The 144,179-nt window shown below is 40.8% G+C and overlaps 1 protein-coding gene, 2 long non-coding RNA genes and 1 pseudogene across 7 annotated transcripts; 1 reads left to right on the top strand and 3 right to left on the bottom strand.

Moving 5' to 3' along the window:
- Positions 1 to 34,134: 34,134 nt before the first annotated feature.
- On the top strand, positions 34,135 to 35,432 carry LOC100762803 (annotated as a pseudogene).
- Positions 35,433 to 44,246: 8,814 nt separating this feature from the next.
- On the bottom strand, positions 44,247 to 47,541 carry LOC107978696. The gene is made up of 3 exons (XR_003482165.2): positions 45,290 to 47,541; positions 44,618 to 44,794; positions 44,247 to 44,394 (listed from the first exon to the last, which is right to left on the bottom strand). It is a non-coding gene; the product is annotated as an uncharacterized LOC107978696 (long non-coding RNA).
- A 1,598-nt stretch (positions 47,542 to 49,139) lies between these two features.
- On the bottom strand, positions 49,140 to 55,814 carry LOC113833966. The gene is made up of 3 exons (XR_003482172.2): positions 55,180 to 55,814; positions 54,998 to 55,042; positions 49,140 to 54,890 (listed from the first exon to the last, which is right to left on the bottom strand). It is a non-coding gene; the product is annotated as an uncharacterized LOC113833966 (long non-coding RNA).
- A 31,854-nt stretch (positions 55,815 to 87,668) lies between these two features.
- Positions 87,669 to 143,263, bottom strand: Zdhhc21 (zinc finger DHHC-type palmitoyltransferase 21). Of its 5 annotated transcripts, none has more exons than XM_035439831.1 (10): positions 143,102 to 143,256; positions 138,153 to 138,299; positions 132,595 to 132,791; positions 131,182 to 131,280; positions 126,442 to 126,534; positions 123,059 to 123,170; positions 119,555 to 119,693; positions 105,345 to 105,461; positions 94,089 to 94,132; positions 87,669 to 88,498 (listed from the first exon to the last, which is right to left on the bottom strand). In XM_035439831.1, exons 3-10 carry the CDS (start codon positions 132,746 to 132,748, stop codon positions 88,480 to 88,482), a joined length of 777 nt encoding a protein of 258 aa, XP_035295722.1. In that variant the 5' UTR covers positions 132,749 to 132,791; positions 138,153 to 138,299; positions 143,102 to 143,256; the 3' UTR covers positions 87,669 to 88,479. The 5 variants fall into 5 exon arrangements, with proteins under 5 accessions (XP_035295722.1, XP_035295721.1, XP_027256005.1 ...); XM_035439830.1 differs by lacking the exon at positions 87,669 to 88,498 and adding an exon at positions 89,031 to 93,541 and having other exon boundaries at positions 143,102 to 143,255; XM_027400204.2 differs by lacking the exons at positions 87,669 to 88,498; positions 126,442 to 126,534 and adding an exon at positions 89,031 to 93,541 and having other exon boundaries at positions 143,102 to 143,255.
- Between the last annotated feature and the right edge of the window lie 916 nt (positions 143,264 to 144,179).

The following is a 144,179-nucleotide window of genomic DNA, read 5'->3' as shown; positions in this document are numbered from 1 at the left end:
CAATGGCACCCTTACCCACTCTGACCTGGGAGTGAGAACTCCAAGGGAAAGTTAGAAGGGTGTAGTAGATATGGAAAGTAAGAGCAGGCTCCCTAAGACAGCAGCTTCTGGTCCTCAGAAAGTGGCCTGAGAAGATAAGGAGCCTGCCTAATGTACCTGAGGGGCAGAGAGCAATCCAGAACCTTTTCCACTAATTTAAGAAAACACTGCTGTAAGTGTGTATGATTAGTGTACACAATTGATAATTCCCAGTTGTTACAGCCTCTTCCATCAGGTCCTCAGTTGCTTCATAAACCCTGGCCCCTCTTCATCCCCCAAAGAAGAGATGGATGGCTTGGACTGGAGCATCACACTTCGTTGAGCTTTTCTAAGATGCAGACAGGTAGCAGCAACCAGAAAAGCACTGCTTTCAGCATGGAATGCTGCCCTGGAGTAATGCTCATACCTAAGACCTGGGAACAAGGGATGGCTATTGGGAGGGACTGCCAGTACATTCCTCATGTTCCACCCTGTCTGTCTGCAGGGGACATTTGCTCCTGAGGAGTGTAATGGAGAATCCATTTGAACCTCTCCCAAGATTTCTCAGAAGTACCTTACCCCATCTCTAGAGTGCAATGGAGACGAGGGTGATGTGAGGAGGGGAGCAGGAGGCAGCAAAGATGCCTTAGAGATGGACCGTGCACAGCAACCTCCCTGGGGGGCCTGCCTGGAGCAGGAAGGCCAGAATTCATCAACAGGTCAGCTAACCTCTAAGAAATGGTACCAGAGGAAGAAACTGCAGGAGATAATACAAATGCATCTTCACTGTGAACAAAACTTAAGGATAGAACTTTTTAGGAAGCAAGTAATAGTGGTTTTGAGCAGTGATCCTAGAATTTGGACATTTTGTTCCTTCTCTCCATAGAAATGGGGTAAAATCTCGACCATGACAAATGCAATAAAAGCATGTAGACGAACATGAAGGAAAAGCATGGAAGCACACCAGACATGACTAAAACATTGTTGACTTTTGGGATTTTGTGAGACTTATAGCAGTTATTATCAAGAGACTGGAAATTTCAGTGTTTTCCCTCTTACTTAAGGTGATTCTGTGCCTTATTTTTTACTTATATTTTATCCTAATGTAATTTCAACATTGCTTTTTTTTAATTTGGGGGAGAGACACATGCATGCCACTCTGTTAACATTTCATCTTTAAAACATGGCTTCAAGTGTCACACATTTCAGATGTTGCAAGTAATATGCCCAGCTCCCCAGGTTTATGACCATCAACACAGGGTGAGATTTTCATTTTGATCATTTCCTGTTCTGGCGTGATGACATTGCCTGAGAGAGCTTGTAGCCAGACAACACCACCCATGCCAAGTGAGTACCCAGGACTGTGCAAAGACTACTTAGAGCTCAGGTCTGCACACTGGACTCCTTCGTCTCTCAAAGGAAGATGGACTACTGATGGGTAGAGGTCCCTGGATAATAGTTCCTAACTCTAAGTCTTGCTCATCCCTCTTCATTCTTTGTTGTATAGGAATTAGTAGGATAAGCCTTCCAGAGACACTGAAAATGAGCTCCATAATGAGAATATAACATGAAACACATAATTAGTAGGAAAGATTGTTTGGGGAAAATCTGTGAAAGTAAATAAATATGGAGAAGCTAGAAGCATATGTTTATTAAATGTAAATACATAAATTGGGCTTATTCTACAACTTCCTGTTTAACTTTTCCTCATTTCCTCTCTTCCTCACTAAATCCTAAAATGAAAAAGATTACCAGCTAAGCAAAAAATTTAGCCAAGTAATTTTCAATAACGTAGGTAAGACTTGGGTTGCTTGGCTGATAGGGGAGAGGAGTTTTCTAGAGGGCTATTGCCATTAGGAGAAAATATAAGAGTTTATTATGTTGTTGTTTTTTTTAAGAAGATTTGGAGTACTGAAACTTATTCCTTGATTGGGTGTCAGAAAGGAAACCAATGAGCCATAACTATAGGGCAGGGATTTATAGTGATTACTGCCACCATCGAAAAATCTGTCTGCTTAAACAATAGACAGGGGCACATATTTTTAATCCTTTTGTGGCAATGGTTAAGTATCTGTGCCCAAATAGTATAGCCTCCACATATATTTGTATAGAAAAGCAGAGATCCACTCCCATATGAATTGATGAAGTGGACACTGTTGGCAACACAAGCTCAGAGTCCTTCTCTTTTCTTTCCTATCAACTTCCCACCCCTTGCTGGAAAATTACCTCATCTTACATCACATATTTCTGGAAATCGTTGTTTTGTCTTAGGGAGAGGAGCTAATCAAGCGATTCTAATCAAAATCCTTCCCACAAATTTAAATACAATTAGAAACGGATGGTGACAGTTCCTCTCAGTTGGTAAAAACTGTATGACACAGAATCCAAGAACCATTGTTTCCTGTATCCCACCTTGGGAGAAAGTCTACCTACAGTGAGTGGAAAGGAAGCAAGCAGGGGTTAGGCATTAGTGATGCCTGACCCCTGGGTCACCCCATCCTCCTGTGAGCTTCCTTTCCTGTTGGTTTTTCTACATATCCCTGGGTCCTGTGAACCACTAAGGCCTCGGCCTTTTACCTCTTCTGGTTCAAACTGGTTTGGATCACTAATTACCAAGAAGTCCTGTCTTGCCTGCTGCTCAATTAAAATATTTGATTAACTGAAAACTGGAAGCTCTCTACTGCAATCTGTGTTCACAAAGTAAATCTTCCCCACCTTTGAAAACTGACGTGCTGAATGTAATAACTGTTTCCTCTAGCCTTTGATCCACCACATGAGTTACTTAGAGCAATGGCAAAGAAGTAGCAAAACACAGTCAGCCACAGTGACACATGCCACATACAGATGTACATACATATACATAATCACAAATGAATCTTCAGAGTCAGAAGGGGCTGAGGATATGGCTCAGTGGTCCAGTACTTGCCTAGCATCTGCAAAGCCCTGTGCTCAATCTCCAGGACTATCATGGGACCCAGCCCAGTTGAAATGACTCAGTAAAAGCTGACAGGTGCCGGGAGTCCTCAGAGTGCTTCCAAGGAAGCAGCTTTGCTTCCTGTGAACATTATGAAGACTCATTTTAACCCTGGGATTGATTAGCTACAGTTAAAGTCTTTGAATCATCTTTGATTAACAATGAAACTGGCCAGGCAGTGGTGGCACACATCTTTAATACCAGCACTTGGGAGGCAGAGGCAGGCAGATCTCTCTGAGTTTGAGGCCAGCCTGGTCTACAAAGTGAGTTCCAGGATATCCAGTACTGTTTCACAGAGAATCCCTTTCTCAAAAAAGAAAAAAGAAAACAAATAAAAATAAATTTAAGAATAAAAATAGAAAATTAGGCATAACTAAACTTCTTTTAAAAAATAAAAAAAAACAAAATAAAAATAACAAAACAATGAAACTGGTTGGAAAAGTTCTCTCTTAATCAGGATGATATCAGGAACCTTCTGTGTCCTGGGCATCTGGGGCTTCCTCTCACACCTCCTGACGGTGAATCTCGGGCTGAGGAAGGTGAGGTAGTATGGGCTTGAGCTGGCATGGTGCCCTTGACCTCACAGCTTCTCAAACTTTAGGGAACCTACAGATAGCCCAGGACTGATGGGAAATGGCAGATTCTGACACTATGACCAAGCTTCCAGATGACAGCCCTTTCCCTTCTACAACATACATGGAGTACTGAGTTCCTGCACCATGTCTAGAACTTAACCACACTCATGCTGGAGTCTGAATCCAAAACACTCAGAATTCTGCAAGCAGCTAAGGGGCCTGGGCACTTGCAGACCAGAACTGCTAATGGCTGCTCCCCTGGCAGGAAGCCAGGGAGCAGCCTCAGCTTGTTCATCTGTCAAAGTGAGAAGCCAAAGGCATTGGCAAGCACCTGCTTCCAGCCCTCAGGAAGCCAGCCCTGAATTTAGGCCCTCAGCAGCCGAGCTGCGGAGAGACAGGATTTACAGACAATTGCCTGCAACCACAGTCAGGCACACAGCCTATAACCAACTCCATTTCTGCCAAATGCCTGGCCCTGGGAAACTGCAAGGGAAATAGCTAACCACCAGGAGGTGGGGGTTTGGATCTTTTTGTTTATTTTTTTTAATCAGCACATTTGGGGTCTATTACCATGGTTTCAGGCTTGCCTGGTGTGGGGGCTTTGTGGGATAGTCTCTTTTTATTTGGTAACATTTCAGATTTGGGACTTTCATGGGGTTATCTTCCTTCCTTGATCCCAGAAACAAAGGCAGTGACTGATAACTTCTACTCCACAAGGCAAAGGAATTGTGTCGCTCCCTTATCTCAAAGAAAGGCTTCGTTCTTCCTGAAAAAAATTAATCACCCTATCTTTTACACATTTAAGCTCCTTGGCATTGCATGGGAAATTATCTGTTCCCCACTCGATTCATGCAAAAGCAAGCCTGTATGCCCACCCTTAATCTCTTCTAGTTTTCTTCCAATTAGATGCAATCTTTTTCCAATACACTAATTAATACTTCCACATTAAATATTAGGCCTTGTAAGAGAAAAAATCATCTGTAATATAGTCAGATCGCGCCAAAGAGGATTTTCAAACTCTTGCCCTTAATCTTTCTTTCAATTTTCTGCCATTTAGAAACAATTTTTTCCCCCAACACTCTAATGAATGCAAATGATATTCGTGATTAGTTAGTATTATGCTAATCTGAGCCTGGAATTTACCTAAATCTGCATGGTGTTGTCTGAGCACCAGATTGCTTTGGGTTTCTGAGGAAAATTACATTAGCCTGCCAGATGTACAAAACATGATAGAGTAGAAATCTGAGCAAATAATCAAGATTACATTAGTTTTGTTTCTTAATGAACAACTGTTGGCATTAGGGATTACAGACAAATTATGGTTTTCCTCTCAGAGCTCAAGCAGCTAAGCAGCTGTTATGAAGGTCCCCTTTTCCTGACTACCCCTAAATAGATTGGGAGCCACCAGGGCAGAGGGAAAGCATCTAAAATTTCACATAATTTAATTTGTTCCATTACAAAGTAATCATCACAAAGAAGCCTACAGCTAACCTCCAAATTTTCCCCACACACACCCTCTCTCTGGAATGTGGGAGCCATTTGAGGGTTTCTGGGACAAACTCAATGTGTTTTTCTTCTCTCCTGACGTGAAGGGATGTGGGCTGCATGCCTCTGAGGCATACCTGCTTTCTCTGCCCTCTGGGCCGCTTTCCAAAAGGGTGCCTGCCTAATTCCTGCTACTTGGGTGACACAGATGGAATGCTGCTGATAAGGATTTACGGAGGTAACACAGTACATCTGGCGGCAGACTCAGAGGCTGGCCACACCAGACACTTGCACAAAGAGCAGCCATCTGAGCTTAGACTCGCATCCTAGGTTATTTGATCTAGGTCTGTGAAGTCTCACTATAATGAAATCCTTGTCCTACAGTAGATGCATGGTGGTGATGGTGATGGTGGTGGTGGTGGTGGCGGTGTGTGTGTGTGCACATGCTGCGTACATAGGTGAGGGGTGAGGAGGGGGGTAACAACGGCCTTCGGTCCTATTCTTGAACATTTTTCTTGACATCAATCAGCAACATGGCAGGGCTGTGGACTTTCCTGCTTAATTTAAGTGCCTTGCTTACAGCACAATGCTTCATTCAGTGTGCCATTTCTGGGTCCAGAGCCATGCTCTCTGTTGCCACTGGGCCTTTGCACATGTCAGTTCCTCCTGAGGAATTAGTACTTTCTTCCCCTTCTCTGCCTCTGACGACACTGTAACACTGCCAAGATGACTCAAGTGCCTAGGAATTAGGTGTCCTATAGAAGTTCAAAGACTGGCCGGGTGTTGGTGGCACACGCCTGTAATCCCAGCACTCGGGAGGCAGAGGCAGGCAGATCTCTGTGAGTTCAAGGCCAGCCTGGTCTCCAAAGTGAGTGCCAGGATAGGCTCCAAAGCTACACAGAGAAACCCTGTCTCGAAAAAACAACAACAAAAACAAAACAACAACAAAAAAAAGAAGTTCAAAGATGCCCATCTCTCACCAGCAAAGACTGTACGTGCTTACTTTCTTCCCATACTGGATATATCACAGGGAATGGAACTAAGCCTGCTTTGTTCACATAGTTTTTGTTATAATACTTCGTGAAAAGTTATGGACAGCATGACCAGATTCATCGTTGCAAATATAGAATTAATGGGAAAGGAAAGCTTGAATTTCTATACCATCGCATGGAAGTTCTAAATGATAGGACATTTGTGACAAGGTCATCACAAACACATGTTGCAGAGGCTGAGATCCCTTCAGTACCCAGCCCGAGGCAACAAGGACAGGAGCTAAGGTATATGAACCTGGGCATTTCTTGATTTGCCATGGCTGGTTGAGCAAGGCTGCTTGAGGGTGGAGTTCATTTTCCTGGCTCCTAGATTCACCTCCTGACCATCCATACACACTGATGGATCCATTGCTGTTAAGGTTCTTACTGATTGTTGTCCCCTGTTGTTTCACCAGGTAGCATAGGGTCCTCAGTCCTTACCATGATCTGTTGTCCAGGAGTGAGGTCTCAATGGATTGACATGGCAGGAGGAGAGTACATGCTAAGGGAAAGTCTGGAAGCTGTCTGTTAGGCTAACCTCCAGTTTCTACTCCCAGCCCCTCACAGCTGTACCGGTTTCTGAGCTCAGGGGAAGCTTGGAAAGAAATGGAAATAAAGGGGCAATGGAGAGGAGCAGAGGAAGGCAGAGCAGCAGAACTACTCTCACTCTGCTTACTGGAAGTGCAAAATGCAGGAGTCATGGCTGAGGAGAGGGAGCCCTCTAGCCTATCTGATGCTCCAAGAGGCAAAGCCACACTCCCTGTTTTCATTTCTCCCTCACCCCAGGATCCAGAGGAGAGTCCCTGTCCCTGGATGTGGGTGTGATCACTCCCCAGCTGAGGAAGGCTGCAGGATGAAGGAAGGGCAGGGTGGTGTTGCCTGAATCCTGGCTGCCTAGAGACAACAGGATGCTGGTCCACATAGATGGCAGTGCCTTCGATGGTTCCCCTGGGAACCTCAGTGCAGGTCTATATAATGCCTCACAGTGAATGTTCACAGTTCATCTCATTTGTAAGCTGTATAGGGGACAGGAGTGACTCTGCAAAGCAGAAAGACTCGTGGGCAGAAATAGGAGAATGAAAAATGTCAAATAGGACTGCCTTTCTGCTTCCCAGTTGTTCACAGCCAAGCTTGGAGCAAAATGGAGTATGTGGCATGAACAGTAAGTGGATTAAAACTGGCAGGAACTCCGAACCAAGAAAAAATCACCTTGTCAGAGCAGACTAACATGGACGCTCTGAGGAGCCTAGCTGAGCTTCTGCACTCGCACCCCAGTAGCTCCACTGCTGAGAGAGCACATTCCAGGATTCAGTGTCTATAGCTTTTTGAGTGGAGGTGAGGGTGAAGAATAGTAGTAGCTTTGTGTTTTAACCTATTATTATTGTTTTTCTTGCCTGTACACATTCCTTATTATAAAGCATTCTGCTGTAAAGACTGACTGTCCTCCATTTGTCATTAAACATGAGGTTTACTCTACATCCAGAGAATATGTACAAATTCCATCAGGCCTCACCACAGTCTCACGAAGTGCATCTTTCTGTTATCCCAAATAATGGTCAAGGACACTGCGTCCCATAGAGGCTGTCATTTTACTGTTTTTCCAACTAGTCACCAGTGTTTAGCATGCCAGAAGTCCAGGCCCTTGAGTGAAGTGCTGTCATGCCTCTCAACATGATTTGAAACTCTCCAACAAATAATTTTACATCCTACTTTCTCTCCCATTTTTACTTTAGCTCCCCTTAAGTTCTCTGCTTTATTAACACAAGAAAATGTAGATTGGGAAAACTGCAGTGACTAGACTCTAAAGCAAGTAACTGTACTTTCTGACTTTGCTCATTCACATGAGATTACACACAGTGCAGTAGCCCTCATCATACTTGGCGCCTTCAGGGCCGAGGCCTCCTCAGAGACATGCCCACTCTATCCCCCTGCTATGATTGTTTTTATAAAAGCTCATTTCTTTATGTTCCCACTGAACAACTGAACACCAACCCCTACTAGATTCCCCCTAAAACTCTTGAGTCTCATTCTATCACCTTATTTTAAAACTAAGGATATGACTTAATAATCATGACTTCACCACAGAAAACAAGAACTCAACAGTCATCAACAGGAAGCCTGATGGTTTGTAGATAGTTCCCACCTGACCTTCTGTCAAGGACTGCCTGGCTCTTCTGGATGTAGAGCAACCAAGAGAACACCCCAGTGGAATGTTCTACAAGAGACCATAGCTTAAGACCACAGTCCTTACAATTATTACTTCCAAACAATAGGAAATTTCATTTAAAAGGTGAGATTCTAATCATGGAAGGTCTTTAAAGACAAGAACCAGAACTACTTATGGGCGAGGATTGAATTCAGCTTTCATGGAGACTTCATATCCAGTTGTTTCTCAAACCAGATGACAAGTGGGTCAAGATATTGATTTAAAGAAACGGTGTTTGCTTTAAATAATGAACTAGAATACATTGATAATTATTAAAAGAGAGTTTAGAATATTAAGCATAAAGAGTACATTATATATTCAAATTTTATGGGCTTTATGTGTGTGCGTGGCAATGTGGGTGGAAGTCCAAAGCATTAGAAACCAGTGAACTTCATTAACTTTGTACAGTCACTCCAAACTGAATAGTTATAGGCTGGTCTGATGGCTCAGTGGGTAAAGCTAAGCCTGACAACCTGGAACCCACACAGTAGAAGAAGAAAACAGACTCCTCAAAGTTTTCTTCTGACTTCCACGTGTGACACACACACACACACACACACACACACACACACACACACACACACACACACACACGCACACACACACACGCACACACACACACGCACATGTGGATGAAAAAAATAAGATGTTTAAAAACAGACTGGAGAGTCAAATGACTTCCTTTTGTCTTCAGAATAGTTTTATGACATTCTCTGAACTTTTGGGTTGGCTGAAATTCCACAACTCATGTTGATGGAGAAAAAGAAGCAATCTGAAGGTGAGCGATGACAGGATGTTAGCGAAAGGTTTCTAGCTGACACGGTGGATGCTTTCCTGAACAAGACAAGGATGGAGTCAGAGGTCCCGTGCGCCCTTTCAAATGTCCTGAAAGTGAATTCAAGAAAGGTATCTTCATTCTGTTTTTAAATATTTTACCAAGCTACCAGAAATGGTCTTTTTGTCCAGAAAAAATGACTTGCTATCTAATTAAAAATGCCACGCTCCCTTTGCATGTGACTAAAATGACATACATATCTCATGACACAGGAGGCACTGGGCTGTTTAGGAGTTCTTGAATATCTTTAGTTAGCCATGATAGCTTTACTCCTGGGTCTGTCCATTCTCAGCTGAGTAAACATGGGCAAACTGTCTCAAAGCTCTGCACTCTGATGTCTTTGCTGTAAAATGGCAATCAGACACACTCACACATAAGTGTTGCTTCCAGACTTACATAAGATGGTATGTGCCAAGTCCATAGCAGACAGGCTAACACGTAGGAAACCTTAAAGGATCAGATCATTTGAAAAAAAAAATGCAACTTTACAACACAGTTCAATAAAAGCAGTTTTCTCCATTACTGGAGTCTTTTAAATATAAGATTCAAGTAAAAACATGATCAGATAAATATCTCTTTGGACAATACTGTCATCTAGGCAATCACTCAGACCCTGAAGGATGGCTACTTGCTAAGAAACTGGAGCCATTTCAGTGTTCCTTATTTGGGAAAATAGCTTTATCCAAAAGCCTTCCAATACTCAATAGTTATTCTTTTTATTAATATTCTAACTATTACTAGACTTATCCCAAGGATCTATAGAATTTATACTATCATTGGGAAATCTTTATGGAAGTTTGGGAAAAAGCAAAGTGACATGGGCTAACATTTCCACGTCTCCCATAAGAAAGTCTTGTGAGGGAGGGAAGTAGAGGGAAGGAGCCCAGCTGACAAAGGTGGCTGTGCTGCAACCATGCTGAGCTGATTGATTGATTTCTTAATTAATTTATGATGGCTCAACAATAATTACAAGCTACTGTTTGTCAGCCAAATCACTTGTGATGAAGTCAAAGGTTCACATCTGCACGAAGGTTCCAAGGATCAATGCATCAATTAGCTATGTTGGCTTTTTTCCCACTCAAAGCTAACATGTGTCATTAATATTCCACCATTTGTATGTATAAACTAATTGATTGAACATTCATTCTACATAAACATGTGGTTTGTATTATGTGGGGTTCCACTTAATACATCTTTCGTGCCAATATAATGAATAGCCTCACATAAGGAAATGAATATCTTATTGGAAAATGAAATGTCAATTGAACATTAGTTCTTCTATTGGTGACAGTGCCTTGTCCTGGTGATCACTGTATCACAGAAAATTCTTCAATTTTATGGAAGAATGATCTGGTGCAAATTCTAGAAGTCATAGACATTTGTGTGAGATTGCTCGTCTGTCAATAAGAAGGAGCTATGTGTGATTCCACAAAACCACTACCACGACTGTTGTCTGCAATGGATGCTAGAGCATAAATGGTGTTAATTAGAGCCATGTGATCTATTTTCACTTTCCCAAAGTCCAGATTGCAAATGAAAATCTATTTACTTTGAGTAACTTCTACTAGGTTTGCTATCGGTATCAGCACTGCACCCTGAACTGGGTAGGACATGTTGAAGCCACTGGGGAAGCCCCCTGTCACCATAGCTTCTTCTTTGTTCCTTTGAGGCAAAGGTTCTACTGGAGAGGGAGGAGCACTGCCTCTGATGGCAACCATGACTGCAGTGTGTGGTGGGAGTGCAAACATTTGTCCACAGCTGACTTTAGTTCTGTGTTTCTCCATCACCATTATACAGTAAGATACCACATAAGTGCCTGGGAGTGAATAGTAAAGAAACCTTGATAGACAAGTAACTCCATCCTATGTGGTATGTTCGGGGGGAGGGGGGTAGTATCTGGCTAAGAAGAACCTACTAATTTTTAGAGGCTTTTTAGAATATTCAAGTTTGTTTCATGAGAGCTGTGTGGAGAGTGCCAGGAACAGGGGCAGGTGGCCTACCATGAGCTAAATTTGGGGCTGAGGTGTTTATAACCAGCATACTGGGATACAGGCCTGGGAAACAGGACACCAACTTTTCTCTCACACAACAGCAAACTTTGCTGAAGCAGGACTGAGCCCAGAGATGGTCTCTTCATTCTAAAGATTCCTTTCTCAGGCTGATTTAGAAGCAGTTAGTGCTTGGTTACTTTCTTCCCCACGTTCCCCAGGACCCACTTCCCTCTACACTCTCTATCTGCTTCATCTTAGGTTTCTGGTATTCCCGGCTCATACTTCTGACTCCTCTGTAAAACACTGTCAAAATGCCAGTCTACCACAGAGGCCTTTCCAACATCACCAGGAAGGGACAGATGTGGAAAATAGCTGAACATTTAGAATAGAAAGGTAACCTCTTTGTGTGGGTGGAGGTCAGAGGACAATACCTTTCCTTGAGACAAAGTCTCTCACTGGTACTTGGAACCCTCACCAGTTAGCCTATATTGGATTGCCAGCTTCCCTGGGTATCCCCTCGTCCCTGTATACCCAACTCCAGGAATGCAAGAACACATCACCACACCCAACTTTTGATGTGGATTCTAAGGCTCGAATTCAAGTCCTGATGCCTACTTAATGAGCACTTTAACTCCTGAATTATCTCTCTAGCTCAGAAAAACTATCTTCTTAAATGAACTTCATTTCATCAACAATAAGAAGCTGAAAGCCACAGTAATTCCATAGTGTGTTTGCATGATCCAGTGTGTTTGCATGATCCAGCCAAGCACATCAGCCTCTCCCAGACCCTCTGAAAGGTCTAGTCACCACAAAGATGGCAATGAGAGAACATGGGAGTGAGGTGTGAACATTCCATGAATTGCTCATCTTCAGCCTACCTCAGCATTGATGTGTCTCCTGAAGGGACATGGGATGAGCTGCTTTTGGCTTCTTCTGGGTGTCATCTGCTCTTTCCTTCAGCTTCAGACTCTTAGTTTCATCATAGCCCAAACATACTTCTAACACATGTAGTTTTATTGAGCATAGGCCACCTGAGTGGTCTCAGGCCACAGCCTGGTGGCCCATCATCATCCATCAGGTCAGACACTGAGGGCTCGCCAAGATGCCACCAGCAAACAGGGGTGATAATTGTCTTCATGTAACCTAGCCATGATTTATTAGGAGCCCTTTGTGTGCTATACTGTTTAGGGCTAATAGAGAAGTCCTGCTCCCTGTCCTCTTGTGATTTATACGTTTGTGTCCACACCTTAGCAACTAAACAAGACAAATCTTTTATCTACACAGAACCAATGTCATATACTCACATGCCTTCACTCATATTCAACAATCATACATGCAGGTCACACGCACATAGAACCATAGTAAATTGTGCTATTGTTTTATCTCAGAGAGTTGCTGGTGATGTTGCTACTTCTAACAGTCCTAAAATTAGATTGGAGATGGCTCAGAACAGTGGTTCTTGTAGGTCACAACCATTTGGCATACCTCCATTTCCTAAAGTATTTACAATTCATAACAGTAGCAAAATTACAGTTATGAAGTAGCAACAAAAATAATTGTATGGTTGGGGTCACCACAACCTGAGGAAGGGTCATAGCATTAGGAAGGTTGAAAACCACTGGCTTAAAGGTTAAGAGCATTTGCTGATCTTGCAGAGGACCTGGACTCAGTTTCTAGCATCCATATGGCAACTCACAGCCATCTATAACTCCAGTTCCTGGGGATATGCCTTTTGACCTCTTTGGACACTAAGCACTCACATGTTGCACAGACATGCATACAAGTAAAACACCAATACACATAAAGTTAAGTAAAATAATAGAAAATTATTTACAATGTCATGTGCCATCTACTTGTAACTAGCCAAATCCTCCCATTTTAATGCATACTAAGTGGAGGCTGAAATAGTAATCCATGGAAGAATGATGGAGATTTTTAGAGCAAAGCTATCAATAAAGAAGTTGACGAGTTATAACACAAGGTAGCATTTGGAATTTTTCTCTTATTTCTTGCTGTCTTATTAGATATATGAAGGCAGCATGGGCCCTGCTATTTTACAGGGTAATGGTGATTTAGCCTTGTGATCCAAAGAACTAATCTTTTGAGTTCAGTCACAGAATCTGCAAAGGTTATCACATGATGCTTTGGACATCAAGAGTTCCTCTGTTGTCTGGTGAAAAATCGCCTTTATACACACTCCAGAACATGGGCAAAAGCCCAAAAGATCCCCTTTGCCCATTCAGGTGACAGCAGCAGCTGACAGGATGTGCAATTGGTTTCTTTTTCCTTGAATAGTTTTCAGGTTGTTCACCAAGCATCACCTCACTACAGTGTCACTAGAATTCTAGGAGATGAGTGGACACCAAAGCCTAAACAGCACAAACACTTCACTTGCCAGTAGGCTTCCAGAAATTTCTCCCCAGACACCTTGTGACTACGGAGAGTCTAATTGTCTCGAGAGGAGATGAATGGAATCACATTTCCAACAATTTGCTCCACCTCCCTGTCCACAGCCCTACAGTTCTCAGAGGCAGCTACTGAGCAAGTGAGCATACTGGCCTGCTCAACACAAGAAGGAGAAGAGCCTCAGAAAGAGGGAAGAAGTGAAGTTGGAGGCAGGTAGACACAGGCCAGACAACAGCCAAATGCCTCATCATATTCATAAGACGTGAGGTAGAAGCCAGGTCATAGGGATGAAGCAGTCCCCACACCAGGTTTCAGGAAGAAACAAGGTCAACACTTTTGGTTTTCAAACTGTGTCTCATCCCTCCTTCCTCATAGTGGAGTTCCCTCTACCAAGTTGCTAAACCTCTGAGTCGAGTGGCCTCATCTGCAGCATGGGGCTGATAATGCCTGTTTTATTGCATGGTGCTAAAACCTGAATGAGATGATTTATATAAATTGCCTCCCCAAGTATCTGGCAGACACCTGGCAAATAAGGGCCCCTCAAAAGTCATTGGTTTTTTACCCTTAAAATCATAGTAGTCTATGTTTAAAATTAAAACTAAGCTAATACATAACATTAGCCAATAGATCTTAAGCATCTAAAAATGCTTTGGGAGGCACTGCTTGTAAGAAATCTGCAACAATCTGAGATGGAAATTTTTATAGCTTATTGAATGTATATAATTTACACACCACACACACACACACACACACACACACACACACACACACACACACACAATGTTTTTGTGAACTGGAAAAAGCCACCATAATTCTAAAAGACACCTTGAAAATGTTACAGTTCCCTTAACTAACTCATCCTGTGTATTTGTGAGCACCTACTAAGTGCTTGGACCTGAGCCTGAATAGAGTTTGTGTTAGCCCCCTTGGGTGGGTGTCGTGAACTCTTGCATTCACCAGGTGCCTTGCTAGCTCTGTCTCATTCATCCTCAAGACAGGTTGGAAAGACAAGTAATGAGAATGATTATCTGCACTTTACAGCTGGCTCTACCAGCCGCAGGATGAGCAAATTCATTTGCCAGAGGTCACGGAATCTACATTTCCCAGGATTCAGCCCCGTGCTCATAAACATATCCATTATGTACAAACTTGGAACATGAACACTGTATGTGAGAAAAAGCAGCCACTCACTGAACTAAGTCATTCTGGGGAGAAGCACAATGTTAAGATTTATTTTAGGACAGTGAGAAATGAAAACGGTTATTAAAGCCATCCAGTACATGATATGTTAAATGCATCCTGTGGTACGCTGTACTTACTGTCAGTTGACATAATAATAATGACCAGAATGACACTCACAGGGTCCTTTCTAGTCTTCTGACTCTACCAAGCATTGCAATTTAAGTGACTTACAGGCGATGAAGCAATGCTGTGTGCACCCCTTAGCACAACTCCTTGTCTTCACATTTAGTTTCTCTGGCTATGTCGTACATTGATATGCAACGAGGGAATGCCATTCCTTCTTCCTGCCTTTCTGTATTTGCCTGTAGCTGAGTCCATGTGCTCGGCCCTTTAGAAGAATCTATATTAAATGTCACAAAATAACAGTCGCCAGGACTAAAAAAAAATGCCTGTAGTGACTGACACAGCTCAGCCATGTTAGAGAACTCTGCCGAGGTCTCAGTGACACTCAGCATCAGATAGCTCTCTGTTGACCAGCCTTTAAACGGAAAATCAACACCAGCTTTCCCACAGATGGAAGCGATAGCACCCTTGAGAACACGACCCTTGGCTTCCAAAAAAAGAGAGCTGGAAAGGAGACTACGCGGGCACTTGTGTTTCCGTACCCTCTGATTAAATTAATAACCATCTAATCGCTACTTATTAAGATAGGATCCAAAGTTTGTGTGTAGCAGTGCAGCGGTGGCCATACAAGTGTGTAAGTGAAATCAGGTCACGGAAAACGGCCCCTGTAAGAAAACATCTTAGAATGTCTACCCTTGTCCTTCAACACATCTTTTGTACAGTTCCCTGTTATTTAAAGCTGGTTTCACATATCAAGAAGGGTATTATAAATGAGACTATGTGACTAAATAATAAAGGGATGGAGATGTAAAGGAAAAAAGCATATCCCACTGGTAATGGCATTTGAGAGATTTAAAAGGCAGTATGTTATTTAGAGCATGAAACCTTTTTCTTGCAGACACTATATTCCTCACTGTCGTGGCTGCTCCACTCAGAAACTGGTTTTTAGAATAGTTAGAATTGACCATTATTCTTTATCCAAGCCATTAATTATATAGGAGATGCCTTAGAGGTAATGGCCGTATTAGTATTCACTGAGGGTCTGGGAAAGAGTATCGGGAAAATGCACTGGCTGTGCTTGGGAGTTGTGAGCCTGGGACTGTGAGTCTCCTCCCATTATCCAACAATCAGGGAAAGAGAAGCCATTCGGTAAGGAGCACACTAAAGCACAGACACCCTCCTTTAACACTGTGATGTGAGTCTGATTCCAGTCAAGGCAGACAAGTTTGCTGCGCCTGCATGTGGAACAGAGCCTGGCATATAGTGTGGACCTGATAATATTGAACAAAACATAGACTTCATAGTCGCTAGCACTATAAACAGAGCCCATCCATGGACATAGTGTCTTGTGGAAAGTACTTCATGTGGTTATTATTTGTGTGATGTCTGTTAGTTTCTGCTACACTTCTAGAGATCGGCTAGAATTTGATATGAAATAAAGGCTGTGTTTTGGTTTTTCAGATACATGTCTACAGGGCCAGCAAATGATCACGGTGCCTATACTAGGTTATTGGTCACTGGGTCCTTTCCACTCTTGTACCAGGAAAGAGCTTTACTCACACATAATTTTTCATATATTTATTAGATTGTCCAGAAACCCTTCAGTTGGTAGTAAAAGAAATTAGATTTCTAAGAAGATGGTAATTTTTTGGACTGTCAGTGAAAAATAGACAATTATAAACCTAAATTTTCCTCAACTTCTCAAAGAGTTTAGAAAAATATTTTCCATTTTGATTGTCCCGTCAGTGCAGTTATATATTCACTGACACCTGTTATCCAACTATCTAGTTAAAATTGACACTGAGAACAAAGTCTGATTATTAAGGCCATGAAACAAAAAGTGAGCCATTTAATGACATTGTTATTTTATTAGCATTGCCTTAAATCACATCATAAAATCGTGTTAAGGCACTTAGCTCAACTTTGTAAAACATAGAAAAACTACTTTCTTTCAAGAAAAGTTTATATTATATCATAATTAGTAGATTAACATATATTCAACAAAAATAGCCCTGTGACTTGACAATATGGGGCCTACTTCAGTTTTTGTGCTGATCTATCCATTTACCTTAATTAATACTTAAAGAATTTCACGTTTCATAGATAAGTGGTTTGTTTTCAAATTAATTTTAGGGATTAATATTTAAATAATCAGTCTTTACAATTAAAGTAAACTTGCCAACATTCTGGCCTGGTTCTGACGAGATCAAAGGATTAGAATTAGAGGGAAGAAAATTATGTCTGGTGTGGATCTGCCCCCCCTTGAAGTTCCAAACAGCTACCAAAGAAGTTTTAAGAAATCTCTCTCTCAAAGAGCTTTAAATAAACAAGGCAAAACAGAATGGGAATTCTGGAAATCACAGTTGTTAGTTTTATTTGTCAATGGTTTAAAAGAAAACATAGAGCATCTCCAATAACCAGTGGTGAGATACAAATGAGATATGTCTTTAATACAGACTGAGTAGTATTTGCAAGTAACTTGAAAGGTCATCAACAGAACTCTAAATATAACCGACCAACTGTCGTGAGATCACTCTCAGGCTTGCTCTCCTGGAAAGAAATCATGTAGGAAGCCATCTAAAAAAGTAAAATGTGAAGCTCATCATTTTAAAAAGTACACTATGTACATGCATTTAATACACACAGCTCACATTCAAGTAACACATATATGGCTGAGCATTAAAAGAAAACATCATATAGATGACAGTTAACTCATACTTCATATGCTCACAAGAATAAAACTTACCAGGTTAAAAACTACTCATGATAGTTAACACATACTACATACATTCATAAAAGTAAAACACACAGGATTCATCTTTTAAAAACTACACACGTGTAGATGATAGTTAACACACACACTCACAAGAGTTTATTCTTCTTACACTTGTTTATTGAGCTGTCTCAATAAGATGTTTTTTCTCCCTCTGTTTTACCAAAACATGCCTATCTAGGAAGGGAAACAGATGTAGAACTGGACAACCACGGCTTGTTTGGGCTTTTTCCCCTGTCAAGTAGAATTTATGATCATTGTCACACAAAAAGAAAATCTAAGTGGAACAGACAATGAGTCAGGAAGCAACTGTCGTGTACGTTGACACTGCGGCTTTGGAATTCAGGCTTTGGTTACTAAAATTTCATTTGATTAAGCTGAACAAGGATACAGTATCCTTTCTTATACAAAACCCTGAAGTAATTACAAAAATGAAAGAGTCGGTTTCATGGTTAAGAGGAGAACCACAATGAAAGAGATTGTAAGAACTTTAAAGTACATTAAAAATATGTCTTATACTTTACAAAACCAGACCAGTGACACTCAGGTGGCCATGTATGCTTCTTGTTCCTTCCAGCACTTTACTAAAGATAAGCAAGAATGTAGCTTGATTAATTAGGTGTCCCACAAAGCACCTGTCATCCCAAGTTTCTAATGACATATTAAATAATAATCTCTTAAATACTTTAGTCCCAAATTAACAAAGTCCATTAAAACGGAATCATCCTAGGAAGAACCTTGCACACCATTCATGCAACATAATTAAGTCTAAATATAAAAATAACTTGTGCAAACATCTCTGACTTGGTATTGTATCTCCAGACATGTCCTTGTCCTTCATTTGCGTCTTTGAGGGCAACAAAAATCACATAATTAAAAAAAAATGGTCAGTTCTGACCATCTTTAAAAACAAGTGCTCAGGATGCACTTGTGCTGGGAAGCAGACTGAAGAGGAAGAGGATGGAATTCAAGGGTGAACTAGTGACCAATCACTATGCTACACCAATCTGTTTCCAAATAAATTTTCTCAGCACTTTTCCCCCAAAAGTAAATTTTTCACTTAGTGAAAATATTAACTTTAGAGCCCAGTTCTTAGACTATCTTAATACGAGTTTCAGGAAACAGGGTCACCATTAAAATATCACTTCAGAGCCTTGGTTTAGGCATGTAGGACAAGTCTTTTAGACAATTTGCAACACTGGAGGAGAGTTAGATCAGTTGTGAAATGTACTCTAATGAGAATTAAAGGAGTGGAGAGAGAGGGAGAAAGGGATCGAGAGAGAGAGAGAGAGAGAGAGAGAGAGAGAGAGAGAGAGAGAGAGAGAGAGATGAGTCTTGTCTTTTTACACAGAGGACTCCAAACAGCAACAAGTAGCTTCAGAGCTCTCCTGTGGCTCTCACATCTCAGCTAATGGGAAAGCGTACAGAGAAGGACCTCAGCGGGCAGTGTGGTCTCTGCTCAGGGAATTACCAGGAGCTGCCAGCCCACAGGCAATAGCACTGAGTTTACCTTTCAGAAACTCACAAATATTAATAAGAACCCCTCTTGCCTAGCAGTACCTGAAGCCAGGACTCCTTGGAAAGAGCTGCCTTCTACCCTGGCACTGCAGATGGACTAACCACTAGGGCAGCCATATCTCTCCCCACCTAGGAAAAAATTCCCATTGTCTCCCACTTTGCTAATTGTGAAAATAGGCTGTGCAATAAGCACACTCATGGTGGAAGCAGAGGAACCAAAGCTATGCAGGGTCAGAATTGATGGAGAGAAAAAAAAGAAAGAAAGAAGAAAAGAAAAAGGAAGACAAAAAGAAACAACTAAAGAAAAAGAATTGCTAAGATAAACTAGCCAATGACAAACTTGATAGTCACATTAAATACTGGCTGGGGAAGGTTTCCGAATTCATGTCACGGCTACCGCACACAAGAGACCATTGTCCACACACAGAAGCCAGCATATTGAAAGTTATCATGTAGCACTTTTATAATGTGAAAACGTTTTCTTTCCCCCAACTCCCGCCTCTCATCCCAGCATCCTGACTGAAGAAGGCGAAAACTTGTCAGTTCCCCGATACTACTTTTCAAGTTAAATTCCCGGGTTCACTCGTGCACTGTGGTGTTTTTTCTCTCCTCCCCACATTTGCAGCTGGACAAATATGAAGGGGGGGGGAATAGCAACAACAAACCCACACACATTTGCCTGAGCAAAGAAAAATAATGAACTGAATATGCATATCCTCATTAACTAAATTTAATTACGCTGAGTGGCATAGTAATCAGTGGTTGCTCCAGTTACAGTATTCATTGAAAGGGAGGTGGATTCCAAATTAAGGCGAAGCGTGGGGGACAGTCGCATACTGATGAGGGGAATGCACACAACATGCTACAATACACCATCTAAATCATTATTCGAGACACTGAAGAAAGAAGTACGTTGCTCTGTTTTAAGACCAATGCAAGAACAATTAGGCAAGACGGCTCCCAGTCCCCTACAGCCTGACTGCCCCGCCTCCATAAAGTTCAGAGCAGCCAGCCTGGGGACGACCAGAATATTTGCATGTTTTTCTCTTTCTTTCTTCTTCTTCTTTTCTTAAAAGTGAACAAAAACTCACCCTGCCTTTTAAAAGAGAAGGCCTATGCCCCTGGCCACAATAGTGGGAAATCCTATCTAGCCCACTGGTGAGCAGAACTCTCCAGGTTCCCACAACTTGAGCCTGAACTTTCAACAGGCAGTGAACTTTATAACATGTGCGTGGAGCCACAAAGGAGGCGCTCCAAGGAAAGAAGGGAGGGGGACATTTGGAGGGAGAGTGGAAAAGGGTTATCACGCCAAACTTACCATCCACCAGGTCCTGGCTGACATGTCATAGCATAGCTGCCATTTGATGGAGCTGTCCGACGTTTTCCCAGCCATCCTGCTGTCAGCGACCTTCATCAGAGGCAGCTCAATGGAAGATAAGAGACCTAATCGAGAAAACATCAGCGGGGGCTTGCTGGACTACATGTAGGCCAATCCTTATCACACTGCATCATGGGAAAAGCTCCTTCATTAGCAGGAGGAACGGCAACCTCACAGATAGAGGGACAAGGATCAGTTCTTTTGCCTTTTTTTTTTTTTTTTTTTTTTTTTTTTTTTTTTTTTTTTTGGTCTAAAGGGATTGGTGAAAGTAGCTAGCGTTCTTTGTGTATCATGTGTACAAGAGTTAAGTATCTTGCAAGTGGGCGGCTAACTGCCTTGCTGGGCAATGCAGACTAAAGTTTATTTGCATTCTTCTCTGTTGTATATTGTTTGACATGGTCCATGGTCCTTGCTGAGCAGATGAAGAGACGGGAGGGGTGGGAGGGAGGGGAGGGGGAAAGGGAACTGTAATTGCTCAGAATTAATATCTCCCCCAACAAAGACATAACAGTTTCATTGACATAGTCAGAACACAGTTCAGATGTCACTGCACACAGGCATGAAGCATGAGGCTGTGTGTGAGAATGCGCACAGACACACACACACACACACACACACACACACACACACACACACACACACACACACACACACACACACACACACACACACACACACACACACACACACACACACACACACACACACACACACACACACACACACACAGTGGAACACACAGGTAGCAGCTGCAGCTGGATTCGGCTGAGGTTGCCAAAGGCTACAAACTCCATTCTCATGCTGGACATATGGAAACAGTTTAACTCTTTGAAATCGCTGTTCAAGACAAGCCCTGCAGTTTGCAAGGATAAATCTGCTTTGAGAACAGGCTTGCAATCAGGAAGGTACTCTTTTCTTTCCAAAAGAGACCTAGAAACAGGAAGACCCGATAAAAATGAGGAAGATGAAGGCCAGGTTTGTGCATGGTCTGATTTTTATACCTAGTTTCTCCGTCACTTCTTCTCTGTCCCACTCTTCAAAGGGTCCCTTTCTGCTTCCTTCTGGGCTTGGCACCGGCTTCCCAGTGAGTATGCACAGGGAGCAGGGACTAACTTACTAATAAAAGCACTTGCTTCCCATAGCCTGCCCTTGTTTCTTCTCCCCTCCTCTCCCCCTCCCTCCTCCTCTCCATTTCCCAAAGAATAAAAAATCCGAATAATACACAGAAAATCCTACAGGATCAGGTCACTACAGTTAGAAAGCCAAGTGAAGACAAACCACAGATGAGCACATTCCTGCACGGTGGCTGCCACTGAACTTCATGTCCGTACAACACCAGCACGGCCTGCCTGGGAATCTATGTTGATATTTTATCACCCTGCCTTTCACGTGCCCTGCTTGTATTCTCTGTCAGACCTTTAGGCTTAGGGTTTATACTGACAGCATATAGTTTAAAGGGCCAACCTCCTGTTTAATTGTGGTGGGGGGGGTGAGGGGGGGATTGCTACATTACCCAAGTTTTCTGTCCTCTGTATTCAATGTGTGGGAAGCTATAAAGGCAGCTCTTTTAGGATTGGTGCTTCAAGAGTAAGAAGCAACGCTGCCAGGCCGAAGCTCTCTCCTTCGGGTATTTTTATATTTAGCCGGGGAGACATGTCAGCCACAGTTCCAGGCAGGGTGGGAGCTTAACGTGGCCTGACTGGGGCTGGCAGCAGTAGGGCCTGCCTTGAACCAGCTAGACCTCAGTCTCTGGGGTAGAGGAGGTGTCTAGGATTTTTAATTCTCAGGCAGGAGGTTGTGTCTGGGAACCCGGATGCCTCTCTCAGGCTTCTACCTTTGAAAGACCCCATAATCCTGATGATTCCCTCCCCTGCCATACTCCGTTCTCTCCTTTACCCCTTCTTTCCCTCTTTAAGACTTACCTGCAGATTTTCTCTGAGCACTGTTTGGGCAATAAGCCAACTAATGGTAGTCACTGACGGTTGTTTAAATTTTCACGGACCCTAGCAACCATGACAAATGCCTACTGTGTAGGCCACTGGGAGGCCCAGAGGCTAGAGATATACCCAGAGTCTCATGTAGCATACAGCTGTGTGTGTCCAATGTCCCACCAGAAGAGGATATAGCTGCTTGGTGTTGGCCAGAGGGAGAGATTTATCCAGACAGGGATGTCCTCAGGCTGTGCCAGGCCAGCAGCAGCTTGGGCCCAGGACCAGACTCAGTATTTGCAGAGCTGCCTGTAGGGATGGCTGTGTGGCCTGCAGTTGATGTGTGGTATCTTGACTGCACTCCAGTCAGTTCTGACCTGCCCACCTCTGTGTGTGTGTGCTCGGTGTGGAAAACTCCCTCCTTCCAGCCATCTCTGCCTCGCTTCCTTTAGAGGGTTCTTCAGGAGCAGAGGCCAATTTTGGTGACAGCCTGAAAGTGGTCAAACCACTATCACCTACATACCACCTAGCATCCTTTGACAGTCTCGGCACTCTGTGTGGCCAGCACACTGGTACAGCTGCTGAGAGGGTCCCTTCTCATAGGCTTCATGGGAACACCTCCTTTAATTAGCTGGTGACATTTGGGAAATGAGAGATGACAGGGGAAGCAGGGGGAGGAGAGGCAGCAGGAGAGAGGCTGTAGGTGCTCTCAGACAAATGTCTGAGCTGTGGGGACCAAAAATGGGAAACAAGAGAACCATGTGTCTCTTACATGGCTGGGAATGCCAGAGAACAGGTAATGAGAGCTCACTGCAAGAACCAAAGAGCGACACACTTGCACTTGGGGCTAGAATCAACCAGAGGCAGGTCCATGGGGACCATTCTCCACCCAAGGTCCTGGAGTGCCTTCCAGGGACAACTCCTGGGTTCTCAGGCAGAAGGCAGTTGTGAGCAGCTCCTCTGCCTGTACTGCTCTCATTGGTGCAAGCCTGAAAGCTAGCTGGAAAGTTTAAAACACACTTGAACTCTGAAAACACAAATAAGGAAGGGGAGCTTCTGGAACACTGGTGCTTGAGAACATTGGCAAGATAGAGACTCCGGCAAGCTTGTCTTCTGCCCAAAGCCAGCAGTAGTTGTGGCTGAGTTATCTCCCCCGAAAGTGTTTTGATCCTATCACTGGAAAATAAAACAGGTCAGCCTGGAGCCTCACTTAAGGAGGGTGAGGTTTGCAGAGAGCACCCTCAACATACATGTGTTTTCACTGTCCCCAACTGCTCACAGCCTCTTGACGACTAACTGCTGGGAGTGTGGTGATCAGGATCCTAGTCCCAGGGTTGTCACCTCCTATCACCCATTGATTATATGCCCTTAATATCAGCTTCCCCTTATTGACTCAAATCACACAGCTAATAGTTTACACAGAATGAACGGAAAGCAGGAAAAATCCCCTCTTCCCCACAAAAGAGTGGGAGAAAAGTTAGAGAGTGAGCACGCACACACAGAACAGAAAATTGAGATGTCCAGAGAAAAGTAAATGAGGAAGGCTGACAGCGAAATCGAAAGACATTCTGGTGTCTGCATTGCTCTTTGGGTGCACTCCAAGCTGCCTCTGAGCCCCAGGACTCTCACCAGCTTCTTGTGCTTTTCTGGTGCAGCCACCCAAGGCTAGAAGCTGCTTTTGCACTCAGGTTCTACAGTCGGGAACAACCTTCACTCGTTGACTGGACCCCTGGAGACTGCAAGTTTAAATGCTATTTGGAAACTCATTTAATTAAACTATCTAGCTTATTTGGGGCTTTTAAACCCTGGTGTCAGTTCTACATAACTGTGCTCTGAGTTTGTGAGCCCTGGCATGGATGTTAGCAGTAGGTTATGACATCACGAATAGAAAAGTGTGCCTCTGTGGACAGTGGTCCTGGGTTCTCCTTAGCCTCTTGCTAACTCTATAAGCTTGAACAATCTACTTAAACTTTATGGACTGAGTTTCTTTACCTGTAAAGGAGAGCTGAATGCATTGTCTCTGATGATATCCTTAGATCATGTGTGGATGTGTCTCTGGTGGTATCGATGGTCTAATGGTGTATACACACTCCAAAGCTCATCATGATGTCCTCCCCTCAGAATTCAGGAAGGACTTTAAACTATCCCCTGACTATCTTCCCCTCACCCTCTGAGCTCTCATACTGGGCAGTTCCCTAAGGTAGGGTCCTTCGGGATCAGGGCTTAGCAGAGAAAGGATGGATCTAGCATGAAGTCAGTGCGGGTTGCCTTGACTCATCTCAAGTGCCTGAGACCATTGCTTGACTATCTCCTTCCAGTGATACTGCCTGCATGGGACAGCAGCCCTGGGCCTGTCCTTTAGAAAGGAAGTCTGGACTGGACCATCAAATGCTCTGAGTGGTGTCTACTCACAGAGGACTCAGTATCCCACCCACCCAGCTACTGTTCCAGTACTCCTACTGCCTCCCTGAAGGCTTCACCTTAACCCAACTGCCCTGACCCTAGGGCTCCCATAGGAAGGCCTTGAGTTTGGTCCCCACAGGCTGAACAAAAAGACATTTTGTAGACAAGTAGCAGATGTTTTACATTCCCTAACAAGGAGATTAAGGACTTACTGGCATGGAGACAGCTCATTACGAAAGTGGAGTCCTATAGTGACAATGGGAACCACCCCTGGTTTCTCCTGGAGGAAGGTGTTTGTTTCCAGAAATGGATAATTTGATTAGAACCAGGAACAGAGACCTGGCCTAGAATCAAAGAGTGTCCACCTGAGCATATACCAACTTTTCTCTATTAAGTTTCTAAATCAAATGCATGTTTTCTGAAAGTATGTACTTGAAACATTTTCTTTTTTATGACTGCCCTAGGAAATGTGTGGCAACTGTTGCAATTGGTGTAAGGGAATTTTCACTTTGTTTGGGTTAAAAAGTGGTTAATGGACAGCATGATTCTGGTGTTTGTTTAAGACAGAGTCTCTCTACATAGTCCTGGCTATCCTGGAGCTTACTGTGTAGACCAGGCTAGCCTCAAACTCAGAGATCTGCCTGCCTCTTCCAGGATTAAAAGCATATACCACCACACCTGGTTCACATGATTCCATTTTTGATAAACAGGCAAAGCAGTTCTATATATTTACTTATTGCTGGAAAATACCTTAAAGGGTTATAGATTCAACTGTAAATATTTTTGTTGTTTTTTTTTGTTTGTTTACTTTGAGACAAGGCCTCATCCTGCAGTCCTGGCTGGTCTACAACTTGGTAGTAGACCAGGCTGGCCTTCATCCTGTGGTCCTCCTGACTCTGTCCCCCATGTGCTGGGATTGCAGGCATGCACCATGGCATCTGGCTCAATTATAGATACATTAATGCTCTTTGAAATATTGTAATGTTCATGCATTGAATTTATAAGCAAAAGCAAGGAGCTGCATAAAAGGTCCCTAGACCCAACACATTTTTGCTGCTCTGTAAATCTACAATTACAGACAGTCCTTGCAATGTTTGTTTGGATGTTTAGCTTTGCAAGGCGGCAGAAGCAGTATGTGCTCAGTTGAAGCTGCTTCACTTTTGACATTGATATTTTTTTATGAGCTAACAATATGTGGTAAATACCTTGGATGGAGATGTCACAGAACCAGGAGGGTGACTGACTGCTCCCTTGCTGCTGTGAGGTTTAGTGGCAAAGTTGTAGTCAATGCATTTCCAACTCATGGTATCTTCAGTTTACCTTCAGTTTGTCAGGACAGACACAATCAAGCCCAGGGGCCTCTGTGTTTCAAAGCAAAAAGTTGAGGGAACAAAAGTAAACATGTTTCCATCTACAGTTTTAGACTTCCAAGCAGTAAAGCTAATAACACATGTCTGTCTATAGGACTATTAGAGCAACAGGTGCCCCCTGGCTTAGTGGTCACAATCTTTTTCTCCCATCTTGCAGAAAGCAGAAAAAAAAGGTGAAAAGCAGTGGTGACAGCAGGAGGCACAGCACACTGCCATGTTGTAGTTCCAACCAGGTGAGCCTTGCCAAAAGATTGGTGGGTTTCACAAACTGGGTCCTGAGACTACCCAGGCTGGGGTACATAGGCAAACAACTGAGACACACGAGGCTTCCGGGCCTCAGTGGGGGTGCAGGTATCAGTAGGCAGCCTAAAGCACCCTGCTGTGTCAAAGCTCTTAGGAACTAATAAAGGTGACTACATATTCCTTAAAGACCAGTAAAAAGTCTCCAACTCAGGTCCTATGATGGTTTCATTCTCTGAGGGTTTCATTAGGAGACACATCCCCCCAGGTGCCACAGAAACCCTCCTCGCTACACCATTTCTCTAATCTTTCCATTGTATAGTATAAGATGAATAAAACTGATACTAATGAACTCAGGACCTAGACAAAGGGAGAAAGAATGCACTCAAAGGTAGTCTGAGAGGGTGAGGGGGCAGACTTGAGGAAAGAGGGAAGATCCACCGAGGAGGCTTATGGCTCCATTCGCCTTTACCAAAGTAAGAGAGAACTTGGTTACAATACAAATTTCAGCTCACCAAGCATTTGTCTTTGGTAGCAAACATTCCTTATGTATTTACTGAATGCCAGGTATCGTTCTAGGTGCAGGTAAGCAGAAATCTCCTGTGACTTGTCCTGAAGGAACTTAGCCTTTAGCTTAGCAGAGGTAAGAGGTAAAAAAACTGACATTAACCACCTGCTCATGCAAATCAATACAAGGTCCCACCCATGGTGTCTGCTTTAAAAGAACAATGCCATGAGAAGGTTGGCAAATTTAGGAAGTCGGGAGAAGCTTCATAGAAAGGGCAGGTAAAAGATGACGAGGATTGGACAGGATTCCACATACAGCTCTCAGGCCAATTGATTATTTTCATTTTGCAATTAAGTAATTTACTCCCAAATGAGTGCTGGAGCTTGGAACCAAAACCAGGGCTGTCGTTCTGTAAAAGCCACCTTTGTTCTGAGGGGCTGCCTGCTTTCACCCTAGAAGCTAATCACATACCTGGGCTCTGACTCCCTTAGAGCCAGCAACAGTGTAACCATGCTCTAGACTGGAAGGAATGGGCTGAGCACATGGTCCATTCACTGGCTCTATCAGAAAGTCTGCCTTAGGGAACTGAAGGACAGGACTGGGTGCTTCTGCTATGGGTCTTTCAGCACCTCCTTTTCCAAGGCACCCAGAGGGCAAGTCCTGAAGATGCAACCCTCATACAGTGTATTAGGGTTCAGCAAAGTTTGGTTGAAATGTCATTTATACAAGAACTAAAATAATGAGTTTTTACAAATGTATCCACCTGTATAATCTATCCCCTATGAACACAGAACTGCCTGGATGCTCTGGAAGATGTCTGTCCTCTCAGGGTATCGAGCCCAACTTTAATCGCCATTTTGATTTTTTATTATCATATTCTGTGCATTTTATAAAAAGTCATGTTGACTCATTTGTGTTTGAGTCCTTCAGTCAGCATAAGTTTTTGAGATGTATCAGTAATACTTGACAATTATATCATAAGCTATTAATGATGGACATGCTAGTCACTTCTAGATGGCTGGTTATCATGAGAAAAGCTATGAACAAAGCTGGTTAAGTCTTTTTAGAGTTAAAATCATTTTAAATCATCTGGGTATATATGAAGCAATGGCATGCAAGGTCATGTAATGGATGTATAATTAACTTAAGGACAAACTTCCAGACAGATTTCCAGAGTAGCGGCACCAACTTACACATCTACAGGAGTTGGATGGCAATTCTAGATTCAAGGTGAGTATGGTGGCACACTCCTGTAATCTTAGCACTTGGGAGCAGAAGCAAGAGGGTCACAAGACTGAGAGCAGTCTGGGCTACGAAACGAGACTCTCTAAATAAAAATGAAATCATATTTTATCTTCTCCATCTCTTGGCACAGCCAGCATTGCCCAGCAAGCATTTCGGCGTGTGTGTAAAGGGCCTGACTTTAGTTCCCTCTGCTGATGGTAAACATTTTATCCTCTTTTTGCCAACTATCTAGTCAAATGTCTGATTCAACTTCTTCTTTCATTATTGAAATATACATGTTTTAAAATAAATTGTAGACAAGGGTTCTCTTTTAAAATTTTAGTTTAATTATAGTTCTGTGGATATATGTGTGTCAGAGTGTGGATTTGTGCATATGAGGTGCTCTGCCCATGAAGGCCATGTGAGACCAGAGCAAGATTAAAGGCCACCTCTCGTGAGTTCTGGGAACTGAACATGGGTCATCTAGAAGAGAGGTAAGTGATTTTACCACCAAGTCAACTCTCTCACTCCTCAGACACAGATCCTATGTTATACATCTGCATTACAATTATTTTTACAGCCCATATCATACATTTTCTTAGTACTGTTTTAAATTTTGGTGAAGTCCAGCTTCCTAGTCTTTTATAGCTTCTCTGTTTTCTAAAACATTTTCATTTGCCAAAACATCACAAAGATTCTTTTTTGTTTTCTTAGAGAAGCTTGTGATCTCAATTTTGTTTGTGTATGATGTAAGTTAGAGATCAGCTCCTCTTATCTTTTAACATGGATAATGGTTCCAGAACCATTTGTTGAAAAGAAGGTCCACTTCTCCTTGCATAGCTCAGGTCCTCGGCATTTCTGTCCCAGTTTTATACTGAGTCTGCTGTTTCTGCTGACGTCCCGCCGGGACTGCAGGGACTCTTCCCCGACTGCAGGGAGAGAGTCTATCTTGATACACACCCCCTCCTTCCTCTCTTTCTCAGTCCATGAATATGGTGTGCACTACTGTTCTCCTCTGCAGTCTTCTGTCCTCTTCTGTACAGTTTTAAATGTAATTTTAAGACTTTACCATCGTGTATCTTATTGTTCTGGGTGCTATTATTAATGAAATTGTATTTTGCAATTCTTCACCACCAGACTGAAGAAATGTGATTGATTTTTACAACTGTTATTATCCCAAAGCCAAAAAGTGATATAATTTGATTTTTAGATATTGACTTCCCATTTCCATCATTCTTGCTAAATTTTCTTGTTTGGTAAGGATTTTTATTTGTTTGTTTGTAGATGAAACATAACCTTGTCATCTGTACTGAGGTGGATACACCTTTCCAGACTGTGTGCTGTTATTTGTGTGTTTCTTCCTATTCTTTCTTTCTCTATTTCTTTCTTCCTCTTTCTTTCCTTTCTTCCTTCTTTCTTCTTTTCTTTTCTTTCTTTTTCTGTTGTTGCTGTTGTTATTTTAGTGGATCACAATCTCCAGAGGCATTGTTGATTAACATGGTGAGAAAATGCATTCTTGTTTCAAGTCTTTGATAGGAAGCCTTCAACATTGCACCAGTAAAGGAAATGTTAGCCAGAACCATTGAGCCCATATTGAATAAATGCTCAATTTATGACATTTTAAAAATCACTACCAACATGCCGTGTGGTGGTGGCTCATGCCTTTAACCCCAGAACTCAGGAGGTAGTGGCAGTCAGACCTCTGTGAGCTCAAGGCCAGTCTGGTCTACAAAGCTACACAGAGAAACCCTGTCTCGAAAAAAAAAAAATCACTACCAATTCAATGTTGTCAGAATTTGGAATGTAAGCAGATATCTCAAACAATATAACCTTATAAAATATATGGCATTACTACATAGTTAATGAAGAAACCCTAAGTGTGCTATGTTGGTAGACACCTCAAGCTCTACCTTAAGCATGTTAGATCCCCAGATCTGAGGCACAGCTCTGCATCTGGGGAGAGGGAACTAGTTGGCCACCGTGTCAATGACAACTCCCCCCAAATGGAATCATCTCTATCTAAAAATGAAAGGAGGCCATAAAATGTGGTTCTTTGCTAATGTGACAGTTAGTACACTGGATCTAAAGCTGTGACGTTTGCTCTGCAGCACCAACAATTCTGTTCCCGCAGGTGTCACAGGACGCCTTCCCCATAAGTCTTCTAACATCTTTAACATCATAAATATAAATTTATTTCCTCATCTACTAAAACAATCATGAGGTTTCCCCTTTAATCTCCTAATTAATTGTAGAAAGCTAATTGTTCAGTCTTAAGAACTCCATATTTTATTACTATGTTTAGCACCACTGGCTTTGATCTGATAATACTTGCCGATCTTTTGTGTCTATTCATAAGAAATACTTGTCTGTGATGTTCTTTTCTTAGAATAGCATCTGCTGAGGATCCACATAATGCTTGCCTAATCATGAGTGAGGGAATTTTCTTTCCCTTAAGGCTTTCTGGAAAAGGTGCCGGGGAGTGCAATATCTTCCTTAGGAGTTATAAAACTTCAGTTCTCTGTTGGGGAATGGGAAACAGAAGTCATTTCCAAAAGGGAAGGCAGATCAAAGCCAGGCTTGTACCCTCTGTACAAGACCTCAGCCTTCACAAGCCTCAAGCAGGCAGATTTGGGTGAGGTAATGATTTCTCCTGCAGATGACTCAGAACTGGAGAGAAACCCCACTTTGTCACCTAGCTGACTTGGAATGCAATGTCTTGGCATCATCTGGAGAGAATGCAGTGTTTAAAAAAAAAAAAAAAAACTGAGCTCCCCTGAGAACCTGGGGCCAGGGAACACACAGGTCAGGGAGCGTGAGTTTAGACTGTGACAGGCCCTGGGGAGAGAAGGCCTAGAGAGGTAGATGTTGAGAGCCGGAAGGCCAGAAAATGACCAGCTAAAGGGTGTCAGAGAGGAATAGAATGGGAAGCCCATAGGGAGAGAGTGCCCCACCTTTGGTGGCCAGAACAGTGCTCATCAACAGAGGATATGCCTGCTGTTAGATAGCTGATCCTAAGGGCAGTGGGTGGGACATATTCTGGAACTCCCAACATGTCACAGCTGCAGAACTCAAATTCCAGGGATGTACATGGTCCCCACAGCTGCATCCCTCCAGCAGGGCGAGTAATCCAAAGCAGGGTTGCAAGCATGAAAAGGTCCTCCATTTGTACCAGTCTCAGTGTTGTGTTGTTTACCACAACCCCCACACACACACTTGGGAGACACATACTAGCTGAAACTTTAGTCAACCCAGAGGCTACAATTTGAGGGGAGGGGTCTCTGGAGGGTGAGAAAATACGCCCTGCTCACATTATTTACAGCTAAGTGTAACAAGCAAAGGCCACATAAAGAATAAAATTACTATTGTGAAGATAACTCAGGAAGGCACCAGACACTTGTCCAATACAGATTTAGCAACACCAGGAGCCATGGGAAAGACAAGAGTGTTATTTGATGTTTTTGCTTTTTTGGATCTTTTTGAGGGGCCCACCAAATGTCTCCCAAGTAAATCACACACAGAGGCTTATGCTTAGTTATGAATGCCCGGCCTTAGCTTGGCTTGTTTCTATCCAGCTTTCCTTAAATTAACCTATCTTTTCCCTCTAGGCTTTTATCTTTACTTCTCCATTTCTTTCTTTCCTTCTTACTCCATGGCTATCTGGCTGGATGGATGGATGGGTAGCTGGGTGTCTGGCCCCTGATGTCCTCCTCTCCTTGTTCTCTTCTTGCCCCTCCTCTTCCTCGTTTCTCCATCTATTTATACTCTCTGCCTTCCTGTGCCATCTGTCCTTGCTCCTGCCTTGCTATTGGCCATTCAGCTTTTTATTAGGACCACCAGGTGTTTTTGACAGGCACAGTAACACAGCTTCACAGAGCTAAACAAATGCAGCATAAACAAGATATTCCCCAACACAAGAGTCCACAGTTCAACTGGACCTCTCCACCCCAAGCATCTAGCTGGTATCTCCAATGTGGAAGACCCAGCAAGAAAGTACTCCAAGATCTTTCATTCCTTTTTTCATTTTTCCTTTGTTCTTACCCTTGTGGCACTACCCACTTTTCTCGTCTACATGTTTAGCAGGATTTTTAATTTATCGTATTAAAAGAAGCATGCTTTATATTTTTTTTCCTTTGGGGGATGATACTTTCTTCCCTTAGGCTTTTCCTATGTTCCCTTTTTCTTATCTGTACAGTTAATAGTATTTTAACTTTATTTTTTAAAACATTACTTTTGTATATGGCCTGGGTGGAGGGCAGAGGACAACTTGCTGGGCTCAGTTCTCTCATTCTACCATATGGGACCTGGGGATTGAACTCAGGTCTTTCAGCTTCCTTGCAAGTACTCTTACCTACTGAGCTGACTTGTCATTTCCCAACTTATTTGTTTGAAACAGGGCCTAATGTAATCCAGGCTGATCTCAAATTCACTGGTGTAGCCAAGAATGACCTTCAATATGTGACACTGAGTGCTGGCATTACAAGTGTGTAAGGCCACATTTGCTTTGGTGTGGTACTAGGGATTGAATCTAGGACCCAATGCTTGCTCTCTACCCACTGAGAGCCATCTTTACTTTGTGAAATACCTGGTTTGGGGATTGGAAAGATGATTGGATGGTTAGGAGCACTGCTGCTCTTATAGGGGACCCAGGTTGAGTTCCCAGCACCCATGTCAAGCAGCTCACAACAGCCTGCAACTCCAGCTCCAGGGTATCCAACACCCTCTTTTGGCCTCTACAGACACCTGCACTCATGTAGTACACACACATACACAAATACACACAACCTAAGCCTTAAAAATTAAAATATAAACTGCTTTTATTCTCCTCATTGCATTTTATTTAGTTTTGGCTTTGAAGGTTTTTGTTATTGGAAATCATTTCTTGGTTTTTCTTTGTTTAATTTTGTTCTAATCTCTTATTCCCCACAGCATTCTCCAACCCTCTTCTTTTTCCTTTCAATTATTTAACTCCACATCTCCTCTACTTACCCCTTTCCCTGTCTCCTTTGCTTATTTACTGTTTCTACATTTACCCTAAACCATTTTTGGCTTCATAGCATATCCTACAGTACATTTGCCATTTTTGGCTTCATGGTCTCTGAAGATGTACTGGAGAGCTGTGACTGATTTTAGTGTATTCATTTATCTCAAATAGTTTGCAGCAGCAATTTGAATTCTCCTTACTTAGGGACTGAAAGAGTAGGCTGTTCAATAAGAAGATTCCTCCCCCACACAGACTCGATCTCCAACTGATACACAAATTACAACACAGAAAAAAAAAAAACTGAAGTTTTACCTATTTCAGTATCTTTGAATTTAATGGTTGAGGAAATAGGTAAAACTTCAAGTTTTTTATTTTTTTATTTTATTTTATTTTATTTTTGGTAAAAATGGCCAATAAGGGCCAGTGAGATGGTTCACAGAAAAAAGCACTTGCTGACAAGCCTGATGACCTGAGTTCAATCCCAAGAACAAAAATGGTAGAAGGAGAAAATCAGCTCCCACAAGTTGTCTTCCCATCTCCACACGTACACCAAACATAAGGTAAGCAAACAAATGTAAGAAGTTATTATCATAGGCCTGAGAGAGGACACAAACAGATGAATTTGATTGAGGACCTAGACAAGAATTCAGCAATACAGAGGGAGAGTGATGAGAAAACAGGCAATATGGATGAACAAATAGCATGGAAGAAAGATTCAACAAGGAAACAGATTTTGAAAGAAAAAAATTAAACAAATAGAAATGATGGAAATGAAATATGTAAGTAATAATAATAATAATAATAATAATAATAATAATAATAATAATAATAAATAGTGGAAAGAACCACCAACAGACTTGATCAAGCAGAGGAGAGCAAGTCAGGTTGAAGGTCGGAGCAAAGAAAACACTGCATCCGCTCTCACACTCCACCATGGGTTTGCTCTGCGTGTCTTCCCACTGCTCCATCGCCCCGTCTTTCACCAATGGCAATGGAAGAAGAAACTGCCTCATTCATCATTAACAATGGCTCCAGCATGTGCAAAGCTGGCTTTGCTGGCGACGACGCCCCCAGGGTCGTGTTTCCTTCCATTGTCAGGCACCCCTGACACCAGGGCGTCATGGTGTGCATGGGCCAGAAAGACTCAAATGTTGGTGACGAGGCCCAGAGTGAGAGAGGTATCCTGACCCTGAAGTATCCCATTGAGCACAGCATTGTCACCAACTGGGATGACATAGAGAAGATCTGGCACCACACCTTCTACAATGTGGTCCCTGAGGAGCACCTGGTGCTTCTGACATAGGCCCCCCTGAACCCCAAAGTTAACAGAGAGAAGATGATGCAGATAATGTTTGAAACCTTCAATACCCCAGCCATGTAGGCGGCCATTCAGGCTGTGCTGTCCCTGTATGCATCCGGGCACACCACTGGCGTTGTCATGGTCTCTGGTGACCCAGTCACATATACAGTGCCCATCTACGAGGGCTATGTCCTTCCCCACACCATTGTGCATCTGGACCTGGCTGACCGGGACCTGACAGACTCCCTCATGAAGATCCTGACTGACAGGGACTACAGCTTCACCACCACGGCTGAGCAGGAAATTGTGCATGACATTAAGGAGAAGCTGTGCTATGTTGCCCTGGATTTTGAGCAGGAAATGGCTACTGGAGCATCCTCCTCCTCCTCCTTGGAGAAGAGCTACTAGCTGCCTGAGGGGCAGGTGATCACCATCGGCAATGAGCAGTTCCGGTATCCAGAGGTGCTCTTCCAGCCCTTTTCCTGGGCATGGAGTCCTGTGGCATCCATGAGACCACCTTCAACTCCATCATGAAGTGTGATGTGGACATCTGCAAAGACCTGTATGCCAACACAGTGCCGTCTGGTGGCACCACCATGTACCCAGGCATTGCTGACAGAATGCAGAAGGAGATCACAGCCCTGGCTCCCAGCACAATGAATATGAAGATCATTGCTTCCCCTGAGAGCCGGCTCAATTCTGGCCTCACTGTCCACCTTCCAGCAGAAGTGGATCAGCAAGCAGGAGTATGACGAGTCAGGCCCCTCCATCGTGCACCGCAAATGCTTCTAGGTGGACTGAGCAGGTGCCAGGCATCTGCTGCACCAGCTGATTCTCAAGTATCAATTTGCCCTGGCAAATGTACACACCTCATGCTAGCCTCATGAAACTGGAATAAGCCTTTGAAAAGAAATTTGTCCTTGAAGCTTGTATCCAATATCAGCACTGGATCATAGCACTTGTTGCTGATTTTTTATCTTGTATTCAAGTTAAATGTCCCTTTGGTATATGTTTAATACCCTGTGCATATCTTGATTTAGTCCTTAGTCATGTGGCTTGGTTACTTGGTGGCTGGGGAGAGCACGCTGTGGAAGAGAAATCCCCAGCCTGGTAGATCTGTGTGAGCACCATGCAGTGATCTGTGCAAGGTATTAACCAACAGCTTACTTCCAGGATTTCTCGAGGCTAGCAAGGGTTCCTGAACCAGTTACCACTTCTGTCTTGCCAGTCTAACAAGGTGGGACAGTCCGAGCCGTAGGACCCAGCTTCCGTTCCGGTGTTTTCCTTCATGACCACTGTGGGTTGTTACTTGCCTTGAGTTGGGAACGTTTACATTGACACCTGTAAATGTATTCATCCTTTTAATTTATGTAAGGTTTTTTTGTATTCAATTCTTTAAGAAATGACAAATGTTCGTTTTCTATTGTTCAGTGAGAACATTAGGCCCCAACATTGTGTAAAGGAAAAAGAGCTACAGAAAAGAAAAAGAAATGTAACTCAGGGATTCATGAACTAGAAAAGGGGATAGATACTAAATGCATAGGGAATCTGTTTAACAAAATTATACCAGGGAACTCTCAAATCTAGATGAATGGATAGACATCCAAACACAAGAGGCATTCAGAACCCCAAATGGATATGAACGGAGAAGAAACTCCATTACAATCAAGATGCCAAAACTACAAAGCAAAGAAGTGAGAAAAAGCTGTGTGGGAGAAATGTCAACTCTCTTACAGAGGCAGAAACATCAGAATAATACCAACTCTCAGCAATAGCCCTCAAAGCCAGGAGGGCAAATGCTTCATGATAAGAAAGTAAATCATTGCCAGCCAACATTGCAGTGTCCAGCAAAACTATCTTAAAACGAGGAGAGTAATAATGGTATTCAAGACAAGCACAAACCAAGTAAGCCAGTTTAATGGCCACTGGCTGAAGCAAATGAGAGGGGGAAAGAACAATTCAATAATAATAGTAATAGTAAGTTAGGGTTCTGGCTCTATGATCCACAGCATTGTCGATTACACAAAGGTTGAAGGCATTTTTTTGTGCAGGGTCCTCACATGTGGAGCCCTGCCTCCTATGTCCTGTGTGTACTGCAGGGTGCAGATGGAGAAGCCAGAGGCCATGTGATACCTGGAAGGGATCCCCTGGGAGGGTGGAATCTGGATGAGGTAGATCAGTGTTGTATATGACTGGATGCATAAGCACCCAAAGCCCCAACATGCAATCAGAGCCTTGTGTCTTCCTCCACACTGATCCCCGTGCTCTAGTAAGACACAGCCCAATAACCCCTCCCTCCCAGACCTTCTGTCTCCCAGGGATATCTGGAGCCTTGGGCAGGTACAAGGGCTTTTTACTGAAAAGTCCTCAAGTATTTGGGACAATAGAGAGCAACTGGGTTTGGCCTTATGGAGCTAACTATAAATTTTGCAACTAAGACAATATTCTGAAAACTAACCCTCTTCTTTCTCTTCCCTGATGTCCTCAGGCCAAACCCATCCAGATGGCCCCTTAGCTCTGGATAGAACCTTCTGAAGGGACCCCCTTCTCTCTCCAGTCTCACTGCAGTGTGATGAGATAAATGGTAGAGCCGAAAGTTGTGTACTATTTTGTTCTAAGCGTGCTGGAGACACGATCCAATTCAGCATTGTGCTAAGGTCCACTGCTTGAGAAGAACGGCCTCTCATCCTTTACCCTCTGCATGCTGTCCTTTGCTCTCCTCCATCTTTGTCTAGTTTCCCTGCTTGGTTCCTATCACAGAAGAAGAGTGGGAACCTTCAACCTCACCATACTAATGTTATCTCCACAAGTTCAAACCCACCTTTGTCTTGAGCATCACAGCCCACACAAGTACAAAGATATCAGAAGTCTGACTTTTCTGTGCTCTCTGTGGAATGGAAGAAGCATGGCCCGAGAGACTGGAAACCTATCTCAAATAATGCTTGGATATAGGAGAGAGGCTCCTCCATAGTCCTCTATCTGGTCTCCTTGTGTACCACATTGAAGATAGGTGTGGTAGAATCATATCAGTGGCCATCATCTTCCAAATCTGTACTATGTGCCAGAGTACTCACTAAGATCCTGTCTCATCAAGCTTCACTGGAATCATTTAGACTACTGACGACATGCCTATGGCTGTGCACGGATGAACAGACTTATCCAAACCTACAGAATGAGTGCTGAAAAGAAGTGAGATTGGGCTGTGGCTTTGCCCAGTGTCTGCACTATAAATCCCCCACGAGAGCCATGTCTTCTCTCAGGATGGCTTTGTGCTCTCTCCAAGCTGACAGTAACTGCAATGCTCACCTTGAGATGTCTACTCCCCACACTTCAGAGCTGATGTGGCTGCCACGTTGATCTCCAGCTGGACTCCAGTCCCTTCTACTAAAGAACAGGGACTTGGACATGGAGCCCAAGTACCTCATACAATCACAAAGCTATTGCACGTGACGAGGATTTGATGAACAGCTGACAATTTCTGCTTATCAAATTAGAACACATTAATTGGTTTTAGTCACTGGTCCATCCTCTCTTGAGTGCAAGTACTGCCACCTGCCCCTCAGCACCTCCTAAATGGCCCATTTGGAGGGGTGGCCCATGAGTGTGGTTCACAAGAGGGGCAACTTCCTTGTGGTTCAGAGTTTTGCTCAAACTGCATTGTTTTCAAACAGCTGTCATAACTGCCTACTCCTTCACTTAAGACAAATGTGCTTTCGTGCGATTGTACATAGCCCTGAGGAATTCATTTCCAGCCTTGCTCACGATGTTAAAGAGCCCAAAACAGATAAGTCTCTGGTTCTCTATGACATGCTGCTGCTGTAATTATGGCTTAACACACACCCATAGTTAACAGTGACTGCAGTTAGTGCCAGGGCAGCCATCTATGCTGATAATACATTCAACGCTACTTTTGTTTTGTCCTCAGGCACAGTGAATGACTACCAGGGCAGGATTACCTTCCACTAAGCAGATTTCATAGCTGTGAGCCTCTAATCATTTGTAACCATTAGGGAACACATGGGACTGAACCCATTAAAACAGCAAACACTGCCCTAAAACTCACGAAACCACAGAATTACACTCTATCACTTAGCATTTTGATTGTGTGTTTGGAAAACCTGATATCAAACCTCCAAAATCCTCCCCTGCAAACGCCTCCCAAACACAGTCACCTTCCCAACGCTCTTACTCCAAATGAGTTTCCATCCCCATGTGTGCAGTGGATGCCAGGTGATGAGATGGAAATGGGTAGGAAAGTAAACTACCAATTTACTATTATTTGCTACTATTTTCTCAATGTAAGTCTACTGATTATTATTATTTTGTTGGTTGGCATTTACCAATTTCAATAGAAAATGGTATTTGCTTTATTCTTGTTGCAACACTGTTCTTTCTGTCTTGCTGTTTGTTGACGCTTCAAGCAGATGAGGTTTCCTTGGCCCTGGGCACTTTTCCCCCCTCAGGTATAGGGTGCTGCCTGCTTACCTCAAGATCAGTCTGAAGTCAGGCAACACTCATCCACTGGTGCCATTCCTGGGGCCTGGTAACTTCATCCCATTCCATGAGTGATCGTATTTCGTGGCTCACCGAGAAGACAAAAGTGGGTCTGTGGCCAAGCACTCTCAGGTCTCATTCACACAGATCCTTCCTGGGAACCTGAGTAGACACAGCAAGGAAAGAAAAGAATGAAATTGTAATGAATGTTTCATGGAGGCCATTAAGCACCGAAGTAGGGCTGAAAGGGAGACAGCCGAGGGCCTGAGGGCAGGGGTGCAAAGGCTGTTGCACAAAGTGAAGGTGAGGGATTTTCTGAAAGTCGATTAATGAAAGAAAGCATCACCTGTGAAAACCAGGACACAGTCAGCCTCCACATAGTATGCATTAAAATGGGAGGATTTGGCTAATTACAAGTAGATGGCACATGATATTGTAAATAATTTTTCTGTTATTTTACTTAACTTTATGTGTATTGGTGTTTTACTTGTATGCATGTCTGTGCAACATGTAAGTGCTTAGTGTCCAAAGAGGTCAATAACCCCAGGAACTGGAGTTATAGATGGCTGTGAGTTGCCATATGGATGCTGGAAACTGAGTCCAGGTCCTCCACATAGTATGCATTAAAATGGGAGGATTTGGCTAATTACAAGTAGATGGCACATGATATTGTAAATAATTTTTCTGTTATTTTACTTAACTTTATGTGTATTGGCGTTTTACTTGTATGCATGTCTGTGCAACATGTAAGTGCTTAGTGTCCAAAGAGGTCAAAAGGCATATCCCCAGGAACTGGAGTTATAGATGGCTGTGAGTTGCCATATGGATGCTGGAAACTGAGTCCAGGTCCTCTGCAAGATCAGCAAATGCTCTTAACCTTTAAGCCAGTGGTTTTCAACCTTCCTAATGCTATGACCCTTCTTCATGTTGTGGTGACCCCAACCATACAATTATTTTTGTTGCTACTTCATAACTGTAATTTTGCTACTGTTATGAATTGTAAATACTTTAGGAAATGGAGGTTTGCCAATGGGTTGTGACCTACAAGGACCACTGTTCTGAGCCATCTCCAATCTAATTTTAGGACTGTTAGAAGTAGCAACATCACCAGCAACTCTCTGAGACAAAACAATAGCACAATTTACTATGGTTCTATGCGGCGTGTGACTTGCATATATGATTGTTGAATATGAGTGAAGGCATGTGAGTAGCTAATTGAAACAAAAGATGCATTAAGCACATTTACATTCTTTAAAATATCAGAAATAACCACCATTAACATTCATGAGTAACCCACCAGACACATTCATAGTTTTCTTCTGTGGTTAGTGTTCTTCAGTCAGAGCCTGAGAACTATTTTAAAATCATCTATTTCCACTGCATAATTTCCCAAGTAAACAGGCATCCACTAAACATTCCCAGAAATATTCTCACACTTCACTGTGTGAGTGAGTGGTATTTCATTGCATGTCCTTCCGTGGAACAGATAGTGCCTTTTCTATAAGCTTTCTCTAGGTAGAAAAATCACCCCAGAATTTGATGGCTTCACTAAGGATGGTAGCACACACCCATAAGCCCAGCTTTCAGGAGACTGCAGCAGGAAGATTTAGTCAGAAGCCAGCATGACTCATAATCCCCCGAGTTAGCTGGGAAAGCTAGTGGTCTCTTCTCTAGGACTAAATTTGGCACTGAGGCTGCAGAATCCCTGACACCACCTCCGACATAAAGCTCCTTTAGCTTCCACATGGAGAGTAACCATGCTACAATGGCTCTGACGCTGTGCTCTTCCCCAGGTGACTCTATTTTACAGAAGGTAGTCTGCCCCATCATGAATGGAAATGATGAGGCAGAACGATGCTGTTGCCGGTCTCTGTGTGTAGACAAAACCACCTGTTCAGCACCAACCATAAGTTTCCATTGACAAATACTTTACTCAGCTACAAACTTAGCAAAGTTGACTGAGAACATATGGTGTCTTAGTCACTGTTCTACTGCTGTAAAGACACACCATGACCAAGGCAACACTTATTGTCTTAGTTAGGGTCTCTATTGCTGTAACAAAGCACCATGACCAAAGGCAAGTTGGGGAGGAAAGGGTTTATTTGGCTTACACTTCCATATTGGTGTTTATAATAGACAGAAGTCAGGACAGGAATTCAAACAGGACAGAAACCCTCCCCCATCAATCACTAATCAAGAAAATGTCCTACAGGCTTGCCCACAGCCCAGTGTTATGGAAGCATTTTCTTAATTGAGGTTCCCTCCTCTCAAATAACTTTAGTTTGTGTCAAGTTGACATAAAACTATCCGGTACACTTATAAAAGAAAGCATTTACCTGGAACTTGCTGACATGGCAAGGAACATTGCGGTACACAAGCAGACAGGATGTTGGAGAAGGAGCTAAAGAGTACTACATCCTGATCTTCAGGTGGCAAGGAGAGAGAACCCACCCCAAGTGACACACTTCTTCCAACAAGGCCATACCTACATTAAGAAGGCCAAACCTTCTAATCCTCTAATGCTTTCAAATAGTGCTACTCCCTGGTAACTAAGCATTCAAATATATGAGCCTATGGGGGGCATTCTTATTCAAACCACCACATATTTACAAATTAAAACTCTATCAGAAAAGCCAGGGCTGTGAGTTTATCAAGCACACCAGATGAATGAAAGATGCCATACCTTCACCTAGATCCTCCGAAGTGGTGAGACCTAACATTTCAGTGGCAATGGCACCATTGAACTGTCATCTGATCATCCAGAAAGTGTGCTCAGGACCCACAGATAAAAACCTTCCAGAGTCCCAGGGCTTCAGTTCAGCAGTGTCCTTGCTCCTTGATACAGCTCATTTAAATTGCCATCCATCTAGCCAGGCGTTGGTGGTGCACGCCTTTAATCCCAGCTCTCGGGAGACAGAGGCAGGCAGATCTCTGTGAGTTCGAGGCCAGCCTGGTCTCCAGAGCGAGTGCCAGGATAGGCTCCAAAACTACACAGAGAAACCCTGTCTCGAAAAACCAAAAATTAAATAAATAAATAAATAAATAAATAAATAAATAAATAAATAAATAAATTGCCATCCATCTGTTCATCCAGACCTGGTAATGAGGATGCCTTCACAGTCCTGAGTCACACCAGCTTTATTAGGCAAATCTCCTGGAGAGCTCCAACTGGCTTCCTTAATATCTGCTCCCACTACCTTCATCTGTACCAGTGTTCTGCCTCAGCCTGCAGAATTCCTCTTTAGTCATTTGTAGCCACCCTGTAAGACAAACACACAAGCATACATACACACACACGTTTTTCTATCCTCCATAGACACTGTACACATATCCATAACTTCCAGCTACTTTTCTTCATTCTTTATTGACTCGTATTGCTACAATTCAAACTTATACTCTCATCAGCTAGAAATTAAGCAGCAAGAACTCAGTGATACAAGGATTCATCAAACAACTGAGTAAGTAAATAAAGCCAAGTAAACTAGAAAACAAAAAGTTTAGGGAATCAATAACCTGTGTGTCTTAGAATTCCTACTGCTGTGATAAAATACCATAACAAAAGGAAACTTTGGGAGGAAAGGGTTTATTTCATGTTGCATTTCCCAGCCACAGCTCATCACTGAGGGAAAGGCAGGAATTGATGCAGATGCACGGAGTGGTGATGCTAACTGGCTTGCTCTTCAAAGCTTATTCAGCTTGCTTTTTTATTGTACCCAGGACCACCAGCTCAAGAATAGCACTTCCCACAGTGGTCTAGGCCCTCCTACATCTATCAAATAAGAAAAGGCTCTGCAGGCTCACCCACAGCACAGATTGGTAGTAGCATTTTCTCAACTGAGGTTCCCTTTTCCCAAATGACTCTACTTTGTGTCAAATTGGCATAAAACTAGCCAGCACACTGGCCATTATTGATGCTGTCATTCTTGAAATGTTTTTTCTGGATATGCAAAAAATGCCTATATGTTTTAATGCACATTTTTAAGGTTACTAATAATGGTTCTATTTAATGGCCATTTGAACAACATACTGTCCCTAGTCCTTTGAGATAAAGTCAAAGCTGAACTGTGTTATGGAATATTATCTTAACTATGTAAAGATGTGTTATAGTTGTCCATGCTGTGGAATATTGCTTTAACTGTGTAAAGATGTATTACTTTTGTTTATGCTGCATTTGTTTATTTATGTAACAATGTGTGTTTAATTATGAAAAGATGTGGAGCATCTGTTTCACCTTGCCTGCCTAAGGTACCTGACTGGTCTAATAAAACGCTGAATGGCCAATATCTAGTCAGAAGAGGGATCTGTGGGGATGTCAGGCAGAGAGAATAAGTAGAAGGAGAAATCTAGGCCTGAGAAAAGAATGAGAAGAGAGAAGAGAATGAGGGAGAAAGAGAGAAATGTCCAGCTCAAGAAGCCAGGCAGCTGATAGCCAGCCAGACATGAGAAGCAGTGAAAGTAAGATAAACAAAAGGAAAGTAAAAGCCCTGAGGTAAAACATAGATAAAGAGAAACAGGTTAAGTTATAAGAGCTAGTGAGAAATAAGAAGCTGAGACAAGGCCAATTATTCATAACTAATAAGTCTTCCTGTCTTGATTTGGTAGCTGGTTGGTGGTCCATAAGAAAAAGCCTAGTATAGAAAGAGTTTTTCTACATATAAAAATTTGTTCTCATGAATGAAATCTTTAACATATATCTCTAGAATGAGAACTCCTTGATAAAATAGTTCACTTAAAATTTTGATAATTGTTGCATTAATGTCTTCCACAAAATGGCAACTACAATTTTGTCCATCAGTGGATGTGTTAGTCATATTGTCCTTTGTGACAAACAAAAGGAAGGAAGATTTTGGCTCACATTTTCAGAGGTCTGATTTCAACGTCTTCTGGATCTGTTGGGCCTCAGTCATAATGAGACAGCATAGAAGAGCAAGGCGGCTCACTTCCTTGAGGGTCAGCAATCTGGAATAGGAACACCTGACCTCAACTGAATTTCTTCTCTTTCTCCCTTTATTCTGGCCGGTGGGATGATGCCACTCACAATCATGGTGGGTCTTCCACTGTTAGACTTTGGAAACCAACATGCACAGAAGCGTGACTCGGTCTCCTAGATGATTCAAAATCCAATCAAGTTGACATTTGTTGGAGGTTACCCCGCTTGGACACCCCTTGGAGGAGAGGTCAGAAGACACAGCACCAACGACTAGGCACTGGGAGTCAGTGAGTAGCAGAGCATGCTGCAGACTCGTTTATCAAATGAGTCAGACCTGCCTTTATACCCCCCTCCCTAGGTCCTATTGGCTCAGGTGCTGACTCTGTTGAGTTGTCCTTTCTCATTGGTGTCTCTGGGTCAGGTGTCTCTCCATCAGCAGTCTCTGGGCGTCCAGACAGGCTTGGTGGCTTGGCTCAGGGAGGAAGTGCCTGCTGCACATGCGCATGCTCCTGGGTGCTGGCCTGGGCAACAGAGGCAGGGCGATTGCAGTTTGGGTAGGCTGGCCACAGTTTCTCCTACATATCCACCCCCCACCCCTCCACCCCCCCCCAACCTCTGCTTTGTTTTTCTAATGTGGCTTAGTGGGAGTCAAAGTTCTAGCTTTGGCCTGTTGTCCCTGCCTCGGAGAGCATCCTGCATGATGGACAGTGCCTATCTTAGGTTGGCCTCCTCACAGGTCCTTACCTGTCATTGACTACCAACTCTCGCAAGATGACATCTCTGGGAAGCACACCCTGGTGGGAGGAGTGCCTGTTAAACTGATGCCTTAGGAATTTCTGTGGGTCGGGCCCAAGAGACCTCTCAAGGAGAGCCACATTCTGGGTGTTGAAGTGCCAGGAGAACCTGGAATGTGGAAATACACTGTAGGAAACACTTAGAATTAGTAATAAGACAATACCCCAATCAAAGCATAAGGAAAAGGGGGTCATTCCTGAGCCATGCTTTCAGACAAGAAAGAGCACACTTATCCAGAGATCAGGCTCCCATATGTTTTCGGGAGAAATCCGGGGGGCCAACACCACAGCCTCATCCCAAAAATACTCCAGATCGGCAGTCTTAACCTTAAGGCACCTGGTAACCAATATTAATTTTAATACCTTCACCTGAGGCTCCTTACAATGGGAGGGTTAAGTTCCACATTCTCTTAATGGCAGGAGACACAGACTGGAACAAAGTCTAAAACAAAGATAGACTACAACAAAACAGGAAGTGTGTCAGACCTAAGTGTAGTAGATATTCCTACCTAATGCACCAGGGGTACCAAACAGACACAAAGCAAAAGACAGAATAGGAGGGTCCCTACACTCACCTTCTCGAGGACCATAATGGATAGGAAGCAAGGAGGGGCCAACTCACCGAACAAGTCATGAAGAAGGGGTGCCGAAACACACTATGTTGAGTGAAGAGGAGTCCGAAGGATGAAGATAGATAAAGTGAAAGTTCACCAGCGTAGGATCCGACAATGCACCACCAGCAACAAAAGGCAAAGATGAAGGTCTAAACAAAAAAACAGCCACAGTGATGGAAAAGAAAAATACACCCTGATTTAAGCGGGGCTGAGACCCATGCCAGCAAGGGATCCACAAGCCCCAGGTTTAGACTCCAGATGTTGCAGGTTACCCTGTTCGAACACCCCTTGGAGGAGGTGGGTGAGAAGACAGTACCAACCACTCAGGCACTAGGAGTCAGTGAGTAGCAGAGCACGCTGCAGACTTTATCAAGTGACTCAGACCTGCCTTTATACCCCCTCCCAAGGTCCTATTGGCTCAGGCTGCTGACTCTGTTGAGTTGTCCTTTCCTCATTGGTGTCTCTGGGTTAGGTGTCTCTCCATCAGTAGTCTCTGAGCCTCTAGGCAGGTTTGGTGGCTTGGCTCAGGGAGGCAGTGCCCACTGCACATGCTCAATGCGCATGCGGGCTGGCCTGGGCACTGGGGGCAGGGCAATTGCGGCTTGGGTAGGCTGGCCGCAGTTTCTCCTATAGACATTGAAGATGAAGCATCACAAAAACCATTTATGCAAGAACTTCTATCATCTTATAAAACTAAAATTCTCTACTTCTTAAATAATAATTCCTGATAGTCCCACCCACATGCAACCACCATTTTCCATGCCTGTGAATTTACCACAGTAGGCACCTCATATAAGAAGAGTCTCGCAATACTTGTTGTTCTGTGGCTTCCAATAAATCCTCTCTTCAGGAGATGATTTTGAATAAATACAGGAGTACTGTGAATAAAGAAAATATTCTAGGACTAGTGGTGTGGTTCAGCACATAAAAATGCATATACAAGTCCAGAGACCCAAGTTTGATTCCTGTAACTCAAGTAAAGGTAGAAGGAGAAAAGAGACTATACGAACGTATCTTCTCACCTTCACATGTGTGCTGTGGCACGCACATACATGCATGAACACATACATGCTACTTCTAATGACAATAAAATTAAAATTAAAATGATTAATATTAGCACACTATGTCTCAATTCAAAATATCATGTTTGTTGTCCTAAAAAGTCAATGGTTTTGATTTTATAGCCTGTTGGAGAACCCTGCTATCAAGGTTCAAGTCTGCCATGTCCAGATAGCTCTCTGAGTTTGGCACAAAATGAAGGACTCCCTTTCTCGGTGGGGCTCTCTCTTTTCTATCTAACCTTAATTGGAGAGAGTCTCTGAGCTCAGATGCCTGACCTTATTTGGAGGATCACCCTGCACAGAACTCCCTGCAAACGCTACATGGCTCAGCACCTGCTTAAGTCTTGCTTTCCTTCGGCCCATATGATAATTAGGTGCTGTTTTATGACCAATCAGCCCTTCCCACCCATAACCCTTATATACCTTGCCCCTGGAACAATAAAATGAGCTGTTTCTCTGAAGCTGACTCCCAGAAGCTCCCTCTGTCATATTCCTGGCTATCTGAAACCTGCTCGCCACCTCTGCTCCCTTCACCCTTGTGAGCCAGTGGCCAACAACTCCTGAGGAAGAACATGGTAGAAGCTAAGAGTCATCCAACATCACTCCTTTTGGGTACTGCAAAGAGTTTGGAAACCTGTGGACATCCTAGGCTCACTGCAAAATGTCATGTTCACTGAGTTTCTCCACTTCATTAAACATCAATTTTTTTCAAGTTGGCTGCTAAGCAGTGGGAAAAGCCAGTGACTCCATGCTGTGGGTAGAGCGCACAGTTTTGATAACAGTCTTCCGATTCATATATCCATCGCTTCCATTTGATGCACCAAATGCTTCTAAAATTTACATCAATAATTAATTAATAGTATCGCTGAGTCTTTGTTGTCTGTTGAAATGTCTTTGGTAACAATTTTAAATAGAATTTTTAGATAAAATCTTCCCTTTATAGCCCTTTAAAAAATGTTTTGACTGATTGTCAATGTTCAACTTAAATTATTTCATTTAATCATTTACTTAATATGAATACACATAAGCTTAGATGCCAAAAACACATGCTGGGGGGGGGAAGCATATTCAACAATTGGTGCTGGGAAAAAGAGTTGGCCACACACAAAAGAATGAAATTAGACCAGTATCTATGACCTTGCACAAAACCTAACTCCAAATGGATCCAAGACCTAAACATGAAGCCTGAAAACACTGAAACTGCTAGAAGAAAACGTAGGCAGTGTCTGACAGGATGTAGGTTGTAGAGAGCCACTTCCTGAATAGGACTCCATTTGCCTAAGCATAAAGGCCAACAATTGGCAAGTGGGACTTCATAAAACTAAAAAGCTTCTACACAGCTAAAGAAACAACCATCCAAGTGAAGAATAAGGCCACAGTGGGGGAGATAATCTTTGCCAGCTCTACATCTGACAGAGGATCAGCAAACAGAATATATAAAGACCTCAAAAAACAAAGAAAAATTTAAATTTAAACACTGGGCTTGGGATCTGAACACAGAGTTCTCAAAAGAAGAACTAAAAATGGCTACCAAAAAAAAAAAAAAAAAACCATCTCAAGCTGGACAGTGATAGCACACTCCTTTAATCCCAGCACTCAGGAGGCAGAGGCAGGAAGGTGGATCTCTGTGAATTGGAGACCAGCCTGGTCTACAGAATGAGTTCCAGGACAGCCAGGAATGTTGGTGTTTGCCCCCCGGAAAACTCAAGTATCTGGGGTCCCAGGCCACGACTGCGGTCACCCCAATCACCAGGCGGATTCGAGAGCTTGCTGCAAACTGCACGAGGCTTTATTGTAACTTAACGAGCTAACCCCATGTTAGCTCGGGTCTTTCACCCACCCGCCATGGTGGATGGCTAGAAAAGACGGCTCCTAGGGCCTCCCAAGAGACCTTATAGGACAGCATAAGGGGAGTATCTAGGGGTACACACAGGCTCACGATTGGTGTGCCTCCAGGCTTGGAGGGCTTGCCCTGTGTTGATTGGTCAACTGGTTGTTATGGTCCATAGGCCCTCCCAGGGTGGTTGCTATGCTCTCTAAGTCATTGCTGTGTGCTTGTCCGTAAAGCACACCCAGAGTCATAAAGCATAGCGCCATCAGCTAACTTCTGATGGGTTCCTTGTCAGGAGACAGGCATCTGACCTCTAAGTGACCAAGGCAAGTTTATGGCAAGCACGTGTTCGGCTGTTATGGCTGCCGAAAGGGGAGCAGGTCCCTTCATTGGAATGTTACACAGAATGTTACACAGAAATCCATTCTCGAAAAACAAAGGAAAAAAAAAAAAACCTTAAAAATGTTCATAGAGAAATGTAAATCAAAACAGCTTTGAGATTTCATCTCACCTCAGCTGAATGGTAGAGATCAACAAAACAACCAAAAACAAATGCTGCAGGTGTTGCAGGGAAAAGGAAACCCCACTCAGTGTTGGTGGGATTGTAAACTAGTGCAGGCACTTTGGAAATCAGGGTGAAGAATCCTCAAAGTTTTAAAAACAAATCTACCACATGGCCCAGCTATACCGTTTCTGGGCATATTCCCAAAGAACTCAAGAACTCCATAAATACTTGCTCAACCATGTCGCTGTTCTATTCACTGCCGGAGCCCTACTTGTATCAGTCCCATACTACAGAGGCTATCTATTCCAGACTGATGTCTTTGTGGCTGAGATAGGAGCCAGTCCCGGGTCCATCCCTGAGTCGGGGGTTGCTGGACGGGGAAACTCCTAGCTACCCAATGGCGATAAAGGTGAGACAGACATCTTGTCATTTCAGGAGGGCTCTCAGTCCATGCTGGAGTCTGGAGTCTCCGGTTTATTCAAACATCCATTTAAATAGCTTTCCAACAGTGGGGGTGACATCAGAAGACATATACTATCATGTATAAAGCTGATATCAAAAATTCTTTTAACCCTAGTGGCACAGCCCTAAACAGTCCCTAGGCACATAAACAAACCTCAGAACAGGTGTGCGCATACCCAGGGCCTAGGTCTGTTGTTATGCAAACTAGGAGACTTTCTCCACGGAGGCCAAGCCATCTGGCTGTAATTTAGCTGCCATCTAAAAGACAATGGGAGATCCGGGCTCCTGGAAATTGAGCAGAGGTTTGGACCCCAAAACTTTATCATCAATAATTTTTGGGCCCTGACAATTCACAATAGCAAAAAATGGAAACAGCCTAAATGTCCTTCAACTGATGAAAAACGTGAAAATGTGGTGCGTATATATGGTGATACATTGTTTATGATGTAATAAGGCCAATGGAGATCAGTTTGCCAAGCTGCCATACTAGTTAGCCATAGAAGCCAGGCAGTGGTGGCACACACCTTTAATCCCAGGACTCAGGATTAAGAGATAGATGGCTCTCTGTTAATTCAAGGATACCCAGGGCTACAAGAGATTGAATCAGTCTAAAAGAATAACAGAGCTCATGCCTTGAATCCCAGGCCCCATGAGAAGTATTTAAGACAGGAACAGGGTTTCAGAGCTGGCATTCATTCTCCAGCCACAATTAGGATAGGAAGGCATATAGTCTATAACCACACTGAGGAGCATAGCAACCTGAGTGAATCTGAGGAGCAGTGAAGTCAGGAGCAGTCTGAAGATGACCCCTTTGGTCTGAGCATTGGTAGAGGTAAGAGCTAGTGGCTTGGCTGCTTTGCTTCTCTGATCTTCAGCTTGAAGCTTGAACCCCAATATCAGTCTCTGGGTCTTTTATTTATTGTGCTACAAATATATACTGTGAAATACAGTTCAACTGTAAAGAAAAGGGAAATCATAAAAATTGCAGCTACATGATGGAACTAGAAAAGATCATCTTGAGTGAAGTAACCCAGAAAGACAAATGTTACATGTTCTCTCTTACCAGAGGCTCATAGCTCTAAATTTTCAGATGTGAGTACATACCCTGAAATGACTATAGATAGCAGGAAACTAGAAACCGACTATTGGCTGGCTGCATGGGTAGGGAGCAATAGAGTGGGGTATAGCAGTTATCTGAAGGGAGAAATGGGGAAAACAGGGTACTTTAAATAGAGAGTGGGAGGGTAATAAGTACAGAAAGAGGAGGGGGTTAAATAACAATGAGTATCTGAAAAATTCATAAAGAATCACATACTGATGACTATCCATCTAAAATACCTATAATGCATGAAAACCTCTGTATGCATGTATAGTTTAAATGAAATTTAACAATGCTCCCCCAAGAGGCATAGAGTATCTAACAAAAACCCCAACACTAGACATGAGGAGCCCTCTTTTGTTTGTCGGTCAGGGTTGTCCAAGAGACTCCCAAAACATGGTAGGCCATTGCTGCTGCCCTAGGTTGCCCTCAAAGGTGAAAGGTAAGTTCTTATTGCTGAAAACTCCATACACTTTAGACAGATGTATGACCCAGAGGACCTGGCCTGGATCTCATATGAGGCCTCCTCCGTGAGGACCAATTTTCATGGTGCCAGAAGGTGTCATGCAAGCTTCCAAAGAAGGGAAGTAACCAGCAGGTCTTCTAAGCTATGATGTCTCTGAACCACAGTGACACCAGCATGGCCTGATATTCCTAAGGAAGCAGTCACGGGATGCATACTTTGGCAGGACCCAACAGCTCTCTAGTTGGATTTAAGGTCCACTCAACAAGGACTAAGCAGGTTGTGCATGTTGTGTTACGTGCATACACAATAACAACAACAATTAAAGTTAAAGAAGCCATAAATTCGCAAGAGAGCAAGGTAGGAGTGCATGGGAGGAATTGGAGGGAGGGAAGGGAAGAGGTAAATGATGCATTCATGTTGCAATCTCAAAAGCAGAAAAACCATAATTAAAATAAAGAAATAATATGCATTGTGTGTGTGTTTGAAAAAAATGTAAACCTCATAAAAGCCAACTTAACTGTGTAAAGATGAAATGGCTGAGCTGAAATGAATTCACTGGTTTCCCTCAGTGGCCCTGACCCTTGGTGCAGGCTCTTTGGACTCTGTATGGCTCTACTTGGAAGGCTACAGTGGCACATGTGCGACAGCATTCCTTTATCTGGCCAGTGTCTGTGATCCTAGCAGTCACATCATTCACACAAGTCACCTAATTTTCTTTTTACCATCTGTCTCAAGCATAATCCTAACCACCCAGGCGAACACATCCAGTTCAGTCCCAAGATAACTAGAATATTTGACTTTTATGTCATCATTGAGATTAAACAAGAAACTTACAGTTCTTTCAGATAAAAAAAAAAATCCATCCAAGAAATAGTGAGGAAATGGGGAGCTGGTAGCTGGACACCTGCAACATCAGGTACTCAGAGTCTGAGGCAGGAGGATTGCAAGTTTGAGGCAAAGCTGAGTAACATGGCATCACCAGATAGAAGTGGGGAGGAGATGAGGGGAGAGAGAGAAGAGAGAAGGGAGTCCAGGAGGATAAGGGGGAAGGAGAGGGAGGGAGATAGAAAGGAGAAAGGGAGAAAGCGAGGAAGGGAGAAAGTTGAAAGACCTGGAATAAAATGAATGGAGAGAGCACAGTGAGTGGCCCCCAGGCACCAAGTAGTGGCCCAAAGGAGCAGATACAGCCATGACCTTGGCAGAACACAGTGCCCCAGAAGAGTAGAATAGCTCCCACCCTTGTGCACATAGTAGACTAGGAAGGAAGGAGCAGAGCCTATGTGAAAATAGCTGCTGGCTTATAAAGAACCCCCTTTTTTTCCTATCAGTGTTTTAAAACTATTAAAACAACTACATCTTATTGCTTTTGAAGAATGTATGGTTCCAGAGTTTCTAAGTCAATGCCAGAAAGCCCCGAGACCACGATCCAGTGCTCACACTGCTGACTCGAACTTCAGAGTTCTGGGAAACATGTTCTGCAAGCAGTTCTCACTCAGCCTCTGGCCTTGTTTGCTAGCATGTGTTAGCTCCTATAATGTGCTCTTGTGTGAGTGACTCCTGTAGTGCAGCTGTTAGGGACCGGGCTGATGAAACAGCTCACGTATGACACTTCACCTCACATGTGACATGCCATGGCCTTATGCTAGGTGTTATGAGGCATGCTGCATGTGAAATGCCTGACCCACAGCAGGCGCTTGGCATCTCTTGAACCATGGCTGGCCTTTCCAGATCAGGAAGTAAGAACAGTTATTTTCCCATCAAACTGCTGGGGGGTGGGGGGGAGAAGACCAAAAAGCTACCCTTTCACTGGCTGCCCACTAAGGGATATATATGGTTTTCCATAATTTCTGGAAACCGCCTCTCCCTCTCCTTTGCTCTTAATATAATGCCCCGTTGTCCTAAAGGGGATGGGAGGAGAGGTGACCATGTGGCTATCTGAAGTGAGACAGCCTGTTACTGTCAGGATTTCATTGCTTTTCCAACTCTAAAATCTAATTTCCTCGGGACTGCATTTCACAGTTCTACATTTATGGCTGGAGTTCCTGGCGTCTCACCCGCCCTACCTAAGCATCACTTAGGTAATGCTTGGACGGAGCTTTGAAGGAAATGGCCCAGAAGTGCTAAGTAGAATTACATGATAGGAGTTGACAGCATGACGCCGAGGCAGAGAGAGGGATCCTTCTCCAAGCCTCAGTTCATTTTCTTTACTGGGTTTTTACAGAGCTCTTATGTGTTATGCTGGAAACATGGCAGTAAGTCACCTTTTTATGAGTGATATGTGTGCTGAGTACGGAAAAGAATAACAGAACAGTGGACTCGAAAATGTGTGTTCCGTTGGGTAAAATAAAGAAAAGTAGCAGAAATTAAGGGTTTGCCAACTTCCCATTATGCAATGTTTAAAATAAACAGCAACAATAGCAAAAGATAGAGAATGGTAAGTCAGGGAAGGTGCACATAGGGGAAATTTCCTGTGGTTCTGGAGAATTGTAAGGCTCTTTCTTAGTCCTTAGGGGAAACTGGCACAAAAATAGTCCTCCATATAGCCATCCACCCATTTAGTTGTCCACTTAAATAAACATTTACTAAATTCCTCCCCCAGAACTGAAGTGCAGAGCTATACCTCTTTAGCAAGCACTGAGGCTTGCTGCAGCAGAGGCTAGAAAGATCTTCCTGTGGAACACAGACAAGGTAATCCTCTGCAAACCAAGGCATGGCTCCCTCATCAGGTGATATCTACTGTCCTAGGGTAGGCGTGGCCATGAGAAGGGGAGGAAGGGATTTCTAAGCCATGAGAAAAAGAATGTGAGAGAGTGACAGGCATGCTGGCTGTCTTAGAACAGAGCTGGAGGAGGCTCTGAGGTGACGCAGAGACCTAGACTTCAAAACTATTGAGCACTGCTGAATTTGTGTGTCCTTCATTGAAAGAAGATGAGTTGGTGTGTGTGTGTGTGTGTGTGTGTGAGAGAGAGAGAGAGAGAGAGAGAGAGAGAGAGAGAGAGAGAGAGAGAGAGAAATGGGCTATGCTCCAATAAAAGAAGCAGATAAACTCATGCTAGGGATTGGGTAAGCACAAAAAGATCCCAACAGTCTGGTGGCATCTATCCTTCAGCATGCCTTGGTATCTCCTCAGTCAGTTTTTCACATTTCTCTCAGTTGGTACCATTTTCCATCCCTCACGTCTAGGTTCAGGAGAGGTCACAGAGGGAGGCATGGGGTTCTGGAGACAGCATTCCTGAACTCAACTTCTAAATCCATCAGTACTAGCCATGTGGCTTTGGAGAAGACCAGGGGTTTACTCCCCTGTAAAACGGGAGGACTATTGTGCAAAAAAAAAAAAAAAAAAAAAAAAATTGACTATCATGCTCCACACAGGGCCTCAGAAGCTGGTAGGTGCTGAAGAAGTAAAAGTGGTTCCCAGGCAGATGAGCTGTTCTGTCATTCCCATGGAAAAGCATGAGGTTCCAGAGTTTCATTTAAAAGGGAGCCAATGTTGCCAGATTCTCTGTGCTTTCTGTGTCCTCTGCAAGACAAAATTATCTCTGTATCATGTCCTCATCTTGATACCATCATCACCACCATGGTCCTCATCTTGATACCATCATCACCAGCATGGTCCCCATCCTGATGGGTACCATCATCACCAGCATGGTCCTCATCTTGATGATACCATCATCACCAGCATGGTCCTCATCTTGATGATACCATCATCACCAGCATGACCCTCATCTTGATGATACCATCATCACCAGTATGGTCCTCATCTTGATGATACCATCATCACCAGCATGGTCCTCATCCTATAGTATATTGATAGAAGAGGTTGCATTCTTACAGTTGTAAGTGAAAATGAAAATTAGTTAGAAGGGAAACCTCAGGCCACAGAGTTTGGGAAAACAAGGAATACCTTAACACAGAAAATAAGCCCACATAGTGGGATTCTTAATAATGTAAGTGGGGACAACATCTGGAGAAAGTGTTTTCCCTCAAAATACCAGAGGGATGCTTCATCTGCTTCTGGTACCTTTTCCTGACCTCATCTTCACTCTCCACAAATTGAAAATTCATATGAAAAGACAGATTTAAAAAGATGGAGTCCAAGAAAGCAAATAAAACAATGACTTACATGGCATGTGTGGAGACACTTAGATAAGGCTTGAACTTCTTTCAGGAGGTTTGAGTCACTGACTGTATATGGAGTAGTAAACAATTTAAAGTCATGGCAATTAATAACATGTTCAAAAAAGGAAATGTAGCAATAGTACATGATGTGTACCTTAATGAGAACCATTTACCTGTGCATATAATTCACTCTGAACACACATCCTTCAAAACTTAGGCTGCAAAAAAAGCAACAGGATGTGTAAAGGGAGTAATCAGATAGGAGGGCAAAGAATAAAAATGCCAAATCTAATCCACACTGCCCCTCTGGACCCACACAGCAGCTCTGTTGCCCAGTTTGACCCACATTGCTTACCTCACATTGCCCATCCACGAGGTTCCTCTCAGTCCAGGTGAGCGCTGCAGTATCTGCAAGATCTCTTGGTGAGTTAGCTAGCTCAAGGAGTCCACACTGGCCACATCCAGGCCCCGGCCTAGCTAGGACAAGCATCCATTTTCACCCTTTCTGAATCCAGCCCAGACTTCAACCTAATGATGCCTATTCACACACTATCCTTCCAGACCCAGGTGGGAGTCACACCTGTGAGCTCACAGGTCTAGCATGACATCTGCATGCTGTCTTGCTGACTCCAGCCCATGCCCCAGATCTGTGCTGACCTCAGCTTTTTCAGAGAGTTGGGCTAGTCTGTTGTCCCGAGCTGCCTTTAACACCCAGGAATAGTTGGTAGCTACACCAGGGGACTTTCTTGGACTTCACCAAGATGTCACACCACTCTAAGATCGCTATGTCACATGGGTTACTAGTAAATTAGAATCACATATTCTCTCTAATCAACATTCAGCTCCTCCTACCTGACCCGAAATGAATCAAGTTCAGACAACATCAGAAACAGAACCAAACTTTCATTCCACATAGGCAGGCTAGAATCTCATATCAAACATACTGCAATTAAACAAATCTACATGTCCAGAACCCAGCACTTTTGGAACTCAGAGTACATTAATCCAGTCTTTCCCAGTTTGTCAAGTTTCCAGTGAAAACTAAGCTGTTAATTTTTTTAAAGATTTTATCTATTTATTATGTATATAGTCTTGTGCCTGCATGCTAACAGAGGCATCAGATCTCATTCAAGGTGGTTGTGAGCCACCATGTGGTTGCTGGGAATTGAACTCAGGACCTCTAGAAGAACAGCCAGTGCTCTTAACCGCTGAGCCATCTCTCTAGCCCTAAGCTGTTAATTTTTATTGGTTTCCCTTTATATGTTACTTCTTTTTCTCTTGAAGCTTTCAATATTCATTGTTTGTTCTGTATATTTAGTGTTTTAATTATGATATGTCATGGGTAGTTTCTATTCTGGCACTTTATTCTGATCAGGGGAAAACTTAACCAAAAAGACATTACAATCCTTAACATATTTACACCAAACTCTGACTCATACAAATCCATAGAAATCACTCTATTGGACTTCAAGACACTGATTAACCCAATTCAGTAATACTAAGTAATTTTAATACTCACTTTGTCATCCGGACAAAAATAAACAGAGAAATGTCAGAACTGAATAACATAAATAAGATTTACCTAATCAACTTGCCTACCTAGAGGTAGACATCTATAGCATATTCCACCCATACCAAATAATATATATTCTACTCAGCAATCCATGGCATTATATCTAGAATACATCACATTTCTAGGATTCAAAACAAATGCCAAAAAATACAGATAACTGAAGTATCTCCATGTATCTATGAAAACATGAAATCATACCAAAAAATGCTAGTAATTACACAAACTTATGGAGATTAAATGACGCATGATGACGGGTCAAAGAAGAACTCAGAAAAGGAAATTTTCAAAATTCCTTGAAGAAAAAGAAAACACAAACACCAAAACCTATGGAACATACTGAAAGCAGAACTATGAGGGAAAGTAAAAGTTCTAAGTGTTTACATTTTAAAAAGCCAAAGAAAAATGAATGGCTTCATAATGCAACTCAAGAGTTTGAAGAGGCCTGTGTGTGTGTGTGTGTGTGTGTGTGTGTGTGTGTGTGTGTGTGTGTGTGTGTGTGTGTGTGTAGGTTTCCATATCACTTTTTACAAAGGCATTTAGTGTTATTTCATCTCTCAGCGTTCCCTCCTTTACCTTGTCCTCGCAGTCTTCATCCTAGTTTAATCCTGCTTGTTCCATCATTCTCCTTTAACACCTCATGCTACTTAACCCTTTATTCCATCTCGCCTATCTTAAAAGCCCCCTCCCATGGGCCCTCAGTAATTTCCTGACCCCCATGGGTATTCCAACTGAAACTCGCATACCTGAGTATTCAAAGCTAACACCCACAAATGAGAAAAGATAGGCAGTGTTTGTCTTTCTGGGTCTAGATTACCTCACTCAGAATGATTGTTTTTTGCTCCATATAAGTTTGATGATTTTGTTCTTCTTAACATCTGAATAATATTACATCGTGTAAATATACCACATTTTCATCATCCACTCGTTAGCAGATGGACATCAGTTGTTCCATTTCCTGGTTATTGTGAATAGAGCAAGAATGAACAAGGAAGGAGGAGCAGGTATCTCCACAGTAAGATACAGAGTCCTCTAGGTGTATTCCAAAGATTGGCATAGATGCTTTATGCAGTAGACCTGCATAAAGCTAGCTGCATTCCTAGCTTTTTAAGGCTCTAATTTCCATAGTGGTTGTACCAGTTTGTACCCCTCTTTCCCCACACTCACACAAGCATTTGCCACGGTTTGTTTTTTGACTCTTAGCCATTCTGACTAGGGTAAGAGGAAGTCCCGAAACCTCCAAGTAGTTTTAATTTCCATTTCCTTGATAGCTTAGGATGCTGAACATTTAAAAAGTGTTTCTCATCGCTCTGTATTTCATCTCTTGAGAACTCTTTTTAGTCCCATACCCTTTTTTAAATTGGCTTATTTGTTTCCTTGATGTTTAGTTGTTTGTTTTTTTCTCTTTGCATATTCTAGACACTAACCCTCTGTCACAAGTATAGCTGGCAGCCTGGTGGTGTTGGAGCACACCTTTTTTAAAATTTTTATTTAAATTAGAAACAAGCTTGTTTTACATGTCAATCCCAGTTCCCTCTCCTTCCCCTCCTCCTCTCCCCCCCCCCCCGCAACTACCCATCCCATCCCCTTTCTGCTCCCCAGGAAGGGTGAGGCCCTCCATGGGGGATCTTCAAAGTCTGTCATATCATTTGGGGGCAGGTCCTAGGCTCTCCCCCATGTGTTTAGGCTGAGAGAGTATTCCTTTATGTGGAATAGCTCCCAAAGTCCATTCGTACACTAGGGATAAATACTGATCTACTACCAGAGGTCCCATAGATTTCTGAGGAGTGGTGCACACCTTTAATTCCAGCACTTGGGAGGCAGAGGCAGGTAGATCTCTGTGAGTTTGAGGTCAGCCTAGTTTACAGAGCAAGTTCAAGGACAGCCAGGACAGAGACACCCTGTCTTAAGAAAAAAAATGCAAGCTAAACACTCATACACATAAGATGAAAACAAATTTAAATAAAAATTTAAAGAAGTATAGTTGGCAAAGGTTTTTCCCATTCTGTGGAGTGACAGTGCCTCTTTATTAGAGTGAGTGTCCTTTGCTGTAAAGAAGCATTTCATGAAGTCCCAGTTATTAATTTTTGGCCTTAATGTCTACATTATTGAGGTCCTATGTAAATTGATTCAAGTGTATCCCATACTTTCTCCTCAGATTTAAAGTTTAGGTCTTATGTTGAGATCTTAGACCCATTTGGAGCTGAGTTTTGTGCAGGATGAGAAACAGGATCTATTCCATGCTTCTGTATGCAGTCATCCCTTGTGACCAGCACCACTTATTGAAGGTACTATCTTTTTTCTAATGTGTATTGTTGGTTTCTTTGTCAAAACTCAGGTGACTGTATTATGTATGGGACCTCAATTCTATTCCACTGATCAGTGAGTCTGTTTTTAATGTCAGAACCATGCTGTTTTTATTACTAGAGCTCTGTAGTATAACCTGGAATCAAAGTTATCTCATAACAAGGTGACAATGTCTGTACCAGACACCACATGCTACTTCTTTTGGAGTTGTTAGCCAGTGAAGTCTCAGAGAACTCCAAACATTACAGGCTTTTGCCAATACTCATGGTTATCCTCCAGAACTTGACCATAAGACTTTCTTGTTCAAGACACCACATACTTCAGTCATGGATCATGAAGGAATCAAACTAGTGATGATCTGGAAGCTTCATCAATACTGGCTATCTTTCATTACGCTGAAAGGTGATATGCACTCTACCAGGAGAGCAAAATAATCATCAGTCTTACCTAGTGAGATACATGGAAAGACATGCCCACTGTTGCAACAGTGGCATGAACATGACGGGAGTAACCAATCTGTCTCTGATTGGATTTAATCACTCCACAAGTTGAATCCTTATTTGGGACCATTATCACACTAAGAACCTATGGCTAGACAGGTTCATAGGCCCTAAGGGAGAACTGATTATTATTATTTTTCTAACTTACATATTATTATACCAGCTCCTAGTGACTTATCATTATATCCGTGTATCAATGCATCTCTCAGTCCTCACCTGAGCAGCTTCTATTTGCAGTAGATGGTGACTAACACAGAGGACTCACAATTGGCCACAGTGCAGAGAATAAGGGACTACAGGATTCGTGGACCTACATGGAACATGTAGACTGAAACACCCTCCTCCCATCACAGGAAAGTTCAGTACAAACCACAGGCTCTCCACAGCTCAGCGTCCAGACATCCTGGGGTTTGAAATAAGGAAACAGAACTGCCCATGACCCAGAGGTACACATTCTCTCCAGAACTAGTTACCTGAGGTCAGTGGCTGAGGCCAGGGAGGTTCTGGTTTCTCTATTGTCTACGCTGGCTGAGCTTGTCCTCAGAGAGAGCAGTGATGTCCACTCGTGCATGCCTGACTCCTTCTGAGGACAAGGTAACTATTTAGAAATTTCATCACACTCAATTCTTTAAAAAGGTCCACCTGCCCTCAAAATTGGAATATGGTTTTAGTGAAAAACAGAGACGGATATAAGGGTCCCACCTTAGCGGGCATACAAGGGGATTTCTGGGGCCTTCTGAACCGGTGCCCATTTCTAAGTCTTCCTCTTGGAAAGCTAAACCTCAGGTTCAGAGCTGGGGGACTTTAAAATCCACTTTCTAAGCTGAAACCCAACTCACACTTGATAAGGTTAAATGTTGAAAGTGAAGGTTGTATTGTTGGCTCTGTGGAAATAAAAAAGGAAGAAAGGGGACAAAGCCAGTGGCTTTACAGGACAAGACTTTGATCCAAAGCAGGTGCATTGTTCCACTCCAAGCTGAGCAACAAAGGCAGCCTTGTATGCCTCCCTCCACAGGGCTCTGTCCTGCTGTGAGGGGAGGGAAGGAGTCAGGGCAGTGTTTTCTGTGCTGTAGGAAGAAAGGGCAATTCATGAGCTGCAGTCAGGGCCTGTCCCTAGGTGTGCCCACAGGCCTGCCTCTGCCAATGGTCGTATTTCACTATAAGCAAAGAAGACTGTGGAGGCCAAGAGTGCTGATGACCACTCACCCACAGCCTCTCCCTGCAGAGAAAAACCGGAGTAGGAGTCGCTGTCTAGAACTAGGGGCCACAGCACCTGGCCCAGAGGTACAGGTTACAGGAAGCTGTCCCTTATGGTGGCATCCAGTAAAAGAGCTAGAAGCTAGTCTGTAGGGAGGTCTTTGGGAGGTCAAAAGATTCCTGGCATGCATGGGGACCTGGGTTCAATCCCCAGCATCCAATTAATGATAATAACAAAAATCATATTTTTTGTATTGTTTACACACTAAAATGTTAACTTTTTTGTATCTTGAATTAAAAACCAGAGCATTACTTTTAACCCCTGCTTTTAAGCTTTTTAAGCTATAACTGCTGGAAACTTTAAAATATGGCTTAGTTCACATTATGCTCTGGCACTGTCAACTAACTGTCCTTTTGACCCTATGTGAATGAAAGAGTAAGCTTGAAAACATTATAGCCTCATGTGTGACTGGTCCTCACGCCTGTTGCTCCTGCCTCACATCAGCCTAAAGGGTCCCCGCTGCTCAAGTCCCCAAGCTCCTAGAGTCTGACCCACAGTGTTCCTGAACAGAAGGACCCTGTACCTGCCGGAAGAAGATAGAACAGGAGGGAACTGACTGCTCAGCTTACAAGGGATGTCCAGTTAGCTCTTCATTTTTCTGAGTAGAGAGAAACTCATAGAGAATATGTGAAAATGAAGAAGCCCTCACACTGCCTGTAACCACCACCCACGGAGTTCTAGATACATTTGCAGAAGATAGAACAAAGTCCCAACCCTCTCAGGACTGGCCTGTTTTCTGCAATGATGGTCTACGGTGTAGATGGCTCTCTGGTCTGGGGTCAAGAGCCCTTGAGTTCTACTGCAGTTTCACCAACACTAGGCAAATGAGTCTCAGCATATAGCTTAGGGGATGTGGGGCCCATCATCTACTCCATCCAGGGAAAAGCTCTGGTCCTATGTTGAGAGCGGGTGTCAGATAAGGAAATGTATTCTAATGTACATTTGGAACATGAACAAATTAGTGTTGGAAGGCTTTTGTTTTGTTTTGTATTTTGTTTTTCTAGGCAGAGATTCTGTGTAGCCCTGTCTGTCCTAGAAGTCACTCTGTAGATCAGGCTACCCCAAATTCCAAGATCCATCTGCCTTTATCTCCTCAGTGCTGAGATGAAAGACATGCACTACCACTGCCTGGCGGAAAGCCTTTTAAATTAAAAATAAAAGGTCTCAATAAGAAGCATGGTAGTGTGTGTCTAATCCCATAAATTCTCATGGACTTGTACTGTAATACAGACATATGATTGGTTTAAGGCAGTGGTTTTCAAACTGAAACTATCTAGGAGCTTTTTTTCCATTTCCCCGGCTCCAACCTATTTATTCTTCTGTATCAGTATCTAGAGTGGGACGCTGAAACAAGCTGTCCAAGTAATTCCAATGAGCAGTTAAGCCTAGCAGTAATTATCAGCTAAATTAAATAGGAGTGGTAGCACATAAATCCTTACCCTACGTATAAAGGACTACACGCGCACACACACACACACACACACACACACACTGGGGCCAAGTACATATTTGAAAGATAGGAAGCTACAAAAAGAACATGTTTGGGATGGAACTAGAAGAAACCCAAACTAGAGGTAACCCAATCACAAAAAGACAAACATCATATGTGGATTTTAGACATAGAGTAAAGGATTACCAGCCTACAATCCACACTGCCAGAGATGCTAGTAAACAAGGAGGACCCTAAGAGAGACATACATGGTCCCCTGGAGAAGGGGAAAGGGTCAAGATCCCCTGAGCAAATTGAGAGCATGGGAAGAGGGGGGAGGGAGCTAAGAGAATGAGAAGGGAAGAAGAGGAAGGATGCAGAGGTCATGAGGGAGCAGAAAGGTTGATTCAGGGGAAGAATAGAAGAAAGGGTAAGTAATAGGTAGGGTTTTAGTTGGGATGGGTGTTAGGGGAGGAGGGGACGGAGAAGGGAACTGTGATTGCCATGTAAAACAATCATGTTTCTAATTCAAATTTTAAAATGATAAAAAAAAAACATTTTGTGCGAAAGCTCAGTACTTGGGAGGCTGAGGCAAGAGGAGCATGAGTTTGGCTAGCCTAGGCTACATAGCCAGACCTTATCGCAAACAAAACAAAACAAAAAATGTCCTCATGCTTCCCTCTGAAGTGAAACCCATTAGTCAGGGCTGACTAAGAAGACCCCTCCAGCTTTGTCAGCCAAGCTCTCTGTGGGTCACTGCTCAGAGCTCACATGCTAGGACATTTAAGACCAAAGGGGGAGAGGCAGAGTGTCCATACCACCCGCACTGAAGTCCAAAGCACTACAGGGATCATTTCTGCTGCACACTCTCACAAGTGAATAAGAAACTCAAGGAGCAGAAGTGTGAACTGAACTGAGTCTTGGCCAGTGGTGCCTAAGCGTGGGTGAGCTCAGTTTTGCTAACGCAGAGTCACGTTTACTTGCCCCCATGGAGCCACATCTGTGTAGATTACAGGAGACTTGTCTTTGTGGAGTTTGTGGTCATGTAAAGACACAATCTGAAGGTCATTCCCGGATGGACATGAGTCTCTGAGAAGGAAAACAATTCGATCTACTTCCAAGCCAGCTCCTCCACAAACTGCCAGCAAACTTCTGCCCAGCTGTAGAGAAGTAGATTTAACCAATAGTCAAATAATGATGTTTAGTTCTGCTGTAAGTACAGAAGGACTACTTTTATTGATTGTCTTTACAGGGTGGAAAGTGTTAACAAGTAATTTGCTTTCTCTGTATTGGCTAGCCACCCTAGAAGATGGGTATCATATAATAGATTGCTCTTGCTTCCTGGAAAAAAAAAAAAGGTTAAATTAGCTTTATTGACCCCTAGTGCCTTTTACATATTAAAAGGACTTAACACCTATCTGCAAATTATCCAGATTTTTTTTTCGTTGATGTTAACGGGAGGAGCCAGCTGTTGCAGAGGGGAATCCAGAGACAGGCTCTTTTTGAGCCACAGGGGGCCAGATTTTTCAATCACCAAGCAACAATAAAAGGTATCTTTTATCTCCTGAGCCTAACTGAACCAGGTCCCAGTGGGTCTGCCTCTTTCAATCCCCACCCACTGTCTCTGTGCAAGGACCTACTTAGGTTTGATCAGCTAGCCTGCAGTTCTTGTCTGGTGTCCTGAGATGATTCCTCCCACCTTGGGGTGAGGAAAGAAATGCAACATGGATACAGTTGATGGAAACGCTCCGTCTTCTTGTCTCCTCCATCACATACACACCAACACGATTCGAAAACAAATGAAAGTGAAGCTTTGATGAACACATGCTATAAGGTGTGAAAGATAAGGATGTTAATATTTATACTGAAGCCTGCACCTATCACCTAGCAGAAACTCTAGTCTGGGCAATCTGGGCCTAAAGGAAGAACATTCCAGAAGGAGGAGGACTGTGCATTCTAGAAATGTTGGCTCTGAGAGACCTAAGAACTCAGCATATTGAATGGGGATAACATTGCATGGGGGCAGGAAAGAACACCTGCCACCTGCCACTTGTTATCAAACTGCAAGCAACAGAGAGATTCAAAGGAAGAGGAAAACAGGGCTGTTTTCCCATGGAGATGGAGGGATAAAGACAGCTCAGAACTAATGACCCTTTTCTTTAACAACCAAAAGAGTTCTTGGGGAGCTGGGAGGTAGACTTGGCAATGCGCATAAAAAAAAAAAAAAAGGGCTCTTGGTGAGCCCCAGAGCTAATGATAAAAGTCACAGCTGGGCTCAGACTGAGTTTTCAACAGCTGCCTAGTCTGTGGGACTGTAGTGGATCAAGAAGGGAGGAGAGGTGACAAGTGACACAGCCCAGGAGTGGGAGACAAGCAGGGAAAATCATTTTCAGGTAGAAACACAGTATGTGATAGAGTTAGGAATAAATATCTAAGGCTTTGGTTCATGGAATTTTTAACACTGAAGGGACCTTGAAAATCTCATGGTACAGTGGCTCTCAGCCATCATGTCTGAAAAGCCTGTTGGCATGACTGTATCAGAGTCATTAGGGAACTAGAGAAAACTAGAGACATTTCTATTTTATAGGATTGGGAACAGAACTGGGGCTCCGTTTTGATTTAGGTAATTTGGGGCTGTGTTGCACTGGCTAACCTGAAGCACACTATGTAGGCCAGGATGGCCCAAACTTGTGAGTCTTCTTCTGCCTCTACCACCCAATGCTGGCATCAAAGAGATGGATCACTATGGCTGGCAGAACAACTATTTTGAATGCATACAAATAAGCTTGAGAAACCACTCATCAATTCTACTTTTTAATTCACAAATAATGAAGCCCAGATCAAGTGACTGGCCATCCCTAAGGACACATGACTAGCCGCAAGGACAGAGGTAGGATTTGATCTCATACCACTAAGGAGCTGTTGTTGGTCCCAAGGTTCCTCTTCAGATTTCTATCTGGGGACCACACTAGTTAGCTCTGGCTGGGTGATGAATTATGTAAAACACAACTTAGTCATCCATCACACGTTTTGCCCATCATTCTGTGGATAGCTCAGTTCTCAAATGAAATGTCTGATTTTGTTGTCTCAACCGCTCAACTCTAAGTTGTACAGTCAACTCTAAGTCACACGACCGCCACTAGGGACTGAATGGTTTCACTGGGGCAACAGTGCACAACTGGGCCACCTGCCCCTCATGTATCAGCAGTAGCTTAGCTAAGCTCATGCTAATGGCAGCTGGTCAGGGTCCAAATTAGCTAGTGGAAGATGCAAGATCCCTTATTCTAGCCAAGTCTACCCATCATCCCTCAGCCATGTTTTATCCTCCTAAAACATTGCAAGGCATACTCCAGAGGCTGGCAAGGGATTGCTTCCTCTTGAAGAAGAAGTTGCAAAGTGACATCACAAAGAATCTGTAGGGAGGGAGGGAAAAAACTGGGACTGTTTTTGAAACCAATCTACCACAGGAGCTTTTCTACCTAGCTTAGATTTCCATAATTTTATTTCATACTTTAGCCAAACTGCAATTCCTATTTTCTAAGTACAGAACCAAGTCTAAAATACCTATTTTGGGACCGGCTATTTGTTTGAATCAAAATCCCAGTTGCTGAGGGATTGTACCACAAACCTGTAATCTCAGCACTGGATAGGCAGAGGTTGTTTGAGGCCACTCCAAAGCCAGATCCTGTCTCAGGAAGCCACAATGAATGACTGAATGAATCAGTGAATGGTTGAATATCATTAATAAAATGCCCTTTTACTCCTCATGCCTTGCACTTCGAGTAATTTTTAAAATGTAATTTATGACTCCAAAATAGAAAGGGCCAAGTGAAGGTTGATTCTTCTGTGAAAAATTAGGAATACAATATAAAAAGGAGTTTTTATTAAACTGCATAAATACTCAAGAACCAAGAAGTAAGAGGCAGTGGAGTCCTTTAAGAGCCATGGAATGTGGAAAGTAGATATGTGATACCCACCCCAGATCAGAAAAACTAGCACCTGCCATGGGGGTAGCCAAGCCAGGCAATCATCTCCTCACAGGACTAAGGAGCTCAGGAACTGGGGTCCCAAGCGCCCTAGGAGATGGGATGGGGTGCTGACAACAGAGGATTTGATGGATGCCCAAGAAGCAGCTGGTTCCTAGATTTTTGGGAGATTGTTCAACACCTCAAGCCTGGATGGCTCCTAGACTCTGCACTTAGAACAGGTGCAGTTCGTGCTGGGGGTTGGGGAGACTGAAGAGAGCAGGACTGAGGGAAAGTCCTCATGTCAGTAGCTGGACTCCCACATATGTGATGGTCTGGGCTCTGTAAAACCTGAGATTATTAACCTCTGCACAGCTGAGGCTGTGGGGTTCCTCTTTGGAGAAGTTGACCAGCTCAAGAGAGAAAACTTACAAATACTGGCCTTTGGGGAGCTGGAGACATGATTCTGCAGCTAAGAGCCTTACTGCTCTTACAGAAGACCTGAGTTTGGTTCCCAACACCCACTTCCGCTGGCTCACAACCCATAACTTCAGTCCCAGGGGATCCAGCACATTCTACAGAACTATGCAGGCCTCTGCACTCGTGTGCATATACCTACACACAGACACATACATGTACACATAATTAAAAATAATAAAGTTAAGTCTTAAAAAATATAGTGGCCCTTTAAACGGGTCAATGAGACCCCAGGATATCTGACTCCATGAAACGCTGGTGGAGAGGCCTTTTGCACGGACCTTTCAGACAACCTTATAAGGACTGACCAGCCAAGGGCCAAGTGACCTTACTTCTACTGTGACGACAAAACCGGCAGCCAACAAAAGAAGCAGGAGATGGGTGATGGAGACGGCAGAAGAATGAAGCAAAAGCCACGACTTCCGGGGAAATAAGCCAGCAACAGCACCCGAGATCAGAAAATGTCCAAGATGGCATTGTGACATGTTGTGAAAACATACACGACTAGTGGAACTAATTCTGAGCAGTGCTGAAATCCTGCCTCGGAGGAACAGGCAGGGCTTTATTCAAACTTATAAAACTGTTAGACATGCTAACTCATGTTCAAGCATCATTTTACGAGAAGGACTCTCTAGTTAAGGAAGCCTGCTTAAACATCCGCTCTCCCAGGCGGGCCCACAGCTCTCCTACACGTGTTTGCTTAGGACTGTGTTCACACAAGTTTGCCGAAATGCTCTTTAGCTTACACACCGGCCGGCGGGGAGGTATTCGCTCCATAGCCTTCACCCTCAGCTTGTCTGCCATTTGTTTTCCTTTCCGTCTTTTCTACTAAGCTCTCTGAGTTCAGCCCTGAAATCTTAATTTGGTGCAGGTGCCGACGTCCACACGGGAGTGAGCTGAAGGGGAGTGGAAATTATGTTACAGCCTGTTCGGAAGGCAAACGTCCCTCCCTTTAGTAGGTGTCTTCCCATTGTTATTACATTCCATTAATTTCACTATTTTATTCTGGATATCACTGTCATGTGTTTCCTAAGAGCAGATTGCAAAAGAGAGGAGAAAAGAATAAAGGGGTGACCGAAGCACCAGAGGAAGCAGTCCCTCCTTTTGTGGTGATCTGAAGACAAGCGGCTTTGAAATGGAGCATCTAATACGGGAACTCTGGATGCCCTGTTGCTGCGAGGAAGCTGCTGTTTTTCTACGAGACAAGGACCATGTGCGGCCAGGTGCACAACTAGTTACTTCCAGAACTCGGGCGTCTAGCTTGGCAATGACTTGAGTGCTTCTCCCCAGAGGGGGTAGTTTTTCTCCTCTAATTACTAATGGAATGTGCTATCCGAGCCGGGGGTGCAGTCTTTGCTTAGGCTCCACGTTCATTTCCATCTGCGGCCCTGCATTTTTTCACCCATCCCCTTTAGAAAACCACCTTATGGTGATTCCTAATGCCTCAAAAAAAAAAAAAAAAAAAAAAGAAAGAAAGAAAGAAAGAAAGAAAGAAAGAAAGAAGAAAAGAAAAGAAAAAACCGGTTTCTCTAAATCTCCTACAACTACACATTGGTGTATTAAAAGAATTCACTCCCTTGGACTGGAATGTAGTATGCCATTTGACACTGTAAAGTAGGATTGAATTGATCATGTGTCTTAGATACTTTTTCTAAGATTTTTTTGAGTCAGCTGCCCTTTGCTCTATGGAGTCCCGCTCACTCATTTCTTTAACCCCTTGCTTTCTGGTCTCACTACTCTGACTCCTCTACATCTCTTCTCTGATTTCATCTCTCTTGTCTGCACATTTTCTACTGTTCACCTTTCCTTTTTTTTCCTAGAAATTTTCTTTTTAAATTTTATTGACAACACCTTTTCTTGTTTGGCTTCCTTCCTCTCTTCCTGCTACCTCCGGCCTGGGCTCTTCATCACCACCAGCGTGCTCACTAACTACCAAAATAGTGTGTCATTCCTGAAAGGTTCAGGCATTATGCTGGCCTGCCCCTGTTACCTGGTGGAATCCACTCAGGCAATACCCTGGTCAGCCCAAGGTTCCATGGGAAAGAAGTCTGCACGCAGGTGCAGAGGACCCCTTTAAAAGATAGGCCCCTGCCCTCTCTCTCTCTCTCTCCCCCTGTTCCTGCTCTCTGTCCCCTCTCTCTGTTTCCCCGCTCTGTCTCTCTATGGCGACCGGCCATGGCGGTCAGCCATTACCCTGTTCCTCTTCTTAGTCTACCCATTCTACAGGCCTTTATAATAAACTTATAGTCAATATGTCTGTCTCGTAATTTCTCTTTTCTTCTTTTTAAACAAAAGAATAACAATTCCTCCTCCCCTAATGCCTGCCTCCTCGCTGACCTGGGGTACCAGAGCCTGCCTCATCCAGACTGTATCTTTGGCCCCACTCTAGTTCAATTACTTCAGCTTAGTGGGCTGCTTCAAATGAAATCATTGCCTATCCCAAATTTTATGTGTGTGTGTGTGTGTGTGTGTGTGTGTGTGTGTGTGTGTGTGTGTGTGTGTGTTTCTGTTCCTGTATACAACAGGCTAGCTGGCCCACAAGTTTCGGGCAATCATCCTATCTCTCCCTCCTGTCTCTTACCATAGGAGCATTAGAATTCCAGACAGATGGTTTCACACCTGTTTATCTGTGAGCTCTGGGAATTCAAACTCAATTCTTAATGCTTGCATACCCAGGCCCCAAACTCCCTATTTTTATACAAGACAAAATAATTCTTTAAGGGCCTGGGCATACATAGAACTGTATTTGTTCTCTTTGGCCTCCAATTTCAAGGCATTGTAAGGTTCTTCAACCTCTACACCACAGTAAGTTCTGAAATTCCACTCTTCCACACTCTGGTCTTCAGGACCATGGCTCCAGCCTCCTCCTAGCCTTAGAATTACCCACCACAAATATCTCCCTTAAAGGTTAGCTTTTCTGAGACATGATCCTCATTCAAAAGCCTTCAGATGCTCCCATTGTTCAGCAATGTATGAGCATACAGCTCAGACTTGCAGGCAAGCACACTGGGCTTTCTAGCCTGGTTCTCCATGCACTCTGCACCTCACACTGTGCTGAACTCAGCACATTTGTTTTTAGAGGCTGTTTTTCCTCCTTCTCTTCCATTCACCCAGGTAAACTTCCTGGTTACTTCAGCTTCCGGGGCGCTCATCCATCCCATTGGTCCCATCTTACTTCCTACACTCTCCTAATCCCAACAGACCACACAACTGCCATTTGTCCTGTTGCCTTTCCTCTTCTGCCTTCTAGTGTTGCCTGCATGCTACCTGACCTTTCTACGAGATCACCAGTGTCATCAGAAGGTGGGATGATTCTGAGTCAGGCTGTGGAATCTAGGGCAAGTCCACAACTTTTTTCAGCCTGGTGTCCTCACAAGGGGCAAACAAATGTGATGATTTGGGGATCTAGAAGCAGACCCAAATGTGAACTTCAGCACTATCATTGAGGTTGACTTTAGTGTTTTTTGTTCTTTTTTTTTCCTGTTTTTTTTTTTTTTTCCTTCAAGACAGGGCTCCTCTGTGTAGCCTTGGCTATCCTGGAACTCACAAGAGATCTGCCTGCCTGTGACTCACAAGCACTGGAATTAAAGGTGTGTGTCACCACACCTAGCTGATGGTTTTATCTGTAAAATATGGATGAGAATAGGACCCACCAGCTACTTTAATGCTACATAATACAAATGTCTCGGCATGATGCCTGGTATACAATAAATTCATACTAAGTAATGTTCATCTTCATAGGATTGTTGTGGCAAAATGTGTGTAAAGACAAACCATTCCCCAGCAACAAAGCTCCACAAGCATACTATGATCAGTCATGTAACACAGAATATAGCGGAGAGCCAGAGCCCTGGACTCAGCCCCAGCTCCAACGCAGAGTGAAGACAGACACGTGACTGCAAATCACCACTGGGCCAGATGTTTCCACCCTTATCTCTGAATCTTCCAAGGAGTCAGGACATAGTAGAAAGAGGAAAGTCTTGGATGTCAGAAAGAGCTAGACGTGAACTCTAGGAATATCAGATTCTTTGTCTGCAAGGTACTGGCTAGCTAACCATAGCAGGCACCATGCAACATGACTGGAACGTCTTTAGGACTGCATTTGTCAGAAAGCAGCAGCTCAGTGTTTGGATTCTCCAAAATGCCTCATATGTAATGAACACCTAGCAAGTTTTTGGTAGTGCTCTCTGAATTTCAGCAATGCTAAAAGTTTATGTCTAGAAACTCTGTATTTATTGCAGGTGGTCAGTGGCACATAGGGCTGTCAGACTGATTCCTGCAGAAGCCAGAGTCATCCCTTCAGAGATGGAAAATAAAAAATAAAAATAAAACACCACCATCAACAAAAAAAAAACTTTGAAAACCCAGGGTCTACAGGGAAGCTTGCTTCTGAAAGTGAACTGCTATATATGGAACCAGGCATTGAAGGGCAACACACTGTCTCAGGCTGGCTCCACGGCTCTTGCTGTGTGATGACTGGAGAGATGGTAAGAAAGACATTTTCCCCATGTAATTCCAAGAAAACAAACCTCAAGGAAAACATGCAGCCGTTTCTTTTCTTATACATGATCGTGCACTTAGAAATTACAGCCATGTATTGACAATGGCCTTATCCTAAGAATCTTCCATGTGAGAACTCATCTAATCCCCAAACTACCCCATAAAGTGGGACTGTTATCATTCCCTGCCTGCCTGTCATTGTGAAGGCTCTGAACAAGGCCAGACAGTAAATAGCCAGTCAGATCACAATGTTGTATTAGAATGTATTTCATCTCATATATGAGAAAGCAGTAAGCACCCACCCAGCTGTACATTTGAATCACCAATGGGTTGATTAATGCGTGCCAATTCCCAAGAGCCATCATAACCTAACGAATGCAAAGAGAGTGGCAGGTGAGACCTGAATAGTTTGGAGACATCTAGAGAGTTTCACTTCCACTGGTGGCCTTGCCTACAACCATCATAACATCAACCCAGCACACACCCATAGCCCCTCAAGGTGCAGTTGTTGTGGGCCCATAGTCCACGGCCCACTCAAGAGACTGGTATGTCTATGGTAAAAGGCCATGCTGGGCACCTGGTGACTGTGTATGCCTCAGAGTAGCATTTGTGCTGGGCAGGAAGGCTATGCCAGATCCCTGGAGCAGCTCTCCACCTGACTGACTGCAGATGCGGAGGCAAGCCTCTAGGGAGCATTGTGAGCTCATGGCTGTCCCGGACTGTCTGCCCAGCTTGATGGCTCTGAGTGTCTGTCTGTCATTTGGGTTCTTCTTTCTGTTAGTGGGTGGGGAGAAACATTGGAAAGGGTACCCATTTCTATAGTGTCGCTGCTACAATGGCTACAAAGAGGCCAAGTTAAAGCTAACTGCCAATGTCTCCTCCTTTCTCTTCTCTTTGTTCACTCCATCTGCCTGCCCAATGCACAAGGAAAAAAGAGGACCTGAATGGCCCTCCCAAGTTACACTCCACTTTAAAGCCAGTGAAGGATATGTTTTCCATTGCTTAGGACAAGTATACATTATAAAGTACCCAAGTAATTAAACAAATGGTATTTGCAAACATCTGCCACCCAGCACTGTTGCCTGTGTTCAAACAAAGCCTCACAGTGTCTTTGGCAGAGCAGAGTGAGAAGAGCTGGGTGCCACCGCTGAATGAACTCTCCCGATTACTGTTCTGTGGCCTGAGGGAATTAATTCAAATCCACACGGAGGAGAATTTAATTCCCAAAGCAGCAGCTAGTTCCTAAGAATGCAGACCAATGAGGACCTGGTGTAAAGCTGGCAGTAACAGTAATTCCAGGGGGTTTCATTAACATCTACGAAACCATATTCACCAAGGGGACAGTGAGATCTGTGAAAGCTTCCGTCCGGAAGGTCAAGGGAGGTCCCACAGTCTCTCCTCCGAGTTGGTTCTCAACTGCATCTATTTCCCCAACATGGAATCTGGAAAAACCTGCTACTAATGGTTAAAAGTGCATACTGCTCTAAACTCCGGATCCAGGGTTTAAGCACTTAGTCATCTTCATTCCCCCCCAAGCTATGACAGCAGGGCTGATTAAGCGTGTTCTGAGGAGCAGAAGAGCTTGTGTTTAATAAAAGAACCATGTTCCTGTTCACTCCAGGCAGCAGGGTTTTATGGTTCCTACTGTGAAAACTGGACTTTGCTCACAGCCCCATTACTGTGACAAACACAGAAAATGAAGGCACAGGATGCAGGCTGACTCAAGGAGCTGATTCAATCAGTGTTCACTTCCTCCTCCACGTGGACATTCCACAAGAGGGGCTCTAAACACATTCCTGGCCCCTGGGAGGATTCCTGGTGGTTTTTGTTGTTGTTTTTCTGTTTGTTTGTTGTTTTGTTTTTGAGCTGAGAGAGAGAGGAAGTCCTAAGGGGAATCCCAACTACGTTTGGACTTCCGAGCATAACCCCACTAATTAGCCAAGAAATTAATGGCCACTTCTTCCAAGGCTGGTGAGCACAAGGTCAAATGAATAGCTAGTGTGCTCCTTGGACTTAGACGTCAATGGCAAGAGGTGCTGGGTTTGAGGGCCAGGGGGCTGACAAGCCACTTACATTTGTGAAGTTTCCATGAAGGGGCAGAAGAATTTTCCATGGTTTGGTGGAGACTAGAGGTTGTGGCAACTTCCTCTCATAGCAAATGCTCAGGTTTTTGTAAATGAACTTACAAAAAGAAGGTCCATTTGAGCTCAGTTTTCAAGGTTTTGTCTTATGACTGGCTAGCCCTGTTGCTTTTGGGGAGGCTGCACTTCTGGGCAGAAGTTGGGGAATAGGGCAAACTGCCTGTCCACTCTATAGTCTGGAAGCAGAAGAGGAAGAAGGGGCCTGGAGCCCCTTCAAAATTCACTTTCCTGTAACCCTAAGGCTTCCTCTAAAGCCCATTTCCTAACAGCACCCTCTTGGAGACCAACTCTTTCACACACAGGCCTCCAGAGCAGTGGTTCTCAATGGGCAGGCTTTGGCCCCTTTGGGGGTAGAACACCCTTTGACAGGAGTCACCTAGGACCATCTGCATATCAGATATTTACATTGTGATCCATAACAGTTGCAAAATTACAGATATGAAGTAGCAACAGAAATCATTTTATGTTGGAGGACACCACAACACGAGAAGCTGTATTAAAGGGTCACATTGTTAGGAAGGATGAGAACCACTGCTTTAGGGGATGTTTAGGTATTTGGAGGAAAGAGTGTAAACAAACAATAAACAGAGAAAGGAGAACGGAATACAAGTTTTAGAGATGACACTTATAGTACCTAACATTGAAAGTTCATGGTGTGGATTACCTATAGAATTGATTCACACTTAGAAACACAGAACCCATTCAGACAGAGAGAGGAAAAAGAAACCTGAAGAAAATGAACAGAGAGCCCCAGTGAGTTGTGACTGTAGCATCAGGCTATATCTTGTTCAAAATTACTCCACATGGTTTAAAATAATGGGTATTTGGGGAGGGGGTGTTGACTGCTTTGTTTTTTGATTTTAGATTATGCCTTGACCTGAGAGACTCCATTTTCCAATCAAGATCTGACTCATTTTTGAGGGTTGAAGAGTGCACTTGGGTGGACATGTGAATGACACTACCCACGTGGCACAGACCTGAATGGCATTGCTAGCGCCACATGGAGTGCCACACTATAAATCTATTGGGGATGAACTGGAACTATAGGGGCACATGGTCACATTAAAATCATATCAAGAAAACAGGCCCAAGAACGTACTGGACACATCATACAGTGAAAAGGCCGGATGGAGAAAAGGGTTCAACTCTCTCACCTAGACCCATAACAAAGTGGACACCTACTCTGGGATGGCCCCACAGACCTGTCATCTGACCACCAGTGAGTGTCAAAGACTGACAGGCAGAAAACTCCCGACTTTCCCAGGGGCTTCTCCCCAGCTTGTTCTGTGCTGTTGATGCAGTCTAATCAACTGCTAGCCACCTGCCACCCTGTTCATGACTGTGGATCTGGAACCACTGTCCATGTGCCCACCCGCCCCTTCATCCAGACCACCTTTTCCTTACATCCCCGTGGCTGGTCTCCGCTCTGCTCCTGCAGCTCCTTGACTTCAGCTTTGGCTTTGTCACTGTATCAACACAGATCTCTATTTGCCCGCCTCTGAGACTTTTCAGAACTCTTCGCCTCTTTAACCCTTTCCAGTGCAGCCTACATACACACAGGCACATTTTTGTATGATTGTGATGCAGAATAAGAGAATCAGTGATTAAGCCTGAAATCAAAGAACTTGTGCTGGCCCCGACCAGGGTTTCCAAGGATAGTGGAACCCTCTGGCAATTGCAAACCACCTTACCTTGTGATTTTTTTTTATTCAATGAGTTTTGAAACTATAGAAAGACAAGCACGGACACGACTTCCTATGCTTCTGACATACCACACTCACAAGCACAGAGTGACAACACATCTTTTGAAGTGAGGTTGTAGATGAAATATTTGGAGACGTAATGGCCAAAGGTCTCCAAATCTAAAGAGAATAACCCTACAGACTTGGCACTAATCGGGGTAAGCCCAGAGAAACCCACAGGAAGCTCCCTCCCCCATAATGAAACTGCTAAAACCTGGAGAGAAAAGTGTCATTTAAAAAAAAAAAAAAAAAAAAAAAAAACAGTGAAGGGGCTGGAGAGATGACTCAGAGGTTAAGAGCACTGACTGCTCTTCCATAGGTCCTGAGTTCAATTCCCAGCAACCACATGGTGGCTCACAACCATCCGTTATGAGATCTGGTGCCCTCTTATAGTGTGCAGATATACATGGAAGCAGAATGTTGCGTACATAACACATAAATAAAATATTTAAAAAAAAAACAGTGAAAAGAAACACAGAGAGTAAAATAAAAGGAGGAGAAGAAGAAAGAACAGACTGTACCAGAAAATACACACACTAGAATAAACAATAGAAGGAAAGACCTGGGTACAGAGGGGAAAAAACGTGGCAGCCTGGAATTCTATGTTCAGAAGAATAATTCCTCAGACACAAAGGTGGAAAGAAAAAATCCTTTTCATACAAACAGATGCTACAGGAATTATCAGCAGCAGCCATGAGACTCACAAAATTGTAAAAGGAAGCTCTGACAGAGGAAAAAAGACACCACATGGAAACAGATCCAGGAAGTGAATGAAGACCACCACAAATGGTAAGTATGGGAAAACCTAAAAGATGCTTTCCCTTCTTAAAAGATACCTGACTAGTGACAGCAAATAAGCAAGCATCTTGAGGTTTATAACAGGAGCATCAGGGAAGCACACAACACCAGCACACAAAGAGCAGAAGGGACAAGGAAGCCAGACACCTGTGTCCCCACATAAGTGAGCATGGTGCAAGAGAAGGCAGACTAGCCCGAAGCCTGGGTCGGGGCGTGAGGGGGATATGAAAAACTAGAAATCAGCCCATAAATCAAGAGCAGGGATAAAACAGGGTCAACAAATGCACCAACTCCACCAAAGGCAGGGAAGGGAATGAACACCCATCTTTAACACAACAGTATGAAAAGGCAGGGGCTTTAGGAAGTGCTCAGGCCAGGACCATCTATAAGACAGTTTGGAAGAGGGAATCCAGGGCCCCAGCTCTCCTGTCTTTAGTCCTGTGAGGACATAGCTCTTCTGTCTGGATGTGAAGACAAGCCAGAAAGCCTTCATCAAACACCAAACAGCCACCACCTTTCATCCCCTGAGTTTATTCTTTGTAAGTTGTCTGGTCTAAACTATTTTGTCATAGCAACCAAAATGCTGTAAGATATGTGACAAATGACACACAATTAGAAAAATAATAGATTCCAACACAGCCATAATAACAATCATATTAAATGTGAGTGTCACAAGTCACCTGTCCCAAAACCGATGTCCACAGCCCCAGACTCAAATCAGCAGGTGACATAAGTGTGTACTGTGAGTCACCTTCCTCCTGCTTCTCATGAAAACAGAAGTAGCAGGAATTAGATTTTACTGAAGAAAACCCTTTATAAAGCATAACATGATAGACATCACTGTCTTCCAGGCTACCTCTTAGAGTGTTTCCTGTCTGTCTCCATTTTTCTTAGCATAAAATCCCATATTTTTAATGAAGATTCTACTGATTGAAGACATCCTTCTGTATGCTGTTAGTATAGGTTTCTCTTATTGGTTGATGAATAAAACACTGGTTGGTCAGTAGCCAGTCAGGAAATATAAGTGGGGCTACCAGACAAGGTGAATTCTGGGGAGAGGACTCAGAGAGGAGCCACTAGAGAGACGCCATGTAGCTACCAGAAAGATAGGATGCCAGACATTCTCTGGTAAGATAAGGCCACGTAGAAATACATAGATTGATAGTTATGGGTTAATAATTAAGAGAGAGCTAACCAGTAAGAAGCCCGAGCCATCGGCCGAACAGTTTATGACTAATATAAGCCTCTGTGTGTTTCTTTGGCACTAAATGGTTGCAGGACCTGGTGAGCCAGAAACTTGGTCTACACTCTACTCCAGCTATTGATTACTGCCTGAATATTATTCTAATTACTGTATATCTAACTTATCTATGTCTTAAGACTCTGAATTTTATCTCTTAAAGGCAGTACAGAGGGCTAAGGATGGGAGGCTCAATGGTAGAATGTTTGCCTAATGTGAACAAGGTCTGCAATGTACAAAATAAAAGAAACTTAGGCTCTTACTCCCACACATAAAACTTGGCTCATGGGCTGGGATGTGGCTCAGGAGTGTGGCTCAGTGCCTGCCTAAGATAAACCCATGGCTAAGGCCCTGGGGTCATTATTCACCAAAGGAAAAAAATTATTCAAATGGGTCATAAACCTAAATGTGAAACCGGAAACTATAACATTTTGGGGGGGAAAACCAATCATGTCCTTAGACAGGCAGACCACCAAAACCATGGTCACTTAAAAAAAAAAAAAGGAATTAACTAAAATTTAAAAGTTTGTTTTAGAAAGAAGATATGCAAATTCCCAAAATCTGATCAACAGGGCTGGGTGTAGGTGAGGTGCTTGCCTAGACAAGTCAAGGTTTCTAAGCCAGCACTGAGAAGAAAGTTCAGGATAATTAGCCACGGAAGAACTGAAAGTTAAAATCATAGGAATACCTCTAACAAAAGTTCACTAACATCCCTGGTAGGCATATAAAGTGTTACAACCATGTTACAGCCCTTAGCTGCTGAGTCATCTTTCCAGTCCTTAGAACAACAACAACAACAACAAATTAAATAAAAAATAAAAACTATGAGAAAATATAAACTTTTAAAGTAATGTTATCTAGGATCTACTACTGACACCTTCAGTTCAGAAAGGAGACAATCCCATTAAAAAAAAATAGCCAAAAAAAAAAAAAAGGAAGATTAGTCAACATGCATGTAAAGGGCTGATGTCACTTGCTATCATATTGAAATCAGGTCCATTAAAATGGACCAGTAGTGTTGGGCGGTGGTGGTGCACACCTTTAATCCCAGCTCTTGGGAGGCAAAGGCAGATGGAGCTCTGTGAGTTCAAGGCCAGCCTGGTCTACAAAGCGAGTTCCAGGACAGCCAGGGCTGTTACACAGAGAAACCCTTTCTCAAAAAACAAACAAACAAACAAAAAGGCCCAGTAGGTAAAGGTGCTGGCTGCTAAACCTGATGACCTGAATTCAATCCCCAGTAATACATGGTGGAAGGTGAAAACATATCTTTGAAAACTGTCCTCTGAAACACACACATACACACACAGACATTGACAGAGACACACACTCACATGTGTGTACACACTCTTGAACACACTCACATGCACAAATGCATGCATGCACGCACACGTGCACAAATTTAATAAAATTTTAAAAATGAAATCCACAATTCACTAAAATGGCAAAGATTTAAAAAGACAGAGGCACCAAGTTTGGGGAGGGTGTTAGACAACTGTAGCTCCCACAAACTGCTGGTTGGACGGTGGAATGTCACAATCACTCTTGGAAATAGTGGCAGTGTCTTTCAAGTTAAACCCACATTGTTAACTCGAATTCCTGCTCTAAAACCTTTATCCACATGAATGAAAACATGCCTTCACAAAGACATTCATGCTCACGATGATTAGACTGACAACAGAAGAACCTCAAACATTTTTGCCAAGTGCATAAGGAATTGAGTTATTGTATTATGGAAAACAATGCAGCAATGAAAAGGAACAAGCTACTAGAGAATGAGTGAGCTTCAAGAACATTATTCTGACCAGAAGCTACTTAAAAAAAAAGAAAGGGGGCATGCCATATAATTTTTGTAAAATTCTGAAACAAGCCAACTTTGTGCTTTTTGAGGGACACAAAGCACATTAGCATTTCTGGTGTGATCAAGGGGCCTAAGGCAACTGACTGTGACTTTATGGATGTATAGATTTCTCAAGTGTACTGAAATGTGTACTTAGCGTGGATATTTTGTTGTGGATAGACTGTGTCTCAGTAGGTCTCAGGATGGAATATATAAAATCATAATCTAAACCCCAAATAATATTTATAAAGGTTTGAAAATGGTTTTTAACATGAAACACTTTTACAGATGGGAGAGAACTAATGGTAGGACTTTTGTATAAGGGTACAGTTATAAACATGTAGACTATCCAGAAATACCTTAATAATAATAACTCAAAAAATTAAATGTCAAAGACACAGGTAACACAGGCCAGATATGGAAAATAAACAGAGCTGTGTATGTGCGTTGTATGTTCTGACTGGCACACATGTGTTGTGTGGGTGCACATTGTAAGTGGATGCACACATGTGAAGACAAAGCAGAACATTTAGTTTCTTCTTTAGTTGCCTGATTTTTGATTTGGGGTCCTCACCAAACCTGAAGTTCACCCTTTCAATAAGGCTGACTGGCTAGAAAGCTCCCAGGATCTGCCCATCTCTCACCAAAGCTGGGCATACAGGCACATGTAGCCATGTCCAGGATTTGAACTCAGGTCCTGTTGATTTCCTATGAAGTGCTCTTATCCACTGAGCCATCTTTCCAGGCCCCATAATACTGTTTTGATGGCTTATTTTTTCCACCTTTTTTTTTTTTTAATTATTATTTCTCTGAATCCCCAGTAGCGAGCACATTTGAACACAAAACATTCAGATTCGATTCCTTTCATTCAGGAAAACCCAGAGCTCTTGAATTTACCCTTAAGTGAGGTATATATCTTATCAAGCTAATCGTGATTTCCCAGATAAACAAAACAGGCCAGCCAAGATCCACAGGCAACTGATCAATTCCTGAGAATTACACAAGCTTCAAGCCAACATCAAGACAGAAGAAGGAATTGTAACTGCTAAGAACAAGTAGAGCCCAGGTGACCCCAAGCTTCAGCGTGTCCACAGGCTACACTGCCCATTCTGATTTATTCTCTGACATGTTGGTTTCAGCCCTTTTCTTCCTTGACTCATCCTGTAAAGAAAATCTCCACCATGCATTATTCAATTCTTAGAAGCATGCTTGTATTCTCTCTCTCTCATATACAAATATGAGAAAACTGTTCCAGATTGTCCAGAGCCTTAAAGGTAGAATGGGGACTTGGCCATTTTTCTATAGCTTGTTCTATAGGGTAGTGTCATTGAGAAAATAATTAAAAGAGAGATGGAGACTGTTTTGAAAGGTTTATGCAAAATTTAAAAGTGATCAAACAGAATATTTTTCTATCTTTACAAAGAAGTATATATACATGTGTGGAAGTGTTATGCTCCAAATTTAGGACAGCATTTACTTGTAAGAAGGCAAAGGGCTTTCTATGAGAGTCTGAAGGCAGGAAGTGTGCTCATGACATTACCAGAAACTTCCTCATTTGTAAAATGTACAAGAAAAATAAATGACAAAAACTAGCACATTTCATAGTACTATCTGAAAGGGATTGTCGTTTTTCCACACAAGGGGGCTTTTTACATGTTGAGAATTGTTGTGATATTTTGTTTGTATTTTGGCAAATAAAGCTTGCCTGAAGATCAGAGGGTGGAGCTAGCCACTAGTTAACCATAGAAGTCTGGAGGTCTGTACAGACAGGAGACAAGAGGAAGTGATAAGGCAGGGAGTAGATAGGAGTTGGAGAGGTAAGAGGTGACTGGGGCTGGTCCTTTACTTCTCTAATCTTTCATCTTTTACCCTGATATCTAACTCCGGGTTTTTATTATTAAGACTAATTAGGATCGCTCTTTAGAGAATATCTGAAATAGCTTCGAACACCCATCAACAAAATCAGACTCCAAGTCATAACAAGTAGACAACCCCTCAAAAAAAAAAAATCTGTTCTGGTAGCTTCCAGATTGCAATAAAATATGAAGCTGCTCGACTGCATGACACATTTGCCATACAACTACACAGCTTACCCATTTAGAGAACATGCCATTAGCCTGGTGAGCACTCTTACCAAAGAATTGCACTCCTAGAGTTCCCAAGTGGACTTAGAAAGCCTCCACATCATATTACCCCCCAAATATTTGGGTTTGCCCAGAATCATCAGATTAGCTCTAGAGGACCCATCTAGCTTTAAAAAATGTTATGAATTTCAATGCCGAAAACAGTTATGCAGGCTGTGCCAGTTAGACTGACTAGGGAGTCATGCGCATAGCCATCTAAATGCCTGGACGTGAATATTCCAACTTCCCTGTCCCAGATGTTTTGGCATTTTTACCAAAAAAATGTTACTACTTGAGTATTTGATCTTGAAGATAAGTCACTGTTCACTTGTGGACAGGACTAATTAGAAAAGCACAAACAGGAGAGGCCATACAAAGAATGTGCTGTGACTGAGACAAATATTTTTGTAAGTAAGCTTGGATGTCGGTTTTTTTTCAAGCACATATCCTCTATCCTTCCTCAGTGCTGTTTGCTCAGCTGGATGTCCACAGGGTCCAATTTTCCCTGCAATTGCCCTTGCACGCTAATATAATTGCTGCTCTATGGGTAATTGGTCAGCCTAGAGCAGCATCCGCATGCATTTGTTCATCTGCACCGTCTGGCAGCTTCCCGGATGACTCTGCCTCTTAAAGAACTATCATGAATCTTCAGCTCTTGTCTTTAAATAAGGCTAACTAATGTGGGTTTGTAAGGGACACTGTGCTTTGAAGTGCTCAAACGCTAGAATATCTTTCAGCAGCCAATGTTTCTTGTCACGATGAAATACAGAGCAAATGAAATCAAGACCCAAATACATCTTTTCTCTTCTATTGTCTGCCAGCATTCTCCTCCTCAAACAAGTCAAAAGAATTAGATTTGAACAAAGTCTAGTTAAGAAAAATAGTAGCGAGCCAGTTTCATTTAATAATGCTCTTGATGATGGAGTGAAACCCATTTGCCATATCATGTCTCCATCTAGAGTACATTCTCACCACTGATGAGATGGAGGTACACAGAAAGCACTCCCTCCAGGGAATTTGGGAGTATGACTGCTCACTCTTGAGGAAAGTGCTAGTGCTACTGTGAATTGCAGGCTGAGCTGGCCAAGCACTCTGAACACTTGAATAACTGAGTTTTCCTTTTTTGTGCTTGGGTAGTGGGCATTTTCTCAAACACAACTGTTCCTTCGAGAAAAACCAATGGTCCCAGAAGGCTGCCAAGGCTAACGTAAGTGTTCTGTATCTCCCAGGAGCTCAGCAGCTCCAGCAGTCCTCAGTTTTTCCAGAACAGTGGTGACACCGATTTTATTTTATATGACTGAACATTCCAAAGAGTAACACCAATGGATTTTAATGAGTATTAGAAGAAATTATTACATATGGATTATGTATGAGCTTATGAAATTCATTATTTGACAAGTCTTTGATACACATACATAATGCATGCTGATCACTCCCAAACCCCTCTCTGCTTCCTCCCTGTCTATCCTCACCCTTCCCTACAAACCTTTCTCACATTCAATTTAACCAGGGGCCACCTGTGTGATGGGGTGTGGAGCTGTCTATTTGAGCTGGGTAGACTCAGCCTGGAGCACACATCTTAAGACAATGACTCCCCATCTCCCAGAACCTACCAGTATGATGGAGGAAGTGCTTCTATGTATGTGTTTGTCTTATTGGATGATAAGTAAAGTACTGTTTGGCCAATGAGGCAACAAGTTAGGCGGGATTAGGAGTCAAGGAGGATTCTGGGAAATGTAGCAAATAAGTGGTGATCCAGGCAGGAAATGACATAGCAGGGAGAATCATATTTAAGCAAGGGCAAGAAGGAAGTTGTCTCCTTCTCTCTTCCTCCTGGTCTTTGCTCTGGAGTCGCCATGTGATCCACCAGCAAAAGAGGGGGCCAGTAGAAAGCTTCCTCTATAAGTCTTATAAAATATATAGATTTATGATAATTAAGACTGAGTTAGCAGATGAGAAGACCTAGTCATTAGCCAAGCAGCATTCGTAGCTAATATAAGTCTCTATGTGTTACTTGGGACTCTTCCGTGGCGGTGGGTGGAACTTGGGTGGCCTGGCAGAAAGCACCCACGTGGCAGAGATGCTCGAGTGGATGGTGTAAAGACTTATCTTAACACAAGTTGTCAACAACTAGTTCAGCACTGAAGAGTGGGGCCCCATGGCTCCTCCCACTTCCATTATGGATTCTTGACAAGGCAAGAAGTCCACACTCTTATGTGGAGCAGTGCAGGTAACCAGTTTTGAGTTCCTGATTGCCATGGTTGTATGAATCTAGAGGATAGCATTCCACACTTACTTTGGCTCTTCCATACTTCCTTCCCCCTCTTCTGTGTGATTTTAGGCCTAAACTGTCACTTTTGCTCAGGATCTTGGGCAGCTGCATTCAGTGTGGTTCACTTGTCTGTGTGTATAAACAGATATTTGGACAGCAGTTTGATGCCTTGTCAATTTAGTTAGACAACAGTAGTAAGTTTCTTCCTTAGACTCATGACTTCCCCAGGCAAGGATGGGGTTTATAGTGCTAGACATGGGCTCCCTTCTGTGGAGTGGGTCTTAAATACACACAAGGGCTTCATTCTTTTGGGACCTTTTGGGGCCTCCCTGATCAGCCCCCCGTGAAGGTGTCTGGTTATTTAACAACCCACTGTTTCTAGAAGCAGTTTCATCAGCCATGTAGGGTGACTTGCTTCAATTTCTCTTTTGTATTTCTTAACCAAATTATAAAACAGTAGGTTTCCACGTGCCTTTTTTTACACTGTTCATTTTAGTTAATCCTCCTCACTGCCTCTTTATCTCCCCAATCCCAGCTTCCTCCCTGCTTAAACCTTTCAACCCTAATGTTCCTTCTCTACTTTCCCTGTGTGTCCCTCCTGTCCAGAACCCCTGCCCCACCACGTCCCATGTCCTAGTTTCTTAGATCCCACATGTACTAGAGTTAGAACTAATCCACATAGGATTAGTTCACATTTGTCCTTCTGGGCCTGGGTTACCTCAACCAGTATACTTTTTGTTTGTTTGTTTCTTCCATTTATCTGCAAATTTCATTTGTCTTTACAGGCGAAAAGTGTGCATATATACATTTCTGTTATTCATAAGTTGGTAGACAGCTGTTTCGTTTGCCTATGTATATGGACTACAGCAGTGTCATTGATATGCAGGCACCTCTGGAGTGAGACAGTTCTTTGGGTACATACACATTGTAGCTGGGTCCTACGGTATCGTTATTTCTTGCTTTTTGAGAAACTTCTAGACTGATTTCCAAAGTGGCAGCAACAGTTTACACTCTCAGCCACAGTATATATCCATACCATATTTTCCACATCCATACCAGCACGAGTTGTCACTTGTATTCTTGATGACAGCCATCATACCTGGGACACACTTGTGTTTTTGTACGATACAAAAGAATATCTCAAAGAGGCTGGGAAAATATTCCTTCCTTTTCCAACTACATGCTCTACACAAGACCAAATCTCTTAGGACTTCAATCACAGTAACAATGTAACTGACTAAATCAGAAAACAATGTGAAACCAACTTCCTTCTATGAAGGCAGCTATGTTTTACAGAAATAGTAATTAAAATTGCTAATTCAGGGTGAGCTTATGTTTAAATATATACACATCTAATTTCCCCTCTGATACATGACATTTTTTGAATATATGTCTGTTTTGTGTATTTGATTTCATGACTGTGTGCTGGCAGCTGCAGGGGACAGAAGAGGGTGTCAGATCCCCAGGAGATGGAGTTACCCAGTATGTGTAACATCAGGAGTTGCCTGATGTGGATGCTAGAAACCAAATTCAGGACCTCTTCAAGAGCAACAAACAATCTTTACTAGGGCACATTTTCCCTAGCCTCTCCATTTTAAGTTAGAGTACAATAAATATCAATAAAGATGTAAAAAAAAAAAAAATACCAGTATCGAGGCAGTGGTGGCTCACACCTTCAATCCCAGCACTTGGGAGGCAGAGGCAGGTGGATCTCTGTGAGTTCAAGGCCAGCCTGGTCTACAGTGTGAGTTCTAGGACAGCCAGGGTTACATAGTGAAACCCTGTCTCAAAACCTCCCCCAACACCAATATTTGTAATGTTTTTTATGATTATTAAGGAGACCTCACGCTAAAAACATGAAAATTGTTATAATGTATTCCAACTGAGCAAATACCACTTAGAATTAGAAAAAAAAAATGTGAACGGGACCAGGTAAAAGTTTGATAGCCCCTGAAATTGTCAGAAGGCAATGAGTCTTTGGCTCTTTAAAACTTATAGCCTCATCTACAAGTCATGTTAACAGAGTGTCAAAATTGCTTTTCTGTTAAAAAAAAAAAAAAAGTAAGGATTTCAAAGGATAAAAGTTATTCAGTCTTTTATCCCTAGGGTGACCTGACAGGTCACCTGTGTGGCCCTGACACAGCTGTGCTTGGCTCATTCTCACTAATATACTCTGTATTCACAGCAAGCAGTGACTTGAGGCTTGAGAGCCCTTAGAGTCTGCATAAAGTAATGTCCTAAGCACTTTCAGGAACTCCAAACCTCAGGGTGTAAAGCAGCAACTCCACTCCACATTGCGCTTCGTGCAAGGAAAGTATTTACGTAAAATATCTAGCATGACACATCGACAGCTGAATGCAGCAACCTGATCTCTAAAATAATGTCTACCTAGGAATACTGACAATTTCAAGTCCAATATGTATACCTAGGTTTTCCCGAGTATGTAATGAATCCTGAGATTGTAGTAGAAGAACAGCCTAAGGCCACTAACTTTAACTATTCATCCAAATGGCACAAAATTTGGAAAGGAGAGAATTCTTAAAACATGGTAGTTCTAAAATCCAGAATTTGGGTACATTTCAATAGATAACGAGGTAAGGGGATAAAAACACTCCCATGTTTTTCAAAAATATTTATTTAAAAATAAGATTTCTAAAAATACAGTACATAGTACATTTCAAGAGAAGTAAAAATTCCACAATTTAAATTAAAGGCAATTTGCAAAGAAAAATAGAATATTACATGAATAAAACAAAATCACTAAAATAAATTAAAAGCAATGTTGTTCTTAAAGTAGATACATAGTTCATTTTCATTAGAAGAACCAGTGTAGACGTCTCATCTAAACAAATGAGTGTATCTCCTAGTTCCCACCTGTCGGCTTCCTCAATCCCCCAGAGTGCTCTTCCATCTCTATGCACTCTCTTCCTTATTACCACTAACACTAGAAATGGTACTGCAGACTCTCCTAGGGTAAGGGCAAAGCAAAACAGCAGACAAGGCAGGCACACGGCCCTCAAACTTAGACATATTACAACTGAATGAAAAGCACACTGGCATGTTTTAAGACAGGGTCTTCCCAGGCACCTACAGTACTACCATATTTTAAAATCCAAGAAGGGTCTTTCATTTCGGAATATGTGTGAACTGGGGCTGACAGCAAACTTTAGGAGTCTCAAAATGACAGAGGTGTTGAGTGGTGATTACACTTGCCAGACTAATCCTGGGCACAGAGCATGCTCAGCTATTGTGGTTCATGCCGTCTGTTTTCCCAAGAGCCTATTCTGTCCTTGGGCTTGCAATCCATTTATCTAAATACCCCTCACTGGGGTGGAATTTCTTCCTTTTGTATCTTCAGTTGCTTTCTTTCCATATATATTAATTTTTTCTTTGCTTTTTAATAATCACACCACGAGACAAAGCAGTGGTAAATTCATTCCTATCTACAACTTGGAAAAAAATTACTGCACTCTGCCTTTTGAACAATGCATAAGCAGTGGGATTATTAAGAATCCAGTAGCAACACAACTCACAAGAGACACAGTGCTGCCCGTCCCTGAGTCCTCTCTTATCTGCTCATCTGGACATACTTCATGCTCATGAGCTCGTCACCTCTCAAGTTTGAGACTTGATTCTTTTTTTCCATTCAGAATTCACTGCAAAACCATGTATTATGTCAACACTAACAGAGACACAGACTAAAGCTGATGAAAACAAAAGCATTTCAATGTGACTGTCTACTTTTCCAGTCACCTGCACAGTCAATTCCCTGCCTGAGTCACCAGTCACCACAGCTTCAGTTTTAAGGAGACACTGACAAGTATTTCCAGAACTCCCAGGGAAGACCAGGGAAGCACTCATATCACACCTGGACAAGTCCATCCACAGGACTGCATTCTCCAGTTATGTAAAATGAATCACTAAAAACAAAAAATTACTCTGTAAAACAATCTTACTCTAATTTCATGTAGAGTAAGCAGCAGCATCTAGACTGCTTTGGTTGTAAAGTTCAACTCCTGTTGAGATGTTTGTTTAAATCAAGGTACTTTTGTATTGGGAAAGTTTGTGTGTGCATGCATGTGTGTATGTGTGCATGATTTATATGTTTTTTAAAGTGTCCTTTAAAAAATCTTATTTTCAAAATAGGCAAATAACCAGTATCATTCTTTAAAGCCATTAAGAATTATACCCACACACAGAGAAATGCTAAATTCTTGACGTAATTAAGAATGGACCCATTATTTGCCCTTTATTTTAGCATTTGGTTGAGTAGTCACTATAAGTGTCTAATAGAATACTTTGCTTAAAGAAATAAGTGTTTTTCTTCTCTACCAAAGTGAAATGAAGGGGAAAAGTGATTCGATAATTTTTGTAGCTTTGGCCTATTAAAATACCTCAAAAAGTAGCCACACTATATATTAACATACAAAATTAAAACCCACACCACTCTGCATAACAGAATAAAACCTAAGTCTAAAGAATCATTTTCAACTTACTCTGTTGAGTAAGCATTCACAGAAAGTAAGTTCTGCCAACTAACTGTTCACTTCTTCAGACACAGATGTGAGAAGCTATCTCCCAGCCAACCAAAAAGAAAATTAACTCTTTGGTTCAAGAATTAAGAATGTAACTCAAAGCTAAAGTGAATAGCACCAGGATGTTTTAGTTGCTCAGGCACCAGTAGGTTAAAATACCATCCATCTACACTGACTCGGACACAAAGCTCACAGTATACACATGGGTCTTCTCTCTGAGAGTCTACAAATGATCAGACACAGCACTGAGTGAAACCGGCAAGCAAAGCTACAAAAGGAGACATGCCTGTTTAGGTTATGGCTGTTCAGACTACATCTTTACATTTACAGCTACTGAGATGAAAAATACGTGTGTAATTAGTTAATTATACAGTTGAGCAAGTGTGGGAAGCACTACCTGTACATACATGAGGTAATAAATTTAAAATGCCAACAGAAAGGAAGACCTCCAGGGTCTCAAGAACAGCAAAAGATGCTGATTTTTAAAGTGTAAGCCACCGTTCATACCTAAACAGTTGGTTTTCTCTGGTGACTCAGTAGTCTTCTTTTGCCAAAAGAGACTCCTAAAATAGGTTCCAGTTTTCTCAAACTTTGGGCAACCTATCATTTCTCCTCTGTATTATACAGCTACACTTCCATGTTATTTTTAACACGTGCATGCTAAAAATGATGCAGGTTAACATATTCTACACAATTTATCTAAAATTTAAAATAATCTCTCAGGAGCATCTAGCCAGCTGAATAGAAAGAGCAATCTAAGTGGAGGTTAAATAACTCAGACCAAATACTTCCCAGAAAGAAGGACTCTTACAGTAAAACGGTGCTGGCCGGGGATGAGGAGCCGGCAAGGTGTCTCTGGTATCACAGTCCCAGTCCTAGTCAAGGTTTTTGCAGAGATGCTGATTATTCTCTCCATCTTACTAATGTTCCCTACTTTCTTTATCCAATTTTTGGCTATTTGCTACTCCTTGGTACCTGAACTGTAGGGTAGAAAGGGAGAGAAAATAATATCGTAAAAGATATGATAGTCAAATCAGTAATACCAATGAAGTAAGAATTTTAAGCATTGAACCAAGTACAGCAGCATATGCCTGTAATCCCAGACTTGGGAGGTGAAGGTAGAAGGATTCTGAGTTCAAAACCAGTGAAACCCTGTCTCCAAATAATGATGATAATGATAATGATGATGATAATAATAATAATAATAATAATTTGTTCCAAATTATCACTAGCAGGTAATACTGCCACATCTAAATAACTAATAAAAATGTTACTGGTTTTAACAAAATGGCTTTTAAAAAATAAATTTTGTTTTAAAAAATGCACAAAGATAATGGAAGAAGTGAGAAAGGTCACTTCTTGAATTTAAACCATCACAAAGGTAGCATAAATACTAAATATTGGTTCATATAGTCAGTGACAATACTGGTATAAAATATTTCAAGTAAATAACTGCTAATCTTTCACCATGTTCTGCTACAGAATATTGTAGAATCTAAGAACAGCTAAACATAAATTATACTAAGATTTTTATTTGTAGATGAATGCCAAGCATGGTACCTACAACAGAAGGTAACATATGTGGGTACTGAATCATTTTACTCACTCATTAGTTAATTACATGGTCAATAATACTAGCAAGTAGAACACACTAAGTTTAGGACTTACTAACTACATTTGCCAATACTTGTAATTTTCAAAGCATTAGTAGAGGTGAATGAAAGTCTAATGTTTTAGCTATTAGTAAATTACATGTTTGTAATAAATTCCCAATATAGTCTATGTATAGTAGAGATCATGTCAAAATTTACACAACGAAGTTTAGTGAACTGTAGCTAGGTTATCTACTGATATGTGACATACATGAGAACTAGCCAGAGAACAGACAGTCTAGACAAAATTTAGCAAATGCTAACGAATATTAGTGCCATATTAAGCCTCTGCAAGACAAGTTGTGATTTTTAGTAATATAGGTAAGAACATTCAAACTACCCATGATCAACACAGAAAACTATGTGGCTTTCATCTAAATTCATTTGTACCTCCTGTTTGGAAGTGTGTTCTTAATTTAAGTCTTTGTAATTAATGTTTAGAATTAACACATCTTTTGAGCAAGACAGTTGATCTGTATGGAAGTAACCTGGAGTCTGATTAAGAATGGTTAGAATGAGCTGCCATACTTAGTGGAGCCCCCTCTACACATTAGTGCCGTGTTCTAGTGTTGGTTCTGAGACGTTTGCCTCACTTCCTCTGCATCTCCTGTGCTTATGCTCTGGTTGCTCTTCCTTCCTTTTCCTGATTCTTGAATCCAGGACCTCTGTGCACTCTGTCATTGAGGTACCCCAGCCCCTACTTTATTTAAAGACGTTCCTGTGTTAGCTACAATGCAAATGGCTCTTTTATGTTAACGAAAATATTCCAATACTATTTTTAAACAAAATAGTGTTTTTATTTTCATGTAACATTAGCTAGCTTAGTAAACTGAAACATAAGTCTGGTTATCAAGTACCAAGACTCTTTTGTAGATCACTCAATGTTTAGAGGATTCTGAACTCAGCCCATCATTGCTTACATGAAGCTTATCCAATTAGATTTTTAAAAAGTGTGTGTGTGTGTGTGTGTGTGTGTGAGAGAGAGAGAGAGAGAGAGAGAGAGAGAGAGAGAGAGAGAGAGAGAGAGAGAGAGAGGATGCATGGTGATGGAGAGGAGGCATGACTGCTAAGGCATGTTTGCAGAGCTCAGAGGACAACTCTATGGAATCAGGTTTCTTTTTTTGGGGGGGGGTTGTTTCTCTTCACCTTCACCTTTAAATGGGTTCTGGAAACCAAACTCTGCTCACCAGTCTTGCACAGCAAATACCTTTATGTGCTGAGTCACCTTGCAAACCCAACCCTAAATGTTTACTAAGTATAAATGCAGCCTGATTAAAGTATTTTAACTCCAGAAGCCCAAGAAATCATTCTGCCAATGTAAAAATATCATTTAACACACATTTTGCTAAAATCAAATTAATAAATACTTCAATGCAATATACAGACTAATAGGAAATCGCATTGCTCAGTTGCTTTCTCACACTCCACACCTGGAATTATTCCCATGGTTACTCAGAAGGACAAATGAAGTGGCTATTCAATGTATAGGTTTAACTCTGACTGAGAAGGTTTTTTTTTAAAGTAAAGAAAAAATAGTAACATCAGTTATTAATTATTTTAAGGCAATTGATTCTGTGTATGCGTGGTACCATTCCAAAATTGAATTGAAAATTAAATGTACTTTTTTAGATATTCAGTAAAACACACTGGATAACATGGTTGCCACAGCAATTGTAATAAATGTTTTGTTCTGTAATAAAATAGTAATTTTAAAGTAAGTCTTTATAATGATAACAAATTAAGTTAACAAAATGGAGTTTAAAGTAAAACATGAAATAGCTTATCCTAATCTAAATTTGTGATTGACAGTAAAGTGTACAAGAATATACATACATGAAGCCAAGCAATTTATCTAAACAGAACATCACCAACAGTAACGATTCACTTTCAATTTTCATAAAACTTTACACTTTTATACATATATTCCCATAAGTGTGTATCTCTGGCATGTTCACAGATTGGAGATACAACACACTAATGGGATAGTAAAAGCCTCTACAGCCAGGATATAATTACATCAATTAGCCAAAAGAGGGCGCAGAAAGAACATAGGAGCTTAATCCCTAGGAAATGGCCAACAGGCTTTTCTCTAGGAATCTAATAGTGATTACAAACCCCTAGTGGGGTTAGACATATACATTTGACAATACTGCATAATTATATATATAGATATACTGCAATATAGATTGTGTAAATACATTGATAATAGCATTCAGTAGCTCAAACTAGGGCATTAGTTTTGTAGTTCAATGACTCAACGGAACTGTGGAGAGGGATCAGGACCTGGGAGAGTAAAGACAGAGGGAAGAGAATGTGCCCTAGAAGTGGTATACCTAAGAAAACCATACCCACAAATCCCCAGCATGGGAAAGAGACCATACCCATTACCTTTTGTCAGAGCTACTGCTATTACTGGAGGAAGCAAGTCTACAAAGCTCCAAACTGGGCCTTCATTTGGCTCTGCTATGAATGCTCCAGGTCTTTTGTGAACAGAATATATATAGCTGAAGGCATCAACCTGTATCTCCCTACATTATATATATACCACTTCCTTTTAGAATCTGTCATCAGCCAATTTAGTCAATCAGCTTGAACAAAATCCAACCCATCTGCTTAAAATAAACATATTAATTTTGTTTCCTAACCTTTATAAATGTTTCTTATATTAAACTCACTATATGTCTTAGCACCAATAAATATTTTCATCTGCCACTTCTAAGTTTTTAAATAAACATAATTAGAACATGAAATTATGGTATTAATATTTCTGAAAAGAGCTTATTCTATCACTTCAGAATATTTTATAAGACATTTACAGTATCTGAAAGAACTAGCCACAGTATAGCTGACTGGCTAACAATAATAATCTCTGTTTCAGTATTTCCAAGCTATGATTCCTTACTTTACAACTACCTGTAAGAAAAGCATGTATGTGGTTCAAGAATGGTAGATTTGTTCTATATTATTTTCAGGGGAAAGATCACTAGCACACACACTTTTCAAACATATGGATTTGCAGTATTCTAAATGAAATACTTAAATCATAAAAATGTCTTTGCATACAAAAAAGGATCTATGTTTGTCAAGGACTATCACTACCATAGATCACTCTATTTTAAGATAATTTCCTGGCATCAGCTACTAATAAAAGGTCTCTAGAGTGATGCAAATTATAACTGGGCAACGGAAATTCAATTTCAACCTGGGTGATTACTGGTATATAAAGTTAATGACCTACTTTTAAACTTCAGTATGAGCTGACCAGTATCTATTATATAATATATAAACCATCAATGTGTACAGTGAGATCTACTGGCAGATAAGTAAAAATATACATACTTTAAAACACAGTATTCCTTTATATACTGTGTATTACACACCATCCAGTTATACTAGCATTTTAAAACATCTGCATTCTGATATAACTGCACTTGAAAAATTAACTGGAATTATTGCCAACTTCCTACCCTTTTCAGTCAATAGAATCATAGGGTAAAATTAGGAATATATGCCTTACTGGTCACAAATTTCTCTTGGGAGCAAACATTGCAATAGCCATCAATAACTGCAGCAGAAGGGAAAATGAACTTTTCTGTTATAACAAGGTAGCGGTTGATACACCACACTCGTGTGTCTTATTTCACTTTTGATGAGCAGGAAAGAAGGCAGCATCAGAGAGCTGCTCCGAGACCAGTACTGCCCTTTGCTGTTCACCCTACACTGCATATTAAAAACCCTGCAGCACATAGAAAAGGAAGTAATGAAAAGCATTTTAACTTATATTCAAAAAAGAAAATTTACACATAACAAAGTGTATCAAGTTTTGTAAACCTGAAGAATTAAATTCAAATTTGGTTAGTACTGTTTAAAGGTAAACATTAAATATCTCAAATTTCCAATAAATTAAAATTTAGAATACTATAAGTACTGAAGGAAATTTATGTACAATGATTTCATCCCAATCACTGCCTTTTGAGTTTAGTAACAAAAGCATTTAAAGAAGTCCTGGTGGAAGGCTAATTTGAAAGTAAACATGCTTTTAAAACTTAAATATAGATCTTGTATTAGTCCCACAACAGGATCAAGATCACTATTAAAATAAAGCCTGGGGCACATTATGATGCCCAAGATTGGTGGGTGGATTTTAATTGACTTGAAGACTGTCATAGTTCTATTCTCATAAAACCTGTAACTCATTTCCAGCATGGAGGACCCATCTGTGCCCACCATCCATCTGTTTAGACATGATTGGCAAAGTGGTAGGGAACTCGCAGTGGTTGCCTCTGCCTGAAAGGAATGAACCACAGGATCTTCCAACGAGTGCCAAAAACTTCTGAGAAGGTCTGCTGCCATGGCTTTCGGGGCCGCGATCTACAGAAGACAGCATTATTAGTGAAAGACAGCACTCCCATGGTGCACTTCAGTCAGCTAAAACAATACAGGTTGGCTGGGGATCCATTACTGGACTCTGATGCATTGTGTCCCAGCATCACAAATACAGCTTTTCTTTCAATGTGGCATGCAGCTGAGCTTCAGCTCCGGAGAGCAGATATTGTATCTGCGTCGTCAATCAACCCAGGGTAACTTTGGAAGCCGAGGACGAGCTCAGCATAACAGAATGTGTGTCAACAACACAGTAGCAAATCCCTTTTGATGTATTTTCAGGACAAATAATTTAACTTACTTCTGTGAGACAGGAAACAAGAGTGATCAGTACTTATTTTGTTTAAAAACTCTGATGGCTGAAAAACCCCTACTGTAAGACTTGGGACACGCCTGTCTAGCCTGGGCCTCAGACGGGGCACCAAGAAAAGGCCATCATTATATTAGTTCCCTACTATTAGCATATGCACACAATTCTCAAAGGTGATCAGTTGTTTTTATTTTTAAATAAGATCACTACAAACTTTATACTTACATTTCTTCACAACAGTTTGACATCTTTTCAATGGATGTTGTATCCTTTAAAAATAGAAAAATTATATTCAGATGTAACAAATTTATCAATACTTCTGCTTTATGAAATACTTAAGCCTATTCAGAAAATATTCTAGAGATTTAACAAGTTTGTTTATCTACATACATTCTGGTGTCCCCTTAGAGAAATAAAATCAACATTACATCATGTCAAAAAAAACTAATGAATTAAAAAAGTTTCAAACACCTCTAAGAGAAACATTCAATTATAGCCACTGAGGACACCTGATTCCTTGATAATTCTTTTAAAATCCTAGTTATTTCCATTCAACTCAACTCAACTATCTGCAAATATATATTAAAAATAAAAGAGTATCAAATAATACATAAAAACCATCAATGAATACAGAACTACCAAGATACAAAGAGTGCTAGTGACTCTGGGTTTTATAGACTTATATAAATTACAAAATTCAATAAGGCAATCTATAAATTAATCATGTTATATCTTTCAATATGAAAATTAAAGTTAGTTGCTTAATATCCTTAATTGAAATAAGACATTTCTCTTTTTCCCCAACAAACAAACCAAATCTTTACAACATAGTCTCTTCTGGGTGTTTTAACAAGGATGTAATGCAGACACAGAAGGAAAGCACTTCAGCAGAAGACAGTTTCTGAAAATGCTGATGCAAACTGTAATAACAGAGGGCCTATCAATTATTCTGACAAACATTACCATATCCAAATACCCAAAATATAAATTGTACAACCTTACATTTAGATAAAAATTTAGAGTGTAAGTACATTTTTAAAGCAATACAAAGGACATAGTTTCAAATGTGAAAAACATTAGATACATCTTCACCTTCTCCCTTGACTTGACCTTAATAACTTGCTCACATATGGTGGGCGCTAGAGAATAACAATATTAATCAGAACTACTCATGAGAATACAGAACTTCCTTTAGCAGTGCTAACCCACAGTCCTTTACATTTAGTCATGCTAGATGAGTACTTGTGATGACAAACTGTCAGACATGCTGAACAAGCAGCTAGAAGGGAGAAGAACATCTGAGTTTTAGGAGACTAGAAACAAACAGTAATTTTATTTACAGAGTTTTCTGAAGATTTGTAAAAAAAATGGCAGACTTGCTACATGTTCTGTATACATTAGTTTTTTTTTTTTAAATTATGCCTTGAAATTGATGATGGCATTTGACAATTCTGTTGAAAATAAGCTTTTTATTGTATTGCATAACTTCTTCTCAAAACAGTATTTTATTTATTCTAAATGCAAACACAGCCTACAGATAAAAGAGAATATTTCTTAAGAATTTAGAGGAAAGCTGGGCTCCAGGTTCACATCTATAAAGGAAGTAGATCAGGTCATTTTAGTGACATGCAACTGCAAAGGTACCCGCACCAAAGTGCAGAGGAAGAAGAGGACAGAGTCACCACATACTATCTCACAGCAGTGGCTATCAACCTTCCTAAGTTACTTACATGACCACTTCCTAACTGTGATTTTGCTAGTGTTCTGAACTATAATGTAAGTATCTGACATGTGGCTCCTGTAAAGGGGTCACGACTCACATGTTGAGAGCCACTGCTGTAAGGCATATGAATGCCTGAAATACAGCCACTGACACCTGTATGCCTGAAAGCTACGTGAGGACAGGCAAGGTAGGTTCATCTACTGTCACCATTAGTCCTGGGGATAACTTTTACTGCACAGAATCTACACTGAGTAATTTACTTGTGGTCCTAGAAAGAACTAACTTTAAAGACTCCAAGTTTAGCTTTCACATACAGAAACCCTTTGAAGTACTCAGACAATTTTCTAGAGCCTACTTCAAGAGACAGACAATACTCATCTTTAAATCATGAGCAGATAGCTGCTCTTTCAAAGGATGAGATGTTTACTCTGTTATAAACAGGGATTATGAGGCTGCCCAAATTAAGCCACTGTTTTCTCTAGAATGGAAAATGCTCACCTCTCTCTACCTCGCATCCAAAATACCGTTTACACAAAAAACAGCCTAAGTCAGTACCTGAACACCAGAGCATAGTAAACCCTCACTCTAGAAGCATCAAGCAAGAGTCAGAGTGAGACCTTCCCACTAGCAAGCAGGCTTAAATACTCCAGAACAGATTATTACCACAGGAAATGCAAACCATGCTATCCACAGCTGCTAAATACAGCCTACTTTGTTTTGTTTTACAATGTGGACAAATGTGGCATTTTTTTAAAGCATACTGAAAATACTCCATCTTTTTGGTGGCACTAGGGAAGGACCACTAAGACAAATGCTACAGAAGGAATAAACACAACATACAGCTTTAGCTAGGTAGCAAATTAACCATTCTTTCAGGAATGTAAAAATCACACATTTACTGGGTGTTGCTGCAATTAGTTGTAAGAAATGTTGATGCCCGGAATGATTTAATGATCAAAAATATCTAATACTTCAATCAGCCTCTATAACTAAGCAATGCAAGAAGAAATGCCTCATGTTTTAAAAACTGGAGTTTCACATTTTTAAAAAACTAAATTCAGCAAGAATTTTAGAGACAGATATTACCTTCTCTATTTTCTCTGTCAATACTTTGCCTTCTCCTAATGGCTAATCTTGGCACAAGAAGAGGTCTTTCAGATTCAGTGTAAAATTATGTTTGACTGTAAGAGAAAACTGCATTCTAGCTTACCGACTAGATTATGCTGGGATGGGAACAATGGGTTTACTGGCAAACTGGAAGGGAGTGTTGTAGGAAAAGCAAGAATTCATCACCAAAGGTTTCTTGGTTATCAGGCTAACAGGGCTGAGAACCCAGTCTCTCAGCACAGAAGGCTGATAGCCACTCTTCTTTGAGTGTATTCTCACCAAGCACCAATACTTGGACACATATGTTGTCCTGTGGGGAGAAGAACTTAACGAGACAAAGTTCGTAGACACACTGAACAACATAAAGGATAAACAGTCCATCTGGTTCTAATAACTATCTTCAAAGTATAGAAGAGTCCTTGTCTTTGGGCCTAGGTAACCCTGGAAACAGTTTCCAAAAGGAGTTTCTTAATATACCAAACATTTAAGACCTGATGAAACTAAAGGTGACCATCAGAGAGGGAACCTGAAGACCGCTCCATATAGCTTCCACAATCACCTGAACTCTGTTCTCACTGAAGGTCTCGTTGGTCATTAAGCCTTTATGCTGCACATAGCTACCTAATTTATGACTCTATGCTGACTTAATGTAGCCTTGGAAACACTTTTCAGGTAGACTTTTGTAGTTCAAGATCATATACCTGCTCTGCCTCTGAGTTTCCCTAATTTTTAAAAATTATTTATTTATTTATTTATTTATTTTGGTTTTTCAAGACAGGGTTTCTCTGTGGCTTTGGAGGTTACCCTGGAACTAGCTCTTGTAGATCAGGCTGGTCTCAAACTCACAGAAATCCACCTGCCTCTGCCTCCTGGGTGCTGGGATTAAAGGCATGTGCCACCAGAGCCAGGCTTGAGTTTTCCTAATTTTAAGAGCTTCATTTGATTGCCCACTAGTATACAAATAGTAGCATGTTTAATTTTTAATGATTTTATTTTTAATTATGTGTTGCTTGTGTATGGTGGGGGTGGAGGTGCTCCACACATGAACAAAGTTGCTCACAGAGTCCAAAAGAGGGTGTCTGATTCCCCAGGACTACCCAATGGAGGTACTCTGACCAAATCTGGGATCTCTGCAAGAGCAGTACACACTCCTCTGAGCTATCTTTCTAATCACCACTAACTTTGAAGTCAAAAGCACCTAGCAGGACAAGGCTGTACAAAATGGGCATCTTTGGTATATGTTAGCAGGACTGGACTAACTGGGCAAACCAGAAATAACATAACGCTTTATTTTTAATTCTTTTTCAATGTGAAAGCAGGGAAGCCTGCTAATCTTCTTTCTCTCTGCCCTCTGATGATTTTGGTTATCATCAGTTTACTCACTGGAAACAGGCAGTTAGTTCCTCAGCATCCATTGCTGACAGAGGATCACCTGTAAATTTTATTTGAAATGTGAAGTTCACATAAACATTTCTTCAGTAACAGGACAACAGTGCAGAGGCAGAAAGTTTTACATTTGTAGCCACTGAAAAGCTCTTTCCAAAATAATTTCTCTGCTTTTCTTCATCAAACCATCATCTGGCTACACAAAACTGGTAAGAAATTAAAACTCCATACCTCAATTTCCAAGTAGGAATGCTTACATCCTAAGCTTCTGTGAGGTTTAAAATGTATCAACATGTAATAAAATTCCTAATAAATCCTCAATGACTGAAAAATCCTCCTTTTATTAATTGTTTTTATTAAGCACTTCCTCATGCTTAAAAAAGTATCTCAATTATAACAGTTACTCAAATTATGTTTACAAGAGTTTATAATGAAAGACCAAATGGCAGAGATTATATATGTAATCCTACAACTGAAAGGGGTTTAAAATCCATTCATAAAGTCAAAACTCCAAAGTATACACCATTGTTCATTTACTCATGTATTTATATAGAACAACCACAAGCTACAAGGCAAGGTCTTTAATAAAGAAAGCTGATGGTCACTAAAAGTGTCCACACATACACAAAACCCACACAGGCACACATAGGCCACAGAGGGTGACTGTAAACACACAGGCACACATGCAGGCCAGAGGGCAACTAACCACACAGGCACACACAGGTCACAGAGAGTGACTGGGCAAAAGGTGTTTTATCAGTAGCCTCACAGTCACCAGAACAGCTGAAAATCTATGCTTCCAAAACTAACTACTTTGACATTTTAACATCAAAATTACACTTCTGATGAAGTTTTTGGTTATCAGTACCAGACACAGAGTTAGGGAACAGAATGTGCCTTGGAACTAGGGTTTGGGATATCACCACTGAACCAATAGAATGTGAGAGAGAGACACTTGGCTCCCTTTGGCAAAGACTGAAAGTCAATACATAGAAGATCCACACTTCTAACCTAACAATGCACATGAATTCAGATCATGAGCTGATAAAACCAACTTCTAGAGAAAATGCCTAGTAACAGTAACACAAAATGTTTAGCGACACAGCAACATAAAGCGTCTACATTCAGTGGTGATCCTTTAAGAAGTCTATGTGTTAACTATCCTACAAGCATTATCGAAACACATTTAAATTGTTTTCAGTTTTTACATTAATTTTAATGTTTCAAGCAGTCTATCACACTGAGCAAACAGAAGTGAGGTATAGAACCACTTCTGCTCAGGAATACATTTACACAAGTTATTCAACTCCACACAAATTTTGATTACTACACAAAAGGAGAAACTAGTCTCTATAAAATTCTTTATTATGTCTATATACAAAGGAATGTACCCAATATTAACATAGAGCATGAAGAGCATCTAAGAAACATAATACATTTTGGCAATATTTTTAGGGTTTTAAGAAGACATTGAGAAGATATGTCATATAATTTTACAACTAGAAATGCTATATTAGAAATACATTTTCAAAAATATATATAATTTAGAAAGGAAAGCAAAAATGCCAGAGATCTCTCTTTAAAGAAAGATGTGAGCTACAACAATCTGCACATGTGCAATGCTGCCTGCAAGCTAAGTATGCTAAGCATGATTTGCACACAGACTGCACTAACTCAGTTCACTGATTCACTGATATTTGGCAAAACTCAATTATGAAGAGTGACAATTCCAAGCCTACATTTCTGGATACATATTAAAAAGCAAGAAAATCCATTAATTGATTAATAAAATGCTACTTAATAGCTAATCTCCTTTAATCTGATTTAACATTTTGAACATGAGATACTTTTCATTGCATAAGATTAACCCCAGTTAAAATTAAGTCACCATCTTAGTTACAGGTCTATTGCATGTAGAGACACCATGACCAAGGCAACTCTTAAAAAAAAAAAAATGAGGCATTTAATTGTAGCTTGCTTACATTTGTAGAGGAACATGTTGGGGAGCTTGGCAGCACACAGCATTCATGGTGCTGGAGAAGTAGCTCAGAGTTCTACATCCTGATCCAAAGAGAGACAGAGAGACAGACAAAAACAGACTGACTGGGCCTGACACGGGCTTCTGAAAGCTCAAAGCCCAACCCCAGTGATGCACTTCCTCTAACAAGGCCACACCTCCTAATCCTTCTAATTCAGTCAAAGAGTTCCATTCTCTAATGACTAATTATTCAAATATCTGAGCCTATGGAGGTCAATTTACTTCAAACCACCAAAGTTGCTCATGTACTAATGGCTTTCTATATTTAGGCAAATGTTGACTGCAAATCAAACATGGATCAGTAGGTATAAAGAAAAATATTTTCTCTGTAATGATTTTTTAAATTATCTTTTGTATTCAACTAGAATCCAATAGCATCTGTGAGACCAAGGCAGCAATCCCTTAGCTTTTCCAAAGCTACAACTCAATACATCTTCCTCACCCTACCCCTAACCTCACCACACAGAACAACAAATGCACTGGGCTCCAAAGATGACATCAGAAGCTCATACTTGCATACAAACTCCTGTGCCCGGGAAATAGAAATGCTTGTACACAGAATTTAGACAAACTGTCAAAAGAATGTCACAGCAGAAAATAGCTCCCTGTCAGACCTCTCCAGGGACACTGGCCAGCTGTTAGGCTTCTGGAAACTGGACCAGTCTGACTATCCTGCACTGTCAACACTGGGACTCACTAGCATGGACTTCCCTCTTGCTGCCTGGGACTATTGCTCCTTAATTCTGATGTCAATTATATTAATAAGAACACCACTGTCTACTTCATTCAGATACAAAAGCAAAAGAGCTAAGTCTCAGCAAATGCCACTACAATAACTTGTTTCCTAAATAAAGGAAACTGTACCAAAGCCAATTGCTTTTGTAAACATGACTTCCAATTCAGTTAGACCACACAACACACACATTTAAAGTCTCATTTAAATCAAATCTGAAAATAAAGTAAACCCTTAAAATTCTACTTCAGATTAGTCAGTTTGGAAATAAAATTATGAGGGGAAGGTTACTCATTCCAGGCTAAAGGAAACAATGCGGAAATAATCACTAAAAATTGGAACTCTGCTTCTCTAAAACCTTAGCTTAAAGTACAAAGCTGACATTTGTTTTGCCTATTTATTGCTTAACAGACCTATATTCAAGCTATGAAACTCCAATTCTCCGTAAGGAAGTGATATCCTTTCTTCCCAAAGACTCTTTTGGACATGGGGGAAACAAGGATAGGGAAAAGAAAGATGACTTCCGTGGAATGGCTCAATGCACTGTCACTTCTCCATTGTTTGAATGTTATCTTCAAATTCACCACTAGCTCACAGTGTAGAGATGTGTGCATTCTGATATGATGAAAAGGTATCCAGAGATGAAGCCTATAGACAAGCTTAGTTTAATAAAAAATGGAACAGAACAAGTTATTTATGAAGAAGGTAGACACGGTCTATATTTTTAACTTCAATGTTTTCAATGTTATTTTGTACAAATGCTAGTAATTCCTTTGTTAGATTTAAGTCACAAACCAAAGATATGCTGTCTGTAAACAATTGAGCCTCTCTGAATCAAAGAGAGGAGTACATTCTGAAACTATTACTCATTTAATCTCAAAAGAGCAGTGCTTGACATTCACCATGACAACCTAGGGAAATGGACTTCAAGTTTACTGTCATTTCCTTCATTTTCTCTGTGTGCTGTTTGTGTGGGTGTGTGCACATTCGTGTAATGGATGGATACCATGGATACCAAGTACCTTCCGTAGTCATTCTCCACTTTATTTTTGAGGTAGAGGTTCTCACTGAATCTGGACCTCACTGATTCAGCTACAATGGCTGACCAATGAATCAAAGGCTCCACCTGCTCCCCTCTTCCAACACCTGGCTTTGACTGGAGGTTCTAAGAATCAAGCTCAGGTCCTCACACTTGTGCTACCAAATGAGTTATCTTCTCAACTCAAGTTAGAACAAATTCCATTATAAGCATTTGTATTTGAGAACAAGTACAGTGGTTAAGTATCAGACTGACAAAATATATTCCCTCAGCACTTGCATCTTTTTCTGAATGGCTCACAGTTGTTCTATTTTGTGTGCTTTCTACTCAGTTTAGAAATAACCTATCAGAACTCAATTTCCCTGCTTAATACAATGAACTGCTATTCAATATTCTAAAAATGCATAGGATCTGATAATAATTAACATGACGCATTGTGATAATATCAGGCTAGAACCAAGCAACTAACAAGTAGCTTACTTATTATTATGTTCAACTCAAAATGCTCAATTTTATAGTGGAGACCCCTGAAAAAGTTTGAAATAGTTGCCATCAAAGTACAGTCTTGGAAGTCAATGAGGATTTGCAGGGGGGAGGAAGTTGTTACTCAGCCACTAGCCCCTGCCAGTCCTCGGGAGTGATATGCACTTTTAGCTGAATGTTTCCACATGTTCACTCCTAACTGTTAACAGTAAGTCCAGGGGAATCTGAAATCTTCTGTTTGAGGGATTTAAATACCCACTAGAAATTCTGGCAGATTCAAAGTTGGAAATTAAGCAATGTTCATAACTTACTGATTTTGACATGTCTTGTGAATTAGAAATTCATCATTATCAAGTACTTATGAAAGGGCTTAACAGTAGAAAGCAGAATTTTAGGGGAAACAATCCTTATCCTCAGCACTGTTACTCATAGCCATGTCACTTATTACTCTCACTACCAAGCAGGATTAGGAACATTTACACTCAATGGTAAAAGATAAAAAAAGATTAAAACAGACAGACATGTCACAAAGTTCCATGAAACCCAAATAAGCATGTAAAGTATTCAATATCCATCATCAGAGAAATACAAATGGAAAAAGTACTATTATAAACCACCAAAATTGCTACAATTACCAAGACTGTCATCAAGAGATAGCAATGATATGGAGCAACCAACATTCTCATACATTGTTGCAGGACTGTGCCTCACTTGATAAAAAGGGGGGGGGGGAGGTGATCATGTGACCCAGTATTTCACTTCCAGAACTTGTTTATTATCACAGAAAGAAACTACACCAGTGAACTGTCCATCCTCAGTCTCCAAGCCCTATGCAATCACTACGCCATTTTCTTCCTCTATGTACCTATTCTGCACATTTCATACAAATGGACTCGCTGGAGCATGTGGTCTTTAAGTCTTCAAGATTATATGCATAGTACCACGTAGCAGCACTTCATTCTTTTCATATTCTCATGAATAAATCACACATCCTTGCATCTACAGAATCAACAGGCATTGTACTTCCTTCTGTTGAGGGCTCCTCAGAATAAAGCTGCTGTGTGTACACATGCCCATCTTTTGGTCTGGACATGGGAAAGGAACTGCCGAGTCTAAGAGAACTCTGTGGCTTGCTGTTTAAAGAACCATAACACCATAACAGTGTGTGAGGACCAACTAGCTCTAAGGTCTCTTCACACTGCCTTGAATAGAGCCCCTTGAAGCACAGAAGTCTGTCATTCTGTTGAAGTCCAACTATGTTTTCTCTGGTAGTTTTTATTTTGTGTGTCCTATCTAAGACACCAACATTGTTGATTATGTTTTCTTCTTAGTGTTACTACTCTCACATCTACATTTCAGTACTACAATCCATTCTGCGTTAACTTTTGCATATATCATGAAGCATAGAGACAATCTTATTTTTTGCATGTGAATAACTAGCAGTCCCAGAATCATTTGTTGATACTATTCTTTTCTGCACTGAATAGTCTTGGCATTTTTTTTATCAAAAAATCCATTGACATACATACATACATACATACAGACAGACAGACAGACACACACACACACACACACACACACACACACAAACACACACACACACACACACACACACACACACACGTATATACATATACAGATACAGATATAGATATAGATATATATTGCTGGCTTTCTATTTTCCTGGGTTCTGTATCTGTGGATTTAACAAAACCATGGGCTAAGAATACTAGAAAGAAAACTGTACCCATATTGAACATGCAAAGACTTTTCTAGACATCCTACCCTAAACAACTCGCACAGTTTAGCAAGAATTTACATAGCATTGCTACTGCATTAGATATTATAAAGGATCTAGAAAGGATTTAAAGTATACAGGGAGATGTACATGCAAATACTATGCTTTCTAATAAGGGGTTTTAGCAGCTACTGTACATTTTGGCATCCACAGGGCATCCAAAAACCAATTCTCTACAGACAGCAAAGGACTATATAGCTCTCAATTCTAGTTCCTGTACGTATATGTTCATCCTCAGGCCAGTACCACAATTCTTGAACACTGTTGCTTAATGGTAGGCTTTGAGGTTTTCTTTCTTTACTTTATTCAATGTATGCTGTGAGCATTAATGATCATATGAAATATAGATGTCAAACACAATACAATGGTGTAGTCTTTTGAGCATGTTTATATGTTTCAAATACATAGCTTGACAAGGTTGGTCAAAAGGAATGTACATTTTAAATTTTGATAGGCATTGACAATTCACCTTCCAACAAGGTTCAGCCAAATTATACTCCTTCCAATAATGTCTAAGAAAGCCTACTTGACCTACATTCTCTCCAATAGAGTATTCTTTTTTCAGTCTTTACAATTTTTCTGTTTTTAAATCTCTTTTGTTGTGATAAGAAGTGTCAAAGAAGATGACATTCCTCTATGACTTTTCCACATCAAATATAAAAGGAGGAGCTGTCAGTCTTTCAGACATTCTAAATAGTAATAACGACTTAAGTTAGTTTGCACATCAATAAATCAATTAGGATACCCAAGAAATGGTTTAATTACCAGTAAAATGTTTGTCTTAGCAATTCTATCTTTGGAAATTGATCTAAAGTAATTTAAAGGAAAATATGATGTTGAAATAGTTTTATTTGTGACATAGGAAAACAAAATGATTGGTATGGTATAAAAGGAAGTAAGATTAGAAAAAATAACTTTGCACTAGACGCTAATAATAGAAAAGAATATATGTCATTAAGACTATAAGCACAAGTGTTATATATTAAGCACTGCTGTTATATAAAAATACTCTGCTCATTTTTATGAGGGATGCAAAATTTTATATATACTTCATACTTAACAACTGTAAGTAATAATCTCTTTTAACTTGTAAACTTCACATAACTTTTTAGAATTAAGTTCACAATTAGATCACCTGTTCATACATGCTAGTTTACATTAAAAATATACTTACTGTGATGATGCCAATGAGTTGTGTGTAAAAGAGTCCAGTTATTCCAACTAACATAGTAATGCCCATAAAGGCAGCTAGTCTCATGATAGCCAGCTCATGCCGAACAACAAAGAGGTCCTACAAAGAGAAAGAAAGTCTTAAAAACGGCTTTCAGAATTGCTTACTGTTGAAATCATAACCAATATGTCATGCATAAGTATTCCCCTTACTGCTTTAGAGAAATCACCTCCTCCTTATGTTCCATGTCAACAACACACAAGTATCAGAATCTTTCACAAATAACTTTAGAACTTATAACATAAAGTTGAAAATTACAGGATTTCACTACTATATTGTATCATGAAATAACAATCTCAATACCAGAGTTGTAACTTACATTTTTTTAAACACTGTTTGTGGCAGAAAGCAAAAATTAGAGAAGGTATAGGATGTTTGGTCCACAAAGGAAAGTTATTACAATGCTAAAATTTTGGAATGTACAGGTATGATTTATAACACTAGAATTCAAGTGACCCAAATACCTAATTATCATCTAATTTAGCCCCAATGAGAGGAAAACCTGCATAACAGGAACAGGGACAGCCTTTTCAAGCACACTCCATTCATTCTTTCATTTAGTCAGCCCTGTGACACACATGATAAATAATAATGATGTGCTCTACACACTCAGGAACTATACTCTTGAACTCCCAAATGTGCCATGCTGTACTACTGGAGATGCAGGCACAGAGTGCTGCAGAGATGGAAAGGAACATGGTGGGGAATGGGAACTGTGATGAGGCAAAGGTCATTTGGTCATTTCTAGGGAATGGAACTGAGGATGCCTCAAGTGAACTGTGTTCTAAGGACAAAACAACAAAACAAAACAAAAACTAAAACAATACTTCACTTGGCATCATGGTTCCTGAACACACCAGAGGGAGTCAAAGAATTAGGATTCTCCAGGAGCCTGTTGCAGCTAAACTTGGAAGCAAAACAGCCAGTTCTTAGATGCAACAGATGGACTAGAAGAATGCCCCAATACAACCACTGGTGCTTATGGGCTTTTCCTGACTTAGTTTAAGGAATAACAAACAGTGTTATGGAAATCCCAAAAGTAAGGGCAGGAGTGGTAGGTGCAAGCATCCCAGAGCTTAGGAGACAAAGGCAGGAGGACCAGGCAGCCAAGACCAAGATGGATAGCATAGAGCCCAATTTCTAAAATATAAATAAGTAAGTAACAGAAAATAAAATATTATGTGGCCACTAAAGCAACTATTTTCTTGAAACAAAGGACTGATGCCTTTCAGGGGACCACACTGACCAAGCATTAGAATCAAGAGAACATCTGGTTTTATACCTTCAATACTTATTCATTAGCCTGGAAAACTTAAAACTCCCCAAGCTACTTGGATTGTTATGTAACAGTCAAATATTAGACTGTCACCCAACATTTCATTTTAAAAAGTCTAATTCTGAATACTTACAAAAGTAAAAATGAGAAGTGATGTACTTCACACATGAAGCAACAACCTGAGCATTACAAGAACTGTGTTTCTTGTTCATCCCATCTGCAAGAAACCCCAGATGAACACAGAGGAAGACTCAAAATACATTCATTCCCTAGACATCTCCTGGAACTTTTCAGGTAAGCCACGCCCATTCACCAGCCAATGCAGCTTTCCTTTCAACTTCACGATGCTTATATCCTGACATCCTTCTGGTATTCACTGCCACAATCTAAGTCCACACTCCAAGCCTTGAGTACATGCACTTCCTGACCATCTGGCAAGTCTGACACTACACTGCTGTTTTTGTTAGGTTCTTATCCTTCTGAGAGTCACTGACAATGGTTGGGTGCTGTGCTTTCATTTCTTGTAAGTGTCCAGGTTTTTAGTACATAGTTTTATGTGGTAGAGTGGTTTTAGACATGTGTACCCAGAAATTACTATGCTTAAGTGCCTACTTTTGATCAAATAAAATCTATCCTGTCTGCTTCCTATGAGAAAATATCAAAGATTTACCAACTGTAATTTACAAATGTCATGGATGGTGATAAGACTAAAATATTTATTTAAAAAATTACATTGTGCACTTAGTTATAAATTCAAATTATCTGTATAAAATTAACATAAAAGCTACTTATTGGTTTTATATTTCCAGAAAACAATTCCAAGTTCACACATGCATTACTTGTATCAATACACAATCTAAATCTGTACTATAGTTGTATCTTTTGTTTCTTTCTCTTGGACAGAGCACATCCCAAACTGCCTTATGAATGTATCCACATCAAGAACCCATTTGTACTCAGAATCTTCATTATAGGGTTACTGTGTGAACATGTCACCAAAATCTATGTGCCAAGGTCCTAACCCCCAACACCTCAGCACAGGAGTACTTCAGAATTTGAATATATTTGGCAATGGAGCTTTTGAAGCTGTGGCTAAATTGAAATAAGACAATGAAGTGGGCACTCCTCCCATATGACTGATGCCCTCAAAAGCAAGGACGTGTGGACACAGAAAGAAGGTCCAGGACTCTTTTACACAGAGGAAAGACCATTGAGGGTACAGTGGGATGGTGGCATCTATAAGTCAAAGAAACAAAGAAGAGTCAGATCTTCTGGGACCATAACCTTAGACTTGCAGCCATCATAACAGGGAGAAACAAATTTCTTCTAAGCTGCACAGTCTGTGATATTCTGTTATACTGGCCTTAGCATACTAATATAACCACAGCATACCATTCATAATTAACTTGTTAAATAGAATGAAGGTAAGACTGACATATATTAGCAAAGGGCATTTGTCCCAGTCAAGTACCCAGTGTTACAATTCTTCTCAAGGACTTCTTGGGTTTATAATCTTATCTTAGTGGCATGATGCTGCTAATTTATATCACTGAAAATAAGCTTTGGAATAAAGTCTCCTCCACCACAGAGTGTCCAGGTCTACTGTCCATCACAGAGCCTCCAGGTCTAACTGTCCATGACAGACTGTCCAGGTCTAACTGTCCATCACAGAGTGTCTGGGTCTAACTGTCCATCACAGACTGTCCAGGTCTAACTGTCCATCACAGAGTGTCTGGGTCTAACTGTCCATCATAGACTGTCCAGGTCTAACCATCCATCACAGAGTGTCCAGGTCTAACTGTCCATCACAGAGTGTCCAGGTCTAACTGTCCATCACAGAGTGTCCAGGTCTACTGTCCATCACAGAGCCTGCAGGTCTAACTCTCCACCACAGAGGAAGAAGTCAGAATTTTGTCAGTATACTATGCTGTGTTATAAGGACTGTTTCCCTGAGTTTTGGAAAACCTTCTTCTGATAAAGTAAGTTCTCTACTTCTAGTCTGCTAACATGGAAACTCCAAATTTCATCTCTTGTCCATATATTGAGATACTTGAGCTACGAAACCAAGTGAATCACAGGCACAGGACAGAAAAGATGGGAGCAAGACTGCCTAATAGGAGTATTACTGGGAACAATATACCTGTTCACCAACAGAAAGAATACATTATTTTGAATGGGATATTATGAATATTTATAACAACAGCCACAGCAGTGGATATTAACTACACTTAACAAACTGTCTGTCCAATGCTGCACACATAGCACTGTAGCCTGTTGGCTGGCCTGTAAACTTCAGTGTTTGTGCATGCTTCCACAGATATACTGCACATGGCAATATAAAGGTACAACAGTAAAAAGGAAAGCTGTAATCATAAAAATTTAACTGACATATATATAGACTACAGATTATAGTTTAAAATAAAAACAGAATTTAAAAAAAATGACTGTCCAGTGCCTGTGAGCCTATCACTGAGGGACTTGTTTTACAAGTAAAGAAAGAAATTGTATCATATCTGATATATTTAACATAAAGATTTGAGTTTTTAAAGTGACTAAATAACCAACTTCATATGCAGAGATTAATGCTGATATGAAAATTCATTTTATAATAAAAATACATTTTATTTTAGTCTTAAAATCCTTATAGCTGTACTAATATTCTGCATTTTTGGGCCTTTTGTTTATTAATTCCAAAATATAGGTAGAGTGTTTATAAGTTTATTCTGTAATTCCCTCTCTTCCTACACTCTCTGAAAGACCACAAACTCTTTCAGTCTCATTACATCCTAACGGAAATAAATATCTAAAGGGAAACTCACTATTTATACCTCTCTAGTGGCTATTGTTGAATGCCCAGAATCAAAAATTACATTTTGTATATATGTGCATGCAACCTTGTTATTATAGAGCAAATACAAACAACACCTAATTTCTAGGCAGGCAGTGAATACTTCAAAAAAAATCTTGTTTTTCTTAGCATATTTTATCAGTAGAATTTCTTTTTAAAAGGTGGAGCAATTCATACAAACTGAGTAACATATTTTCTTGTTAAATTCACAACTAAAAGCACTACAGCGTTTGGTAGAATTAAGATAGTGACAACACTGCTCCCAAGTTTAACCTAAACTCAGAGACTGACAGTCTCAGATGCAAAAGCTGCTGTGTCTTCCATGTTAAATGCTACTCTATTTAGAACTAGACTCCACAGAAACAGTCTCATGGAGACATATACAGCCAACCTGTCATTACATTACATGCTCGGGGTTTGTTACAAGGTTTCTATGTTCCATCTGTCAAGACAGAAAAGGAATACACTGACAGAAAAAAACTGACAACGGTTAGATTAGACCATTTTTGTCTACCAACATCCCTAGCAGTAAGTCAGTACACATGAACAAAGAAGCTAGATTACCTTCATACTGCCATTAATAGTTTATTTTTCATATTGATCTTAACCCCCACTCTTCTTTGTTTTACTTATCAAAAGTTCATAAAGCTAAATATGTATTTTATCAATATTCTCCATTCTTCTGGGACCATGATAAATAAGTCACCTTGTACATGATAAGAATGAAGATCATTAAGGCTAATTGTAATAGCAATAAACAGCAGAAGTAGTCAGATTACTTTTAGGGTTGATTACAGAAAAATATTTTGGAACTATAGTGAGATTTAGAAACATCCAAGGGCACCTGAAATTAAATCCTCTGTTATTTTTATTTTTTTATTAGCCAACAGATAAGGCGAAGAATTGTGTGGCACAATTCTATGACACAAAAATGCAAACAGCAACACTATTGGACATCCACCAGCTGGGATAGCAGTAACTTATCTCTGGCTTGCCACTGCACATTATTTATTTCCCTCTTATGAATACTGGCAGCAAGTCTTTTGTTTCAATTCTTTCTTCTCCCTTCCCCTTCTGTCACCCTTGCTCTCATACCATTAAATGCAGTTTGTATGATTTTGCTATTCACATAAAAACAACTATAAAAGAATCAATCAGAAGTTAATTTGAATCTCCTTCATCTAAAAATAATTTTAAAAGTGTAACTTTAGAACTGAAGTGGCATTCCACAAATGATTAGCTGTGTAACTCCTACTTTAAAACTACAAATTATTGACTTAAATAGTTTTTCCCCCTCTCATAGATAGTAATTACTGTCTACAGTATCTAGTTGCCAGTGGGCGTACATTTTTTGTTAAATTTAAACTACTATGACACCTTTACAAGATAGATGATCAGTCTTTATGTTAGATAAAAATATTAAATGCAGGCTGCCTCAAAAAAGAAATTACCAATGTATGAATCTATCAGATTTTGTAGTGTGACGGTATATTTCAAATTTGTACTTAAAATTTTTAAAAATGTTAATATAAAATCATCTAAAAATTCTTCAGGTATACTAGGCATGGTGGCACATACCTACAATGCTTGCAGTTGGGGATGGAAGTAGGGAGACCAGAAGTTTAAGGTCAGCTTAGGCTACATGAGACACTGTTTCCTCCCTCCCCCTAGAAAAAAAGTTCTTCAAGAGAAAACAGAAGCAGTGTTTGCAGGCTGGTGCTTGCTATGCCAGGAAGTTCGGCCTCAATCACCTTGTCAGATGGCTGTTCTGTGAACAGATAAGCACAGATCTCTGACTTTCTGTCATCTACCCGTCTCAGGGACACTCCCAAAGAGAACTTTCTCACTATTCCAAGTATACACAAGCCAGAATTATCTAATCTATGTTAAAAGTTGGAAAATACATGACTGATGAAAGATTTATGCTCCAGATATAACTTTGAACTATAAATACAGTGATACCTTCCTTCATATTTAAATAAAAATCTGCAGTTTTCTTTTGTTTCAGTAATATACTGACTAAAAATTTGCTGATGAAACCCTTTATAACAGTATGTGTAACAGTCAAATATAGACTTTGGCCAAATACTAAAGTTCATTTTATTCAATATCCATTTAATTTACTTAATTAAAATAGTAAATTATCTTACAAATGGGTTTGTTAAATCCTATAATAATTTTTAGCCTAATAATTAAAGTAAGACATCAGTTTCAAAGAGTTTTAAGAAAAACACAACATTATACTGTCATGAAAAAGGCAAACAAATTTACTGCCTAACATCTTAAAGACTTTTCTAGCTTAAAGACTTTTTCAAAGCTTATACACTTTACACATTTCCCAAATCTGATTATTTTATCCTATTTGTTTAAAAACCAACCCTGTTGCTCAATTTCTGAAAAATTCTAGATATCAATTTATTATTTTCTTAAACTAATTGAGATCTTCAGGATTTTTTTTAACTTAAGATTTATTTATTTTATATCACATGTATAAGTCTTCTGCCTACATCCTTATATATATACCACATGTGTGTCTGGTGCCCATGGAGGCCAGGGGAGGGTGTCAGATCACCCACAACAGTAGCTACAGACAATGGGAGCCACTAGGAGAGTGCTGGAAACCAAACCTGAATCTTCTGCAAGAGCAGCAAGTGTTCTTATACACTAAGCCATCTAGTCAGACCCTGGAATTTTTAAGTTACTGTTTTCAATGAGCATAAATCATATAAACTATTTTTTAAGCTCATGGGCTTTCCTTAGGAGAAGACCTGCAAAATAAATCTGTATAAGAAAGAAATCCTATTTGGGACATCAATTCATGTTGAACTATGCCTTTACCCATTACACTTTCTATACCTTCCTTCCCTCAACAACAGGCATGTCAAATATTTCCCAAAAACTCACAATTAGCCAGGAAAGGGTGGCAATTTGAAGGTAAAAATTAAGAAAAAACATGGGGCAGGGAGTGCAATCCAGTCATGGAGTGCTTGCCAACCATGCACAGAACTTAGGCTCATTCCCCAACACCACACGGGAAAATAAGGCTTTTGTTTGTTTGTTTGTTTTGTTTTGTTTTGTTTTTCTTAAAAGCATGAAGTTACAATAAGAAAAAGAAAAACCTGGGAGTAACTACAAAGGAACTATAGTAACCCATCTAAGAAAGAGATCCCCTAAAAACAGAAAATAAGAAATGGAAAATCAGATTCCCAATTGGTTCATTTCACAGAATTTACAAAGAGTCTGTTTTCTCTCAATTTCCTTTTTCGAGAGGTTTTCGTGATCTGCCAGCTTCTCACAAACACTGGTCAAGTGCCATTCACAGGCGATTCTATTCTCTTAAGTGAATACACTTTCATCTTAAAAGCTAGCAGGCACCTAAGAGATGATACCGCTCTTTCCTGACCTGGAAGATAAGCACTCAGCTAGACAGGAGAGAAGATGCTCTGCTGCCATCTGTCTACCTGAGAGGGTAACGGAAAAAGCAGATAGGAACTTCCCACTGCTCTCAGGACAAAAGTATGTGATCAAGGTCAAGCACATACCAGCTGCATGAAAGATGCACAGTCACATTAACTCCAAATGAGCCTAGGGCCTCTGGGTCTTTACTGCATATCTCAAGCAATAAGAGGGTAGAAGGTGGATGAGACAGGGTTGACACTACATGGCCAGTGTTCACACATACTCAATAGCAGGACACAGGTGTTTACTGGTCATTGGAAAAGTTAAAAGGGTAAGAAGAAGGAAGGTCCTAAGAAAAATACATATGGACTAGAATTACTGTTAAGGTCAATGTGATAATGGTGACTTCCCTACTGAAGTTAGTGGTAACTTTTTACAATGTCGTCTTCAAAAGAACTTCTATAAAAACAACAGTGTACTATTACTTAGCCCAACAATACTTGCTGTAGTCAGTATTTTATAGTAGATTTAATCTCAAATTTGACCATTCCACTACCTCAAGCCACTTGTAGTTTTCTTGTCTCAAACTGTTTTTCTTCTTTCTGTTTTGTCTGTCCAGAGCTTACAGTACTCAAACCTTATGGTCACATAAGTTTTCAAACTTCACAGAACTCTATTTACATAGATTAGGGCACCAGTGTTGTCTTGGTTTTGCACAATTAGGCAGCAATAATTAGAATCACCTGAGAAGAAACCGTTAGAAAGGCCTTACCACCATCACTGCCACCTGTGAGAAAACCCATTGTCTGAGACTAAGCTTCCCAATGTAGCAAACTTTGTTTCCAGCCACCAGCTCCCAAATAATGGCACAGGGACTTATTAGTAATTATGAAAGCTTGGCCTTAGCTTAGGCTTGTCCCATTAGCTCTTACAACTTAAATTAACCCATTTATTTTCATCTATGCTTTGCCTCATTGCTTCTGACCTTTCTTTATTCTGTATGTCCAACTCTCTCCATAGCTTGTTGGCATCTGAAATGTACCTAGATTCACTTCCTGCTTCCTCTCTCTCTCTGCCCAGATGTCCCACCTATACCTCCTCCCTAGTTATTTTAGCCTTTTATTACACCAATCACAGCAATACATCTTCAACAATGTACAAAATCCCACAACATCCCTGAAAAGTCAGACAAATCCAATCCATGAACAGCTATGCAGAATGGTGAACAGCAGTCTACCTAGCAACCCAGCCAGAACTTAGGCTGAGATCCCTGAGCAGAGAGAAGCCAAGGGTGCTGTATCTTCTGCACTGCTTGCTAGCTTGCATGGGAAGGACACTTGAGGACACCTCAGAGCTTCTGCTGAAACCCCAGAAGGATACAAAGAGGAGTAATGGAAAATTTAAACTAGTCCTTCATAAAACTTAGCAACCAAACATCCTACAAAACACAAATGCAGTAAGGATGATCTCCTAAAGAGTTGCTACACTAAGCCCAATTCCGTATAAGAAAAACATGTCATTTGATTGGGTCAAGATGAGCATTCTCCTTCTTATAAAGAAAATAAAAGAGTAAATCAAACCTGGAGTTAATAACACATCAACCACATCACCACAAGTAGCCATACAATTTGCCCAGTATTCAATAAAAATTTTTTAGGTATATCAGGGTGCAGGACTAATATCTGGTATGGACATGAAAATAACCTTAATTAAAATGTTCAAGAAGGGACTGGAGATGGCTTAGTGGTTAAGACAAGAGAATGTGGGTTGGATTCCCAGTACCCACATAGTTGCATACAGCCATCCCTAATCCAATTCCAGGGGATCCTTCCCCTTCTTACCTGCATGGGCACCAGACATACATGTGGTGCACATACAACATTCATGCACATAAAATAAAAAAAAAACTTCAAAATATTAAGATATAGTGCTAAAAATATTCAAGAAAATGGCAAGATGTAAAAATTTCCCTAGAAAAGTGATCCATGAGAAATAGTAACAAGTGAAGACTCTAAGAGTGGAAGGTACTATGTAACAGAATTAAAAACTCAAGAGAGTAGAGTAAAAAGCTACCATTAATAAATCAGAAATCAATAGAAAAAAAATAGACTGAACTGTGGGGGGCAGGGATGCAGAAAGGACTGCAAAGACTTTAGGAAGTGCAAAAACTTTACACATAAATAATTAGAATCTAAACTATGCAAAAAGGTCACAAAATGTTTAAAGTGAGACAGAAATTTTATAACTTAAGAATTTCATCACACAAGTTCAAGAAGTTACGCAAAGTATTCAACTGAAAAATGCAAAGAAAAACAACATTGAAGCACATTATAGAATTACAGAATAACAGTTAAGGAGGATTTAAAAATCATAAAAGTGGTCATTAAAAGACACATTATAGGGGCTGGAGAAATGGCCCAGTGGTTAAGAGCACTGGCTTCTTTTCCAGAGGACCCAGGTTCAATTCCCAGGACCCACATGGCAGCTCACAGCTGTCTATCACCCCTGTTCTAGGGGATCTAACACCCTAACACAGACATACATGCAGGCAAAACATCAATGTAAATAAAATATAAATAAATAATTTTAAAAAGACACATTATGTTGATGAAGTAGTAATACCAACAACTGACTACAACAAAGTTATAGAAGCCAAAAGACAATGGAAAATATTTAACTGAAAGCAATTGTTTATCTATAATCCTGTGCTAAGCAATAAACCCTTCAAAACTGAAGAAACGAAGACACTTTCAGGTTTATATCTGGGACAATTTCTTTAGGAGAGCTGGAATAAAGTAGTTAATACTGAGATTCACTTTGTCAAACTCATGACAATCTTCCTGACTCAGATTCCCAAGTTTGGGATTCTACAAATGAACTGCCACCCCTGCCTCAGAAAAGATGTTCTAAATAAGAACACACAAGAGATGCCTCAATGGCATGTGTGACATGATCTTGGAAAAGACATTTTTAAATTGCCATCTCTCACTTCTAACATGAAGGTGAGCACAGAAAAGACAAACTATTAAGCAATCCACTTAATGCCAACACACCTGAAAGCTTAGGCTAAGAGAACAAAGCCTGCTCAGCATTACTAAGCACAAACAATGGTAATATTCCTGGAGTTACTGATAACAAAACAGCTTTAATAGTCAACATTTGTGATAAACTGATGTCATTTATTAATACTAAGATATTATTACTATAAAAAACCTGCATTACTCTTGTCTAAGTTTCCAAAAACGGTTTTGCATATTTTCTCCATTAGTATTTTTAAATCTCTTGATATAATTTTATACTGTTAATCTTTCTTCTAACATTCAGTATGTATGTACAAAAACACAGTACATGTATGAAAATACATTCAAATACCACCTACAATCAGTTTCTCTACATTAAAACATAATTCTTCCTATACTTGGCATTAATTTATCCAAAGTTCCTATCTTTCACATTGTGTGTGTGTGTGTGTGTGTGTGTGTGTGTGTACAAAAAGTGTGCATGTTCAAGTGTGTGCAGGTCCATGTGCATGTTGGGTGATACAGAGGACAACTTCAGGTATCACTGAGGCCATCCACCCACTTTGAGGCAGGGTCCCTCATTGGCCTGAAGCCTACCAATTAGGCTAGACCACTGGTCCTAAGCTCCACAGCGCCGGGATTCTGGTATGCGCAACCACAATGGACCACAATGACTCTGTCCACTAAGCCATGTCCCCATCTCCCTAATATTCAAGAAAAAAAAATTCTCAAAATTTCAAATTTCTAAATCTTCCACGTAAGTGTTACTGTGCCATTCTTTTGTGTTACTGGAATTTCTTTTGTCTGTCACCAAACCCCCAACAATATTGTTCACTGGTTTATAGTTTTTTCATAAAAATGAATAGGCTAAAGAAAATATTCTGTTTCTGAGAGTTATCATAAAACCAATGTAACATAAGCAAAACATCTACTATTTACATTTTTGTATAGATTACATTTTTTTCTTAGTTGCTTTAGCTTTTTGAGATAAGATCTTATGTAACCCAGGCTAGCTTCAAACTTGCTATGTAGCTGAGGCTGACCCTGAACTGCTAATACTCCTGCAGTTCTAGGATTATAGACAAAAACACCAGGTCTGGATGCATATATTTATTAACTTATTTAGTTTCATTACTATTCACATTTTTCAGAAAATAAAATTACAGATCAGAGGGGTTGAATGATCTGTTAAAGGTTATATACATAGAAAGAGAAGCTAAGCATTTGAACCTAGTGTGTCTGTTTCCAAAGTGACCTTTCTACTACATGGTCAGCAAAGAATATTGAGAGCCAAATCTTTAATATTTTTGAGTGCTGTTAGCCATGCAACCTGCCACTACCACTCAGCTTTGTTGTAGCACAAAAGTAGTGACAGACTATGCATGAAAAAATGAGAATAGCTGTTTTGTCCCCCAGTAAAGCCTTCTAACAAAATCTGCTAAATATGGAGATCCAATTACCCCCAGTGGCACAGGCTGACCCCTCCCTGCCCTGCAACATGGTCTCTCTTCAGGATCTTTTCCTCTCCATTGACTTCTCTTCATCTTTTCTCTCATTTTTTTGAGCAACTATGATCTTAACCCCACTGAAGAATTTCAAAACACTTCTACTAAGGCTCAATTATAACACAAACAGTTTTCTTGGAGAACTCACATGTTCTAACTAATACCAATTATGCCCCAAATTAACCTTGAGCGAGAAGAAACATTTCTAAAACTCTGATAGAAACAGGCACTGTGTTCCCAGTGTAAAAATGCTAAAGACTCACATTTACAATCTTCTCTTGTGAAGGCTGAGACAGGAAGACTACAAATTCCAAGCTTGTCTGGGCACCAGAGAGTAAGGCCAAGATCAACCTAGCCAATTAGTGAGACCTGTCTCAAAACAAAGAAGTAGGCTGGGGCTATAGCTCAGTGGCAAAGCACTCATCTAGCTTGCATGAAGCTCTTGAGTTAGAGATCAGTGCCAACAAGAAACAAACTGTCTTTTGAATTTGGTTCAGCTATTGGACCAAGTTTTAGTAGCATATACCATATTTAATAATCACAATCCAATAACATTCAAGACAGACCACTGAGGTCGGCAGCCACATACAACAGTCAAGTCTCAGACCAAGCCTGTGCCCCAAAGCAACCACACATAGAACTGAGACTGCCATCACTTGCATTTCACGGCACACCTACACATGGCATTCCATATACAAAGACATAAACAGGGTAAACAGTAAAGAGAAGTACCCCTCACCTGTTGTTCTTTCTCTTTCTGTCCTGTATCTGTACATGTGCTCACAAGCACAGACTTGTTCTCTTCTCCTGCTTTCCCCCACCTCAACCACCATCCCCCTCCCCCACACACAGTATTTTTTAAAAATACAACCAAAGTCCAAATAAAATGAAAAGTAACATAACATAGGATGTGTTTAATGCAGCTCTGTAACTAAAACCAGGTGGGTACTCTTCCCTCCCTTTCTGTGTCCAGTGCCTTATTCATTCCATTATCCTCAATGTCCTCTTGTAAACATTAGAAACACTAAAATGAAAGGTCCACAGTTCAGTGCTGATCCAGTCAAGAATCAAAGGCTCTGGAGCTGCTAGCACCATCACAGTTAGGCAAGTCTGGGCATCGCTCAAATGATGCATACTTAAAGGTAACTCTACAACCATGGTTCTCAACTTGTGGGTCCTGACCCCCTTGAGGGCTAAAGGGCCTTTTCACAGGGGTCCCCTAAGTCCATCCTGCATACCTGATATTTACATTATGGTTCATAACAGTAGAAAAACTACAGTTATGAAGTAGCATCATAATTAATTTTATGGTTGGGGGTCACCACAACATAAGGAACTGTATTTAAGGGACATAGCGTTAGAAAGGTTGAGAACCTTTCTATTAAGGGCTGGGGCAGAAGAGCAGGTATAGTGGTACAGGCATGTAATCCTAGCACTTCAGGAGACTGAGCAGGAAGGCCAAGAGTTCATGGCTACCTCAGGCTATGTGCCAGGATCCAGTCTTAGAAAAACAAAAACAAAACATAGAGAAGGGAGACCTCTTCTCAAAAAGATAACTATTTTTGAGAATCTTTAAAAATTTATTAATTATCCACACTCCAGGGCAGACCTAATGCTCAAGAATAGCTGACCAACACAAAGAATATTCCTTGTTTTATGTCCTCTTTTTTTGGTTATAGTTTGGTGGGTTTTGTCCTTTTGGTTTTTGTTTCTGTTTTTGAAGAGAGAGAGATTAACTTGGGTAGTAGGCATGAAGGTGGGAAGGAGCTGGGAGAAGCAGAGGTGAAAAAAGAAAATTTTAAAATAGTAAAAAAAAAATGAAATAAAAAACTAACCTATGTTTGGTTTTATTTTAAAATTAGGTTATTTTTAAACTAAGACACTTATACTAAAAGAGCTAGCATTTTGTTTTCTGAAGAAATCTACTCAACACAAATAGCCATAAAGAGACTTGTCTAAAAAGAAAAACAGACAATCTCAATCCCAGTATGGTGTAAAGTTCACGGGTCTGAGGCTAGCTTTGTTATTTTTGCTTGCACTCCGGCACTTCAAGGAACCACCATGTTCACAGGTCTCTAACATTAGTGGATATAAATATGTCTTACCAAATTACGCTTTTTTAATGGGAGAAAATAATAATAGTGGCAGAAAGAAAACATCAGTGCGTAGCAAGTAAGAAGCTCAGTGTAGAAACACAACTGCAGAAAGAGCCAGTGGTTGTCTTCACCCACACAGTTGTTTATCCTGGAAAAAAAAAAAAGACAGAGAGAGAGAGAGAAACATGTAAATGTTAGTGAGATGCTCATGTCAGGGTGGTGAGGGTAAGCCTGTCCCAAACCTAAAAGGCAACTGTTTAAAAGACACACATTTATCCAGCTAGAGTCTACAGTCCTCTAATTAACAGTAGCCCAGTGAGGCAGGAGAGCAGACACTGGCTGTCAACAAGGGAAGAGGAACACAGCATTTAGGCCACTGGCCAAAGGCTACTTGGTTAGGAGAGAATGAGACCAAGAGGACAAGGAGAACCTGTCCCTGGCATTCTCACCCTCTGTAAAGCATCCTAGCAGATGAGAGCAATTTGAGTACTACAGGAAAAACAACTCAAACTTGCTACCTGAATAGAACTGCAAGGCACACAATTTTCCTTTTATATTTTTACTTTATAAAAAAATTTATCCTTGGCTGCTGAAAATAAAAAATGTATTCAAGACCACTTACATGTCCTCTCTGCCAAAATAACAGTAGAGTCTAACTCAGAAGATGATGATGCTATAATCATAAACGGCCAAGGCTGATTTAAAAGGAGTGTTCTATTGTTAGAAAATTAGTATATTTTAAGATTCCATAGAAAAATCTAATTTAAAATTCCAATACAAAACAATTTTTCTCAAAATTCTATGTTTTCCTTTCAAAATAGGACTATATTTTCACAAAGTGGGGAGGGGGGAGAATGTGTGTGTATGTGTGTAAATACATTTATATTTGTGTGTGTGTGTATCAAGTTCAATTTGTGCCTTTTAAGATGTATACTTTTGCATTGTTTTTAAAAATCAAACAGAACTGAGCTGAAATCCTGTGGGGGTTTATCTTAGGCTACAGGACACATACTTGGTAAACAGAACAATTCAAAGCTTTGTTATCTTCAAGAGAGGCTTTAGGAAAAGTTGCTCACTCAGGCCAGAAAAGGCTCTCAGCTGTTGCTGCTCCACCTGTAGTGTGATGTTTTACTTTTGGGGGGACCCACTACCCAACTCCCAAGTAACTCACACACGGTGGCTTATTCTTAGTTATGAATGTCCAGCCTTAGCTTAGCCTGTTTCTAGCCAGCTTCCCTTAACTTAAATTATCATATCTACCTTTTGCCTCTGGGCTTTTTCCCTTTTTTACTTCTGTATATCTTACTTTCACTCTTATGCCCGTGGCTGGCTGGGTGGCTGGTCCCTGATGCCCTCCTCCCCTCTTTTCTCTGTTGCTCTTCCATTGCTCTTCCTTTTCCTGGCTCTCCTTTGCCAGCCCACCTATCATTGCTCTTGCCTCACTATTGGCTGCTCAGCTCTTTATTAGACCATCAGGTGTTTTAGACAGGCAAAGAATCACTTCATAGAGTTAAACAAATGTATCATAACAAAAGTAACATCTTAAAATAATATTCCCTAACACCACCCCTCCTCTCCTTAGCAGGCTCTGAGACAGCATCTAAGGAGCCCTGACAGGCACAGAGCACTCTAATGCTCTGTGTTTCAACTATTTAGAAAGAATGTCAGAGACAAAAAGAAAGACCTTGAGGCATCTGAGAGCTCACCATTGACTCTGAAGTTGTTAAAATGCTACAGTTTTGAGAACTTTAAGAACCCCTGTTTCAAATTAATACTGTGGGCACACTCATTTGGACAGCAGCAGAGCTATGTAGGAAATTCAACCTAAGAAATCTACAAGCCTAGATCTGTCAACCTTCCTTACTAATCTCCAATTTCTTTCTACTCCCCTCTCCTCCCACCAATACCCTGAAACAGACACCAGAAGCAAGAAGCCTAGGGACAGAAATATCTCAACATCATGCTTCAAGTTAAAGGGTGCGTCATTTCTTCACCAACAAGCTAGTCTTTACCTCTTAAAAATATGAGTATTAACAGGCACATAGCCCAGATGATTTTTTTAAACTTTAAATTATGGCATTTTCCTGTAAGGAAGCATTAACTCCTAACTAAAGCATGAATATTTACTATCTTTTTAGTTGATCAGGAAAACTAATACAAAAAAAAGTGTTATGAATTTTCAGTGTGATTATCACTCATCTGAATGCAGAATTCACATAGTATTTTTTCATGTACTATAATTGTGGTTATACCACTGATGTTTAGAAAATTAATTGAGAACTGATCTATTTAAAATGTGAAGCACACTTTTTGAACACTGTATGTCATAGTAAACAGTATCCTATAGAAGACTTAAACAATTTTAAACCTGAAGTGCTTTTATTTAAAATGCTCTTCTGTTTTTTTAGTCTCTGGAAATCTATTTAAATAAACAGTTCACAGTTAAAAAAAAATTTAAACTAAAAGTTTGCTAATTAGTAATGCTATCAAAATGTCAGTAATAGATAAGGAAAAGTTACCATAATAAAGTTATCATAAATAAGGTAAGTGAAATTGATTAGCATCATCAGACAAAAATGAAGTGTCTTCTTTAGCCAACTGCAGTTAAATAAACTTTCTTTAAGTTAAAGAGGGCTATTATATAGTTAACTTCATATATATGTAGATGCATGTGTATACAAACATACATATATAAAGTGTTATATCAATTTATAAAGTTCTATAGCAATTTAAATATTTAAACAAGATCCAATGTTAGAGAAGCAGAATTAAATATAGTATCTTGCTCAAAGATTTCTGTGACAGCTTTGAAATGAAATACAATAGATTCACAGAGCATTTGGGTTTTGGGTTTTTTTTTAATCTACTTTTAAACAGAATGTCTTTAAATATTACAACAGAGCCCCCTATTGACCAAAAATATTGTCAGTTCCACAGAAACAGCTAATTAGCACTTACATATATCCAACATGCACAAAATGTTAACAATGTCTAAAGAGAAAATACTATAAAAGGCATAAGGAATGGAAGGGAGCTATCTGAAAAGTGTTCCTCAACAAGTAAGGAAGCAGTGGTCACTGTGGCTTAGAACCCCCAGTAAGAGAAACAGCTGTTAGGTACGTGCTTCCACACAGCTGACAATGTACCAAATGCTCTGCACGCATTGATCCATTGGATATGAACACCTTATCCTTCTGTATTTTTGGGTATGTGTTAATTTTGAAGTTTTCTGCTTATATGTCTTGTTAGAAAAGATAAATCTCTACAGATAATTTACTCTGGGACTTGCAAGATCCATTTTTATTAAACAACATTTAATGGAATGACTGAAGTGTTATTTTTGCTTAAAACTGAATGGTTCTCAGATTATTCATTTTTATTTTCATTAAGTAATACTCCTGCCTCAGCTCCTGAGTGTTGGGATTACAGATGTGTACCAACATACTCAGATGTAGGATAAATTTCACCAGCAGTCCTGCTGCTGTCTGTAAGCACTGACGATCACCTACTTACCAAGGACAGTGGTGGTCCATCCTCCTTACACAGTGGCCACAGCGGCTGCAGTGATGGGAGCGCTTTGGCCTCATCAAATTACACTTGTTGCATAGCTCCCACAGCTCCCGTTCTGAAAAGAACAGACCATTTAGGAAGAAGGCACAAAAGTGATGCTAAGATGCTGAGACTCAGTAACAACAGCAAGTGATGCTGAGACTCAGTAACAACAGCAAGTGATGCTGAGACTGAGCAACTGCTACTAAATCCCACGGGGAGTCTTGAACTCATTTCTCCAAGACATTTCTCTTTTTTTCTGAGTCTCCAAAGTAGTCAAGCACCTTTGGCATAAATGCCACTATATACGTTCTGTGTTTTTAAATGTTTCTATTTTAACATTACAAAAAAGATACCATTATTTCAAAGTAAAGGACAGACAGCATGGTTCTGAAAAAAATCATGAGTGTAAGCAAAATCTTATAAAACCCTAAACACAACCAAAACACTAGAATTTTATTTAAGTCAGTTAATTTACACATTTTTTTTTTTTTTTTTTTTTTTTTTAGCTGAGAGCACTAAAGAAGAAAAAATACTGAGTCTTACTTTCAGTTGAAACCAATCTTATAAATATGTCTCTAAAGCATCTTTCTTTGAGACAGGGTTTCTCTGTGGCTTTGGAGGCTGTCCTGGAACTAGCTCTTGTAGACCAGGCTGGTCTCGAACTCACAGAGATCTGCCTGCCTCTGCCTCCCAAGTGGTGGGATTAAAGGTGTGCCCTACCAACGCCCGGCTTAAAGCCTCTAATTTTTTAATATTAATAAATTAATTTTGAGCATGTGTATTAGGAGCAGGTTGGTGGTCATATTCGATTTAGAAGGCACCCAATAGAGAAGTGGAGGTTAGAAAAACCATTAGTATTAAATGCAAGTAAAAAGATGAGTTTTGTTTTCATGAGACAGGGTCTTACCACTATGCAAACCAGGCAGGCTCTGAACTGCCAATAGTCCTGCCACAGCTTCACTAGTACTGGAATCAGCTTTTGCCTATTTCCCAGTTAGTAATTTCCTCTGGGCTTCAGGAAAATAGTGTACCATTATAAGTGTGCAGAAGTAAAGAGGAAAGGGGCTTTGTTTTCATTACAAATAGTTCTAATCACATCCATAAAAACTATTAATTCATCTTTTGATAAAATAACTGCTTCCTTATATGAGATGCATATTCCTTGCGGTTACTAAAATGAAACTTTACCATTATAAAATTCTTAAAATTTCAGCTATCAAAAGATAGCACTACTATCTTCATAATCTTACAGTCGATGGACAGACATCACAGTTCTCAGAGTGACATCATCCTATATAGTGTGGCCCTTGTATACAGTGGGAATCACTAAATCCCTACTCAAATAGGAAAGTTAAAATTTATAAAAGAGATTCTAAATGTTTCTAAAAGAAGATGACACTGTGGGAGGGGAAGGGACAGGAGTAAGAGGATGGGAGATGGGGAAGAGGAGAACATGAGGGGTCAGGAAGGCCCAGGTGGGGGAAGAACAGAGAAGGAGAGCAAGGAAAGAGACACCTTGATAGAGGAGCCACCATGAACTTAACAAGAAACCTGGCACTAGGGAAAGGTCCAGGTAGACACAGGGATGACCCCAGCTAAGAATCTGAGCAATAGTGGAGAGGCTACCTTAAATCTCCTTCCCCTATAATGAGATTGATGACCACCTTATATGCCATCCTAGAGCCTTCATCCAGCAGCTGATGGAAGCAGAAGCAGACACCCACAGCTAAACACTGAGCCCAACTCCTGGAATCCAGTTGTAGAGAGAGAAGGTGATGGGCAAAGAGGTCAAGACAATGCTGGGGAAACCCACAGAAACAGCTGCCCTGACCAAGTGGGAGCTCACGGACCCCAGCCAGACAGCTGGGGAACCAGCATAAGACTGAACCAGGCTCCCTGAATGTGAGTGTCAGTTGGGAGGCACTGGCAGTCTATGGGGCCTCTGGCAGTGGAACCAGTATTTATCCTAGTACACAGATGAGTTTTGGGAGCCCATTCCCTATGGAGGGAAACTCTCTCAGCCTAGATACATGGAGGGGAAAGGAAGGAAGGGTGTGTGTGTGTGTGTGTGTGTGTGTGTGTGTGTGTAGGTCCTGCCCCAAATATTTGACAGACTTTGATGATTCCCCCATGGGAGGCCTTACCCTCCCTGGGGAGTGGATGAGGAAGTTGGTGGGAGGCATGGGAGGCCAGCGAGATGAGGGAACTGGGATTGGTATGTAAAATAAGACTGTTTTTAATTTAAATACAAATTTATTTTTTTAAAAAGGTGACAATAGTGTTCAATTTTCTAAAAGGATGCCCTTTTTAAATTCTATTACTTTGGTTTAATGGCTGGGACTAGATCAGCATACCTCAATCTTAATAGAAATGTCTGAGGGAAACTGCTGTAGAAATTTTGAAAGCAACAGGTAATTAAAGGAAAATCTGAATCAAATTAACTACCTTAAAAATCACCTCTTACAGTTCCTTTTTTAATGGAAACATATGAGAGATACAACATTGCAGCGGATCACATCGAGCTAGCCTCGCTACTGCACACAGGATGGAAACTCCTGAATAGTGGCTCCAGCCCAGGTCCCAGCTGCACTCAACAGCAAACATCTAAACCTGACACTGGCAATTCACACAAAGCAAGCAGACAGAGGGAGATTCTTCACAGTGGGCCAATTTCTACAAAAAGATATTATAAAAACTTTCCAAATCAGTCCTTTAAAACACAAATACGTTTTTATTCTCTGATGAATTAGCATATAACAGTCTACTGGGAATCGATACATTGTTCCACATATAAAGGCCTGTTTCTGGAGGGGAGAGGAACTCTGCTGCCCAAATCAGGACTCTTAACTTACCCCACCTGTAACTCCTTCTCACTGGAGGAGTTTTTATACAATCCCAGTTATATAGGCAAGTAAGTTTACAAAGCAAACTTTTTTGATGAATCACAAATTGTTTTAAAGCAATTATTTGGTTTACACATGATATTGACATTTAAAGAATTTCATACCAATAATACTGTGCCTCTTTGTTTTCACATAAAGAAAGAAAGCTTTGATGAATATTTGATAACTACAAGACAGAAAGCTTTTAAATGTTTTGCAGTTGATTGATACGCTGATTTTATAATCTTCAGTGCTGAGAACACTGTGTATAAATACATAGCACAAAATGGCATATGAACTTCTAAAGCCATTTCAGAAATTATTGAACATTCTGTTATAATCCCAAGCCAAAAGTCATTTAACAATTTTTTAAATAAAACTCAAGTCAGAAATTTAAGCAAAAAATATATATTTTTTTCTTGAAACATCTTGCTATTTAACCCTGGCTTGCCTGAAACTCACTATGTAGACCACGCTGGCTTGAATCTGTGGGTGATTCCTCTGCTTCTGCCTCCTGAGTAGTAAGGTTACAGGCATGTATCACCTCACCCATCTCTTCAAACAGCAATATTTAATATTCAACATTCCAGGACGATAAATCCAAAGATATGTTCATTTGATACATGCACACAGAGAAATGAGATAGGAAAATATTAAGTCCTTGTGAAAACTTTGTATGTACAATCAAAAAACCCCTACAGTTCATACATATAATAATACAATAACCATGACTCTGATCCTAGGTGTTGCAGGCGGCATTTACTAGGGGAAGGCTGTGCAGAACTCAGTGACATTACCCACCACTCAGTGCAAGCAAGTGCTACCAGAGGCACCTCACATTCATCATTTGAGTTAAAATTAAGTTGGCATCATTTTTACTTTAGCTCCAGTTTTGCTGACCCCCACATTCAGTTACAGGACCCACAGTTTAAGAAGCTGGGGCCCAGGCTAGCAGACTAGCAAGCTCCAGCATGCAGAGCACGCAAGTCTATTCCTTTACTGTAAAAACCAACAACACTTGTGATTCTGTATTACAAAGCAAAGTGTTTTAAACTCTTCTATTTTAAAATAATACAGCATGTTCTTTCAGTAGTGGCGTGAGAGTGTCCTAAAGCAGACTATGAAGAGGGCCACATGTAAACTGGACACTTTCAATGAATGAACTATATGACAGGTCAATTACCCTCAACAAAGCAATTTTTCAAGAGCTCAAATAAGATTATTCCATGAAATATGAAAGTGATAGTGATATTTGTAAGTTAGGTTACTGTTATACTTGTTATTTCAAATATACATGTGAATGATTTTAATAATATACATGTATAATAACCTCATTTGACTATTACATCTACATGCTTAAAGAGTTTAAAATCAAATTCCAAGTACCTTCTCCCTTGTGCTTAACTTTGCCTCATATTTAATGGATCACATATATGCTAAAGGTATTCTTTTTTAAAATTTTATTTATTTATTACACATACAACATTCTGCCTCCATGTATGCCTGCACGCCAGAAGAGGGCACCAGATCTCATTACGGATGGTTGTGAGCCACCATGTAGTTGCTGGGAATTGAACTCAGGACCTCTGGAAGAGCAGCCAGTGCTCTTAACCTCTGAGCCATCTCTCTAGCCCCAGCTAAAGGTATTCTTTAAAAAAAGACCAACATCTAGATGAGAGGCAGAGGCTAGCTAGTCTGGAATACTCCATGCAGCCGCAGAAACAGGACACCCTGCTTCAATGCTTCAATAAAGCAGGTTATTATCATTCAATATCTTATTCAGTAAGAAATGAATCTCAAAAGTTGTCCTCTGCCCTCTACATACACACTGCAGCACATATGTGTCTGCAAATGCACACCTATTCAGCTCTCTCTCTCTCTTTCTTTCTTTTTTAAGAGAGAGACAGAGAAAGAGAAAGGAAGGAAGGAAGGAAGGAAGGAAGGAAGGAAGGAAGGAAGGAAGAAACTGTATATAAAATAGTTCTAGGTGATTCAATAAAAAATGGTTGATAACTTGTAAGTATTATGGCTTTAAGTTTATTTTTCTGAAGAATCAATCCAATTATATGAAACTGTCAAACCGTCAAGATTTTTCTAAAAAAACCATGACTATATTTTCAATATCTGTCATGCTGTATTATTTTCCTATGTTAATTTCGCAACTTTTACTAAGTTAAAAAGCATACTTACAAATACATCAGATAACCAGTGCCAAAAGTACATGACAACTCCAATCCTCCCATAAAGATTATAGTAAAGGTGAATGACAAAAGAAAAAATTTAATCCGTATACACACATTGTTAAAAAGATGACAGTGACAGTTCCAGGTCTGACCTAGGCCAATCACATTCCTACCTCGTTCATCCGACTCAATTATCATAAGAATTATGTGATATGAGACTTTGAAAAACAATAAAATGTAATAAAAACAGTGTGTTCATTTGTTTAATTGGGTAATGAAGAAGTTCTTTGGTCTCTTAGGAAGAAAGCTGCCACCATCAAGTAAGACAAAACAAAATGTGAATCCCCCTAAGTCAGCAAGATTCCCTGATGTCCTCTATGAACATCTATAAAGATAAAATGACAATGCAGTGGTTTTATATACGGACTTAAGTCAGCTCACAGACACTATGATATTCTTTATGGGGCTGGCGAGATGGCTGAGTGATTAACAGCACCTTCTACCCTGCAGAGAACTATGATTCAGTTCCCAGCACCCAGTTTCAGAGAATCTAATGCCTTCTTCTGGTCTGTGGTGCACATATGTATGGACGTATGCAAGATGCTAGCATGTGCATACACATACACATACACATACACATACACATACACACACACACAGAGAGAGAGAGAGAGAGAGTCTGTAAAAACATATTTGTTTAGTGTTCAAGTGTTCATTACTTAATGACTTATTTTTTAATTAACTTATTTGTTATTGGTTTTTTTCCCCCTAGTGTTAAGAGTCTGAATTTAGAGCTTTATTGGTAGTGGATTTGTTGGCTTGTTTGGATGGTTCTTTGAGAGAGTGTTTGAGTGTATGTGTTACCATGTACTTCACGCTGGGCTCAAACTCCAGATCCTCCTCAACTAGACTTATTTTTTTAATAATAAAAACTCATATAGAAATTGAGATTCCCTGATGTTCATGCTTGGATGAGGTTTGATTGAAAAGGCCTGTGTATTAAGAGTTTGGTTGCAAACAGGAAATGGTAACGCTGACAGACTCTGAGAAAGGCAGGCCTGCACTGTGGTGGGGCTGACCTCAAAAGGGTACTAACCTCCTAGAGCAAGTTCTCATGAACCTCTAGCTCTCTGTTCTGAAATGTGATTGATTGTTCTTGCAAGTATCTCTGCCACTGCTATCCATAAAGATGTGACACAAAGAGTGCTCAACCAGAGCTGAGCCAGTGTAGATACCACCCCCCATCCCACCCCCGTATCTCTAGACTATGGGTTCAATGACTCTCTTCTCCATCAGTAGTCTGCCTGGGTTACTTTACTACAGTGACACAAAACTACACAGAGAACTGGATTCCAGGGTAGGACTGTTACAATAACTCTACTGAGAATGTGCAGCTGGTTTTAGAACCAGGCTTCTGGAAGAGTTTGGGAGAACACACTAGAAAAGCCTAGAATACTGTAAGCAGGGCCTTATGGGAAATTCTGGAAGAGGTTCTGGAGGGAGTTAATGTTTAATGGAGAATAAGGAAGCCTTCCCATGTCAATGTGTGCTAAATAAATCTTTTCTTCACAAAACTTGCCTGCCTTGGGTATTTCATTATAATGACAAAAACTTAGCAATGTGCCTATTTTTCTCTTCTAAAATTTTAAGATCTAGCAATTTAACTGTGTAACAATTTCACAATAGTTGAATCATGGCTACTCCCTTGACGCCTTTTATGGACTATCTATGTCAGGAGCCTATAGATATTTGAGTGTTTAAACACTGCAAACAGAAGTGTTTAACTTCTCAGAAGCCAGTCCAGAGTTATAAAGGGCCTGTTTCTTTGTTCTGGGGCTACTGGACTTCAGTTTGAAGCAGCAGCATATGAATATAATATAGGCATCTTTCAGCTACACTGCCTGGGAGGAAAAGGATTACAAAGTACCACCCTATCTGTTCTCACCCCCAAACAAATGCAACTTCTAAGAGACCACACTGCTACTGCTCTAAGTGAACAAAATCTACATATTCTATACAGTGCTACAGCTACACAAATACCAATGTAAATCTCAATCTGTGCATCAAGTAAGGTTCTGAATGGCAGGTCTCAGAAAACAAGAATCAGGACATCTGGGGGGCTTTGTGTGGTGACTTGTCAAATCTCATTTCACATGGAATTGCTACTTTGGTTCCCATACTCAGTTACACATTGAAACCATGAGGAATCTTTCAATAAACTCACACCTGTATCAGTGTCCAAGTATTCTGATTTAACTAATACAGGTTGTGGCCTGAACACTGAGATTTTTTTTTAAAGCTCCCCAGGTAATTTGAAAGTACAAATTTGGAAACCACTAAATTACTATAGAAAATGCTCTGCCTCCAAAATAGACTACAAAAATATATAGGAAAGTACAGAACTCGAAAAGTTAACATAGACATAGTAAAATGAGCTCAAGAGAGAGAGATAAAAGTGAGCTTCTATTATATCTGATATATAACAAAATAAACAATTCATTTTCATTTTTGTGGTATAAATGGTTATCTGGCAACAGAATAATAAAAATTATCTTTAATTGGTATCAGAATCAAAAGTTTTCCATTTTTCATCAAGTTGTTAGAAGCTACAGAAGTCAGGAAATAGTGTTTATAACACTGAAAATATTTGCTATAAGCAACCTAACAATATCACATGGTGAAAATCCTGTTTCTCAGCTATTTTGTTTCATTTATCAGATATTTATTTGTTGTATGTGGAAGACTCTTCTGGAGACTAAAGATACAGTTCACAACCACACACAGAAGGTGAAAGAACCTATATGTTCAGAATATATATGGATCTCAGGAGTGAGGAGAAAAGAAGAGCCACAAAAGGAGGCAGTGGGAGGGGTCTTGCAATTGAGGCAGACATGTTAGCAAAGACTTCAAAGTGGGTTCAAGTGATTTACATAAACCATATATTAAAAGTAATAAGATGTGTTAATAAACATAATAATTCTAGCATCAGCAAAGTGGATTAACCTAAAGAGAAACCTACCTGCATGTGGGATCTTGGGGTTTTCAGGAAGTCTCCCAGGATCAGTTAAGGAGGCCCTCACTAAGGCAACCAGACAAAATATAGAAATGCCATAGAATACTGTAATATGAAATTAAATAGAGCAATTAGTCATTTACCCTTTAAAATGTTTTATCAACAAGCACAAAGTTTAAAAAATGCATTTTAACCAACCCCATCAGGATAACTTTATAAACAGACTAGATATTAAAACAAAGAGCATTTATTTTACTCATCAAATAGCCCTGCCAAGATGACACTACACCAATTTAAATATGATTTTCTAAAATAACTGATAAACTTAAAATAAATTAGATTCTTTCATACAGTGGCCCTCGATAATGATAAATAAATGAATGGACTCATTTAAAAGAATCAAGACAGCATTTAAAAAGTATTCTACATTTAACCTTTCATCAACTCTATCTTTAAAATTATTCTAAATTAGTGATATTCAATTGCCTCCTTTGATGTATCTTAAGAGATGTACTTCAAAAATGAAGAATTAGAAACATTTGAATGTTAAAGTAACCATAAAAATAACATTAAGGAGCAACTGAGATTCAGTCATTATAATTACACATTTTAAGTTAAAACATGGGCCTTTTGTAAGGAAATAAAAAGCCAACATACTGAACACATAAAAAGGAAACAGTGCTCACTGAATGTGTGTGTGACTGTAGTGTAGGTGTGTTTGATGTACATCTTACTACAGAGCTCAGGCTGGCCTAGAAGTCACCATTTTCCTGCTTCAGTCTTCTGAGTGCTAGGACCACTGGATACATGATCATATCTAGCAATATACATTAGTCTTACAACATGTACAATAGGAATTACAATTTCTTTTATAGTTCTTATGATATCAAAATGAGGGGATGCTATAGACATGATGGATGATCTCATGAGTCATTTTTAGGACCATGAAATTCTCATCTACCAGTAATATATCTCATCCCCTTCCCTATAATATCTCCAATTTCAAACCAGGCACAATGATGCATGCCTGGGACTCCAGCATGAAGAAGGCAGCAGAAAAATGGCAACTCTGAAGCCATCCTAGATTACAGAGGGAAGCCCTGTTTCAAAATATCAATCAATCAATCAATCAATCATCTCCCATGTCTGCAGTTAAATACAAAACAGAAATAGAACTGTTGTCAGGATTTTCTCTTGAACAAAATAGTCTTCAGATACTTCCCAGAGGGAAATGAATGTAGATGTAGTATCTTAACTCTGCAAGTCCAAAAAACTATTGTCTTGTACAACTGCAATTTAATTAAGAGGTTAGCAGTACTACTGAAATAGATATTCAAATCACGGAGACGCCGCTGTACATCAAAACATTCACAATGAGAAAAAAATCTTTATATAAGGTAATAAGACTTAGAAACTTACTTATTATTAAAATGCCTGGAATATGTCCTTCTTCATAGTGAGGAAAGAGGACAATTTTGGGAATTAAAACAATATTGTATAACCAGACAAAGACAATCAAACCCATGCAGCACCAACCATGTGGGTCAACAACAAAGTGAATCCGAAGCCCCATTCTGCAGTCCTAGAACTGCCTGCCAACCCACAGGAAGACAATCCTAAGAGAGAGAAAAGGGAAGGTTACTACCATGGAAAAATTACTCAATGAAAAACTGCATCTCTGGAAACTACATTTACTGAATTTCCTTTGTATACTGAGGTCTCAATAAGAATTTAGGGGAACAAAGAGAAAGTTCACTAAAATCTTCAAATAATTTAATTTTAATTATCCATTATAAATCATCACTATTAAAAGTGAAAATTGGCATGATCTGCTCAAATGAAGATACTTTTTTTTTAAATCTTAACTACAAATGCTATATTTAGACACAAGAGAAAAGAGTGAATATTCCACCAAAAGACATGTACAAAAGTCTTGGCACTTTAACCAAGAGGCTAACATCACAGACTCTAAATCTGGTTTTCTTACAGTGAAAGGGGTATGTTCTATCCGGAAAGGAATTTGAACCTCTAAAGGGCCAAAAACATTCTGTACCTTAATCTGGGTAGTATTTTGTGGGTATATGCAAATGTAAACATAAAGACTGTATGTGTACTTAAAACCACAATGAAAAAGTTTATAAATCATTTTAAAATGCTAACACTAAGTGAAAGTTACAAACAGTTAAAATGATTAAAATTTATGGGATGAAGCCCAACTAATCTCATTACTATCAACGAAAGAAGACTCCTGTTTAAATGGGACTTTCATTCAGTTAAGAGTTAACAATCAGCAACAGATCCCCCATAAGTCTCCAACTGAGCTAAAATTTCAATCAGAAGTGATGTCCATCAAGTGACCTAAAATATATCCATACTGTAGTAGGAACAACTTACAAAGGTTAAATAATAGTTTACTGTAACAGTCTTGGGGCATCTCTGACATAAATTATAATGGTAAATAATAAATCAGGCCAGTCATCCTCAAACTTTCAGCAAATCAGAATCATTTAGGGAGCCTAAAAAAAAAAAAAAAAAAAAAAAAAAAAAAAAGAAGACAGATTCCCAGATCCCATTCCAGGTCCACTGAATAATTCCTCACAAGGCTCAACATCATCCCTGTGCATCATCAAGATGACTGCTAGCGCAGTACATGTACTTGTACCAGTGGTTTCCTATACATTGTAGATACAACTATTAATAAGGCATGATCTTAAATCAGTTGTTCTCAATCTATGGGTTGTGACCCCTTTGGCAAACCTCTATCTCCAAAAATATTTACATTAAAATTCATAGCAGTAGAAAATTAAAGTTACGAAGCAGCTATGAAAATAATTTTATGGTTGGGGTCACCGTAAGAGGAAGTAAAGTTGGCAGCATTAGGAAGGTTGAGAAGCACTGTCTTAAATAAACAAGTCCAATTGGAAAGTGTCATTCAAAAGGGTTAATTTATTATGATAAGTTCCAGATCTGTGAACAAAGTCATCAGTGAATGCACAGAAGATGGGGCCTAGTTACAACAGGATTCAAGAAGCAGCACTTCCCAAACAGATACAAACTGAGCGCAACCTTAAAAAATGAAAAGTTATCTTAGCAAAAAAAAAAAAAAAAACACTGCAAGAGTACTGCAAAGAGAGGCAAGAGCAGGGTGACTATGACTGAACATCACAGGAGGAGTCACAATCTGCCACCAAAAGTCACAGTGCCTCCCAGGGACAGTATCTGGGGAACACAGAGAGGTTCTATCATGAGGGAAACAGAGATGTCATTTAGAATGCTCGAACTTTATTCTTATGCACAGGAAAGGTATTCAAATGGGGGTTAAGTAAGATTTGTACTTTATTACACTCTTGTGCCTAAAATTTACTATTAATATTTTCACACACCCCCCTCGTATTAACTATCAAGAGCTACAAGAAATGACAGAGGCTCTGCCTCCCAACATACTCAATAGTATGAACTTCATTTGCCTTTTCAGCCTTCAATGCTTTGGTTCTACTCAGGATTAACAATTAATTTCATATGCTAGAGTACTGTCTGGCTCATTCCTACTCTTGTTAACATACAAAACGGAAACAAACAAATCTGCTAAGCATGTAGGAAAATTATCAACTATTCATCTTTTGAACTCTGTTTTTTTAATTCCTTTAGTTTTGAAGCAACAAATTTTTCCTATTAATAAGAGATCAAGACGGGCGCTGGTGGTGCACGCCTTTAATGCCAGAGGCAGAGGCAAGCAGGTCTCTGTGAGTTAGAAGCCAGCCTGGTCTACAGAGTGAGTTCCAGGACAGGCTCCAGGCTCTAAAGCAATACAGAGAAACCCTGTCTCGAAAAACAAAAACAAAAAAACAAAACAAAAAAAAGATTAATCCCTCACAACAGAAAGTACTACAATGACAAAAGTCATTTAAGATGGGTCTGTTTCCCTGTAAATGGAAAACTCTAAAACAGCATACCCAAGAAGACTGACCCCAGAGAAATTCAACAAGTAACACGCTGTCAAATACTGAAAACAAATACCTGATTAGTAAAAATTAGCGACACATGATCCTTACAGTAGGCTGGGAGAACAGTGGTCTTCCGAGAACCCACAGCTGGTTCCAGCCAAGAGCCTGTGATGGGTAGAGTGGCAGGATCACTCCAGTGTGGATGGCTACCAGGTGTGGCCGATGGCTGGACAGAAACTATTACACACTCTGAGCAACAACCAAACTCAACAGCACTGGCCAGGCTTACCAGCAGCATCTGCTATGTACTTTCATTAGCTGGAGAGCCCCACATGCTAATTCCTATATTAAATATGAGCTCATAATCAAACTTTGAAGTGACTAGTTGATGAACTGGTTTGTCAACACTGGAGATTGCGATCTGGTGACTATACTTTAGTATAGTGACTAGCTTCATATTGATGTAAATTACTACAGCACAGACTACTTTTAAATAAATTACAATTCAACTGTAATAAACTGCCCTGAGGAAATATTTACAATGTTCAATTTATCCTGACAGTATACGATCTTTCCTTTCTTGCCATTTCAGGCACCTTTAGTTCACCACCAAAGGGAAAAAAAAAAAAAAAAGGTTTGAGTCATTGAGGCAAAAAAAAAAAAAAAAAAGAAAAAAAAAGAAAGAAAAAATGACTGTATGACTGAAAATTGTAATATTAGAATGAAAATTTTAGAGAAAAATAAGGATTAGCCAAAATAGCTAACAAGAAATGAAGTCAAACACATATTTGCAAACAGTTTTCTATGACTCTCTACTTTAGCTAAAACTGGTTTTACTACTTACTATTTCCCAAGTATGAGATACATTCATCATTTGCTGTTCATGTCTGAAGTCTCCCCAGCACTCTGCTTACTGTTTTCATTTAACTCACTATCCAATGCTACTACCAATTTCCCACCAGGGAAAATTTAGTTGACAATGACCTGTTTCCTTGTAAAGGTCAATAAAATCCAACTCTGTAAGAAAAGAGCCAGTGATGTTAAACTCTTGGAGGAAGGATGACCTTCACAACCAAGACCCACAAATACTGACTGACCACATAAAAATTTAAGATTCTGCTCTCAAAATACACCAAAAACAAAATTACAAACAAGGCATTCCTGGGAAGAATATTATAATGTATGACTGATAAGAGGCAGGCAAAGTAAATACATGAGGAGGCAGCTCACAAACAGAAAAAAATCTAATGCGGAGTCATTACTGCTGAGGAAATGTGGAGTGACTAGGCAGTTTTTCCTGTTGAGAAGGCACAGGGAAAAGAGCACCCCATACATTGCTGACCTGCATGGAAGGGAATACAGTCCTCTTGAGAGGGCAATTTGGCATACCCATCAAACTGTGAAAGCCTTTAGCCCAGCAGTTTTATTTCTAATAGCTATGAAAGCTCACTCACAAATGTACAAAGTGGACACAACAAGGATATACAGAGATACAACACTTTTTGTAATCATAAAAATCCAGTACCATCTATAACCTTATTGTAGCTTCATCAAACATTCTTCAAACTCAGGAAAAGTACATTTAATTGAGGCATTCTGTGCTATGTTCGTGTCGTTTTACAAAGCCAAAACTATAAGTCAATCCTGAACTGCAGTTAATAACAACCTGTACTCAAGTATGAGGGTGAGGTTCCTGGTGTCTGCAATTCACTTTGAAACAGAACAATAACAATAAAGTTGACTGACAAATGGGCAGAGGTTCAGACCGTCAGTTATAGAACCTATGTGATGGCATTCATGTGTTACACCTCCAAATTCATTTCTATGTTTCTGTTTGAATTTTTCAAGGTGAAAATTTGGGGGCCCAAGTTACAGGACAGCTTGTATAGTAGTTTTTTTTGTTAGGAAAAATAGAAGTGATTTGTACATACAGTACTGTTTCCTAAAGGAAACTAACCAAACTGCTAACTGTGGTCATCATGATACAGTGTACACGGGGTCAACTCTCATGTGCTGTCTGAGCTCACTGGGAAGCTGGCTCTGCAAGATGGCTTACACCCCACTTCAGATGCAAGCATGTTTATGTCATATGTCCTCCAAAACCGAGGAGGGACTGTCCCATCTAAGTCTGTGACAAGGAGGGAAGAAAACTGCACAACAGCCTAAAAGTAAAAACACTGTCCCTGAGAACAGCAGAAAGTGAGCCATCTCCAACAGAGGTTACAACTGCTCATCACGGTAAAAATACCTAACTCGGGATGGGAAGCTCAGCCATGGGCAGACCATCCATGGAGAGAAAGCTCACATGGGAAGTACAGTTGATTGCCTCAACTTCCCCAGTGCATTTCTGCTTGATTCGGCAAGCCCATGGCTTGAAGTCACCCATGTTTGCTATCAAAGTGGAGCTACTTCAGTCATTCGTCACTACTGGATGTTGCAAAATCCTAATTTGATGATGTTCTTCTGTCAAGTGGCTGCTTCTCTCTACTCACTACTTGATATTTATTCTTTTCTTTTGCTCACTATACTCACTCATTGAGACTGAACACATGGCCATCACATCTTTAGACCCCACAAAACACATGGCTGACAGAGTAGTGAGGAAGACGACTTTTATGTTTTATGTACATACTTATGTTTTCTTCTAAATTTATTAGTGAAGGCAGGTAACTCTAAATTCTTCTCAACCAATTGGAAAACAGAAATAGCCTAAAGCATAGACACCAATGACCTTATAAACAAAATGTTTGAGATTTCTCACTTCAAATTAGTTTGTTAATATAATGCAGAAAGATCTGCATAAAGCCATGTAAGATTTATAATTTAAAAAGATATTTCTGAGGGTTTTAATGAAAAAAAAGTCTTATTTAAGAAAATACACTCCATCAAAATTTAAAATAAAAAAGTCAAATAAGTCTAAATTGTCTTTAATTCTTCATAGCAAATGGACAATCTGCTAAACACAAGATTCCAAGGCCACACTATGTCAAAAAAAGCAAACACTTTCCCACGAAAAATCAAATGCCCACTTACCACTTGCAAATTCACTGAGATGAGCTGTAATTTTTCTGGCACTTGCATTTAGAAGTGGTATCTTCTTGAGTCATTCTTTTATTTATTTCTTTATGTTACTTATTCCATCATCTGGGCCTCCCTTCATTAACAGTTCTCCGTGAGTACCTATGAATAGTTCAACAATACTTTCTCACAGAGATAAAGACAGTGAGCAGGTAAATATCCTGAGAAAATGCCAATAACTAAAAGTGTTCAAATCAGAAATAAGGCGATCCCACCCCCAGGAGCACCAATGGTCATTATTCCTGGAAGCACTCTCTATGAAATCACTCAGTTCCCATAAAATCAAATGATCGTGTGTGCTGCATTTGGGCTCTTCTGAACTTCCTTAGCCACAAAGCACAGGGTCACAATGCATTCTGAACTCACTTGGTAAGAGTCAGGATAATAAAGATCAAAATGTGAAGCTAGAAGTTTCTAAGCATGATGAGTAAATTTAAAATCCATGTTTCATTTAAAATTTTTAACAAAAAATTTATCTTCCTGTAACCAAACCACTGACAGTCAACCACAAAAGTGAGTTCCTATAGTTCAAATGTTAAAATGTAATATTACAAAAAGCTCTACATAGGAAATACCAATTCACTTCTTTATTCAACCAAGTCATTAAATATACACTATCTCCTAGAGTACTGATGTTAAAGAACCTCAGGTCCTCCGGCAAAGCAGCAGGTGTTCTTGGGCACTGAGCCATCTCTCTGCCCCCACTAACTCTAACCAAGCTTAAAGTGGTCTCCTTCCCTTTGCCTTGGTCTTGGGGACCAAGTATTTATGACAAACTTGAAGAGCTGCTACCCCTCAATGGTAAATAAATGAATTCTGGGGTTTTTTTGGGGGGGGACCTGAGAATTACATGTAGTGCATTTTGAAATATTACCAAAGTCAATACTGCTCTGGGGTGGCTTCCTCTGACTAGCACTTTCTGTTAGTCACATTATTAGGAAAGAGTACAGAATAATCACCCATGAGTCAAATCCCAGGCACTTGGCTTAAAGTCAAGGAAGACATCACTCTCTGTGGAATACATGTATTAGCCCCTAAATCTAGAAGTTAGGGGATACCAATATCCCAATTGTATATAGAACAGTTAACATTATAGAACATTATATGTCATAGAACATTAACATTGTACATCTTTAAGAATATAAATAACTCATTAAATAACTTCAAATACACCACAATTAAAAAAAAGTTGCAGGAGTGTATCTTTAAAGACACCCATAAGGCTATTTTGACTTTATTCTACTCTAAAAATTAGTTAATCATAGCAGTCAACACTAAAATACCAGTCTTTAGCTGACTCTAGGAATCAGCCAATAAGCTAATAAAAATTCTAAAATATCACAGATAGTGTATTTACCAACAAAGGAGACCTAACTCTAGTATGGGCATTAAACATAAGGAGCTAGTGTCAAATTGTGGCACAGCCTCTTTTCACTTTCCAAGCTTCACTGCAAAACAGTGATATTAATGCCACACTTTAGAGAAAAGCTGCCTAGCAAGGAAGCAGCACTGCCCAAAGGTAACTTGAAAGGAAAGTGAATTAAAGGTAAGTGTTGCTTCTAACTTTCACAATTACTAGATAAAAGTATCCCTGCAACCCAACATTAAAAGTTGTACTAAAATTTAGCCATCCACTTTCTACTATGTTTAATACCAAAGCCAGGGAATTATTTGTCATAATAAACCCCAATGAGATGTCTCAGTGGGTAAAGGCACCTGCCATTAAGCCTGAAGACCTGAGTTCAATCTCTGGGACCCACATGGTGGAAAGAGAACCAATTCCTGCACCTTGTCCTCTGACTACACAAATTCGCATGGCAAACGTGCACCTACACATACATGCATACGTACACATTCACACAAGATAAACAAGCTGTCAGGAAAATCCCTTCAGTTCCTGCAGTCTTGCCACTAGCATGGTATCGAATTATCAGTATGCAGAAAGGAGGCATGCCACATGCTGCCTGATATATTTTGAAGCAGAAAAAGAAAACTACAGGTTTGATCTGAAACAGTCCCTACTCCAAATCTCAAGTACAAAGCAAGATGACAAACTAGGGAATGAAGCGTGGATGGAAATCAGCACCTGACTTCAGAAGCCGGTGAACACGGCCCACCAAGGCATTCGGGGACCCAGTTCTCCAAGAAGAGGTGGAAAGACATGTGGGTGCAGCAGTGTCCAAGTGTATTGCCATTGCACCTCCCGTGGTGCCAAGAATTCACTCTGTGGGAGGCCTTCAGTCACTGAATTTGAACAAACCTGAACATAAGCTGTTGCTCTTCACATGTATTTGTTACTCTGTACACTGGCCTCACGATAACGTACTTCAACACTGAGCTAGAGCTACACAGTGCGATAGACTCTCCCGACAAAAACATAACTTGGAAGACAGAATGGGAGCCACTAAAGACAGACTACTAAACATTGTCTCAGCCCGCACAAAAGTTCTGTGGGAATTTTCACTGAGGAATTTGGGAGTACAAGAACACAAAAGGCAACATCAGTGTAGGGTAGCAGCAGGTTCAATAAGAACCTTCCCCAAAAAATAGCACCAGGAAAAAACGTGCAGATAAAGTAAAAGCCAGAAATGAAGAGGCCAAGTAAGGTCCTTCCTGAGTGTTGACCAGGCATGTTCTTCCAAGTGGGAGAGTGAATAAGCCATAGCCCTTCAAGTAGCCACTGGGCAAAGTTAGCCTGTGACAAGAAAAACAAGCTAGATTAGGTTGCCCACACTTAGCAGGATTTACCAAAGCAGGTATGAGTTAAGTTCACTAGCAGTAAATGTTCCTAATCATGAAAACCTGCTGCTGAGCGGTGCACGCCTTTAATCCCAGCACTCGGGAGGCAGAGGCAGGTGGATCTCTGTGAGTTCGAGGCCAGCCTGGTCTACAGAGCGAGTTCCAGGACCACCAGAGTTACACAGAGAAACCCTGTTTTGAAAAACAACAAACAAACAAAAGGTACAGTTTACTGGGGACTCTTAACTAACAAATCATAATCCTGACAAGACAGGAAGGAGGTTTCTTTCTATTTTTGCTTTTCATCCTCCTTTCTTTTCTCCCAGTGACAGTGATCAAACCCAGGGCCTTGCTCATCCCAGGCAAGAACTCTACCACTGACTGACTTAGACACATGTAAGTACACACGCATATACAGGTGCATACATATATATGCGCACATATACAGGGAGAGAGATCAAACATCAATTTCAATAAGAGCCATTTATACACTGACTGTTCCACTAGATGGTAAATGGGTGATCTTCTATTTCTAGAACATTTGAAAAGTTGAGTCTAAGCCCTAATATTTTGTTAAATAATATAAGAAAGTCTACATGCCTTCTCTTTCCCTATGCTGAAAAAGTTTCCATAGGATCCATGTGGACATTCCCAGAGTTCTGTTTCTTTACTAATATAGGTGGTTTCCAATTGTGATTCTGAATCACCCACTATGAATTAGAGAAATCAGTCAGTGGGAAAATAAAGAAAAATGTTATGATCGACTGATTTCCCTTTGTCTGGATCCTAACTGCTTACACTGATGTGTAGATACTTAGGTGTTTATATTTTCTTAATAAAACAAAACATACCTAGACATCAGTTTCTCTTGAACATGTACTATTTTATTTCTTCCAGCTATAGCTCCTAAAGTATTAACAGAAATCTCCAATTTGAAGATATCTAGTATAATTCTGTTTTATACTCAAATTGAACTCTGGAGTTCTGGTACTACAAACGTATTTACTTTTTTTTTCCCATGAGATAGATGATTTAAATGTACCCTCACCGTGCCAAAAGGTGTTAAACTAAAAACATGGCATTTGCAAAATAAACATGGAAAAGCTTTAAAAACGTTTCTTGGAGAAGTTTAGCCTGGCTACCTAAATATATGGGTGAAAAAATAAACTGGATCCCTGACCTACTCATGACCCCACAGCTGGATAGTACAGAAACCAAAGCGAATCTGGTTTTTCTTTCCTCAACTCCAAATCGTATTTGTTTTCTTTCCAACTGATTTCACACCTCTTCAAAAGCTTTACTATTGAGAGAGGGCACAACTAAGGTAAAACAGAGGACCCCTCTGAACTTTATCTTTGAATCTCAAGCGCTGGAAGAACTTAATGAGATACTGCACCAAACCCTTTCATCTAGGAATGGCACACACTAAGCAGTCATCAAATAGTAAGTGCTATTATTATCTTTTACCACAAAGTAGGTAGTGAATTTTTTTCGGGGGTGCACATATTAGCAGTGGGTGGAGGACCCATTTGACAAGCCTTTTAAACTTACGCTTAATTACCCTTATTTGCCCTTATTTTGGGCTGCAATTTTACACTATGATTTATGACCCACCCACAATGACCTTGATTTTTTTTTCCTCCTGTACTTTTATGAACTGCTAGACTGCAGTATTTTCAAGTAATAATCGGCCAGGTCCTTTTAGCCCTGAAGATACAAACATCTTCCACTGACTCATAAGGGATCTTAAAATGTGACCCAAATACAGCTCGAGAAAGACCATAAATTTTAAACGACCACTGCAGTTTAAGTCCAGGTAGCGATTACAGAGAATGGTAACAAGTGCAAAGTGCTGCCATGCGGAAAGCCATTTTCTCAAAACCACCGGTGTGGCCGAGGGACAGGAGAGAGAAGGTCAATGGAGGTGCACAGTTTCTCCAGGGGATCCTCTGCAGCTCCGCACCAGCGACCTCGAAATGAATGAAACGCGCGGCCACACCGACAGCCCGGGCCCCGGAGGTGCTAGGAAGCCGGAGTCCCGGGGAGAACTCGGTGGATTTCTCTCACCACCCCAGTCAATTCACCCGGCCCGGGAGGGGCCGCGCGCGGCCTCCGGGAGGGATGCTCCGCGGCTGGTGAAGGACCGCCCGCCGGCCCACACTCACCGCCGCCCGCTCCGCAGTTCTCCGCTCGGCTCCGAGCCTCCGCCGCCCAGGCCGGGCCGCACTCCCCTTCCGCTTCCGGGAGCCGCGGCGCCGGGACCGGCCGAGTGGGTGTCGGCATGCCCGCGCGCTCGCGCGGAGGCACGGCCGCCGTCTCCGCTTCGCGCCCCGGAGCTGCGATGGGAGCCGCCGAGGGCCGAAAGACCTGAAAGCGCTCGGCAGCCCAGCGCTGAGCCTAGCAGGCTTTCCTCTAAGTTTACCTGCGCCTCCCTGTCCTGCTGCCCAGGCCCTGCCCAGGAGATCCGCCCGTGTTCCCACACCCTCCCTGCATAAGAGCACCCTTAGCTTTAAGCAGTGTTCTCATCATCCTTCTATCAGGGGGACAGACCTTTGTCCCTAGTGACAAGTTATGGATTTCCATGGTACTTTGCTTCAAAATTCAGTCTGCAACATTTGATATCAACAGCATTGGATCTTATAGGGAATGCCTAGGCTCCAATGTACCTGAATTTTAATAGGATCACGGGTGACTCCTATCAGTACACCCCAAGGTAGAAAAGCATCGTGTTCAGTATGAACGTGGCCTTTAGACCCTCTGTTGGGATGACCTAGTCAGTCAAGTTTTTCCAATTCTTGTTGGCAACCTAAATCTTTGTATACATTTCAGGAGATCTCTGTAAGTTGCCAGTTTTCCAAGCAGTGAAACCTAGAAAGAAATTGTTGGACTCGGCAGTTCAAATAACCCATCTCCCCATCTAAGTTGTTCCCTCACAAACGCCTGAGATAACATGACTAAAACTTTCTGCACCTCACTCCAGCTCCTAAAACAGGGCTGTGGGAAGCTTACACTGTTCTGGTGTGTGGAGCTAGGCGGTTACACCTGCATGACCCGAAAGGGACATACAGTGTGGTGAGGAGAGAAACTGCTTGCAGTAGGAAGTCTGTACTTCTTTTTGAGTAGTATTGAAAGCCTTCCAAATGGAACTGTTTCTGGTGGTACCCAATTACTCAGGTCCTGGGATAACAGCTGTACTAACTCCAAACTTTCCTTCCACTAGCTTGTGTCATTTTCCGTAGAATC

Source organism: Cricetulus griseus, chromosome 2 (assembly GCF_003668045.3).
Source record: "Cricetulus griseus strain 17A/GY chromosome 2, alternate assembly CriGri-PICRH-1.0, whole genome shotgun sequence".
In the NCBI taxonomy this organism is placed as follows: Eukaryota; Metazoa; Chordata; class Mammalia; order Rodentia; family Cricetidae; genus Cricetulus; species Cricetulus griseus.
The sequence above is the reverse complement of the archived record's forward strand: the minus strand, read 5'-3'. Positions and strand labels throughout refer to the sequence as shown.

Excerpts from the sequence above, each read along its gene's own strand:
- Zdhhc21 (XM_035439829.1), bottom strand. The coding sequence starts at position 132,748 with ATGGGGCTTCGGATTCACTTTGTTGTTGACCCACATGGTTGGTGCTGC. Across the intron at positions 126,535-131,181 it reads CCCCAAGATCCCACATGCAG|AGATGGGTGAGGTGATACAT; the intron begins GTAGGTTTCTCT and ends TGCTGTTTGAAG. Across the intron at positions 105,462-119,554 it reads CATTAAAAAAGCGTAATTTG|GACCTCTTTGTTGTTCGGCA; the intron begins GTAAGACATATT and ends TTCTCTTTGTAG.